Source organism: Watersipora subatra, chromosome 8 (genome assembly GCF_963576615.1).
Source record: "Watersipora subatra chromosome 8, tzWatSuba1.1, whole genome shotgun sequence".
Taxonomy (NCBI): domain Eukaryota; kingdom Metazoa; phylum Bryozoa; class Gymnolaemata; order Cheilostomatida; family Watersiporidae; genus Watersipora; species Watersipora subatra.
In genome coordinates, this window is record NC_088715.1 from 28,302,578 (window position 1) to 28,446,756 (window position 144,179).

Genomic DNA, 144,179 nt, shown 5'->3' on the forward strand with positions numbered 1-144,179 from the left:
CAAGAGAGAACTCAGGTTGTATCTTTTAACATGTGAATAAAACCGATGACGACAAGCCCAACGCTACGACTAGCTATGCTATTGCATATTATGGGCTTCATCACTCCTTCAGCTTTTATCTTTTGCTCAACTAATTTTGTTGATGAAAATAAATCACAAATCTTAGCATTACCTCTGATTGAACCTTACCTACAAGTTTGATTTTAGCAAGAGGTAGACCAGATGGTAACTTACTTATCATAACAATGTTTAACCACTTGTATTGGCTAAAGTATGTCCTTCTCTCACTGCCATCAATGATAAATTCTGATCTTTGTTTTTCTATGCCGAGGTATACCAACTGATGACTTAATAGCCTTAGCTCCTCTGGTTGTACTTGGCACTGCAGACCAATTACCTGGTTAAAGTAATTATCATGGAACATAGAGTAGCGCTTCAGCATTTCAGTGAGTATAGCATCTTATTTCAGTTACTCGTATTCTGTTACTACTGCTGCACTTTAGTATGTTGTGATAAAAGTCTCAAGCGATTTTTAGTAACTCTAGCAGCATGTTCAAGTGTATTTGAACTCGTGAGTAAGAAAACAACAGCACATAGGGCATAGCTCAATAGGAAGAGTAGGTAATTAGGGAACTAACACACAGTGTTTGGTTAAACCGAATGTCAATATGTAGGACAGTTAGCTGTCAAGGTCGTAAGAAAAGACCATCACGGCAGTTATCAGTGCATGATGCAGGGCAGAGCAGCTAATTATAAACGGTACATATTTAACATACATGTATCTTGTTAATATTCAGCCCAAATGCTAACTCAACGGGCTTATAAATTTAATAATTTTCAAAAATGTCAAAACATGTTCTTACATGTAAATGAATTAGCCAAAAAGGCTTCTTACCTGTTGTAATAAATACACTAAATGGTGCTAAAAGTATGTACTAAATACGTTGGTATCCGCATGTACGTCAGCAGTGAGTCAAACCTGAAAAATCCTCTCAGTGCTCGAGAAAATCAACCTTATTATAATTATTTATTAGAATTCAAGAATCTGGATGTATTCCTTAGGTGACTAACTTTATCGACACTGAGCAGTAAATTCTATAGAAATATAAGTGTTCACATGTAATGCTACAGTGAGGCAGAAATGTCTCTAAGGTATGCTGTATGTTGAGTCAGCATGTAATTTAGTGACAAACTTTACTGATCCGCTGGGAGATATGGAATTTTTTAAAAAGCTCTGTTATTTTTTGTTTGCTTCCTTCAGGTAGGACTATTCTGTTTGCTTCCTTCAGGTAGGACTATTCTGTTTGCTTCCTTCAGGTAGGACTATTCTGTTTGCATATTTAACAAATTTTTGTTATATACATTGTAATATTTTCTCTCTCACATATCCAATTCGTCAGAGATTTCGGCTGAAGTAAATGCTACAAACTTCTTAAGTAATATAAATATCTTTTTTTGTTTTGTTTTTTTCATTACAGTAATTGCATGGGGTAGAGCTGTTATGGATATAATAGCATTTCCAATGTTTAGAAGTATAACATCCAAAGAACATCTGTAAATATAAGCTTTCGTTATAATGTATCATGTTCTTGACACACAGTGCTACAATAATCCGATAAGACATTTATTACTATTAGTAATCCAAAGGAAAAAACACCAGTGTTTTGCTCTTAATGGTTCTAAGACATGACTCATCTTAGCCCCACCCATAGCCATCTTAGCCCCACCCATAACCATCATAGCACTGTCCATAGCCATCTTTGCCCCACCCATAACCATCTTAGCACCACCCCAATCCATCTTATCCCCACCCAAATCCATCTTATCCCCACCCATAATCATCTTAGCACCTCACAAAACCATCTTAGCCCCACCCATAGCCATCTTAGCCCCACTCATAACCATCATAGCACTGTCCATAGCCATCTTTGCCCCACCCATAACCATCTTAGCACCACCCAAATCCATCTTATCCCCACCCATAATCATCTTAGCACCCCACAAAACCATCTTAGAACCACCCCTAACCATCATAGTACTGCCCATAATCATCTTAGCACCACCCATCGATATCTTAGCACCGCCCATAACCATCTTAGCGCCGCCCATAACCACCTGTGAAACACAATTTTTTTTGCAGGCTGAGCATTTTTATTTTAGTCAAAATGAGGTATCTAAACGAATTAGGAGTAGATCATGATCCATAAAACTTGTTTATGCATGACCTATAGAGTTCAGCCTTTTTATCTGCTGTTCGAACTGAGTAAAGAAACCAGTAGAAAATGAATTCATTGAAAACAACTTTATAAACTTGCAGTGTTATAGAGATGGTCTCATCCGACTGATCACACAATCAGCTGGGTAAATATTTACAAGGATACAGAAGTTCTAGAAATCAGCGCTGTTTTTAAGCTCCACTGTTGCCAGTCTATACAAGGAAACCAGATTAATAGACATCCAACTGTGTTGAGTTCAACGAGGTTGGATTCCAACAGTTCTTCATGGAATCCAACCTGTTTGCATTCCACGAAGAACTGTTTTTACGTTTTCCAAAAACTTTGCAGCTGTTAGTTGGAAAAGATTTGAATAAATGCCAATGCTAGGTTTCAGCCACGATCACAGTTTTTCACAATGATGTCATTTCTAGACAGAGTGATACTGTTTTGTGCATTCAAAGTGATTGAGTAACAAAGAAAATTGTCTTTTAGCGGAAGGCGGTATAAGGAGTCTAGCCACCCACCCCCACTCTCGATTGGTATGGTAGTGGGTGGTCTTCATGCATACTCAAATTATTTAAATGTAGTACGGTTCCGCGAGCTGTATAATGATTTGGGTCTAAGTTCATAGGAGACTCTAATCATGAGATTTGTGGTTGGTTAAAGTTAAGCATGGGTGGCCATAAGTTACCCTACGTCAGCAGACACCAATAATTCATGACTTAGCATATGAACCACTAAAAGGACATCTCAATTAGCATAATTCTCTTGAGCAACACACAGGAAATCCTAACTACCAAGCTGGGTAATCAGACCATCAAACAGAACCAACCATCCAGTTAAAAGATTTACCTCCTTGGTATTTACATTGGCCTCGTTGGTTATAGACAGGCCTAGGATTGACATAGAGTTGTGTGCCCGCTAGCCAAAGTCATGATTCGCCGATAAAATTTGAAATTATTTACTCGTGGCCAATGAGCTGAAAATCACTTAAACTGCAGTTTAAAACTGTTCAACACTCATCAATAGGTCGGTCATAACACCCAATCAGAACTAGCAAATAATTTTAAACTTTTTTGTGCTAAACAAGCTCATTTTTGCTTTGAAAATGTAAATACAAATTAAATCATTGTTTATGCACTAAAAATGCTACGAATTATGCATTTATTTGAGCGCATAATTTCTATCAACAGTGTAGTCCAAGTAACCAAAGTAACACAAATTGATCACCACAAAAATCAGTCCAAATATTGGCAGTGCACTTATTGACTAAAAGCTATTTGGCTCTAGTTGCTGTCCTGTCAAACTCTTGAAGACTAGAGTGTGTTGAAAGTTCTTAGAATTTGCTAGATGAGACACGGAGTTTACCAGTAACTGAGAAGACAAGTGTTATAAACACCTATATATTAGATACCTCTACACACCACCCTAGTTCACCTTAGCACTCAGGTAGAAAAATGTAGCCAAGCCAAAATTTCAATTATATGATGCTTTTACAAGGCCCACGTACTTGCTTCATCTGTTTCCAGTTAGTTTGCATGTAAAGGGTGATGAAGGTGAACCCAGCCTAAGCTACCTTCTTCAAAAGCGGATCAAATGATACCATTTTGTGACTTGGTGTAAAATTTCTGAAAAAAGTTATTGAGATTGTTACGAAAATACCCTTTTTAATTTGAACACCCCGCACGATGACAGTGAATCATATAAACTATCACAAAAAGCATGCTTCACGCAGGAAAATGTTTTAGTTGAATGTTTGTTGAATGTTTTAGTTGAATGTTTTTAATGAATGTTTTTAATGTTTTAAATGAATGTTTTAGTTGAAGGAAAGCAAGTTTCCTTCAACTAAAACATTCATATTTATACAGCAAATATAGAAAGTTTCTTTTATTTACACTTGCACATTAATACTAGTTTATTATGACCATCTACATACCATACTTATGGTTTCCACGTATGTGGGATCCATAAGGGAGTTCACAACAGAAAGGGACTGAAAGGGTCTCTACGCTAAAGATTTTCAAAAAATAAGCAAAACACTTGAAAAGAAATATCAAATTCCTGAACCATTCTTGAATTTTTTTGAAATTTCCTGAGATAGGCAAAAAATACTTGAGTTGCCGTCACTTATTAAAAGGATGGGAGATGGCATTCTTTTCAATAGCAACAGACAACTCAATTGATGTGTGTCATGAAGCGCAGGTTATTACTAAAAAGCGGATCACTGAGTAAGGCAAGCGGAGTGACTAGCTTATGTTCCAAAGAGTTTCATAACTAGTGTCAGAATGAACAGCAAGCGCAGAGGTTATTTGAATGATTGCAATAATTTGAAAATAAATATTTCGAAATCAATAATTTGTAAAGCACTTCAATCCGAAATGTAATTATTGTCTATAAATATAATATCATTAAATCATACGCTAATTATCATTTGATCTTATCTTATCAAAAAGATGCAGGAACTTTAGGTTAGACATTTGGAAATTTCACTTACAGAAAACAACATTTGATCCAATGTTTTTTTTCATGGCCTGGTTTGCTTTTGTCAGCATTGGATGTTGAACTGTATTTCACCGTCTAATGCTGACGAAGGCAAACCAGGCCGTGTGAAACAATAATAACTTGGAATATCGTGAGAAATACCGAATGTTCACTGCATAACTTTGTTTAGCAATTTAAAGCCGTCACCAAATTATGATAGTCGAATATTTCATCCGTTAAGATCAACTTGAAGCCTTTTTGTTAACTAGATGTTTTTTATAATTTCGTTACAAGGATTCTACTATATTTATTTACTATTGATTATTATAAAGCAGTTTTTAGGGTTAGATATAAACTTTGTATTTCCTATCCACTAGTGAAATGTTTAATCACTGTTGGTAGTCAATTACCGCTGTACTAGCTTGTAGTTTTCACTGGAGTCTGTGTTTTTACTTATGATGGATAGTTGGTGAGCATGTAGTCAAGGTAAGCCATCAGTGAACTGACGTTATGGTTGTCTGTCATAAATCATTCATTGTCTAATTGGCCCTTTACAGATGACAGCTACCCACAGCTTGTCTGTTATCGCTCGCTCCGCTGTCTACCACTGATCTTCAGAGATTAAGGTTTACCAAGTCTGTTCCAGTACATATGGTTTGGTAACTTGTTACCACCTCCAACATCCATCCTAGTAACTAGAGATGAGCATATGATATCTTAGCATAGTCATTAGTCTCTGATGCCGTCATACCAAGGTAACAACGTTAAAGCCAGATAATATTTGGCAGTAGCTTGAACATTCTTTAGAAATTCCTTTCTCATCACCATGGCAACTAAAGCTATAATATTCATACTGACATGTATTCCATGAAATAACATAAATGGGAAGCTACCGCAAGCTGATAAATATGGGTTCAACAAATCCAGTCTATTGTCAGCCCTGAGCAACATCAAACCCCGGAGTTATCTTCTCTCCGAGTAAACGGCAGCTGTTCTCTGCTCTTCTTGCTCCTCAGAGGTGAAAGACTTGAATTCTATGCAAGTGCTAGGAACCATTGCGGGCCTTGTATGAGTACTCCTTCCCATCTTCGTTGTACCTGCGATGATAGCAAGAAAAATAGTTGAGAGAGAAAGATGAATAATGGTGAACTGGCTGGCTGGCATGACAAGGTACACATAATGGTGAGCTAGAATATGAAATTATATTTATGAGTACCCTAGCCGTCTGGTGCACTGTGAGAGATCGTCAGATATAATAACTAACCTGTATGTACAACTATTCTGCAATACCAATGGGTGGTTGATTGACATAATTGTTAGAATGTCGGTCTACCATGCTGAAGATTGCGAGTTCAAAACCAATACGAAGCAATCCTTTTCCCAACCTCCAACCCTGGCTTCTGACAAATAGACTTATTATAGTAAACATCGCCACATTTTCCCCACACCATTCACATTACTCAAGGAGCAAAGGCTCTAGTTCATGTCCTGTCACACTTTGGAAAATTTGACTATGTAGGGAGTTCTTAGAATTTGCTAGATGAGATCTAACCTCATCTAGCAAATTAACTAAAAAGACCAGTATTATAAATGCTTATAGATTGGATACCTACACAACCTGGGTCACCTTGGCCAGGCAGGTAAAAAATGTAGCCAAGCCAAAAGTTTCCATTTGTATGATGATTTCACGCCAAGGCTCACATACTTGCTTCGTCAGTTTAATGTTAGTTTGCATGTAAAGGGGACGAATGTGAACCAATCCTAAGCTACCTTTCGTTAAGACTTCTACATACAATCACTGATTTATACAAGTTAAGTCTTCATATCAACCGTTCAATGTTAGCAATGATTAAGGGACATTCAGCTTTTCTAAAACAGAATCTTGGTGTTTAGCAATTACTACAGCTATGTCTAAATTAGTGTTCACATGGGCCACCCTATTTCTTGAAGAAATTGACTCTTCAATTGGAAAGTTATAGATAAAAAGTTGACAACTCCAATTTAAATAAACAAGTCTGAGGTGAATTCCTAGATGGATGCTCTAACAGTAGTTTTCAAAGTTGCATTAATTATGGGGTTGACAACTCCAGTACTAAATAACAAAAGTCAGAGGTAGAATCCCTTGGATAGGATACTTCAACTACTGTTTTCCAAGAACAACTAATTAAAAGCTTGACCGGCAACATAAATTGTGATAAGTAAAATAAGGAGCAGAATGTCTCCTCATTCGCTCCTTATTTATGGGTCAACATGCCATGACTACTCATTGGCTGACATCAAGCTGTGACTGACAGGGAATGTGAACCATTTACTAAACATGTCAATATATTTTTTTATTCTTAAACGAATGGTAAATTTTTGACACAAATAAATATAATCCTTTTCTGTTTAACAGATGGCAACTCCTGACTGGATATAACTATAATATATGGATATAATACTATATAGCTAGTATAGAAATACTAACAGCTAATATATATAATAACTATAATACTGGATATAACTATTTAGTTGGTATCTAAAATGTTTTTATAATGCACGTGTATCAGATCAAGGAAACTCTAAAATACTCTTTGCAGGACCACACTGAGACATCTCAAAATTCAAAAGATTCACCTCCATGATGTAATAACTAGCCCTATTTACATACACTATGAAACATAGTGATACACTAAGTTTCCACAAGGAGACTGATGTGACTTTGGAATTGTGCAGAAGTTGAGTTGCCGTCTAAAAAGTGTTTTGATAGATATTCACATGATGCGGATTAACCCGAGCGATTTGTTGAAAAAGATTCGGATTTCCAAATTCGGAATGTTCACATTTGGAATAATAATGACTAAAGTGTGGAGAATGTTTAAAATAGAATAGCTGGCACAGCATTTTATTGCATCATTGGCAAGTGCCGTTTCTGTCTTTCGCAACCATGAAGCATTCGATTGATTTGTGAGTAACGAAACTCGTTTGACTTGCGGATTTTGCAATTTCCATTTTGCTGATGGCTTGCAGACACACCGTGTCACAGAAACACAGTGAATAAAAAAGGACATTGTACATTGTTACATAGTATAGGTACAATGTAACTTCAGTAACCATGTATCGGGGTGAACTTCTTATTGCCATGACGATAGTGATCTGGTTTTCCGGTTTTGAAAATAATTAGAATTGCTAAGCAAAAAGATTTTTGAAGTGGTTGAGTGGTTGCATGTGATTGGCAACAAGGTTGTTTCGTCGGAGACAAAATTTGATTGGTCTAGCTAATGTGTAGGCTCCGTAATGAAAAGAAAAGTGAAACCCAATTGATAAGCCGATGCATCGGCTGAATTAGTCAGAATAGCCAATTTAGCGTAGTAGTGATAGAGTGTCCAGAAACTGTTAGACAACTTCTGCTGCTAAACATGGAAGTACTAAAGCCACATTGTATCTATACATTGTAACCTGCTACGATAATCTGCTCAACTCTGTATTTCTAAGGTCTATGTTTAGTAAAAACTGTAATCGTCTGGTTCACTTTCAAAACGAGTATTTTTATGCGATGAAGAAAAACTGTATCCGAGTTCACATACAAATATGACAGATAGTATCATTTTCAACACAAATGAGGCCTTTCATATAGTGCACAACGGGCTTCCAATGTGAAAATTGTCCATGTGCTTTAGAGTTTTGTGAAGCCGAGTCATTTCTATCATTCATGAAAATGTAATGTTTGTAGCCTGCAGTTGCTATGACTTTCCTAAACGTCAACAAATAACAAAAACGTCAACTGTTTAATATCTAACCCATCATCTTTCAAGACAAATCTTTCAGTCTTTTGTTTGGACCATATTGACCAACACCACCTTCCATAAAAAGCTGCATCTCAGAATTGCTTCCATTTCAATTTCGAGAACAGTTTTGATTTGACCTCATTTGTGTTGAAAATGACATGATCTGTTACAATTATTCATACTAGTATGCTGGTGGTCGAGTGTGCCGTGAGAGCTCGTCAGCTGTAATAAGTACATCGGCTATTGCGGTAATAGAAGTACAGACCGTAGGCCGATTTATCGGCTTATGGTCTGTACTTCTATTACATCGATAGCCGATACATCGGCTGTCGTAGTAGCGAAAGAGTTTAAGGATTCTGGGTAATTAATTCTTAATTTTAAGATTATTTGATAGTTGAGTGAAAATAAAGTGATTAACTACAAGCATATTTCATATATCAATAAATATAAACTATAATATATATATATATATAAATACATATACATGAAATATATATCGTATTTGATCAAAAAACTTTAAATTTTCTGCAACTAGCCAAAATATGGAGGACTGACTATGAAGGACTATTTAGATTCCCTTATAAATGTTAGGCAAAGAAAGACAACTTCCCAAATATAATTGTATGAACTAAAACATGAATAAAAGCCTGAGAGCACGAATGGCCTGAAAATAGCAAACGAGTTGATCGTAGAAGCTTAATATTTGTCACCCAATGACAAATATTTGTCATTATATTAAATAAAATGACAAAGGCACATTAGAAACATTCCCTACCCTCTTGAGTCTAAAAATTCTGTAGAAAATCTCTGACGAGTGTGGAGCACGTCTGATGACATATGACTACAATAAACAGGTGTCCCTCGATCCGAATACAAGGAAAACTAACAAAGAGCGTCAGTTTAGATCTGACAGACACGTACCTCCAGCGGTAGTCACATTTGAAGTAGTCCTGTAGTAGACCATGCTGACTAACAACTTTTTTGTTCTTCATATAGACAGTCTTTGGCTGCAGCAATCTCGGTTTCTCACTCTCTTCTTGCATTTCCAATCGCTATATAAATGTGAGTATAGACTACTAAGTGACCAAACACTGATATTACTGATATTATACCATCAGAGGCTAGCAATGTGTGACCAATACCAAATATTATAACATCAGGGCCTAGCAATGTGTGACCAATACCAAATATTATAACATCAGGGCCTAGCAATGTGTGACCAATAACAAATATTATAACATCAGGGGCTAGCAATGTGTGACCAATAACAACCAATATAACATCAGAGCTACAAACAAGTAATCAATAACAAATAGAATAACATGAGGGGCTTACTAACGAGTGACCAATAACGACCAGTATAACATCAGAGCTACAAACCAGTGACCAATATCAAATAGAATAACATCTGGGGCTACTAACGAGTGAACAAATAGTGTGACATTAAAAGGCTGCTATCACGTGTCTAATAAAATATAGACTAATCGACCATAAGACGCACTGCCTGTTGTATAACAATGTGGTATCTCCTACTAACACTATGTTGAACTAGGAGTTAGGACTCACAGGAATGACGTGCAAAGTCCCATCTGTTCGCAGCTGTGTGTGCATGAGGTCTGAAGGGTGTTTAGGGAAACCTTCGGGTAGTAGTAAGGGCTTAACACGAATGAGGTGCTTGATCTGCATGAGCAGTGTGTTGTTGAAGGGGGTGTTAGCTATTATGACCGGCTTATGAAGCTGTAACATACAAACTATTCTCTTACAGACTCTAAATACAGTCAACCTTGGACATACGAAAGTTAATCTGTTCCGACACTTGCTTGATATGTCAAAAGAATCATTTGTATGAGCAAATCTATATACTGTGGATTCTCCGATAGTCTGTTCCGACACCTGCTTCATGTGTCAAAACCATCATTTGTATGAGCAAATCTATATACAGAAGACGCTCCTATAATCTGTTCCGACACCCGCTTCATGTGTCAAAACAATCATTTGTATGAGCAAATCTATATACAGTAGACGTTCCTATAATTTGTTCTGACATCTGTTTCATGTGTCAAAACAATCATGTGTGAGCAGATCTATATACAGTAGACACTCCTTAACCGTATACTTCATATAATGTAAATTCCACATAACATAAATAATTTATGTAAAGTTTTTGCTTCGTACTACGTAAAACATTCCATATAACGTAAAGTGTTGAGTCAGTGATAGTTTTCAAATTTGATTTGAATAATGATAATCTCTTAAATAGCCTTTAAATATCGCTTTCTCTCTTACCATACTTGGGAGATAAAGCGACAGGTATGGTTATCTATATTATATATATAAAGTAAATGCTACTATAATGTATGCCTTCTACAACGTAAATTCTAGATAACGTAAAAGATTTATGCTAAGTTTTTGCTTCATAGTACATGTAAAAAATTCTCCATGATGTAAATGTCAATTAGGGGCTACTTTTCAAAATCGATTTGAATGGTGACTTATCTCGCCGCACTTGTGAGAAGAAACGCCATGACAGGTTAGTTCGTTGGGATAGATTGTAGGTGTGGTGACAAAACAGAGGATAGGTAGCTGCACAATTGATAGTAAATACTTGAAGGCGATCGATTTGTACAGCGTCGGTCTACCAATCTGAATGTCACGAGTTAGGAATATCGTCAAAAGTTATCTTTTATCTTAACCTTTGTCCCCTGAATACAAATAGAAAACAAACAGGAAAACACCGCTGTTTTTATAGTAGAAATGCATTTTTATGGCTAAAACGGCTTACTTGTAGGTACAATTGTGAAATTGGAGTAACTGTGCACGTAGTTAATAAATCATTTAAAATACGCCTAACAACGTCGAGTGATGACGTAACGTCACCCAAGCTGACTTCATGACTAATTAGTCACTGCTTCTGTGGCTAATTAGTCAACTTAGCCAATAGCAACTACATTACCTGTCAGTTTATAACTTGGTTTTTATTACCCGTGCAACGCCGGCATTTAACTAATATTCTTAAAAGAATACTTGCATGTCACTTAATTCCCTACATATCTTGAAATCATCACATATAGGTAAATACATGAGGCACTTACATATAACACTAGTACCCTAATGGTACATATAGATACAAGAGGCACTTACATATAACACTAGTACCCTAATGGTACATATAGATACAAGAGGCACTTACATATAACACTAGTACCCTAATGGTACATATAGATACAAGAGGCACTTACATATAACACTAGTACCCTAATGGTACATATAGATACACGAGGCACTTACATATAACACTAGTACCCTAATGGTACATATAGATACAAGAGGCACTTACATATAACACTAGTACCCTAATGGTACATATAGATACATGAGGCACTTACATATAACACTAGTACCCTAATGGTACATATAGATACACGAGGCACTTACATATAACACTAGTACCCTAATGGTACATATAGATACACGAGGCACTTACATATAACACTAGTACCCTAATGGTACATATAGATAAACGAGGCACTTACATATAACACTAGTACCCTAATGGTACATATAGATACACGAGGCACTTACATATAACACTAGTACCCTAATGGTACATATAGATACACGAGGCACTTACATATAACACTAGTACCCTAATGGTACATATAGATACACGAGGCACTTACATATAACACTAGTACCCTAATGGTTTGGTGTGAGAAATTGTTGTGTGTAATAAGTAATTTCACAATTATTTCACAATCCAGCAGAGCGGTCGATTGGCACAAATGGTAGAGTATTGATCTACACAGTCGAAAGTTGTGAGTTCGAACCTCGTATGATGCATTTTTTTCACAACCTCAAACCACGCTTCAGACAGACGAACACGGCTCTTATTATAGTAAAGATTAAAAATAAACACATTAGATAAAATAATGTAGAGAACTGCGTGAGAAAAACTAAACTAAATGTAAGAAACTAAACTAAGAGAGTGAGAGGTAATAAAGGTAAGTTGTCACTTCACATTACAATATAGACAGACGATTGAAAATGTAACCTGGTATTAAAAGAGACGGATAGAGGGTAGAGATGGTGATACAGATACGGAGTTAGTCTAACTTAGACTATGCTAACTTTATGTTAACACTATTCATTTATATTCTTTTATTTTCACATTTTACACATTTAATCCATTTGATTTTTGACTAGCAGTGAGCCCGGGATACCCAGGATTCCTTTCATTATCAATCAGATAACCTGCAGGCGGGTGTTTAAGAAAATGGTTCTCTGGAACCAAATGGAGTTTGAAACCGAATATTTTTGGCCACTTGGCAAGGAGATTATGCATGCTAACTTTGGAATTAGTCTTCACTGGACAAACTCTGCTAAAACATCTGGAAACACAACATTTATACACGATGGTATAATGATTTAACATTTACATCTAAGCAAACACCTTAACAGTTTTATTTTTCCTCTGAATTTATTTCAACGAAACAACTTCTTTCGTGATATAAAATTTAAAAATTACAGTTGTTAGAAAAGGTTTGAAAATCTTTACAGTTATTTAAAAGTTAAAATGGTAAATGTTGTATATGTTAAAAAAGAATAAATTTTTTGTCCAAAGACTTCTTTATTACCCGGGCATTAACCTAGTAGTAGTATATAGAGCAGACCTTGTCCATGCCGAAATGTTCACACAGTTCTTTGCAGACTTTAGTCTCTCCTTTGAGCACTTTACACCTAGTCACCACATGCATTTCTTTTGGCTCCGGTGCTGGCTCGCCCGCTGTCTTAGCGAGCTTTTCCTAGCAAATACAAACCCAAGACTTTTAACCGTGTGTTTTATAGACCATACCTTCCATACCTTATTCCTGTGAGTTTTCAGTTCAAAGTTTAATTCACAGTTGCTACACAAACTTAGAGATAATATTGTCAATCTTTTCATCCGAAAGATCGCTGACTGAAAACTATACAATTTGCAATTATCAACCATAGTTAATTCATTGAGAACAAATTGAACCAATCGGAACACTCCAGATAACCTAAGTTGTTCTTTGAGAATGTTATCAAGCAGATGCATAAAGATTTCAGATCGATTATTGCAGGTCTTAAGTGTCAGTCTACTCAGCCGTATATAATGAGTTCAAGTCCCACTGATAGCAACTTTTTATCCTAACCCTGGCTCTAGACAGACACAGCTCTCATTATAGCAAATATGTATTTTCATATATAAAATTTTTCTTTTTGCAGCATTAGCCTTGCTGTAAAGAAAAAATGTGGAATTAAAATGACATTGAAGGGTGAGTGCTCCCCTTAATATAAAATTATCATAACCTTGGACCTTAAATCAAGTGTAAGTGATGTGAAAAAGGGAAAAGTTGTTGATACAAATCAATAATATCAATAATATTGAATAATAATAATAAATCAATAATATCCCAGTTACTGTACAGCTATTAAATTAAGAAATTCGGTTATTTTTTCCCTTTTGAAAGACCAAAGGGGTGAGTTAGAAAAGATCTAGGAACCGATAAAGCTACATTATTTACATGCATTTTAGGCCTAATATGCGGTAAAATCGGTATAATATACGGTATAACGCAAACAAAACAGATTATTTATGTTGTAGTGGCGTTTACTGTACTACTTTACGAAAAAAAATCATAGTAAATCATACACAAAATGATTGCAATCTACACAGTTGACTAAAACAATCAAATCAGCCAAATGATGATAGATGAGAGAGAATGCTTACAAAAACAATCTGGGAACGGCTCTGTAAGTGAACCATTATTATTGGCAGAAAGACTACTGAAGCAGTGGTTACGGATGAAAACTGCCAGCTAGATGGTGTCAGGCAGATGGTAACATCATACCTGGTAGCGTAAGATTGGTGCACTCCAATGTACTGGCTCAGGCAATTTGTAATCATCTTTTCTATGGCTCCTTGGAGGTATCGGCTTCCAGTTAGTTCTGTTGTATCGCGGAATGCCCTTAAACCTTACACTTTGATGTATTAGAGGTCGGGCTTTGTTCTACAAACACACAACAGGTCTCTGTCTCATTTTTGGATCTCTGGCTTTCATCCATTCTGGCACAGAATTTTTGTAGATTGTATTAGTAATCAGGATTTTTCTATCATTTGTGATTGTTTTATGTTTGAGGTGATCTGATTGCCAGGATGTGCCAAGATTAAAATGGATACAACTTCATTGCGATTAAAATGGTCAGATCAATCGAAAGTGTGATTATGACAACGATAGTTACAAAGAGACCGACAGAATAGAGATGGGTAACACTTCAACTTGAGCACAATAGCTGACATCAATTATCGCAATGATTATAACTAGTGACATCACTTCGCTTTGTAGTTTCCTTCTGAGTGTTTTAATTGCGAACAAGTTTTATTGACTTTATATTAGAAAAAATTTGACAATCAGATGACCTCAAACATAAAAAACAAATGCTAATGATCGCTAAAAAAATCACAAATAATAGAAAATACTGATACTTTCTGATAAAATCTAAAACTTTTGTGTAAATTCCACCAAACTTGAAACAAAGTTCACATACAGTTATTTGGCATCAAAAGGTTCACCATGTTGTGTTGTAGGTGCAAAATATGTGGAAATGTGATTAAAAGTTCTCAAAAGCTCAAAAACGAACAGTTAATCGCCGCCATCACAAAACCGCCGTAGATTAGAATCTCTTTCCAAAACGGCTCAAATGGGACGTAGTAGCTGAACGAGATGGCTTCTGTTTACACTTTCATGCAACCTCATTCGTCGAAATATTTTCGCAAATATACTTCAAGCATTAAATAAAACTATGTCTATTGTTCTTACGTGTCTATTTCATGTCCATTGCAATGCTGTCACTTTCAGCACTGATATCTTATAACCTACCGTGAAAATTCGTTTAATTTTTTAACCTTAGCTCGAAGGAGTACATATCATTGTCTGATAAACATGATGAACCTGTTGGTCCCCTGTGATAATCGAAAAATGCTGACGAAATTATTCACGCTGTTTGGCAGGAAGTATTGGTCATAAGATCAGATTACGACTAGACAATTAGACCAAGCCGAAACAAACCTGTATAGTAGCGAGCATCTATATTTGATACAGGGTCTTCGGCAAAACCCGAAGTGTTTGTCATAAACTAGTGCTACGAGATGTTTTATATTGAGCCTTTAATTGGCCTTTCAATTCACGTGTCAAAACAATAACCAAATGTAATGACTACGTCAGATAAATAAACTGATTCCGATCTACGGCGGTTTCGTGATGGCGGTGATTAACTGTTCGTTTTTTAGCTTTTAGGAGCTTGTAATCACATTTCCACATATTTTGCAGCTACAACACAACATGGTGAATCTTTTGATACCAAATAACTGTAAGTGAATTTTGTTGCAAGTTTGGTGGAATTTACACAAAAGTTTTAGATTTTATCAGAAAGTATCAGTATTTTCTATTATTTGTGATTTGTTTAGCGATCATTAGCATTTGTTTTTTATGTTTTATGTATATAGATAAATCTCTTCATTATAATGGGTAGGACTCGCAACTAGAGATGCCCCGATTCTAACTTCACCAGCCGATTCAGATACCGATTCGATATACCGATTCTTATTGAAAAATAATCCGATTCAGATCTTTTGTGTTGCATAGATAATTGTTAATTTTATTACACAAATATAATGCAAAGAAAATATAAATATTGATGCATTTATTTGTTTGTATTTATGGAAAAAGATATACATGTATATTAAATTCACATACTGACATACCGCGCATCTAGTAACAAAACAGTCCATGTTTCTTGTAATCTGCTATTAATAATGGTAATTACTGTTAGTGGTACATCTTTCTCTGTGATAATGAAGTCTGCCTTCTACTGCTGAATGAACTGATGCACCGGTATAAGTTTAGAGCAAATAAACGTTCATCTAAATTACCGTTGGTGATTCAATTATCTCAGTGAGACGTCCCTATCTTCCATCACTAGTGATGTAGCCAGTCGTACAAGAGAAGGTTTCACTTGCAACAGATGATGGAGGACAGGCTAAATACCGATAAGTCACTCAGGTTATTTTATGCGATGCAAACGATACATCATATCATCAGGATCAAGAGAGATACGTAAATAACTTTATGCATGGACTGCTCAAATTACTTTCGTAATACTAGTACATAGAAATGTTACACCACACGCACGCATTCTTGTTTCCATCATTGATCTCTTGTTCGTGATTGGCTGCAATAAATCATATCGCTGTATTGGGAAATACCGCACTTGTTGATTACGTCCTGTCTAAAGTCAAAAGATTCCTCAGCTGTGTTGACGTTTATCAGGCTATAGACATGAAATAGAATGTGTGACAGGCTTGGAATTCATTAGGTGAAAGTAAGGAACTTGCAGCTGATGATTTTTGATTAGTGCAGCAGGCTAAAATACGGTTTTCTGCTAAATAGTTGAACTGCAAAAAGTATCTGAAGTTTCCGATTTTTTAAGAAAAGATTGGCCGATACCGATTCAGATACTTAACACCCATATCGGCACCGATACCGATTCCGATATTGAAATCGGGGCAACTCTACTCGCAACTAACGCTGCTGGCTAAAGTAAGCAATTCTATTGAACAAAATTCCGATTCAATTTAATTTGTTTGCACAAATGATGATGATAGAGTAGCTATTTTTCTTCTAGTGGGAATAGAATTTAGAAAAATGTTTCTGTAGACATTGTTGTCAGCTCTAAGTATAAAGCCTGATACACTCTGTATCACACTGTAACAGGAGATCTCGCGCTTGAGATCTCGTGATTGTGATCTCACTGTCTCACGCTAAATCGTTGATCATCTGTGATAACATCAGCCTAACACCCGTGCTGTATGTGTCTATACAGAGGATATTAGTCTAACATCATTTACTTTACATACACAAAAACATTGACATGGCTAGAGTACATCTGTAATATCTATAAATTTATGGTTACTTTAACGGTTTTAAAAAATTTTTTAAATTTATTTTCATTTAATTTCTTTAAGCAATCTTTTGACAACTTTTTGCCGTTGTAACTCCGAGTCAACATTAAGTGACTACTCACATTCTAAACATCTGCATTATTATTTTTTACCAGAAAAGTAGAAAGTTTGAAAGTGGACTCCATGCTCGCAGCTCCAGTTACACTCTTTGGATCATCGGCTGACCTCTGGATATCTGAAAAAATATAATAGATTCAGTAATCTTCACTATAATTCTTGACTTTAATAAAACTTTGTGTCCATACGTCTGTCCTAAACCGTGCTTAAGGCTGGTTCACACTATATCGCTGTATCTCGGCGTTGATGCCACAATACTTTGGTGATCGTCGATGATAACGATGTTCACGCTATCACAAACCCATCTGCGTTTGCATAAGGAAACACTCTGTGACATAGTGTTCTCTTTTTAAATTTTCGTAAAGAAACCTTTTTTTCGGGTGCTGAAATCAAAACTAGTCTCGCAGCAACTATCATAAATGGATATGAATAAATCACGCTATCTGCGAATTACCATCGCCGAAATGGTTCACATTTGAAAGGCGGGCGTCGATGCTCGGCGAAATATCAGGGAAGTTTGACAGCTGCAAACTTTCCCGATATGCCATGCCATCGGTTCATGGTTCACAGAATCGACGATGAACGCCAAAAGGAAAACACTGACTAACGACGACATAGTGCGAACTGGCCTTTAGAGCATTAGGAAAAAAATGCATCATACGGGAATCGAACTCAGATATTTGACTTGGCAGCTAGGCGCACTATCAACTGCTGTACTGTGATTAATTGTGCATATAGTTATTACACGTGATGATCTCTTGGGTTGCACCCGACTGCCAGAGTACTGAAATAAAGAAATAAACGTAGTATAAAGATTCAGTGATAAGAGTATAAGCTGCTGATACCGAGAGACAATGCTAGCTGTAGCTTTTTTAGGAATCCTACCTCAATAACCACCTTAAAACCATTTAGATTAGTATCAAACACGTAGTAGAGTGTGTAGCAAACACATCCTCATCTTATTTCTAACTTGCCATGTTTTTTTTTCATAACTTGCACAGTATTTGTTCAAGCAGTGTAAAATAATATATTATATTTCCTAATATAAACTGGTAAAATAAACCACAAATCTATAATAATAAATCATATTTGTGTGTGTCTGTTAATAGGTTGAATGCTATGCGTTTCCACATTTGTTTGCCGCTTTTGTTCAAACCAAACATGCATATGCTCTGTGCTTCCCGCCAGGTCGCTAAAATATTTTGTTGCAAAACTCTATATGGTTCTTGAGAAGGGTGGTTCTTGAGAACCAACCTCTTAACCACTCGTCTGATTAACTCTTTCGCTACCGAAAGCCGATATATCGGCTTTCGTGGTAATTCAAGTCAAGACCTTAAGCCGATATATTGGCTTATCAATAGGGTTTCACTTTTCTTTTCATTATGAAGCCTAAACATTAGCTAGACCAAACAAATATTGTCTCCAGTGAAACAACCTTGTTGCCAATCACGTGCACCTAAGAGAAATTTTTTTGGTTCAACGATTCCATTTCTAATTATTTTTCAAAACGGCAAAACCAGATAGCTATCATCATGGCAAGGAAAAACCCACGTGTTCGTTCAACGCAAATAAAACGTTGGAGATTGTAAGAGAGTGGAATTCACTTTATACTCATCTTCTAGAGAATTTTGTTTTGAATAATATGCATTTTACAGTAAAACGATATCTGCTTTTATTCTCGAAATATTGCTTAAATACTAGCGGTATATTGGCTTTTCGAAAAATTCGTTTCATTAATTCGGGCGGAATATTCATTCGGTAAGATTTTAACGCGGTAGTGAAAGAGTTAAAAACTTATGAATGCGCCATTAAGAACAATTGCACTCTATGAATGCTTTCATGGATTGCTGTCGTACAAGCAGTGTAGCAAGTTGTGTTGAAAATCAACACGGGTAGTGAAAATGAAAAAAACTCAGACCCCGCTTACTTAATGCTAGCTGAGAGATCTTTTCAATTTACAACACAAGCTAAGTGAAATACACAGAGATATGTCTTCACCGTAGATTCTGACACGTCAAGAAATTGGGACATTCGGGTTTCTAATGGGTAAACTGACAACAGCTAATTGTGTTCTCTCACTGACAGTCTCTAGTATTAAACCAAAACTCTTAACAACTATTACTGAACAGTATTTCCTGTGCTTCAATATGGTATATGATAAATATGATAGGTATGATATAAGCCATTTGCAAACTACATACGATAAAGATTTTCTATTATGAGAATCACCACATTCCAAAACCTCCTATTGAGATAGGACTGAAAGTATACTTTAACATGTGATTTTCCGACAAAGTTCTTTGTTTTCATAATCTCAGCATTTTATTCTATCATAAACTGAGCAATATAAGGAATGATAACTTGAAAATGAAATTAAAATGATTTGTTGGTCGTTGAGGTCAAGATGGTAATGCATCTTGAAGTATAATTCAGTTTAACTGATGTTGTTCTCTGTGCAAAGATAAAATATAAATTCAAAAATGTTCACAAATTAAAATGAAGCGACTTTTGTTAGTTTAAATATAATTCGCAAGCATTTTAATCTCCAGCGATCTCAAAACCGCGTCACGCTTGTCATTAAAATTTGCAGCGATAGCACTATGCTCGCTGGTAAAAATCATTACAAATACCTCACCACTTCATCCAAATTAACTTCTAGTAAAATAGAAAAATCTAGCAATTTTCTACTATAATAATTGGCCTTGAAACACCAAATGATTTGCAAAAAATGTAGATTGTAAATATGACCCTCAAATTCAACTATAAGTATCACACCATCAGCGCTAATTTAAAATTATGTACTATTGAATAATAATTTAAAATTATGTACTATTGAATAATTATTAATTTATTGTTCATATTATTATAAACATAAATTATTGTCGCCATATTCGTCAATAAAAAAAATCTATATACTTTATTTGCAGAAAACAACATACAGAAAATTGTAGAAGAGATCATTGTGAAGTGCTCCCTGTTAGTTTCAATAACATTGACCGGCTTTACGTCTCTTTAAATATAGTAATACTGATGAGGACATGTATGAGCAGGAACGATGGTCAGTCATTACTTTTTAGCGTCTGTATAGCTACATTTCCGTTGGTGATTTGCGATGTAAACAAATATACTGGTAGTGAATTGTAATATAAATGAATTTTTTTATATACACTGTAAACTATGCGCTTGTCTTACATCAATAATTAGGTTAATGTGCTTTTGAAATATTTGTGTCACTTGTTATTTTCTTGCTAATTAAAGATATATTTATATTACAACAAAAAAGTATTTTTCATGTTAAAAAACATAAAAAAAATATAACGCTCTATATTTCAAACATGACTAAGTTCAGCAAATAGCAGTAAAAGCAATTTTAAGGGTTTATTCCCAAAAAATAGTTCCTTACATGCACATAGGCAGTATGTTCATCATACATAAACAAGCATTATAGTAATAAGGAACTTGATAAAAGAGTAGATCATCATAAGAATGTCTTCAGTCAATGCCGAGCTTTACAAAAAAGACAAAAACTAATAAATACAGTTAGAATAAACAAGACTCTTGACAATGACACATAAAGGCAACTTGTGAGAGTAGACACAAAAACAAACTTGATGCTTACTGGCTAAAAATATTAACATTGATTGTTTTAAAATTTGACTGTCTCTGATGTTTGTATTAAACTAATTCATGATAAAGTTAATGGTAGGCCTACTTATTTTCTCATGCTTCTCTATAATCTGCGCCTGATACGCCATTTCTATAAAGTTTCAAAGCCACAAAGAAGCTCCAAGATAACAAATTTTTAAATGACAATTTGAACCAGTTTGATCTCAACAAAAGGTAAAAGAAGATGTACAGCGAGTTCTCCAAGCAGAACACATTTTGTTAGAGTACCAGACGGAGTGCTGCAATTTGTGCTCGTGTAAGATTTATCTGTAGCATTAAAATTTGCGTCAGTGTACAATCTAATATTTTACCGGTAGCAACTAGATTCTATTCATTGATTGTGATATCAATATATTCAAAGAGGGCCAATATGTGGAGAGTCGATGCTTTAAAGCGGCAAACTGAAAACATAAAGTGGCACATTGCTGAGCATATTTTAAACACTGCTAATAGAGTATACAACATAAAACAACTTTCGAAAATGAATGCCATTGTCTTCCATGGTACGCTGGCTAAGAATGAACTGAGATACATCTAAAGTAAAAGTTTATACGTGTTTATGCGCTGAATGAAGAACAATTCTTGCAAAAGTTATCTTGAGTTTTTACTGTTGAAAATGGTATTGTAACCTTTTCTATGCCCCATACTTGTATGTTGAGATAATTAAATATCTTAGTAAACTAAGTGTTGTATATTTAGCCTTTGCACCTGCGTCTCAAGCTTACCTTGTATGCTATTCTGTTTGCATTCATTATGCACTCAATGCCTGCCCTAGCTGAGTGACCATGCCAGTCAGTTGTTGTCAGGATTTCGACAAATAAAGGTATATGACTTAAAGATATTTATGGATATACATTGTACAACCTATAATTTAGCAATTATGTCAATAGCACAGGTACTACCCGAGTTATGAAAGATGGCGCCACCGCTGTAGCAATGCATGTAGTACCTGTGGTCAATAGGCATTAACACTTGATTTTGAGGAAGTGTTTTTCCACCTCATCTTACGCCCAAGTAAACCTAAGTAAAGTACTTTCGCTTTGTTTTTGCTGTGGTTTACGTAGGATTACGAAACTCTGATCGCTTTGTGAGGTATACATTTTAAGTACAACTCTGAAGCTTCAAGCTGATTGGACTAATAGTTCTTGAGATATTGCCGAAATACTGAGGGCACTTCTAGCCAACCAAGAAATGGAAAATAAATTGTCTACTGACAGAACGTTAGTTTTTAATGACATACCGACTGAAATTCTTAGTAATGATGATCGAAAATAGACAAAACTAGAAAGCTTCTCATTAGCAACCAAAGCTTTACTCTAAACTATTTGTCTTTTTTATTTATAAAAAAACATCAACCATTGATTCTTCAGCTTTGTCTAAAACATCACATCTTTGAAAGAATGTGAACAAGCTATTTACTGTATTGATCTGTTTTTTTTTCATTGAGTTATACAAACTTAGAGCTTCAATTAGATGGTCGGTTCAAAAGAAATCGGGCTATTAAAAATTGTTAATACGGTTTAGAATCAGGGACTTGCTTGTGTATACTGCATACAAGGTTAGGCTTCAAAACGTTCATCCTAGCTGTAACGGCAGCCCTAGCGTGATCAACACACTTGTGTTTTGAAGGGTTGCATGGTGCTGCCGTGATTCATGTATTTGGGTTGGCTGTCTATTTTCCTGTTTGCTGTTTATTTGACCTGGTGGATAATTAATTGGTAGGCTGCCTGAACTGGTCATCATTGCGCAATGCACTAACTTTCAATGATGAAAATGTAGTGACAACGCTGTCACCTATAGTAAAAGCAACAAATGAATCGGCAAAACCCTATTGCTTACCAATTGCAAAAGTTATTTTAGTGATTTATAAGTTTTAATTTTATACTTAGCAGTAGTTGTTTACATGTTTACAAGATTGCCACTGTATAAAAGCGAGATATCGTTTCAAGACCACGGTACAGCACGAACAGTGAAGAGGTGCGCTCAAAGGTACGAGTGACACTTTCGACTGTATCTCTCAAGCAGATTGTAGTATTAGCTAGTTTCGTGACAGAGAGTACAAGGTATGCAATTTCTCATTTTATATAGCCACTATATATTTCTCAACTGCAATTTTATAGTTTAAGCAGAATGGCTGTAGTTTAACATTTCAATGATTTACATCTGTTTGTTGCTGTGACAATACTGAATTTATACCTCATTATATGCTACTTTACCAATGCTATCTTTTAACAACTGCTTAAAGAGTGATGTAAAACTTTTATATATCATAAAACTGGTGTAAATTTTGACTGAATGCGAAATCTTGTCTATTGATGCTTTTTATAATATGCATAATTCTATTGTAGTTTTTACGTTGTAAACTTTGGCCAATAAAGTTTGCATCAGTCACAAACCCCTCTCATATCTATACGGAACATAGCTACAGTAAAAACTTGTCTTCTAAAGAGGGATTCAAGCTAAAGTAAAAACTTGTCTCCTAAAGAGGGATTCAAGCCAAGTGGAAAGATATCCTAAAGAAGGATACAAACAAAGAAGTAGAAGTGAAACTATTCACACATCTAAGGATCCAGATTATCCTCAATCTCAAGATCAAGAAAGAAGGTTCGGTGAGTCACAACAAAGCAACCGTGAAAAATCTCGCTCCTTTTTGTGGCAATCTAATAGGACTAGGTTATTTAGCGACCTTCACTTTTGTAATTGTAATTGGTAAGCCATTGGAATTTCGCAAATTTGTAGTAAGTAAATAGCAATAAGGTCGTGAACCAAGTAATTAAAATTGGGCAGTTAATTGGGGTTTTTATGAAAACCAGTCAAGCTCCTATATTTTGATTGTTCACTGGCTCGCTTAGCAGCACATAGGTTGGTATTTGGCGACCCCTTGTTGTTTTGTGGTATTTCCTTTGGAACCTTTTCAAACTCACAATAGTGGTATGACGCAGCGCTACCTAACACTCCATATCTAGGTGTCATCAAATAGGTAATAGATATCACAATGGGCAAGACAAACCGTAAACAAAGTGATAAGGCAATCAAGAATGCCATTGCAATTAGAAAACAGAACATTCAACGCAATATTAGAAAGTTCAATAAACTCACTGGTGATCAGCTGATCACCTTAGACTTAGAGAAGCAGGAATTGTTGACCAACATTTACCTAGATACAAAAGCTGATTTAGAAATCTTGAGAGGCTTTGACCCAAAATACTCAGGCCTAACCCAACTTGATGAGCAAGTGAAACTCATGGAAAATTATGTAGAATCTAGCAAAGTTGAAAGTGAACATGTAAGCAGTGACCAAAAAATGTCTCAGAGTCAAGCAGTTTTGCATAGTGAAGCACCTTCTATCAGCATGTGTTCTAAAAGTTCAGTTAAACTGGCAGCTGCCAGAATACAGGCTGCTGAAGTAGACACAGAAATAAAAGCACTTCGTCGTCAATATGAAGACGAATGCATGCTCAAAGAGCTAGAAAGTAAGCTACACGCTCAAAAGTTGCGCATGAAAGAAAATGAGCTTGTGACTAAAAAGGAACTAATAAATCAGAGAAGACAACTTCTCGAAGAACATGACTTAGATGAGAGAGAAGAGATTACCCATGCTCTTGAACACATTTCTATTGTTAGTAATACTCTTGCCTCTTCTCACTCAGCCGTTAGATATGACCATAATGCACCAAAAATGGAGCAAAAGCTTGCAAGCAACTCACAATCAACAGTAAATACTAGATCAGAAAAAAGTGGTGTATCAGACATGCACATACTTGCTGAATCAATTGCTAAAGCTATGCGCAGTAGCAGGCTACCAGTGCCTGACCCACCTATATTTACAGGCAATCCGCTAGAATATGTAGACTGGGAAATTTCATTTAGGACACTAGTTGAAAGCTCAGGCATTCCAGATGCTGACAAGATTCATTATCTTAAAAAGTACGTAGCAGGTCCAGCTAAAGAAGCGATCAGTGGTGCCTTTTTGTTAAAATCGGACATGGCTTATCTAACAGCTAAGCAAAAGCTAAAAGATCGTTTTGGATCTGATTTTGCTGTAGCAGAAGCATTTCGCTCTAAACTGCAACAATGGCCAAAACTCAGAGCCAATGATCACACTGGCATTCAAAAGTTTGCAGACTTTCTAGGTCAGTGCCAAACAGCCATGCAACAAATAGATGAATTGGCAGTCTTAAATGACTCCCAGCAAAACATCATGCTGATGAGCAAACTTCCAGACTGGTTAGCAAACAGGTGGAAGCGGCAAGTAGTGAAACACAAAAAAGTCAATGGTAAATTTCCAAAATTTGAAGAATTTGTAAAACTTCTTGGTGACGAATCAGACATTGTAAATGACCCCACGCTCATGAGCTGTCTTGCAAGTGCAGATGACTTCAAGCAAGCCAAAAGTCCAGAAAAACCAAAATCAATGGCACGCTTGTCAAGTAGCAATAATGATGGTCAGCGATGTACATTTTGCAACATTCCTAACCACAGGGTTACAGAATGTAAAAGATTCGCAAATAAAACACAAGATGAAAGGAAGAGCTTTGTTCAAGAAAACAAGCTGTGCTGGGCTTGCTTAAAACCAAGCCACAGGTCATCGCAATGTAGACACAAGGCTAAGTGCACAAGATGCAGTGGGCCACATCCCACAGCACTTCACTTTGACAAACAAAGGGCAACTCAATTAGTCGCACCTATTGACAAAACAAGCAGTAGAACAGAAGTGCAAACCACACAGAACATAAACACAACTCATAATGCAATGCAACCTAAACATGTTTCAAATTCTGTCCCACCGACTGTTGCAAAATATGCACCTACTTCCAAAACTGCTGACACAATTAAAGAAGGTAACAATGCACCAACAGAAAACAAGGAAAGTAGTCAAACAAGATCAAAAGCAACATGCAATAGGTTAAAAGCCGCAACAGGACTCAACTCAATGATAGTCCCAGTATGGTTATCTAGTAGCAATCAGCCTGATCATGAAGTACTGGTATATGCCCTGCTAGACACAATGTCGGATACCACATTTGTAACCAATCAAGCAGTAGCCCAGTTAGATACACTAGGTCAACAAACCACATTGAAACTAACAACAATGACATCTAAGAACAAAGACACGCCATGTATGATGCACAATGACCTAACCATTCGTGGTTACAAAACTACTGACAAAATAAAAGTTCCATGTGCATACACAAGAGACTCTATACCCCTAGATAGAGATCACATATCCACAGCAGAGGTAGCAAAATCTTGGGCCCATTTGAAAATGATAGCGTGCGAACTTCCCAAGTTAGACAATGTAGAGGTAGGCATGCTCATAGGCTATGACACATCTAGAGCACTTATACCTCTGAAATCTATAACAGGTGACAATGTTTCTGATCCATATGCTGTGCAAACACCATTAGGATGGAGCATAGTAGGCCAAACTAGAAAAGGTTTGGATAGATCAAGTGGTGTTAGTCATCTCGTAACAACATTTCAAAATCCAGGCCACGTTGACCATGAACCCATGTCTGTTAGCTTTGCATACAAAGTAAATAAAGATCCTTCATGCAAGGAAATCATAGATTTGCTGCAACAAGATTTCTCTGAGAACTCTATTGCTAAACAAACTTCCATGTCAAAGGAAGATCAGCAGTTTGTCAGCACACTTACTGAAAACACAGAGCAAACTAAAGATGGCTTTTACTCAATGCCTTTGCCATTCAAAAATCGGCCAGAGATGCCAAACAACCTATGCATGGCTAAAAAGCGTTTTGAGCTTCTACGGAAAAAGCTAGCAAACAACCCACAATATCAGAACGACTACATTTCATTCATGAATTCTATCATAGAGTCTGGAGACGCCGAATTGGTGCTCACAGACAGCAAGGCAAAACCAGGCAGGGTTTGGTACATTCCTCATTTTGGAGTGTACCATCCCAAGAAACCTGACAAGATTAGGGTCGTGTTTGACTGTAGTGCGAAGTTCCACAATGAGTGTCTTAATGACCACTTGTTACAAGGCCCAGACGTTTTGAACAGCCTCATAGGTGTACTGCATAGGTTTAGAAAAGGCCGAATAGTTGTCATGTGTGACATACAACGGATGTTTCACATGTTCAAAGTCCATGAATCTGATCGAGACTATCTCAGATTCCTCTGGTTCAAAGATGATAGCATGTCAGAGGTAGCGGTGTATAGGATAGCTGTTCACCTTTTTGGAGCCACTTCCTCTCCAGGATGTGCAACATTTGGCCTGCGACAATTAGCTACTGACAAACACAATCCAAATGATCCATACAGTGTACAAGCCAAAGATTTTATGCTGCATGATTTTTATGTGGATGATGGACTCATTAGCTTGGACTCACAAGAACAAGCAGTAGCTGTAATAAATAGAGCTATTGACATAAGCTCTAAGGGCAATATCAGACTGCACAAGTTCGTGAGCAATGACAAAAAGGTTCTTAGAACCATACCAAGTTCAGAAAAAGCTGAGAAACTTCAAGATCTTGATTTGCAAGCTGCAAATAGCACACTTCCAATAGAGCGCGCTTTAGGCATAGAGTGGTGTGTTGAAAATGATCAGTTTCAATTTAGAGTCATGCTCAAAAGCCAAGCGACTACTCGGCGTGGAATTCTATCCACCATAGCCTCAGTGTTTGATCCACTAGGTTTCATTTCACCATTCATTTTGATGGGAAAACAAGTCCTGCAGCAGATGTGCAGAGACAATCTGGATTGGGATGACCCATTACCAGAACACCTACAAGCAAAATGGCAGTCACGGACACATGATCTGTTAGCGCTAAACAGGGTGAAAGTTGACAGGTGTTTAAAACCACCAGACTTCGACCAAGTTATAGCCACAGAACTGCATCATTTCTCAGGTGCAAGTGCATGAGGCTATGGTCAATGCTCTTATATACGTTATGTCAACTCAGACAAACGAGTACACTGTACTCTACTCTGCGGCAAATCCAGAGTTGCCCCATTGAAGCAAGTAACAGTTGCAAGAGCCGAGCTACAAGCTGCTGTACTCTCTGCAAAAATAGCACACAATCTGAAGGCAGAACTAAAACTTGCAAACGTTACTAAAGAGGTCTTCTGGACTGACTCTAAGGTAGTACTAGGGTATATTCACAATGAGGCACGTAGGTTCCATGTGTATGTTGCTAACAGAGTTCAACAGATATGCAACATTACAACTGTTGACCAATGGCACCATATCAGTACAAACAGTAATCCTGCGGATATAGCCTCACGAGGAGCTACCGTCGCAAAGCTGGTAGACTTGTGCTGGTTTACCGGGCCAGAAATACTCTGGAACAGCTGCTTTGAGCCTATACCTCCGGCCAAAGAAGATGTTCTTCTTAAACTCGTTGACCCAGAAGTCAAAGCTAAATGCCACAGCATACTTAAGTCAAAGGACCTGACAATGGCTGAAAGACTCAAAGTATACTCAAAACTCTCATCGGCAGTGAGAGCAGTGCGCAAGCTACAGAACTGGGCAAGATTGAAAAAGGCACCAGCGAATCCTGACTTTGGCGTACAATCATATGAAAAGGCAAAACTGACTATCATGATGTGGGCCCAACAAGATGGACTCACAGAGTATGAGCAAGTAAAGCAAGGAACTCTGAACAAGTCTAGTACTCTGGCCAAACTTGACCCTTTTATTGATGCCTCAGGAGTTATGAGAGTCGGTGGTCGACTGAAATCAGCCAGATTGCCTTTCGCAGAAACACACCCAGTCATACTGCCCAAAAATTCACATGTCAAAAGACTAGTAATAGCAGAATGCCATGAGAAGGTTAAACACCAAGGAAAAGGCATGACAATGTGTGAGATCAGGTCAGCAGGATTCTGGGTAATAGGATTGAACTCTATGGTAGCCTCTTATATCCACAAGTGTGTGTCATGCAGAAAACAAAGACGTCCAACTGAGACACAAAAGATGGCAGACTTGCCAAGTGAACGAGTAACATGCAACCCGCCTTTTACTTGCGTAGGGTGTGACTGTTTTGGCCCATTCGTAGTCAAAGAAAATCGAAAGGAATTCAAGCGTTATGGGGTTATCTTTACCTGTATGGCATCTAGAGCCATTCATATCGAAGTCATAGATGACATGAGTGCAGATGCATTTATTAACGCTCTTAGATGTTTCATCGCAATCAGAGGTCCAATTCGTCAAATTCACACTGACAGGGGAACCAACTTCATAGGTGCTGCAAACGAACTACGTAAGGCTCTAGCAGAAAGCAGCAATTCCAAACTATCAATGTATGCCCAAGAGAACAATTTTGACTTTGTTACGAATATACCTCATTCAAGCCACATGGGAGGAGTGTGGGAACGCCACATTCACACAATTAGAAGTATTCTAAATTCTATCCTCATGAATAGCTCCAATAGACTAGACACTAGCACACTTCGAACATTCCTTTATGAAACTATGGCTATTGTCAACTGCAGACCTTTGACTGCGCAGAATAGCGAAGATAAATTCACGACTGCGCTATCTCCTAATCAGTTACTCACAATGAAATCAAAAGTTGTCCTGCCTCCACCCGGCAAGTTTGACCAAACTGATGCTTACTCCAGAAAGCGTTGGAGGGTAGTACAAAGCTTGGCCAACACATTTTGGTCACGCTGGCGCAAAGAATACTTGCAAACACTTCAAGCCAGACAGAAATGGACAGAAGCTAGCCCAAACATTGAAATTGATGACATAGTCATCTTAAAAGATGAAACTAAACACAGAAACCACTGGTCGCTAGCCAGGGTTATAGCAACAATACCAAGCAAAGATGGGTTAGTTAGAAAAGTCAAACTACTAATGGCAGATAGTAACATGAACAGCAAAGGAAAACGTGTTTCACCACATTCTATCGTGGAGAGACCTATACACAAATTAGTCTTTCTTTGCAAGCCTGTCAATTCGTAAATGCACCAATTTAATTTAGTAATAGTTTAGTATTAGCTGATACTCGCTCACCCCGCCTTTATATATATTACTCACATGCTATCTTATTAAGCTGCAAGTTGTTGAATTCGTTCCAATAAAATATGGCCGAATTAAAGGGGGGAGTGTAACGGCAGCCCTAGCGTGATCAACACACTTGTGTTTTGAAGGGTTGCATGGTGCTGCCGTGATTCATGTATTTGGGTTGGCTGTCTATTTTCCTGTTTGCTGTTTATTTGACCTGGTGGATAATTAATTGGTAGGCTGCCTGAACTGGTCATCATTGCGCAATGCACTAACTTTCAATGATGAAAATGTAGTGACAACGCTGTCACCTATAGTAAAAGCAACAAATGAATCGGCGAAACCCTATTGCTTACCAATTGCAAAAGTTATTTTAGTGATTTATAAGTTCTAATTTTATACTTAGCAGTAGTTGTTTACATGTTTACAAGATTGCCACTGTATAAAAGCGAGATATCGTTTCAAGACCGCAGTACAGCACGAACAGTGAAGAGGTGCGCTCAAAGGTACGAGTGACACTTTCGACTGTATCTCTCAAGCAGATTGTAGTATTAGCTAGTTTCGTGACAGAGAGTACAAGGTATGCAATTTCTCATTTTATATAGCCACTATATATTTCTCAACTGCAATTTTATAGTTTAAGCAGAATGGCTGTAGTTTAACATTTCAATGATTTACATCTGTTTGTTGCTGTGACAATACTGAATTTATACCTCATTATATGCTACTTTACCAATGCTATCTTTTAACAACTGCTTAAAGAGTGATGTAAAACTTTTATATATCATAAAACTGGTGTAAATTTTGACTGAATGCGAAATCTTGTCTATTGATGCTTTTTATAATATGCATAATTCTATTGTAGTTTTTACGTTGTAAACTTTGGCCAATAAAATTTGCATCAGTCACAAACCCCTCTCATATCTATACGGAACATAGCTACACTAGCAACTAACACCATTTCCATGACAACTAGTCGATGGTAAATTTGATTTCCATGCTTTAAAAGCTAAAACAAATCAATTACGTCGTTCCCTTGTTTAAATGCTAGTTACATATTTGTAAACCATTTCTTCTGTTGGACCAAATAGTAAAAACTAATTCCAGATACGTTACGTTACTACGTTAGCTTATCACTTCATCGATAAAATTAACAACAAAAGCAGACTAGGTTTGTCATACAGGCTAACCAGGAAACTAAAAGTAATGAATTATTTGCACAGAACATGAACTTGCCCTTTGGTAAAACGGGGTTTTTACTAATGATTACGATACCATTCCATTTTCACGGCAGCCTTTCGCAAACGGAAGCTGGAGTAAGTAATATCCGTACCGCATTGCAGAGGTTCGGCCGATCAATTATCCAACTGTTTATAATAACAATTATTGATATAATGCCATAATACGTCATCAAATTCTATGTTGGAAAATAAAACAAAATTTAGGTAGTAAAAGTGGCGAAATCAAAATCCATCAAATGTTGGTGTTAGATTTTTGGCTGCTTTGATAAACTTTGAAAGTGAAATTGCTTTGTTTTTCAAGCTGTTTGATAAATTTTTTAATTCTTTATTTCTATATTTTGTGCTTTGTGTCTGTTTTCTTAGTTGCTGCTCATTTTCTAACATTTGTATGACATAGTTTATATTTTTTGCCTCATTATATAGGATGGACAAAAGTAAATACATATTAGGGTGTGGATGCGGTAGCAGCCCATTTAGTTTTCTGTGCCATCCTTCTAAGTCGTTGTTGGTTCTAATTTCTAAACCAAAAACACACTAGTCTTTTGGGCTCCGCCCTTGATTATTGGCACTTAACGAAAATCTTTCAAAGTAGTCCAGTAAGCTAAACATTCTATAGTCCTGTTCCTCTATGTCTCTTTCTGCTCTAATACATATTTAATTGAACACCTCTTTTACAATGTTGGCTGGTACCAACGCTAAGGCATACAACATAGTGACCAGTTCTCTCACTTTACCATTCTTATTGCGATAGCTCTTTGATAGTCCGTAGTTTTTGATATTCCGGTAGATCGATTGGCAAAAGTGAAAATGACAAACTCTCATCTCTAGCTCTTTCCCAAACACTTCATGGACTGCTTTCTACAGTGCTAAAATGGAGACAAATATTCTATTTATATTCATTGGCATTGTATTGAGAAACACCATTGTTACCATTGACTAAACACAAATCGTTATACTATTCACAGATGCATCCAGTTACACAGCATGGTGATACTGAGACAGCTTAATGTTTTACAAAATTAAAATTTTTTTTTAATGTTTGATAATGTGTCCATAATATTTTGAAGTGGGACATATAACCGCTTAATTTTTGTGACAAATTTAATTTGGAGTGAACATAGCAAACCTATTTTACATTATGAAACATTTCAATGTGAACGCCCGTGTAATTAAATGTTCATTCCAAATATTAGTGTTAACAAATACTTACTTACCCAATTCATAGTCAGCCATTGCATATTTTGCATTCAAACCAGGTGCTAGCCGTTATTTAATGTCTTTCAATACCTGAAAAGAAATTATGGCACTGATAACACAATGAGATAGCATTTAAAGAGGGAGGGTTGGGTGAAAATTGGCTCTTGTAATACAAATATTCTATAAAGATTTGTACCTGAACATAATCCAATTTTCTTTTTTTTTTGACATCAATACGTATAAAAGTGGCACTTGTTTGCTGAAGCATCCCTGTCTTAGGAAGGCGTTTATCGTTAGCAGCTGCTCAAAAGACCTTTTCCCGCGCTTGAAGGTTCCATCCAAATACAGAGTTTTAAATTTCTTTAGTTGATCTAGCTGAGTGTCAGTGGAAACTATTAAGTGCCTTTCGCCATCAGTTTAAATGTCCACCCGCAAGAAGTTTTTTGGTATGGCATCAAGTATAAGCTAAAAATATTTTAGATACTGTTTTGATATTTGTGTCACAGTTGGATTACCATATAAGATGTTTAGATTACCAACCTCTATTGCAAAGTTAAAGCACAAGTGAAGTTAGGTTTTCCAAACAGCAGTACACTCAATAAGATTATAATCAATTTTTTTAATTAAGGCCGGTTATCTTAATTCAATATTTAAATTATGTATGATAAACTTTTAGGCTGACTCGCCTCGAAATCTTTTGACTTCGAATGTTTTGGTCTGTTTCTCTCTCTTATTTTATTGGCCATCCTAATTAAATTTGATCTTGAAAGACTACTGCTGGTTGCACATTTTGTCATAAATTCTTTCAAGTTGTTGTCTACTATCGAGGTAGCACTTGAGAAAGGTTTCAGTTTTGTTTCATCTTTAATCTGTTATATCAGTCAGAGTCATGTACAGCTTTTTATAGGCTAATATTCAGTATGAAAAGCTTCAGCCAAACATCACATTAAATAAGTTTTGAGGATTATTAATGAGATTGAGTGCTTCTAACATTACTCCTCTTATCTTAGTTATTAAAGCAGTTTGCTCTTGTAGGTATTCTTGTGATAGACACGTGTGTAAGCCGGATGCATTGTATGCAGATTCAAAACTGTCACTCTGGTTAACTTTGGCTCTGCATTCTTTTCGTTTGCTACAAATCCAATAGACTCTCTTTCTACCATCCATTTTTTGTAAATTTTATTGACGACGTAGCTGTACCCATTTAATGACACAAGTATATCTCCTTGCTGCATGCTCCCAGCTGGATAAACCTCATAGTTCACCACACTAGAAAAGTAAATGTTAGTTATGGTTATCTTTCTATAAACCAACACCAGAATCGCAAACATGTGAGGCGAGATAACTGCATTGCATTACCGCCATGAACATATAACACATGGGAATGATACATGGTGTTTTTATTTCTGTTTCAGTTCTGCTCTTCGTTGATTTCTCGGATGTTTTTGGTACCACCTGATAGCAAGACTACGTAGATGTTCATCTCAATCGATGCTGGACAATAATTCCATAGTTTGAATCGATATAGAAATTTTGTGCCTTAAGACATTTTTCTTTTATATATAATTGATTAGTGAATCCCACATACATGTATATTATTGTGTAGTTAGTATATGAGAACCACTCATTGTCGTATTGATAATTTATTAAAGAAGCGATAGATTTTTCTGTCATATTTATTGTATGGTTAGTACTAATAATAATTATATTTATATTGACTTACGTATCATCAGTGTCACTGTTGTTAAAGTCATTAGGTCCTGGATCAAAATGCATAATTGATGATGAGGAATTTGTCCCGCTGTAAACAAATAATATTATCATATTGTATGCTGTGCTATCAAAACATGTATTAATAATTATGAAAGAGGTACGCTTAATAATTTTATTAATAAACTTTATCTTCAACACAAAGAAAAGAGCCAGCTATTAATAGATTTTGGCTCAAACCACTGGAAAGTCATTCCAGGGTTTACACTTTCCCCTTGTTTGAGTTTGTTGAGCATTTGAAACCAATGCTCAACAGCTCTTCACACTTTCTCTATATTTATCTTTTACGGTAGATTGATTACGGTAGATTGATAAGTCCTTAAAGATGACAAGATGTAAAATAAGTTGCAATAACATTGCAGCAATGCAGTAGTGAGCATTTCACAACCATGCAGTGTATATGCATTGAGTACTTATACTATCACAGCATACATGGAGTACAGCTGATGCTATTTCCTCATGTTCAGTAAGTATTATTGATGCAAGGGAGAGTCGCCTACTGCACATTTTGCAGCTGTAGATGCAACAAGAGTGTTGCTAGTACACATTGATTCAACACAATTTTAATGAGCCACAATCCTAATAATCAGATTAACTAGCAACTACCAAAATCAGAAGATATGGCAGTACTGTAACTGCAATCGGTTTGTTTGTACTTAGAGTTGTGCTCTCTTAAAAAAATAACATTTTTCGCGAAAGTGTTTGATTATTTCGACCGATAGTCTTAGATTTCGACAAATAGTCTATGAATTCGACAAATAGTCTTAAACTTCGACTAATAGTCTACGAATTCGACAAATAGCCTGTCGGCAACAACGGTTTCGACCATTAGTTTTTCGACTACATCTCTTTATCCCATCCAGTTATACCACGTTGGTGACGCCATTTAATTGCTTGATGGAAATTAGTTCACTGCATATTCTTGAAGAACAATAAATAAACATGGGTAGGCACGGGCATTTTATCGTTCCCATTGAGTACAATCATGTTCTCCTTTTAATAAGGTGTTAAATTTTACGTTTTTAGAAGTAGGAATAGAGTAAGCTGTGTCTTCCATTAAAATTAACTGGTACCCAATATTTGAAGGAATATCTTTTGACGATTGCATAATTTCAGTTTCTCATTCAATTTTCCTTTGAAATTTTAAACAATTTTCAAATACTTCGTAGACATACGTTTTAGCAAAACATCAGATTGCTGATGCTTCAAATAGCCACTAAGTTTAAGACTATATTGCAAACCGATTGCTGCATACAGAGACGTTATTGGATTATTTGAAATGTTTGTACATGTAGTTGTATTAGAACATTATTTATTTGTAGGCTACATAAATTGATGAAGTTACTTGTCACACTGTTGTTTTTCTGCAATATAGTATCTGTTGGAAAAGCCATTGATTACCGACTTTTATTAGGCTAATGACCATGTTATGTGGCTAGGAAAGTCACGTTTGTGAATGATGCGTTCGTGTTATATTTGTAGTTTGCAACTGCTTTCGTTAGAAATTATTACCCAAATAGAGTTGTTTTCAGTTTAAAAATACTGTGTTTAAAATGTGCACATATTAGTTTCTAAAGCCTTGTTCCCATATACGACGCAAAGCACCGGCGACAGGCTATTAGCGGTGAAAAGGGAACCTACGTGCCGGGTAACGCCGAGGACCGCTGGTAGTTGCGCAATGGTTCCCATATCGATTGTGAGAATCCGGCAGTAACTTGCGCGGCAAAACGTTTGCGACGTTAGGCTCGGTGGCATATGTTTACACACAAGCTGCATGACTAAACATACCCTACAAGATGAAAAATATTCGTTGGTTATGAAAATTCGCGATTTCGCGAACAGTCAATTCCGCGAATTATTAAATCCCGTGAAATAATTAGCTCTATTTCTGATCACAAGAAAGAATAACTACTGCATCAGATTAAATTGGAGACGAAAACTAGCCTAGCGGCTAGTTTTTAATATAAATACTAAACATAGTTGAGTTCCAAAACATTTTTAAAATCGTTGCTTGGGCTTTGAGCTGACACCATTGCCGATGCATCACATTTCTTTACAAAATTATTCAATGTTGTCACAAGATATGCAGAATGGCGTTATCGCAAAAATAGCCGCTAGGCAGAAGTACTAAACGTAGCCGAGTTCCACAACTTCTTTAAAATCATCGCCGGGCTTCGAGTTTTATTGCCATTGCATCAAACTTTACAAAATTATTCAAGGTTTTCACAAGTTATTCTGCATGGCTTGGTCGTTGCAAAAAATCTCTCCTAGTCTTTTTACATTGAAATCAACTCCATCAATCTCTAATACCGAAGTTGAGGACGATCATGATTTTGATCTGGACATTATGGTATGTATTTGATTTGCAGTGCAGATACGTTTTTCCATAATGAACTGCATTAGTTAATCTTTTTGTTTAAAAACTGATCGCTTTCATTAAATACTTCAGCTATTGTTTTTGTACTTCCTTAACACTTGTTAATATTTTTTCTTTTTTGTTTACTGCAGATTGAGAATGAAACAACCTACTCCGATTACGAAAACTAGAGACAAGTAGTAATATTCATCAAGGCAGGAATCTTGGCAGAGAAGCGACCGGTCAACCTAGACCCCTTCATCGACAACAACTCCTTGATATCGCTGCAGCAAACATGATTAAATTATCTATTTTATTTCATGTATAGATATATTATAATTTATTACAAACTTGAGTGTACAAATGAAATATTTCAAATACAAATAAAATTTTACAAACGATGAATGGAGTAAATATAAACAGTTTAGTCCATATGGCGGTCGTCTAGCAATAAAATTAAACTGGTGCTCTTGATAAGTGAATACTAACGTGTAATGGTGCTCTCTGACTAGTTATTTTGGTAATAGCAGCTCTGTCGCTGTCACTGTCTTGGGTAGATGTTAAAGTCGATTCTCTTGCTACTACATGACTGGTAAGGAAGTTATCATCAGAACTCTCCTCGTGGCTTACTATTGCGAAGTTTTGCCAGTTGGCCAAATATTTGTGCTCGTAAAGGCGTTTTTGTTCCTTTTTTAAAACATATATTCTCCTCGTTAGCAGCTGCGGTCAATTCTACCTCAATTTCAAGACCTCCTTGAATGATTGGTGATCTTCTAAGAATGACATCTACCACCCTTGCAATCATTGGGCTTCCGTGTATGATGAAAAATCTCTCTCTCACACTATAACAAGTAATGAAGCGGTAGAAATGGAAAAAATAAATATTGCGTTTTACCGAAGAACCAAAGTACAATTCAACTAATTTAGTAAATGTGAAAAACTCATTACTTTCCACAAATTGTTGGTTCATCAAAGGCTTCCAAATCTAGGAATATTCGTGAAAACCTCTGAACGCAGCAACAAATTTATAGCTTAGCACGATTGACCCGTACATGTAGTTGTAAGCTAAATAGAAAACGAAACACGCAATGTGCGCATGCGTAGGGTTAACTTTATTGCTAGACGTAATAGAGTTAACTCTTCATAGAGAGTGACAGTTTTCAGCCGCTATTAAATTAATCCGCGAATGTGCATGAAATGGCAATTTTCGCGAAATATAACTCGGCGAATAAATTCATCCTGTAGGGTAATCGCGTAATAAAATACAGTGCACCCTCGAGATACAATGTTGATCCGTTCCAGGGTTGGCATCGTGTAGTGAAAAATTTGTATGTAGGGGTATAGAAACCATTGTAATTGTACAATGCAAACATCCCCTTGTAAAAATCGTCAAAATTTTATAAAAAGTGTGTACATATTGACAATTAGCAACAAAATAGTATGTTAACTTTAGTAATTATAGTTACTCACAGTACTTGTATTGTATTTAGTGTATTTTAATGGTTATGATCTGCAATAAAATGCAAAATTATAATGTGTGTACTAAATGCAGTACGTACGGTAAGGAGTTCTTACCTTCAAAAGGTACGCATAACATGAACTTTGAATTTACTTAGTTTAGTTTGCCAAACCCAGACTTAAAACTAAGTTTTAGTATGTATTTTGAACTATTTCACTGAATTTCAACTTTTTATCACAAACTTTCATCATTCGGCAGTTCCTATCTTCACTTTCACTATAAAAATTAGCGTGTCTGGTTGAAACCTTTTTCAACCTAATTCAATAAGTAAGGCCAAGCAATGCAGTTATCGAAAGCGGCCTCTCGCACACTTGACCATTCAATGGCTACCGAAAAGAAAAATGAAATTTTTTTTGCTATACAGGACGTACATACCTTTGGAGTAACGTGGCTTTAGCTGGTACATGTAGTGAGTAAAGCAGAGAGGAAGCAAAAATGTATCAATGCTAATTATGTTGTTGAACACTAGAAAATAAATTTAATACATAATGAATTGGAATTTTTTTAGCAGGCTAAAATAAGTTGTTCATTCCTGTCCAATTTTTGTACTGGTTTAAAAGAAAAAATTGCTGGTGCAATGCAGAAAATTCCTAGCTAGCTAATGCTTGTAAAAGGACTCAGAAAAGGTGGTACAGTAGTTTGTCTTGTATGAAATGTGCACAAGTATTAATGTAACCATACATACAAAGTTTGTACGTATTTATACCCTAAAGGACAGGGCTTTAGCAAGTTCCAGAAAGTAATGTAGATGCGTCAACTATCTTGAGTAGCTAGTTATATGTGAGTTACATACATGCGATGAATTGTATTTACGTAGTAGAGAACAGGCCCGACTGCAAAAACATGGTTAAACGAAAATAAAACAAAATGAAATATAACATAAAATGAAATGAATGAAACATGCCACACAAAAAAGATAAACAATGATATACATTACACACGCAGTTTTATGTACCAGTCCACATCAGCAAATTAAACACTTGAAATATTTCAGCCGATGTAGGTTTTTCTGTATCTTCTACTTCCTCGGCCCTCGCCCATACTAAAGGGTTGCTCCTCTTGAATGCTGATCGCGTGCATGGCTTTCCAACCCCTTCAAATCGTCAGTTGTAAGCTCCTCCTTGTGCTTGCTTTATTAGAGTTCGTGTTTTAATAATAACTGCATATGTTGATTGGTTGCGACCATATTCCTTGACAATATTAACAATACGGGCGCTCCCACGCGGAATGCTGACCTGAGAGAAGTCGGTCATCGTCTCTCTTCCAAACGTTCTTAAAATGTTTTCGTTGAACCGTATTTCGGCGTCTTTGTTATTTCGACGTCTTTGTTATTTCGACGTGCGTTATGAGCACACTGACCGCCAAATTTTGCCTCGGGCGAAACTTTTCTCAAAATCATATCGTGAAATAAAATTCGTATAGCGAGGTGCAGATATCACACTCTTCAACTTCTTAAGGTGAAAAAATCGTATATCAGAGTAATCGTATCCCGAAGGTGCACTGTAAAATGTTCGCTAGCCATGCCGTTTCTATAATGGTGACCTTTACCCGTACAGTGCATTTCGGGAAGGTTTAGCCTGCGGCCTTTAGTGAAATTTGAACAGCGCTAAACTATTGCGATGCCGCCGGCAACTACCGGCGATCCTCAGTGATAACCGGCACGTAGATTCCCATTTCACCGCTAATAGCCTGGGGTGCTATAGCTGGTGCTTCGCGACGTATATGGAAACCAGGCTTTAGAGCTGTGCAAATTTTGCAAAACGCCGCAGGCTAAACCTTCCCAAAATGCACTGTTCAGGTGAAGGCCACCATTATAGAAATGGTGTGGTGAGCGAACATTTTATTTGATTATGTGATTATGTTTAGCGATGCAGCTTATATGTGAACAGATGCCACCGAGTCTAACGTCGCAAGCGTTTTGCTGCACAAGTAAAGCCTGGTTTCCAAATGACAGCGCAAGGTGCGCAACAAGGCGCATGACGTCGTGCGTAGGCCGGCTGTGATGTGGAAACGTCAACACACGACGATCGCGCAATGTGCGTACGCCGATCGCAAGGACCCAACAGATTGGATCCTTGCGACGAGTGCGCGCGATGATGTATTCCACAATACACCGCTCGACCTTTTCAACATATCCCACAATTCAAACAGAGGGCTGTTTTCTGAAGAAATCGGTCTCCTGTATGAAAGAGTAAGCCTGGTTTCCATATGACAGCGCAAGGTCGCAACAGAGAGTTGTTTTCCGAAGAAATCGGTCTCCCATACGAAAAAGTAAGGAAATTACCCATCCTGTCCAATGCAAGCATTGCGCCTACGCGCGCTATGGAAACACTGCATCGTAGCTCAAGCAATGCATTGCGCACGATCACTGGGCCGCGCACGATAATTGCGCTGTCATATGGCAACCAAGCTTTACCGCCGGAGTCTCGCAATCGATATGGGAACCAGGCTTTACACTCCGGCGACGTCACCTGTAAAAGTATTACCGTTTGTAGACCTCGGTAGCTGCACTTTTGCTAATCTTTTAAAACCGTACCTTATAACTCGAAAGGATGTTATTATCTTATAGAAGCTAAACATAACCAAAGCTTTATTTATTTATGAAATAATATGTATATTTTGTGTAACATATGTTTTTGTTTCTAATTGAATGACAAATAAATGAAATTTCATCTATGTCTTGTATTGATTTACCTTTATATATTGTGTAATTACCATATTCATGCCAAATATTTATGTGGAAATTTCAGATGGCTTTTTTACACCATCCATTTTGCATTTAAAAAACTGGCTGTCGAGGAAGCCTGGATTCTTGCTATCAAGTTAGCGTTTCAGCTTTTTTATTTTCATAAATACGGCTGATGGAACCTCATTACAAAAAATGCATTGATGTTTTTCAATTATTGCTGCAACCATTTCAGTCAAATCAAAAAAAATTATCACTGGATTAATTTTTTTAGTGTTCTTTGGTTCGGGATTCATTTTTATGGATTGTTTCATATTAAAGATATTATGTTCAAGAACACGGACTATAAAATGACAGTGTATTACTAATTTTATGATGCCTTTCAATTACATGACATGCGTAAATCACCACAAAAATCATCTCTAACGACCATTATAGTAAAACCAAATAATAAGTAAGTACCTATGGAAAAAATCTGTACAATGACAAGTTGTACACATTAATACAGGCGAAAACCTCACATTTCGTGTGGCCTTTTTGCCCTCCCCTGCAAATCCTCATTTGAACTCTACAGGTTGAAAACCGCTGCTCTATCATCAGTCGAATAACACTGTAAGGTAGCGATCTAAGATTTTTACAACTTATTTAAAAGATTAGCAAAATTTATGTACTTCATTTTTTCTCAACATCTCGCTGTGAGAGGCAAATAATATCTATGAACAATTATAAAAATGGTTATAGTTTTTAGTCTGATCAACGAGAACAGAAATTTGAAGCTTATCTCAAAATATTAGACTATTAATGTAAGGGCGTTGGTGTCTCAGTCGATCATAGGTTCTCTCACCATTGTTCTGTTATTGCTTTTCAATTTAATTCAGTATCTGCTATTCTCCTGTGTCAATTACAGAGGCTCCTCCTGAGCATTGTCCTGGTACGGACAGTACAGAAGCTGGCAAAGCATCCGCTTGTCAAGGCTGTCCAAACCAACAGATATGCGCTAGTGCCAAACCTGCTCCTGTGGATCCTGCCATACAGCTCATCAATGACAAATTCAGCGGTATTAAACACAAAATTTTAGTAAGTGCAACCATTTTTTCACTTTGGTGATTAGATGGCAATTTTTGTATAGCTGTATAAATTGATTATGTTTTGGGTTTAATAGCACATTTGCTATTGTTGCTATCAATTGTTGTTTTCTATAGATTAGCTAGCCATCAATAAGTATCCTATCCGCCCTCTTGGTGCAGTGTGACACAGGAAAAAGAGTACTAATCTGCCAGCCTTTCAGTTTTATGTTTGCTTGGATAATTTGGTTGTATGCGTGCATTCAGTGCTGGAAAGCCAAACATTCACATGCGACTCTTAAAAGATAGTGTCATATCTGTACTTATTCATATTGGCTATATTTTAACATTTAAAACTGAAAGTTTCAACTGTTAACACTTGTCAAAGCTCATCTGCATCCGCTTTACAGAATTAGTTACTGTCTTTCATGGTTTAATACTTACATATCTCAGAGACAATGCCTGGATATAAAATCTTCATTAAAGGTTTACTTGCAACGAAATTCACATTACAGGTATTTGGTATCGGAAGATTCACCATGTCTTACTCTGCTGTGTTGTAGGTGCAAACTATGTGGAAATGTGATTACAAGCAAACAGTTAATCACAGCCATCACAAAAACGCTGTAGTTTGGAATCCCTTTATTTGGCTGACGTACTCCAACAGTTTTGTTGTTTTGACACGTGATGTTATTTTGTAAAATTAAAGGCCAATAAAAGGCTTGATATAAAACGTCTCGTAGCACTAGTTTATGACAAATACTTCGGGTTCTACCGGAAGGCCTGTATCAAATATAAATGCTCGTTACTTCACAGTATGGTTTCAGCCTGGTCTAATAATGTAGTCATAATCTGATCATGTGACCCATACTTTCTGCCAAATTGCGCGAACAGTTTCTGCATCATTTTTCGACAATCGCAGGTGACCAACAGGCTCATCATGTTCATCAGAGGACGATATGCACTCCTTCGAGCTAAGGTGCTAAGCTAAGGGCCAAGGGCTTAAATGAATCTTTACGGTAGGTTTTGAGATATCAGTGCTCAAATAACAGCGTTACAATTATGATGAAATTGACACGTAAGGGCAATAGACATGGTTTTATTGAATGAGTAAAGTATATTTGTGAAAATATTTCGATGAGATTGCATGAAAGTGTAAACAGAAGCCATCTTGTCCAACTACGTCCCAATTGAGCCGTTTTGAAAATGGATTCCTATCTATGGCGGTTTCGTGATGGCTGCGATTAACTGTTTGTTTTTGAGCTTTTAAGAGCTTGTAGTCACATTTCCACATATTTTGCACCTTCAACACAGCATAGTAAGACATGGTGAATCTGTTGATATCAAATAACTGTAATGTGAATTTTGTTACAAGTCAACCTTTAACTGTGATTGCAGTGTTCCGAAGGTCATGTACAAAAACTTCTCAATTATGCCCTGTCATTAGCCAAAGGTAGCTAACATAATCATGAAAATACTGCCATATGGGTGGATATTAGAATTGAACCTTTAATGTATTGTGCTCACAAATACATTCTCTGGTGGCTGAATAAAAATATATATAACTTATTACAGCTGGCTAGATTATATGCACCAGCTTTTTTCAGAGATACTGTCATTTTGCACAACATTTTGTAAATCTGTTTTATGACAGCTTTACGAATCGAAAATTGGTCAAAGATAAAATAGTTTTTCATAATTGTGAATCTAAAGAATTCTTGTTTTTCATTCCTAATATTTTCTTATACCTCACTTGTCGAAACCATTATCGCCGTAACATTCTGTGACCGTAACATTCTATTTTTTGGTATAGGTTCTGATGCTTTGGTGCCAGGCCAATTGTCCAATGAAAAAGGTTCTTACTAAGTATTTTTTGCGAAGCATTAAATTCTAAAGTCCACGATTTATTTGTATATTTTTTGAGAGAAGTGAGTTGGAATTGTTGTTAGCATACCAGAAGGTCGTTTTTGAAGCACTCGGCAACAGATAATTGTTCGATTGTTTTTGCTTTCTTTCTACATGATGCATTTGAATTGGTAGGTGCTCTCTGGCAAAGGAGGTGTGGGAAAAAGCACAGTGAGTGCTCATCTTGCTAGAGGTTTGGCAACAGATGAAAATCTATCTGTAGCTTTGCTCGACATTGACATATGTGGGCCTTCAATACCGACCATAATGGGAGTAGAAGGAGAACAGGTAAGCCGTGATACTAGGGCTGTTCTCATGAGTGTGCATGACCAAAATACAACATGTTCTTTTTTGTCCAACATATCCATCGTTTTTTTACGTCATCAAGCCGTTTGCACATGTGCTCCTTTATGAAAAAGCCGCCATATTTGTAGAAAACGATCGTTATTCTTTTATTTAATAGTACTGTTTGGTGTTGTTTTGATACTATAATAAAAAAATTGCAAACAAAAGCATCGTTTTCAAAAATTCATTGCAAAAGCTTCGTGTTTTTGACGATAAAATTGTCTATAAAGATGGCCGACAACGATAAAATGACGTCACGAAAAATGAAGGATAGATGTTTTAACATATTTGGGTCGCGGTCACGGAAACCATGGTTAATTCGCAAATCACAAAGTTGTGTTATCCGACTTTGAAGTTGCACTAACTGAATTTATAATATTGGTAACGATTTCTGTAACATGTGCATCTTGACCAATCAAAGAGTGATCTTTCTGAATCTGAAGTCAGTTTAGCCAATAGAAGTCTTTAACCCTCAGAAAACCATCTTAAAACCGTTGCTATGCTAAACAGGGAGTACTGAAAAATGGCGTCCGATAAATGTAATAGTTTCTTTTTTGATGATTTTAAAGATAACTCTGACATTTTGGACACTTATAATGAGCTTATTCCAGCTGATGTCAAAAGCAGTGAAAGTAAAGGGAATGACGATGATATTTTCCTAACGATTCTTATAAGATTATTACAATATTTAACTATAAGAATAATTATTCGACTTTATTATTATCAGATTTATAAGAATAATTATTCGAATTTGCAAGATCGACGTATATAGTGACCGATGGTGTGCAATATGTTACTATTGTTATTTTTCTAAAGATTTTGTTGATGATTTGGCTGTGCCCAATATCGCAGTACTGCCAAGCCGTTTTTAATATCTGCAAAATTAAGTAATACATTTTCTTATAGCTATACAGCTATTTCTATGACAACCAGCTAAAATCTTTTTAGATTTTTAAATTCACCATAATTTTTTGAATGTAAATACAGAAACCTAGATAAATATCACGCTTTCTTGATATTGGTTGCTATGACGTTTTGAAATGTAAACAGAATTGCGCATTAAGTACGAATCAAAAAATTTTTTTGCAAAATAACAGAATTCTTTCCTTCTGCTAGTGTAGATAACTCCAATCCCGACTTAACCATAGTTTCTGTGATCATGACCCATTCAAGACCAATTTCAAGACCATTAAAGGAACGGGTTGGTATGCAATGTCATACCAAATTTGGTATATTTGTGTCGATAAAAGCAGCTTACGTAAGAATGGTAACAGAAACAGGAAGGTTAATAAGCAATTTCAAAAGTGGATCATTGGGCAGCGCCAAAAGGTTGTTTTCGTAAAATACTAATATTGCTCTGATATTGCAATTAATTATTAATCTTAATTTAGGATAAATGCATTGGAAAAAATATAGGTTAACACAATCTGAGGATACACTAAATAGAGCCGCAAGTGTTTTCCATTCGTCACATTAAATTTACCACTGGACAAGCATAGATGGCAGATCATTGTATCGTGTAATGCTATGCAAATATGCTGGTACTCCTATTTCCAGTCAATCTACAATTTACGATCACCTCAACAATCACCTACATCTAAATTATTTTTAATACAACAACATTTGGGCCAGTGCGTGTCCCGGCATGTGAAGATATTTTTTACATACGTGGTCGATATCCACTATGAGTTGTAATAGCTTGCACCCGATGTGTCTATCACTCACTCGGCCACCAAAGTTACCCCTCTTTAGAACAAAGTAACAGTAAATACCAGTTTGAGCTAATCATTACTTAATTTAATTTTTACATGTAATTTAAACTTAATTTTTTAAAGAATTTTATACATATACGTAGTTATGCGAAAACTTCATTATCCTTTGCGTTCTACATCATATTCTAATATTTTTTCGATTACTGGATGAGCTGATTACAATTTGTTCGATAAAATGGGAACTATTGGAACAGTTTTATTTAGTATGAACGGATCTGACAGTATCATATTTAATTTAATTATTAAGTGACATAAAATAGCCATTTGAATGTTCAGTTATGCAAACTTAACTAATATTGAACATTATCCCAATGCAGTATATAATTATCTTTTAAATTGTAGAATAAACTATAGATCCCTCCATTTGGTGCAAATTTAGGTTTACATCGATCTGTAAAGGTATCTCAAACTTCATATATTTTCAATGTGTGTGCGTCGGTTGTAGGTACACCAAAGTGGCAGTGGTTGGTCACCCATATATGTGGAGGACAATCTTGCAGTCATGTCAGTTGGATTTCTTCTCCCAAGGTTTGTGTAGTCGGACTTGTTTGCTTGTGGGAAGTTAGTACCAGATCTTCATTAGCAATCTACTAGCAAGACAAAATGTGGGTTTACACCAATCTTTCTTGGATTTTGTTGCTTTCACGTTGAAAATGAAACGGATCGGTATACAGAATGCGCTGTAGAGCAAAATGTTCAAATTGGCAGAACGCATAATCTGTATACCAGATCAGAAGTGTGTATCACTGCTACAAACTTTCATTTTATTGTTGTCTACAAACTGGTTACAAAATATTAGGATCAGTGTCAGAGCGACTTTGATTGTTAATATGACGTAGCGTATGATGTCATGACGTAGCTGTCAATTTTAACCGATTGGTGTAAGGTAAAAATGTCTTGAGAAGGTGCTGGAGGCAAAGAGCACTTGCCTAAAAACTTGATGTTTCCAGTAAACAGAGGTATAGACTTAAGATAGATAGATGTAGACCAGCTTACTTGCAATCAAGTATCTTGCATCGACACGCTGTTACATTTTTGCATTTTTATAAGCTTGTTTTAACAGCTGGTGGTACTGCAGCCTTCGCACCTGTCACACACCAATTAGTTCCATCAGTCTAATAGATGATTTTTCCATTCTTTTGGGAAATAGTTTTCGTGAATTGGGTTCCTTGCCTCTTTTGAGACAGATCAATTTACGATATCAGGGACAGTATTGGGTTTAAAAAGAACTGTTTAACATCTTTCAAATATTAATAAATTTGTATTATAGTAACCATTTTTCAGCTCAGATAAACATGATGCAGCCTGTACTTCTATTATAAAACTATGCTTTCTGCTTAGTGTGTGTCTACAAGTATTTCTCTCATTTTTAAAAGTTTGTCATTCTGGACAAATTACTCAAAATTATCAAAAAGATACCAGCTATGCTTAAAAATTAATTTGATGCTGAGATCGCCTTGTTTAGTAGTGGGGAAGATTTTATGTTAGAAGTCGGGGAAGATGATATTGGAAGCATGGAAGGTGAATTGAGTGAAAGCGACAATGAGATTTTAACTGGTAGCACACATGACCGAGTCCAATGAACCTTTATACAACTATTTTAAATACCGTAAAACCTTTAATTGAACGCCATCTCTAATTGAACGCCACCTCCATGTAAAACCGCCACTTTGACAATCTTTGATCTTTGCGAACCCATAATATCAATTGATCAGTAGAAAAGTGTCCACAAAATCGTATTAATGGTGAATTCTTTACATCAATAAAAAATAATTCTCTCTTTGTCCAACTCCAAAGCTTTTCGTTTTTTTCCCGTTGAAAGTTTGAGAGCAACACCGAAGAAATAATTAATCACTATCTCAGGCTAATAGTAGTTTCTTGAATAACTCGGTCTTGATACTTCAAAGTACGTACATGTATATAAAAGTCGAAAGAATTAATGAGATATCGACAAGCTTTATGTATTAAAGCCTTTCATAACCTAGCAACGGCTATTGCCATATGCTTATTAAGCATTCACAGGTTGTAAGAATGTTAACGTTAAAGAGCTATCTCTATGCAAGGTGATAGCGTAGCTGCATATATAGTTCCACTCTCAACTCATTGTTGCTGTGTTCTCTACATTGAATAGTGCGGACGATGCTGTGATCTGGAGGGGACCAAAGAAGAACGGACTCATTAAGCAGTTTCTTCGGGATGTCGATTGGGGCGAGCAGGATTTCCTCCTGGTTGACACTCCTCCGGGAACTTCAGACGAGCATCTTTCCATCGTTCAATACCTCAAAGGGTTAGTTTGAAATTGAATTCTTATGAATTGGTCTTCAATATGTAGCCAATGTTCATGTATCTCATCTATCTCATCTATATAGATACCGTTGTCATGTTCATCTTCATTGATTACTTCTGTATGTTTAGGTGTACTTTATCATACGTGGTAGTGTACGCATCAACAAAAATCTGTAGCTAACTTGTAGTGGCCATACAGGTGGACACTTGTAAACGGTGTGTCATATTGAAAAATAAATTGACCAATGAAATTGGCCTCGGTCGTGTGAAGGTCGTGTGAAGGTGATGGCATCATTGCTATATTTTTCATTACCATCATTGACGTATTACCTTCATATTTATTATCTATTGTGGATCATGAGAAATTTGTGTCAGCAATAACTTTTGTGCAGCTACTTGCTTTGCTATATTTTGTCAAAGAAAAATGTTAGAAGTTATCAAGGAAGACAGTCATGTACAAAAAATACTTTGTTTATAACACGATTGAAACTATAGAAAAAGAGTTTTAACAGATTTAATTGCCTAAAAGAATTGAAGAGCCATTCCAATTAACATTTATTGCAAACATATATCTGTTACAAGTGATATATTTGTGTGTATATAAATAGTCATTTGTATTAGACCCTGTTGTTGTCGTTGGTTATAACCCAATGCTAGGTGAAACAAATTTGGTCGAAAATAACCAAGATGAATTCGAGATTATGTTTATTGGAATAAGCTATTTCAGCTAATCATAGATGTGTTGGTTTTGTGTTTAGCTATGTAGACTGAGATGTTCCTCTCTAAATGTTCCTTACTTTGCCACAAAATGCATAGCTGACTTCAAATGTAGCTAATATTAAATGTCACCGGTCACACGAACAATAGATTGATAAATGAGGTCATATCATGTTCTGGATTTTTCATTGCCCTTCAAGACCCATTGTCAGTAAGGGTTTTTGTAGGTTTTCAGAATCCTGACTTTTAACCCTACAACGGACTAACCCAAATTAATTCAAGTCTTCAAAATACTACCCTACGCACCAGATATTGAAATGCTAGGCGATGCCAGGTCCACCGTTAGTTATCTCGAGAATTCTTACTACCATTCCTAAAATATTTCAAGCTGAAACAAAACTAGTTCCATATTGCAATTTCAAAAAAGGTTTCATGATATTAGAATACTAATCTAGTTTTCTACTACATTTTATGTATAAAAAAAGGTGTGGAATATGTAAAATTGTACAAATTGAGTTTTGCAATTTTTTTACCAAAAATAGGTCTTTCATGGTGTAGTTACAATGTAACTCCACTCTCTGAAGTGAATGCTGGATATGGAATTTCGTCATTTAAATCTAGAAGTACCGTACTTTTCGGACTAAACCGCACTCCTATATAAGCTGCATCTGCTTTATTTAAAAAAAACGATAATTAAACAATACATAGGCCGCACCTTTGTATAGGCCGCAGAACTCAGGACGGCGGTTTTTAACACGGCAGCAACTTTCCTGTTTACAACGGAAAAGTGCCTAACGGCATTGTTTCATATTAACCAACGCTTTTTAATCTAGTGCCTAATGAAACAGTACCATTAGGCATTGTTTCGTATTTTCTTTCACCGTTGGAGGCGCACTAACCGGAGATTGGTTTATGCGCACTAGCGATGAAAGAAAAAGCCACAGAATAGTCGCACCCTTATATAACCCGCATGGCTCAAATCATCAGAAAAAAGTAGCGGCTAATAGTCCGAAAAGTACAGTATTTTTCATAAATGGTTTAAATAAACAGCAGGGCGGTGATGTCTTCATCAGAAAGATATAAAAATCTGCATGAAATTTTTAAAACGGTAAGATCAGTTGTGCCTTTTTTGCGTATTCAGGTCGATTATCGATGGTGCTATCATCGTAACTACTCCTCCTGAAGTGTCACTCAGTGATGTTCGAAAAGAGATCAACTTTTGCAAAAAGGTGGATGTACCCATTCTGGGGGTCGTGGAGAACATGTCTACCTTTATTTGTCCAAACTGCTCAACGCATTCCGATATCTTTCCAGCTAGTAGTACAGGAGGAGTGCGCGCCATGGCAGAGGAAATGGGTAAGTTGTAGTCTATAAAACTGGAGCCTTGGCTTTTTGTAATAAGCGTTACAAATTGTCCCATGTAATTATTGGCCCAGTAATTACTCGCTGTACTCGCTGTTTTTTTCTGCGAAATGCCATTTGATTATATGAAGTACATTATAGTGCTTGGTATATAGTATAGTGCATCATTTACATTATAGTACATGGCATACATAAATGTTTGGTATGCCTATGGATCAGTCCATCAAATTAATGTTGGTTACAGTATATTGTACAGCAATAGTTTTTCATTTGCTGGCCATAACTTTTTTGCATGTAGGTATGTCTGTCTGTAGTTCTGTACCAACTAATGAATGCAAATTCCTTACCTGTTTCTTGACAAATTAATTCCATTAAAATTCTAACCAAATTGTCCCATAATCCCATAATAGTCCATTAATAATAATTATGGGCAGACATTCATTTAGAGTAGCATAGGCTGCTGAGTGAATAGGCTGCTGAAAGCCTCTAACAACGAAGGAAGGCGTCGCAGTTGAGAGCTATTATACCAAACACTGTTCGCTCTTATTAATCTTATTTTACCAACTTCGGTTACGGGTTCTCTAGAATAGCGCTGGGCAAGGGTAATGAAACTCTTTGAACTCGCGGGTTTATCTTCTCTCGAGTATCTGGTAATAGAGATTTTGAGCATTTCGATCTTGCGGGTTCGGGTTTTGATTCGCGAGTTCGAGTTTTGGTGGAGTGGACAAAAATTTGGTCTATTACACCCTGTGCAATGAGCACTGTTAACAGCCCGTCTGTTTACGCTGCAAGCACGAATATCGGTCGATAGAAAATAGTAAAAACATAATAAATTGAATAGAATTATAACTGCATTGTAAATTTTAAGATGTTTGATGTTTAAACAATTTAAACATAAAACCCGTATCAACAAATTCGTAACCCGATAAACCCTTTAGTCAAGAAGTACTCGTGCGAAGCACTACCAGCTACCCAATCCTCGAAAGGAAGAGGTCAGTCTGAACTCGTTGGCCAAGAAGTACTCGGGCCCAGCACTAGTCTAGGATCATTCACATCTGTTAATCAATCCTCTTGCCCACTAAGACTCAATTACATGTTTTATTCTGCTGAGACAGTAATTTAGATGATAGCAACTTAGACGCTTAGACATTGGCTCAGGCTTACAGTATAAAGCCTGGTTCCCATATCGATTGCTAGACTCCGGCGGTAACATGAGCAGTAAAACGCTTGCGACGATAGGCTCTGCGGGATATGTTCACATAAAGCCACATCGTTAATAATATCGTAAACATAATTGCGTAATCAAATAAAACTTTCGATCGCCATGCCGTTTCTATAATGGCGACATTTACCCGTACAGTGCATTTCAGGAATGTTTTGCCTGCGGCCGTTTGCGAAATTTGAACATGCGCAAACTCTTGCGTTGACTGCCGGCAACCACCGGCAGTGCACTGCGATCCACGGTGTGTAGGTTCCCATTTATACTGCAATATCCTGCGGTGCTGTCGCCGGTGCTTTGCGGCGTATATGGGAACCAGGCTTTAGGTCCTCTCCTAATAACCTTTATAACCTTAATCCATTGACATTACGTAACTACAAGTAGCAATGTCATTGTCCTGTTGGCATATTATGCTGCTTTGTTACAAGCTGTCTGTATGCTAGATGACTGAGTTTAGTTGCCTACTCGTCAGCATTGCCACTTGCGTAAATATGTATTAACTACCCGTTTTTGTTGAACATGGTTAAATATTATCGATAAGTGATTACGTACAGTAATACCTAACTTTTTGCAGGTGATCATGACCAGCATCCTTGCGATATGTGAAAATCCCTGAAATACAAATTAATTTTTCGAAGTGTTCGTATGAGCCAAATTTAAACACCAGAATGCTTAAACTATATTGTCTTCATTTCCTATATAATAGGTAAATGAATTAAAGTTGTCGTTATTGACTTTCAGTTTATATTTTCACTTCGGTTTTTATTTTCTACTTCACTTATTTTAAGCCCAAAAATGCACTTACAAAAGTACGACCGCAGTTTGTATTTCATCTGCACTGAGTATTCGTTCTTGCGATTCATTGTGAGAAAAAAGTCGCATATTTGTAAATGTGTTTTGATGTATTTAATTTTTTCAATTTTTTTCTAATCAAATTTTTAACTGCCAAGTACTAAAACTGCGAAAGGTGAACCACTAGGAATTATCATAAGTAATTACATTTTATTTATCATGGCCTATTCGGTTATCTCAGAAGTCAATATTAACAGTCCAATAAAAAATCTATAAATGCTTTACCAAACGAGGTGCCAAATGAAAGGCATCTCAATGCGAGACCGCTTGAAGGTGATCTGTTAGTTGCTGTCTATCGGATAATAAAAGCTGTTGAAAGTAAGGGCAATTCTGTATTTGATAGACGTTCCATTCCTTGGATCGATTCCTTTGGATCCAAGCCTTGCCCGTTGTGCCGACCAAGGTCTTTCTGTTTACACTGAACACCCGGAGAGCTCTGTGACAAAAGTGTACCTGGACATGGTGGGAAAGCTCATAGTGAAAATCCAGAATGATTCGGAACAGGCTATGGAAACTTGAACAGGCTATGGAATCCTGAACGGTAGAACAATGGTGTTATGACGATATTATTATTCATGTTGTTATTGTCAGCTTCCTGTTATAACTTTCTTTTATCATGTTCTCAACAATATTTTCTGTTAGTTTTTATTAGGTTAATTTGCTAAGCGAACCTAGTATGGTTGAAGTTGTGCATCCTCTAAGTAACAACATACCCAATGTGTTCATTGGTATGAAAACACCAGTTTTTCAACATTGCCACCAAGTGGAGACTGTTGCTAGTTTTAATTTTTGTTTCTACTTGAAGTATATTTGACTTCTCAAGTGTATAATTTTACCTTGAGCGACTGTATATTTCTCGTTAGGTAGTTTCGATCTGTTTTCCCTTGTCATCTTCACTCAGGGTTTACAAACGTCATCGGCCAGTTGCTTTTATTAAGACTCTTGAGTCCTTCCAGTACTTTTTTTCAGTTTCTGTTATGGCGCATTTTGATCCATCAGTTCTTAGACTGTTGCGTCAGTGCGTCTCTGCCAAGTTCTGATTGGTCGTATGAAATGTTGGATTTTGTTGCTATGAATGCAGTCTTGCTTGTTTGCAGATCTCCAGGTCTTTTTTCCCTTTTGCACAAGCAAGAAATCTTTTTTAGTTCTGTTTGGTTCGATACCGTTCTAAAGTTTATAGTCGTAGACTCACTAGATTTTTGCGGAATTATTTTTGAAGTTCACTTAGTAATGTTTGAGTCTCATTTGATTTTTGTCTGCATGATAACTTCACGAACCTGATAACCTCTGCATGAAAAATATTTCATTCAGGTATTTAATTCCATTGACCCTGCATTTATGGAAAACAAACAAAAATTAAGCTTCTTGGCACATAGCCAATATTTCTTCTTACGTGACCTTTGTAACAATGGGTATTACCATACACTGTAAATGAAAAATTGTGTGAATTGATTTTTTTGTTGTGACAGCAACTTGATCTAAAAACAAAGTATATGTAAAAGTGTGATACAGGTTTACAATACAGTCCAACAATCCTCGATTTGCTCGTTTACATATGGAAATCTACAAAACAATTTCTTTCCTCTACAAAGCATAGCCAAACATCACATTTTGTGCAAACTGTGTTTGTATTGTTCTTTTCACAGAGCTGACATCTACTTATCTTGTCTGATTTTGCTGGCCAGTGTGCTACTTTGTCCTTACATCACTGCATGGCAGATTAGTTATTTTTCGCTTGCTGTAAGGCTGTGGTGAGTTTGATGGGCATCCACGTTTCTTCTTTGTGTTCAACACTACCAATGCAGATGCTACCAACAGTTTACTTTATGCCAACAGCTGGTTGCTGATGGCATAAAGTACACAGGCACCGTTCGACAAAATCGACTGCCCAACTGTAATCTGTCAGAGAAAAAAGAGCTCAGAAACAAGGGCGAGGGTCATTTGATTATCGCATAGAAGATCAACATAATCAGATCTCCCGATAACATAACTATCAACATAACTATCAATAAGATCAACATAACTATCACCCGCTGATGTTACCAGAAAACAAATAATTGTCACAGCGTATTTTCCAAGCTAAGGTTGGAAAATACGCTGCGACAATTAATTGTTTTCTGGTAACATCAGCGGGTGATAGTTTCTCTTGTAAAGAAACCATGCATTTACCACTGCTATTGACAGAAAGTGCCAGAACAATTATATATACCACCTCCTTGACCCCATTCTCAAGCGATACTTTGCCAGGAACGAGGCCATCATGTCAATATCACCCATATTGTGATTGTATTCAGCTACTATGGCTGGCATTGGCATTGGAAGTTTGTTTCTGCTTCTTATTGTAATAGGAAAAATATGCTAAGTGTGTCATTGTTAATTATTCAAATTTGCTTCGGTTATATCAATGGTTTACTGTATATATCTTTCTCAGCTGGGTAGGTTTTTGCTAACCTGTTATAACCAGATTACGTACAAGACCAGACAAAATTGCTAATCTGTTTAATAGGATTAATATAAATCACTCAGAAATGATTGTGTTAAATCAATCAATGCGTTGTTTGAAAGCACATCTTCTGCTGATCAGATTGATATATAATATCTGGCATGGCATCATAATTGGCGGGAAAATAGAAAGCAAACGGAAGATCCATTCGATATAGAGTGAACAAAACAATGTGATTCCAAGTTTATGCACACCACTCTGATTGTTTGTTTGTCTTTTACAATCTATTTGGATATTTTTCTGTGCATCTTAAACTTGCACTCTCCTTAATTAGCCTTCAAGACACCCGCATATCATCTAATTACAAGGTCTATGTGTAACGCACTATATCTAGACAATGAACTGAGCATCCGGCTCCGCTGTGGGTTGTGTAGTATTGTAGATGTGTACAAATCTCGAACATTCAGAATTGTTTGCACGAGTGAGAAGACTCCTTATATGACCAACGGAACTAATTATTCATAGAGCACTAAACAGTAATTACTATTAGATGTGGGGACAACAAGTTTTGGTTTAACATTTCATATACTCCTGTTATATTTTCAAAAACCCCAACACCTAGTGTAATATAATATTAGAAAATAGTAGTCAGCATCAGCCAAAAGGCTTTGTCCAGATGAGGCAACCACAATTATCCATGAAGTTTTACTCTATACAATATTCATGTATATATAATTGATCTAATCAAAAGTATGCAGTGTCCCCTGGAGTCTACCAGTGTATTAGATAAAAGATTTCTAACAGCGTGTGTTTTTTCGCATGGAGTTCCGTTTTCCCTTCAGCATTCTCCCAATGTCCACCCCCTTACTTTGTAACAACACAATACAACTTGCGTGTAGCCTGAAACTCTGGTGCCTTCTCTCACTCAGTGGTGCTTCGTCATTAGCAATGACCGGAAACCAACTGAAGAGATGTACACAAGCTCTGGGTTTTTATACAATTCTACACGGATCTTGCTTAAGTTTTTGCGGCGTCGTGTGGTATCTTCCGTAGCATTAACTTGGATTAACGCTGACATCGGTACCACTCGTGACTGTGACTTTGCACAAAACCGCTCCTCAAATCCGGCTTAGGCGGTTGAAGGTTATAACTCGAAAATCCAGGTTGCAACGTCAAGCCGCCCAAAATATTGTGACATTTGCTTAAACTGTGAGGAATCAGTTTATTTCCAGAGTTGACCAGGTCTAGCTTGTGGACTCATGCAGGTGTGACCCTCTCGTTCTAAATACATGAATATCGCTCCATTATATTCAGCTGATGTTGCAATTTTATGTTGTACAAAGCAATAGATCCTTTTAGTATCTATTGAGTCTTTGCCTCGTGCACTACCAGTAAACCTGATGGTGACAAGCAGTAAAGATTTTTAAACTCATGGCTGCTGTATAATGGCTATTGCTAGTGTACCTAGCAATACACAAAATACATTGTGCATCAGCGTTGGATATTGCAAATGTGTTTGGCAATACACTACAGCTATATGGCACCTTATACCTTCCTTCTTTCAAAAAGCATCGTGCCCGATGCTTTGCTTGGCCGAGAAGGAGGAGAGTAGTAACAAGGTATAGGGAGAAGTGGTTTATCACATACAGCTGATATATACATAATGGTTACATGCTACTCTTCTTTTCAGCCAGAATGTCATTTAAAAGCTTATCTAATACATTAGTCATCGGCCGCTCTTCTGTCTCTCAGCAATGGTCTGAGTTTCCTTAAATCTTTGGCGGCGCTACAACAGTCCTTAAAGAATAGAGAAAGCATAATATTATTATGCTTTATTAGTTATCTTGAGGTGTTGACTGATGTTCTAAAAAAAGAATCAAGGAGATTGACCCCCTAGAAGCTGAGATATAGACAGCCAAACACAGGTCTACCTAATAAAGAATCAGAGGAAAACCCTTCGAAAATCCCGAAAACTATGACGTATAAAATCGACTTAATGGTCATGTGCCGGAGTTGCGCACCCTTACCGCCGTTACTTATAATGATTGTTTTGGCTACGAGATGTGAAACGCTTCTCGCGATAGTAAATAATTTACATACTAGCTCTGGTTTCTCAGGAAAATCATCCAAACATTGTGTGGTAAAGGCATTTGCCCACAACCCCTCGCCATGATTTTTTAAAGCAGAAGAGCAGATTTTGACTATTGTGCTTCAAATTTTAACTCGATCTCCACGGATATGCTCCGAAGATCATCTGTTCAACGAACGGCGCGTGTATAGTCTATATGCGATATCCGCGATTGCAGTTTGTTTAGAATACGAAATAGGAATGGGACTTTTTGTTCCTTCATCATTTTTCTACTGTGTATCTACTGCAGCATTCAGTTGATTTTCATGATTATCGTCACTATTAACAGACTGGAAGTTCACAACAGCCATAATCTTAAAAAGACTAACTTGACCGTGCTGCTCTTGCTACAAGAAAAGAAAACGATAACTTTTGCTTTGATTTTTCTATTGATCTATTATCTTATCTATGATTATTTTTTATGATTTATATAATATTCATAATGCATATTATACAAAATAATAATATAACTGCGTATAGAATAAATGATGTAACTAATATAATTTGTAGAAAATTCCAAATGATAACCGAGATTGATGATTGATTTAATTGATTCTATTTATTAGCTATAGTTAAAAAATCTGAACAACGCTAAAGATGAGTCTGAATAGGGAAGCTAAGTAGGAGAACAACAAAACTGAGCTGAACTAGCAAGATAGCGAAATGTTGCGAAATAATAGATGCGTGTAATTATTTTATGCTAAAACTAATCTACACGTCAGAGGGACTGGTTCGGAATTCTAGGAGCGATGATTGTTAGGCCCAATTTGATTGTTCTATACTTCCAGGGATTAAACCAATTAAAACGCCGTGATTGTTATAGGAGAGCGCATTAGTTGGCTTAATTGACCAATGACACACAAGTCGATTTCATACGTCATATATTGATGATTACCAAAACACTTTTGTTTTTTGGTAGACCTGTGTTTGGCTGGCTATATCTCAGCTTCTGGTTGGTCAATCTCCTTGATTCTTTTTTTAGAACATCAGTCAACACCTCAAGATGAATAATAAAGCATAATAATATTATGCTTTCTCTATTCTTTAAGTCTTTTTGGACTTCCTCTTTTCGCCCTTTTCCTTGGTTGCCCTTTTGCTGGTGGTCTTTGGAGCTTTGACTGCTGGATTTGGCTGGGATTTACTGTTTGGCCCAGGAGTTTTGGATTGGTCCACAAAATTTTCCACGGTGTCCATGGCTATGGACATTTCCACCACCTCGTCCTTCACCACTCTCCCTCACTGGTACTCCTCTCAGTCATCTGCAATTTGAGGTATACATGAATGTAATCGAGCCAACCACACGCGGGTAGTTAGTCAATTATGTTCATTTGGCGGTCTCAACTACATCGGAATAACACCAACCAGATAGTCCATAGTCACATAGTCCACCTCGTACCTATACCCATGGTTTAGAATTCCAATAGAACTAGCGTTCCTTTTAGAATTTTCTTAGTTGTGTATATAATACGAGATTAGAATACAATATACTGCCAGTTACGTTTTATTATTTTTATTTTTACCACTTGCTCATGTCGTACATGGGCCTAGGGCCGCGTGGTCGCAGCTCATACCGTGGCAACTCTTTTGCCTCATCATCCCAATTGATGTTATCCCCCTCAGCCTCGGACGACTGACTTGAGTCTGCAGCCACATCATGTTGTGGAGTTATCTCCACCATCAGCACCAGACATTGCATTTGGGACTGGCTCCGCTGCATGCATAGTTTGCGTGGCAAGACCACCAAAAGGGGGAACTACCTCAGAGCTCACAGCATCAGGCCAATCCTGTGTCCGTTCATGAGCAAGCTTGCAGTCATTAAGGTGAACCCAGTCGGGCTTTTGGGATCCACCCTGCTACTGGATTTCTACTAAGCAAGCAGTATGCTGGTACATGTAATAAACTTAGTAGTAGACACTATTTGATAAAAAGCAGATTCTTGACCAACTGGAATAACAAAGCATGAGCTTTGGCCTAACAAGAGTTGCTAAATCACCAGAGGCTACATCAAAAGGCCACATGAGTGGCATACACGGTGACAATCCTGATTTCCAATCCTCGTCTGAGTCACTATCGTTTTCTGCAGAGCCATCAATATCACTGTCTTCATCCGTTGCCATATCCAGTGTATTCTCAACTCGCACACGAGAATAAGAAGCCATGTTAAATCTAGAAGTCAATAAAAAACCAAGCTTTATCGACTATGTGCTTGTCATCCAGTTTCATTTTACAACATCAATAACATCCAAAAATTACTACAAAAAATGTTCAAATTTCATGGGGTCACATCATGGGCAGTTGAGTTACCTATTGAAGTCATGACAGTAGATAATTTAATCTATACCACTATAAAATGCGGTCTCAACAAATCAGTTATTCTGCTATGTATCATAATGCCCAGTATTACACCGGTGTCCTAGTGAAATTTCATGAATTACACGAAGAGCCTGAGACACAGTATTAGAGTTAAAAATTTAATCATTTTCAAGGCCAATGTTTACTAAATATTTTTACTAAAATTTTACAAAGAAAATATTAAATAGTTTACTAAAATTAGAACGGTAAGTATGGGACTTACCCTTGTTTTAGTCAATCAAAACTTATATCAATAAAAAGAAAAGTCTCAATATATGGAGGCAGCCATCTTGGAAAGCCAATCAAAATTGTCTTAAACATGTTCCACAGGTGTCACATTGGGTATTGCAAGTCATTAAACTTCAAAATTGACAATATCTATGTGGTGCCTTAACCAGGTAATGTCTTGTTACATATGTCACATGGGGTTGTGTGGGTTTAGAATTGAAGCAGAGCCCAGCTGATTAAGCGGCTTGCCAGTCCAGTATTGGTTTTAAATCGTCTGCATGTATATATGACATGAACACTCAGGGTTATCCAAGCTGATGGGTTGACCGATGACCGTATGAAGATTTTTGTACACAAGTTTGACTGGCAAAGTTTTTCTATGTTTTAGCATGATTTCCATGAGTGTTTAAAAGTTGAGGTTGGCGACTTATTTAGAAAAGTTGGTGCAACATATACGGCACCGGTCAAGTCAGTACAACTCGGAAAAACTGATGTAAAAAACAGAAACTACATAGTCTATGAAAGATGTAACCAAGAATCCCATAAATGGCCTTCCATTTTTTTAAAAGAAAAGTAGCTTTGTAACAACTAGCAGTTGGTGTATGAGAAACTGCAAAGGCTGTTGACAATTAACAGAGTTGCGGGTGTCTCTGTAAAACATCTAGCTGCAGGTCTTAGCTAACTAAGTTTTTGTCATATAGTATCATTGTATTCAGAGCTCGGCTTACCAAACCCGGCATGGCCTCGCATATGGCTGCATAACTAATCAGATTTCTCTTGATAGTATGATAGTCTTCTTTTTTTCTGCCACCCTTGCTGATCAATCTTTTGAATGAACTGATGATAATTCTATAAATTACTGACTTGATTTGAAAACACTTCTGCTTTAAAACCGTAAAATAAGTTTTTGGTTGTGAACCTTTTCATCATGAACCAAGAGCATTCTAGCATCGCGGGATTAGTTTTTCTTTTTAAATGGTTAATTGACATTTGGGCCATGTTGAGCCAGAAAGTCATCTGTCAGTACATTTATATCTGCAATCACCTTTTAAAAGGTCTCGGTTGAAATTTAACAATCATGGAAATAACTATAAAAGTAAAAAAATGCACTCATGGGCAATTTAGTAGGTTTGTAGCTAGCCATATGTCATTGATTCTTGATTCTTTTTGCGGACCCCGTGTTTTTTCAGGAGACACACATTTTTTTGCAAGCTTCATGCTATGGCTCCCAACAATTCTTTTTTTTCAATTCTGCGGTTCAGCTGTACAATAGATACATTTAGGGAAGTTGCAATTATTCACATCTTTTTCACAATTTTCTATATGGATTCATGTTTGCTTTCACCCACGATGTTGGTATAGGGAGTTGTCTCATTCATTAAGCAAATTTTGTGCGGTGCTTTTCAACACTTGGGGATACTTGGGTTTCTGAGTTTTTCTTTTTTCAATGTTAACAATTTATCTTTTATTACATCTAGATTGAGTATTATGATTGGTATTCTGAGCATACATTGGTAATATGGCATCTGGGCTACTAGAGCTAGGGGATATGAGCCGTGGTACTTCTTACATCCGACAGACCTTGTACTAGTTCATAAAGTCGATCTGGTTTTCTGGTGGCTGTTGTCGGCCTGGGTTTTGCAGAATGCTTCTATTACCTTGTTAGTAGAGCTAGTAGCCTTACAAGCTCATCTGTGAGACATCTGATCTCCAGCGAGAGCCATCCCTAGATGCTGTAGTTCGTATTCCGGCTGGTCGTCTGCTGGGTGTTGTTGGTTGGGATCCTGTAGTACCATTCTATTCTCCTTTTCTGTAAGAACATGCAATGATTGCTCACAAATGTAATAGTATTCACTTTCCATTCTTGGGTTGAGTCTTAAATTAGAATAGAAAAGGATCTTATTGTGAAGTAGCTGTCATTGACCGCTACGTAAGATCTTGTAGTCTTCATTTATTACCCTATTATTATAGCTAGTAGCCTTACTAGCTCTGCTGTTATCCATCGTACATAAAGCAGAGCCAGTACCAGATGCTGTAGTTCATATTCTGTCTGGTCATCTGTTGGTTGTTGTCAGTGACGATCCTGTAGCCTTAATTTATTACCTTATTAGTATAGCTAGTAGCCTTACAACCTCTGCTGTTATCCATCGTACATAAAGTAGAGCCAGTACCAGATGCTGTAGTTCATATTCTGGCTGTAGTTCATCATCTGTTGGGTGCCGCTGGTTGATATCCTGAAGCACCATTCTACTCTCTTTTCTGTAACGATATAGTTTTTGTGCTCAAATGTGACAATATGGATTTTCCTCAATTTTGAGTGTTAGTACGTGAGATATTGATGTTTGCACAGTCAAAGGCATGTACCCATTGCTAATTGAATCTTCAATATTATTCACCATCATTCACCTCAACGCAGAAGTCTGCATTACATTTGTAATTATTCATTTAGTGTGTTCCTAATAGCGTAACTTGAGTAGTAAATGGGCTGATAGCAGGCATGGTGCTATGTGGCAGTAGGTGAGAAACAAATGATGAGTAACTTAACAAGGCAGCCATACTATTGTTATATTATACTGATTAGACCACTACTATTAATAATATTTAATTTTACACTTTTTCTGAGGTTTGAAAGTTGACGAGTCAATCAACAATTATAATTGTTATAAACTATTATGCAAATAATGACACTTTCTTCACTTGTTAAAATTTCAAAGGATAAACGACCTATCGCACCAACATTATTAGTGTATTTGTATGTAGAGAATTCAACGCACTGGTACTGAGTCATTATTGATGAATGGAGATTATAATATCTACTAAAGATAGTTTTTTATTTTCCCATTAGTTATATTGAGCTGAACTGCTGCTCTCGGAGAGGTCAGATTGATCATCCGTTTCTCATTGCCAAATTACGCTTCTAGGTTTCCACTTCACTCAATAAGTGGCACTCAACTACTCACACAAATGGCTGCTTTCGCTTTATTAACTCCATGTGAAATTCCTAGACCTACGGCATGCATGTATCATGCATGTATCGGGTAAATAATCATTATAGACTACCAGCTGATGTGGTACTCCTAAACATCATTTTAGCTATTAGTAGCATAACCTGACAATCTTAAAGACAAATAATACAAGATTTCTCACCTTGGTCTATCGTAGATTATATTTATCATTGATTGAATAACATGGAAACAATTAAAACCATCATGAATGATAATAATAACTCATAAGTAATAAAGTGTTAAATCAGTCTAAGCTGATCCTCCTCAGGTTTGACTGATAAAAACTAGAATTTATTGACTTTTCAAAACTCATATTCATGGCAAATACTTATTGTAGAATGTCATTCAGCTACTAGAGCTGGGAGCTATGAGCTTCTGGTATCTAATATACAGCTGATCTTGTAAACTGGTCATCGGTTAGCTGTTGTTGGTTCGACTCCTGTAGCTTTCATGTATTACCTTATTATTTTAGCTAGTAGCCGTACTAGCTCTGCTGTTATCCATCGTACATAGAGCAGAGCCAGTACCAGATGCTGTAGTTCGTATTCCGGCTGGTCGTCTGCTGGGTGGTGTTGGTTGGGATCCTGTAGAATACATTGACATATTACCTTATTAGTATAGCTAGTAGCCTTACAAGCTCTGCTGTTAGACATCGTACATAAAGTAGAGCCTTACCAGATGCTGTAGTTCATACTCTGGCTGTAGTTCATCATCTGTTGGGTGCTGCTGGTTGATATCCTGAAGCACCATTCTACTCTCTTTTCTGTAACGATATAGTTTTTGTACTCAAATGTGACGATATGCATTTTCCTCAATTTGAGTGTTAGTACGTGAGATATTGATGTTTGCACTGTCAAAGGCATGTACCCATTGCTAATTGAATCTTCAATATCATTCACCATCATTCACCTCAACGCAGCAGAAGTCCGCAGAAGTCCGCATTACATTTGTAATTATTCATTTAGTGTGTTCCTAATAGTGTAACTAGAGTAGTAAATGGGCTGATAGCAGGCATGGTGCCATGTGGCAGTAGGTGAGACACAAATGATGAGTAACTTAACAAGGAAGCCATACTTTCATTATATTATACTGATTAGACCACTACTATTAATATTTAATTTTACGCTTTTTCTGAGATTTGAAAGTTGACGAGTCAGTCAACCGTTATAATTGTTATAGACTATTACGCAAAGAATGACACTTTCTTCACTTGTTAAAACTTCAAAAGATAAACGACCTATCGCACCAACAATATTAGTGTATGGATATATTTGTATGTAGAGAATTCAACTCAATGGTACCAAGTGATTATTGATGAAGGGAGATTATAATATCTACTAAAGATAGCTTTTTATTTTCCCATTGTTAGTTATATTGAGCTGAACTGCTGCTCTCGGGGAGGCCAGATAGATCATCCGTTTCTCATTGCCAAATTACGCTTCTAGGTTTCCACTTCACTCAATAAATGGCACTCAACTACTCACACAAATGGCTGCTTTCGCTTTATTAACTCCATGTGAAATTCCTAGACCTACGGCATGCATGTATCATGCATGTATCTGGTAAATAATCATTATACACTACCAGCTGATGTGATACTCCTAAACGTCATTTTAGCTATTAGTAGCATAACCTGACAACCTTGAAGACAAATAATACAAGATTTCTCACCTTGGTCTATCGCAGATTATATTTATCATTGATTGAATAACATGGAACCAATTGAAACCATCATGAATGATAATAATAACACTTATAAGTAGTAAAGTGTGTTAAATCTGTTGAACCTGATCCGCCTGAGGTTAGACTGTGATAAAAACTAGACTCTATTGACTCTTCAGAACATATGATCATAGCAAATACTTATTGTAGAATGTCATATTCAGTTACTAGAGCTGGGAGCTATGAGCTTCTGGTATCTAATATACAGCTGATCTTGTAAACTGGTCATCGGTTAGCTGTTGTTGGTTCGACTCCTGTAGCTTTCATGTATTACCCTATTAGTATAGCTAGTAGTCTTACAAGCTCTGCTGTTGTCTATCGTACATAGAGCAGAGCCAGTACCAGATGCTGTAGTTCGTATTCCGGCTGGTCGTCTGCTGGGTGGTGTTGGTTATGATCCTGTAGCACCATTCTATTCCCTTTTCTGTAACAGCATATAGTTTATGTACACAAATGTTATAATATGCGTTTTCCTTTCCTCAATTTGAGTGTTAGTGCCTAAGATATGGATGTTTGCACAGTCAAAAGCATTGACCCATTGCTACTTGAATCCTTAATATCGTTTACCATCATTCATCTCAACACACAAGTCTGCATTACATTTGTAATTATTCATTTAGTGGGTTGCTAATAGTGTATAGAAAGTAGTAAATGGGCTGATAGCAGGCATGGTGTTATATGGAAATAGGTGGGACACAAATGTTGGGTAACTTAACAAGGCAGCCATACTTTTGTTATATTATACTGATTACTCCATTACTATTAATAATATTTAATTTTACTTTTTTTCTGACATTTAAAGGTTGACGAGTCAGTCGGCAACTCATATACTTGATATAAACTATTACACAAAGAATTGACACTCTTCTCAATTATTTAAACTTCAAAGGATAAACGATCTACCGATCCCACAGTATTAGTGTATTTGTATGTAGAGAATTCAACTCGATGGTACCGAGTCCTTATTGATGAATGGAGATTATAATATCTACTAAAGATACTATTGTTCGTTAAACTGAGCTGCTGCTCTCAAGAGGCCAGAAAGATCATCAATTTCTCATTGCCAATTCATGCTTCTAGGTTTCCACTTCATTCCTAACAAGTGGAACTGAACTATCCACACAAATGGCTGCTTTGGCTTTATTAACTCCAGTTGAAATTCCTAGACATACCCATGCATGTATCGGGTAAATAATCATAAACTATCAGCTGATGTGGTACTCCTAAACGTCATTTTCGCGATTAGTAGCATAACCTGACAACCTTAGAGGCAAATGTTAAAAGATTTCTACTCTTTGGTCTTTGGTAGATTATATTTATCATCTATTGAATAACATGAAAACAATTCAAACCATCATGAATGATAATAATAACACTCATAAGTAGTAAAGTGTGTTAAATTCTGTTAAACCTGATCCTTCTCAGGTTAGACTGATGAAAAACTAGAATACATTGACTCGTCGGAATTTATAATCATGGCAAACACTTATCATAGAATGTCATATTCAGCTACTAAAGGTGGGAGCTATGAGCTGGTATCTAATATACAGCTGATCCTGTAAACTGGTCATCGGTTAGCTGTTGTTGGTTGGACTCCTGTAGTCTTCATTTATTACCTTATTAGTATAGCTAGTAGCCTTGCTAGCTCTGCTGTTAGACATCATATATAAAGTAGAGCCAGTACCAGATGCTGTAGTTCGTATTCCGGCTGGTCGTCTGCTGGCTGTTGTCAGTGACGATCCTGTAGCCTTAATTTATTACCTTATTAGTATAGCTAGTAGCCTTACAAGCTCTGCTGTTGGACATCGTACATAAAGTAGAGCCAGTACCAGATGCTGTAATTCATATTCTGTCTGGTCATCTGTTGGCTGTTGTCAGTGACAATCCTGTAGCCTTAATTTATTACCTTATTAGTATAGCTAGTAGCCTTACAAGCTCTGCTGTTGCACATCGTACATAAAGTAGAGCCAGTACCAGATGCTGTAGCTCATATTCTGTCTGGTCATCTGTTGGCTGTTGTCAGTGACGATCCTGTAGCCTTAATTTATTACCCTATTATTATAGCTAGTAGCCTTACAAGCTCTGCTGTTATCCATCGTACATAAAGTAGAGCCAGTACCAGATGCTGCAGTTCATGTTCTGGTTGGTCATCTGTTGGCTGTTGTCAGTGACGAACCTGTAGCCTTAATTTATTACCTTATTAGTTTAGCTAGTAGCCTTACGAGCTCTGCTGTTGGACATCGTACATAAAGTAGAGCCAGTACCAGATGCTGTAATTCATATTCTGTCTGGTCGTCTGTTGGCTGTTGTCAGTGACGATCCTGTAGCCTTAATTTATTACCTTATTAGTATAGCTAGTAGCCTTACAAGCTCTGCTGTTGCACATCGTACATAAAGTAGAGCCAGTACCAGATGCTGTAGCTCATATTCTGTCCGGTCATCTGTTGGCTGTTGTCAGTGACGAACCTGTATCTCTAATTTATTACCTTATTATTATAGCTAGTAGCCTTACAAGCTCTGCTGTTGCACATCGTACATAAAGTAGAGCCAGTACCAGATGCTGTAGCTCATATTCTGTCCGGTCATCTGTTGGCTGTTGTCAGTGACGAACCTGTATCTCTAATTTATTACCTTATTAGTATAGCTAGTAGCCTTACAAGCGCTGCTGTTGGACATCGTACATAAAGTAGAGCCAGTACCAGATGCTGTAGTTCATGTTCTGTCTGGTCATCTGTTGGCTGTTGTCAGTGACGATCCTGTAGCCTTAATTTATTACCTTATTAGTATAGCTAGTAGCATTACAAGCTCTGCTGTTATCTGTCGTACATAAAGCAGAGCCTTACCAGATGCTGTAGTTCATGTTCTGGCTGTAGTTCATCATCTGTTGGGTGCTGCTGGTTGATATCCTGAAGCACCATTCTAATCTCTTTTCTCTAATAACATATAGTTTTTGTACACAAATGTGACAATATGGATTGTCCTCAATTTGAGTGTTAGTACGTGAGATATTGATGTTTGCACAGTCAAAAGCATGTACCCATTGCTACTTGAGTACCCATTGCATGTACCCATTGCTACCTCAACACACAAGTCTGCATTATATCATGTAATTAATGATTTAGTGCTTTGCAAAAAGTCTAACTAGAGTAGTAAATGGTCTTATAGCAGGCATGGTGTTACATGTATATGACAATATAGGTGAGACATAAATGATGAGTAACTTAACAAGGCAGCCAAATTTTTGTTATATTATAGTGATTAGATCATTACTATTATAAAAAAGAAACCGTGTTATTCCTACATTATTTGTTGATTAACATCCTGCTAACAATTTTTAATTTGTTATTGTGCTTATTGTTACAATAAATTATTATTTGTTTGGAAATATGTGTTGACGTGCATTATTCAATTTTACGATTTTGGTTCAGTTTTTCTGACATTTGAAGGTTGATAAGTCATTCGATAACATAATAGTCAATGATAAAATCAGCAAGTTAAAATCAGGAATACAGACTATAACTTTAGATAAAACACTTCTTTACTAATAAACTCATACTTGCTAAGAGCAATCTTCAGATAAAATGTTTTTACCAGTTTTGGTTACTTTATAGACAGCTAGAACTGTTAAAACCTCCCAAATTTGTAGCTGGATGATTATGGTTGTGAAAGGCTGCATGGAAACATCAAGTTTTAAAATTCAATAATAAAAATTTGCTAGCGTGTCTACAGGCGGTGATGAGTTCATTACGTTTGTTCAATGAAGCTAGATGTGGCCTATATATGATATAGAACTTTTCTATTAGGCCCAAGGCATAGTTTTTGGAGCCGTTAGCGGGATGGACTTCTCTAGTATTCTTCACTTGATGGAATAATTGGTGTTGGAATCATCTAATCACCATATGTGTTTACTAAGCTCGGTGGTAGTTATTTTGTTTCATTATGTGAACGATGCGTTGTGGTTGCTATAGCATGTTTTAAATGCATAAAACCCCATTCAGCAAGCACGTAATAACCATTTTATGCTAGATAATAATTACTATTCTCAAGATGGTCAACTTAGCCAAGGTTGACTCCCAAATGTTATTCTTCAATTGTGTATCTTTATAGTTTTTGTTAGCTCTATCCGCATGTAGTGGATGTCTAGGAAACCTAGCCATTAAAATGATGTCACTCATTTCTCACATGACAAGCTCCTGCTCTAGCTCCCCTGCTATAGCTCCGATGTCTCTTGCCCTTTCGACCCCAAAATTATCAATTTTGTTTTCTTGGTTTAACAAGTCAAATCGCTTTAATAGTTTTTGTCCGAAGTCGATATCAGCCCTCAAATTCTTCTTTTTACCTTTTGATATAGAGGGAGCATGGGTGTACGGGAGGCTGAAGCTGAGGTTTATGGAGGTGAGGAGATGCTTGTTGATGGACATTGAAGCTCGATATCGCTCACAGCAGCCACCTTTTCATATGTACTGATCATGCTCGTAGTGCTTCAATGACACCGTGTTAAGATTTTTAGTCCTAATATGTGCATGTGTATCTATTTGCATACACATAATAATTTACTACAATTACTGAACATTGTTAGGCTTAAAACAGCTGCCATAGATCAAAATGACATTCATTCATAGGTAATAGTTATGGTATCCAATTATAGTTTATATTCGCAATCAAGTTATAGATAAACTTTACAGCGGTGTGAAAAAAAAACGGGTTCCCTAAGAATTCCTACTAAAATCGCTAAGTGCAAGGAAATGGTTTCCAGTCTATACCCTAAAATTCCTGGAGTTGGTGGCTCTGAAAAGGGCTGTTGGGTTTGGTTCAGTGCTTTGTTGGCATCCCTTTGGCAGCAATTACTGCTTTGCAACGTCGGAGCATGCTCTCAACCAGAGTTTGGAAACAGTCGCGTTCTGCAACTCTAAACCATGCATTGATTATTTCTTCTATGAGCTTGACTTTGCTGCTTGGGTTGTTCTTTGAGACTGAGATTGATCCGATGCCGAAGGTTTTCAATTTGCCTGATATCTGGCGATTCAGCAGGCCAGTCAAGCAGCTGGAGTCCATTGCGTGCGAACCAATCCTTCACAACTTTAGCGGTGTGGCAGGGTGTATTGTCCTGCTGGTAAATCCATTCCTTGTTTCTTGTTGTTTGGACCATAAAGATCTCTAGCTGATTTCAGAAGCTTGTCCTCTAGCACTTCCAGGTATTTTGCAGCATTCATGCGTCCTTCACACACCTGAAGACGTCCAGGACCTTTAGTGGAAAAGCACCCCCAGATCATGACGGATGTGGGGTTGACAGCGTCAGGCAGCGTCACCTTCTAGTCTTCTTACGTAGATTTGGCCACAGTGATTTTGGGTGGTAAAGTTGGATTCATCACTGAATATGACTTTTAACCACTGTTCTATGGTCCAATCCTTGTGATCTTTCGCCCATTGCAATCGTTTTCTCCTTTGACATTTGTTAATAAATGGTTTTCTTTTTGGTTTCCTCTTCCTCAAACCATATTTTATGAGTATCTTTCTTACTGTGGAAGATGAGATCTGAGCACCAGTCGATTGCTTCAATTCAGCACTGAGCTGAACACTGCTCATGGATCTGTTTGCTTTACATGTACGCACCAGTACCCGCTGATCTCGTGTTGTTAAACGTAGACGTCAAAGGCCATCTTGTTCCTTCAGGTCCCCTCTCTTGAAATCGCTTGATGGTATTGCGCGCAGTAGCTCCACACTCCTTTGCTATTGCCTTATATAACCTTTTTGCCTGTTCATGGCAAAAGATTATCACACCTCGCTGAGCCTCCGTAAGATGTGCTGGCATTTTGACTAATACTGCAACTATGAAAGTCATGATCATCATAGCACTTGCCTGTAGGCTGCCTCACATGCTGCTTTCGGTAGTTGAACTGTAGCAATGTTGATTCATCTGAGAACAGGACCTTGGACCAGTTTCTGCGGTCCAACTTTTTCACTAATTGGCAAACTCCAGTCGCTTCTTCTTCATGGCTGGTGTCAACTTTGGTTTGCTGGCAGGTTTCCTCGATGGAAGTTGGAAGTCCTTGCATAGTCTCCTTGATGTGGTGCTTCTTGAGATTCTTGCACCTGTTGTTTCCAAAGCAGCCTTGATTTTTATCAATGAGCTGCTTGGTGAGCGCACCACAGTTCTCTTCATCATGCTCTCTGTCCTCCCAGTTGTTATTCGGGGTCGGCCGCTCCGCTGTCTGCACTTAAATGAAGCAGTCGCTTGATGTTTTGTGATGGCCTGGTGTACAGCTGTCTTGCTGCAGGGAAATCTTTCTGCTAGCTGTCGCTCAGAGTACCCTTCTCTCTTCAAAGCCACTATTTGAGCTCTTTTGGTCGGTAAGAGTTATGCTTTTTTGCCCATTGTGTTGAAATTGCAAGCTAGCATTATCCGGGTGTTTGATCGCTTTGGGTAGTGTAATGCAATTGAGTAGTGTAAGTTGTGCAAGACATGCTATGACTCAAAGTCATCCCTAATGAGACCACAAATATGCTTTGATGGTTTGAAAGCGACTTTAAGGTAATCTTCAACTAATCTGGGAAATTCCATTCGTACGAAATTTCTGACCTGCCACACGGGAGTTTCCCCACCACGGATTCGTACAAAACTAACTTTCAACTATCCAATCAGAACGCGGTGATAAATTGAAGCTGATTCCGTTTCAATCATTTGCTTCAGTACCATACCTTCTTCATCACCATATCCTCTGCAAACAAACAACAAACTTAATTAACTTTATGTGTACATGTAGAGAGTAGCAGCAGTAGAATATGTGGAACAAGACAAGACAACATGACTGAGACTGAAGTAATTAATTGATTGATACAATTGTTGAGATGATATACTCACTCTCTCTCAGATAAAAAAAATCGGTCCAAAACAAGCATGACCCAAAACCCAATGATATCAGTAGTACTAGCTACATTACTAGCTAGCTACCACACTACTAGCTAGCAACCACCAACTACCAACTACTAGAAATAAATAAACATACCAGTAAACTTCACTTTGGAGTTTGGAAAAGCCCTCTCCAATTCACTGACAATGTCCTTAAAATTGTTCAGTTTCACCCCTCTTGAGTCCTTATAGCTGTTCTCTCGTTTGCACCATATAACTTTTCACTCCCTAACCAAGTGTATAAACAGTTCCAGATGGTTGTCTTCCATTTTAAACGCAAAATCAACTCTCTCTCTCTTTAAAACATAAAATCTCTTTTTTTTTTGGATATGCGCCAAAGAAAACGACCTTCAACATTCAACTAACCTTTTCAACCGACCAATCAAACCACAATTTGTAGGAATTTCTGGCATTTCGTCCAATTCAGGATTCGTTCATCGTGCCCAACCAATGATAGACGAATTCGTCCAAATGTCAATTCGTCCGAATCGTTTCGTCCAAATTTCGTCGATTTCGTGAGAGTTTTGTCTCGTGTGGCCCGACCTTTAGATTGAACAATATCATAGTATCAAAGCAATCATTGATAAGCCAAAAAAACTGTAACTGGAAGGGGTCTTAAACTTGTGCAAAAGACTGCACTATTCATTTGGATCCACAGCCATAACTGGTCCAAACCATCAATTAGAAGCAGAGAAAGGCTCCTTATCAAAGTGGTAAGATAAACAATCATTAAAATGACTACTTGAAGCTAACCAAGATCCGAAACAGGCATTTCCGTGAATCATTACTATTAAAGTTTGTAACAATAAAAACTACAAATAGTTAAAAAAGGAAAAAGTTTTCAGAGGTGTTTAGCCATTGAACTGAATGTATCCAATAATTCTGAATACAACCCAGATTTATATCAGGTTATCACAGGTTAAAATAGGTTAGACTTTCACATTACTGATTATAATTAAAATTTTGCGGTAGTCCATTTGTCTGAATGGCCAATTAGTATCTTTCAGGTTTGCTGAAACAGCCCACTTCAATCAATCACCTAAAACAGCTTTACAAGATGTTTTTGTTAGCTCTTGGAGAGAGCCCTTTTGAGAATATTTTTCAGTCCCACAAATAAATTTTTAATTGATTTGAAATCTGGAAATTGCAGCAGCCAGCCGATTTTTCATGTTGTGTTCCTTTATCCATCAATTAACAACATTTGATATGTGGCATAAAATGTTGACATCTTAAAAGATTGAAGAGCCATCGACCCAAAAATGTCTTCAGCTAATCTTAATAAATTTTTCTATCAATTTTTTGGTAAGCTCTTCAGCTTTGTCTTTTTAACAACATGCATACGTCCAACTCCTTTTACTGACATGGGAGAGCATATAACGCTGCTGGATGTTTTCTTATTTGCACAATGCAATCAGGATGGTTTCTTCACCTATTCTTCTAGGTACAAAACTTTTACTGCCATGGTACTCGGCTGATATTGCTGATATTGATGACTCATCACAAAAGATCCCTAAAGACTGCTCGACATACCAGCTTCCATATTTTCATAGAATTTTTTTTGTTTATAAATGACTTTTTCTTAATTTCTCTTGCTTCAAATCTTCTGCTCCTGTGTTTGTGCAACTTGCAGTGAGCCATCGTGCAGCCAAGCCTGCGGATACTTGTCAGTTTTAAGACTTAATTGGACAATTTAGTCTCGGCTTCCGAGATCGTTTAATGCATCGTGTCTTGTAAAATGATTTGCATTTTGTGACCCACTGGGGCCATTTATATCGTTGACATGCCAGTTGGCTTTTGGTTCACTTTCCTGGTTCAGGTTGTGTCTGCTAAATCGAGTAATCATCAGAAATTGTGTCTTTCCATTTCTTTTAGATACAAGTGTATGTTTTTTCCTAACATATAATAGTTAACGGTAAATAATAGTCCACTATTAGAACTTTTTAGGGCTTGTGTCTTTTTTTCAAGAGTGTAACAAATTTGCGTGACTGTAAGCTAAATTTTACAATCTCATAAAATATGTTAAAGACATCTGCCATGTGTTTGCAGTAGGTCAACTGTAAATTGGAATTACTTAGCAGAGAACGTTGCTACGCATTCGCTATAAATTTAATTTTAAGTTTGTCTGTGTTAGCTTCCAAGCACAAATTAAGCAGTGCCAGACTGTTAGCGGTGACATTCCAAACCTCCCCTTATGTCACTCCTACTCCACCTGTACGTTTTCCCAAAAAACACCGTAGTGCCAGACTACTCTAGTATAGTTTACTCACGAGTCACCGAGACTCAGGCAGACTTGAAATATCCTCGAGACGTGACACAACACACGAAGAGCAAAGAGTCACGAGCTACGTGAACGGAGCTCTGATTCACAGTGACAACATGGCTGATGCCGCTCGTCCAGTGGCGAATGCCCACGAACCCTCCCGAGCTACCGTCGAGCACCACGTGACTACTACTCACAGTCTGTTAGCATTAATTACAAAGATTTCGGTTGTTTCATATTTTATAATTTAACCTTAAATCTCTAATACCACATTTCTACATTGTTGGAATAAATTTTTCTAAGACTAAGATTAAAAGAAAACATTGGCTTAGATTTAAACAGGCATACATGTGCTTTTAAATCCTCAAATGTTCAGTACCTTGATGTTTATTTTGTTTTTTATGGAAAAATGCCAGCATTTTGGCCTTGTGACCCAGATTCTCGATTTAATTTGTCTGTTCTAAATTGATTTTCGCAACAAAGTTTTGCCAAGCTCTTGCTTGATGACAATAGAATTCTATGCCCAAAACTTCGCATAATATACTCAAAGTAGGTCAAGTCTTGAAATTTCACTACGATATTGGGGATGTAAAATTGGGGACACCATTGGCCAAGTGGTTTATAATAGCAACTTCTATATTGTTTGCTGATCTCATACGCCAAATGTGATTTTCCAGTGCCTGGCTCTCCAACCAGGACAGAGACATGGGTTTTAAAATCTCTCTCCGGGCTTGTTTTGATGGTTTGTTTAAATTTTTCCATCCTTTTCCAGTACCGAATGTATGTTTCAGAATGCTTTTCGGCGATTCTGCTCCAGTTTCTATTTTTCTTAATTTCATCACATGCTTTTGAAAGATCACTTTTCCCTTTGTTTTGTCCACATTCTCAAGTCTTTTTTGCAATAATCTGCTGCTTGTTTTGCGGTGCCTCAAGCTCTCTCAATATGTATTCTGTTGAACTCTTTTTCGCTTGAAGGTACTAAAGCTTTTCTTGACCATCCATTGTATGAAGCCCTGCAGATGCGGAGTTCCATTTTGTCCAACTTCTTTTCCAATAATGCTATACTTGCTTTCCTTTTCTCCAATTTCGCGTAATCCATTGTATTCTTCTGTATATATATTTAACGTGAAACACCAATTCACAGCTTTACTTTCTTGCGCTGGCATAATTTGAATAAACCGCTTATTTTTTAACGTCATATCCTCTTAAATCTACGTAAATTAGTTTTATCATCGAACTCGCAACTCTTCATTAATAGCGTAACTCCTAAAGACTAGAATGGTTAAAAGACATACCCGTTCATACAGAAATAGAAGATTTATGAGTAGGAAAAGAAATGCTTTAGTTACTAAAACCTCTCGCAAGTGTTTAATGTCTACAAAGAAATCATGGCTTCTGTTTCCTCAGTATGATACTAGTAGTATGTAGAGAGCAGATCTACACACGTTTGCCCTTAAAGTGAGATTTTGGGTACATTTTAGCCCGAGAAGCTGGGGGCATGGTGTTGTCTGATGGAAAGTTTGGGGGGGAGGGCTAGGTGTGTGAGTGTTGGGAGCTAAGGTTATGAAGTGCTCGCTGAGTCATGCTGAGTCATGGTGTGATGAGGTGAGGTGAGTCACGCGGTGTGAGGTGAGTCACGGTTGTTTTTGATTTACGGGAACTTGTGGGGTTCCAGTAGAGGTCGCTCTTCCGGGCCGTTTTAGGGGTTGATGGGGAGCTCGGTGGCGGCGGGTTGGCGGACGGTTTGCGAGAGCGTTGGCGTTCGTACGTCTTCTCTTTCTTTGCCGTTCCCGAATGAGAATGACGTGTCTGCAATGGAATTATACGTTATTTTTAGAACTCGAATATATATTGAGTGGTAGTATGATATAGGAGATGAGCTACGGAAGGGATGGTATATAAAGTCAGTTGGAGCTCGATAATCTCGATAGGGTTTACAGACAGATTAGATAATTCGGTTAAGGTAAGAACCTCTTATTATTCACTTCGATTGTAAACTTCATAAATTCTGAAATTATCCACCACTGTTATGGATCCACCACTTTTTAAAAGAAAATATTATGTTATTGGAGCTTCCGAGGACTCAACTTCACATGCTATGAAATTCAACAATATTTCTGAAAGATTATCCCAATAGGACATACAGACAGACTATGACAAAATAGGACTTATAGTAAAACTAAAACATTCAGACAAATTAGTTCATTCAGTTGAACTAAGGAAATAAATACATGTAATACTTACTGAAGAAGCAAATTTTTCCATCCTTTTCTGAGTATGTTTAGGGATATATCCATTTTGCTGGTGAGATATGGGAATCTACAATAGCATTGATTACAGTCAGACTACAATATACATTCAAACCAACTCATTCAATTAACTCCGAAGAACCAAATTCATCTGTTTTAATCTGAGTAGGGATATAACATACACTTTGCTAAGATATTGGAGTTTGCAATTGCAATGAATACAATCAGCCTAGAACACATAGTTACTACTCAGAAGAGAAGATTCATTGTAACATTCCTACATAACATCTAGATTGAATTTGTAGTACTTACTGTAAACCGTAATCTTTCGTTGAGATGTTGATAGAACTTTTCACGTAAGAGAAATCGACAAGCTTTTCGCTTCCGGTCGCTTATTTCCATTCCATGAGAGCAGTAACCCCATCACTTCACACATTTATTTGCACATTGTAATCGTTCTTGAAATATCCTTTTTCTGTTGTCTTCCCAATCGATTCCCATTCAAGACTATATTGATAGATATCGCTCCGAAGAGTTAGTTAATATTCCAGCTTCAATGAGTCAACAAGTGTAATTTTTAAAAAAGATTCAGATAATCACAAGGAAAGGAAATGACAAATTTTATTGTTTCTCCAAGACCTCATAGGAAAATTAAAGAACCAACTTCTTACCATAATATGGCTGTAATAATTACAAAAATTGAGTTACCTAGCTTTTCTAATATTGAATTTTTCATGAGTAGTAGAGGATTTGAAAGAATTGACCACAGGTTATGAGTAACATAATTAGAAGAGCTGACTCAGATATAGGAGTTCTATGTGGAGATGAATAATTCCTGAATCCGAAGTAAAAGTGCAGAGGAAACAAATTAAGAATTCATCGCATGTAGGATTATGACTCAGATAAGCCACTAATCTTTTTGGGTTCACTATAAAAGGTATTCTTCAGTTCGTGATATTCATAATTCTACTATCGTCGAAATCTTGATTTTGAGATCACATTTCCAAAAGAAAGAAAATGGATAAACAACAACGATCTTTGCTGTAAGTACACTTTATAAATTCATATATCGATATCATATGTTCATATTTTACATTGTTCTATTAATTATATTCTCAAAAATTACATAATTTTGATTTAGAGAGATTTCCACTGAGAACATGCTAAGAGCTGTACATGGAAGGGACGAGAGTGCTAATGACTTTCGAGAACTCCAAGACTTATCCACTCCGTCCATTTCCAAAGCGACATCGCATCCAAGATCTATATTCGATTCATTCGTGGAGCTGGAGAGAGTTAATTCTCTAGAAAAGTTCTTCGAACCTGAAACAGAGAACAAAATCATAGGTAAGTTTAAATGGGTTACTTTATGTAGTCATCAATAACTCCATCTAGTCAACTGATCTTGGAAAGGAAATATATTGTACAAGGAAATGTAAAACTAGAAGTCTCACCACTAATTTTTAATTTGTAAGTCAAACTTATATTAATACGATTTTAGGAACCAATATCTTCCAATTTATACCATCTAATCAAGTAGTTTTGGATGATGTATAGATTGTACAGGAAAATGTAAAACTGGCAGTCTCATCGCTAATATTCGAATTGTAGAAAAAGGGGATGATGAGATGTCTACACCATCCAGACAAAAGAAAGGAAAAGCTTTGCTAAGTCAAAGTTATAACATTATATTGATATTCATCCTATACAACTTTGATCCTCTTTTTAGTTACTATCTCACGCTATTCATCCACTCAGATGGAAATACAAAAACTTGTTTTCATTGTTGGTTTTTTAAATTGTAGAAAAAAGAACTCCTCGAAAGTCATCGTCTTCTTCTAGACGTAAGTAAATTTAATTTTTCTTTTAAGTAAAGTTACTAACATTCAATTTCTTCCTACCAGATAAAACATTACACTCATCTTTCTTCATCTTGTACTTTGAAGCTCCTATTTCGAATGATTCATCTGATGAAGAAGACTGGCACAACTTCCCACTCCCAAGAGTCCTTGGAGACATGGAAGTTGTTCAACTCCACGGAAAGAGCAGATATTGTAAGTCTAAAATATACATAACACGATAAACTACACAATTATTATCATCTTCATTTCCATGAAGATTTAAATAACAAAAAATGTTTTCTTTCTTTTGTAGATGTAGAAAACAAAGCTCTCTTAATGGTGCGGCTGAGCACGCTTATAGGCATGATGGATATAGCACAGAGAGCGGATAAATTGAAACATGATGGAGGTGTTAGTTCAATAGAATGTTGTATGTGTTTGAAACAGTGTTGTCATTCTTCAGCCACAGAGAAACATCGGAGGGTTGCAGTACACTTCTTTAAACACTTAGTTTTATATGGATGTATTTGTTCAAATTTATTTAATTCAAAGGATTCACTCCAAAAACATTTGAAAGAAAAATCAAAAGGAAAATACAAATGTGCTGCAACCACAGTTTTGGCTAGATCCTCTTATAACTTTTTTATTGTGGATGAAATTGGTTTTCACGATTACATGGATTTTATATCTTCACATTTTGGAAACTATTTTAACATAAAATCTAATCAAAATTTTCCAAAAAAAAATGTTAACTCAGAGTTAAAAGAAATATAAGTTCGTTTCAAATCCAAAATATTCAGTTGAACGCAGTTTTGAAAAATTTAAACTTCCATTAAGAAAAGAGCTATCATTTTCCACCCCCATTTCCAAAAATTCGAAAAATCAGGATAGCGCTTCTAATCTTTTAGCATTAGACAATCATGCCACATCACTTTCACCAATAGACAATCATCCAGCATCAAACTCCCCAAAAATTTCTCCATCCATGCAATGATGGAGACGTCAACTGCAATGATATACCAAAAAAGATTTTTAGATCAAAATCATGCCTTTCCCATTTATTCTCTTCGAAGATGTTATACCGAAGAAGTATTATCTTTATCTTCAAAAATCCCAGAAACTATGAAAAATGAATTAAAAATTATAAGAAATCGAATTATTCAAGACAAAAGAACGACTGAATGTCAGATTGATACTTTATCTATATTGATTGGCAACAACATAACTGATTGATATTATTCCAAAAGAATGGATGAGTGAAAGCCTGAATGAGTTTTTAGTCAAAGAATGCTGTACGAATGGAACTTCAATTTATCCGTTACTGTGATATATCCATCATGACTTTATCAACAGACGACAATCTTGTGATATACAATCCTCACGATATTTTTTGTAACATGTATACTTATATGGAAATATAATGACATTAGCATCCCTACACAGCTTCATTTGTCTCATTGTATTTTAACATAAATACAGTTACATTCTACATCGATGGAATAAAACATATGGATATAAAGAAGTTTCAATTAATTTTCACCGATACGAATATCTGAATACAACTTACGTAAAATATTCTGCACGATTGAACCTAATTTTTGATTCACTCGGTCTCTATTCTCAAAATCTTCTCCTGTTCAATAATCTTACCGGCAACCTATGCAGTTGCGCATGTGTAACCGGAATTACGCAGGGATAAATTGTTCGAGAATGTTCTATACAGATGAAACCAAGATATGACGTAGTTTGTGTACCCTAACACCGGATATATGCTCGACTTGAAAATTTTTCCCGAAGTGGAGTTATCGAAACTTAATTTATCGATAACACTTGTATAATAATGTTTAGTACTTCATCGAATGAGTTGGCAACTATAACTGAAATCCACATGTTATCGTAATTCATTCCTTACGAAAGTGAATTTTTCGAACTAAGAATACGGAAAATCTACAACTACTAGAATTATTGGACGTTAGACATTCACTTCGAAAATCAAAATTGTGTTGTATATAGACTTCGTAGTGAGAGTAACTGAATCTTTTGTAAATTTATTCCAATCAACATTTTGAAACATTGAGAATTGTACAATCAACCGAATCTTTCTTAGATTCATCTCATGCGAAATTGCAAAATATTGTAAGTTATACAAAACTTATATTCGGTAAATCATCCGTTAATAGTAAATTCAATCCTGTACGATATAACAACATATAATCACTATAAAATTCAATCATATTAACAATTCCTTCACCAAAATTATATCACCGAACAGTTTCCTCAAGTAATCAATGTCTTGATATACAGAGATTGTAATCCTTGCTTATTTTCTCTCTAAATTCCTTCAGATTGCAGGCTCCATCAATCTTGAATAGTTTCAATTCTGAAGAAGACCTAGACTCTTATAAATCTCATTTCGATCCAAGATCATGAGAGCTGGTACGCTCCATTGAAACGATAAGGAAATGTTATACATTTGAGGATTGATGATTGAACATAATGTCACACGCTCTCCCTTGCACTCGATAACGAATTGCAAAGCGATCTCATTATTGTTATTTTTGTCAGTCTTATTTGCTTGTATTACTTCTAAAGAGGCTGGAATATCCAACTCTTTTAGATCAACCCATTTCCATGGTTCTTGCACGTTTTCGGTTTTAAAAACTGTTGAAGTAGGTGACGATGTTTTCTTCACACCTTCCGCATAACTATCCTCGGATTCAAATAACCGCTTTACTACCGAACTTTTCCTGACTGAACTTCGTAATAACATAGGTTTATTTGATCTAGACTTGGTTGGTCTTCTACATCGTCTTTGTTTTATATTCAATTGGGATATTCTTTCAAGAGATATTGTCGAATTTCATAGTACGTGAAGTTGAGTCCTCGGAAGCTCCAATAACAATCAGCACTGACTAGTAACGTATTGTGAATTTAAATATTTTCTTTTAAAAAGTGGTGGATCCATAACAGTGGTGGATAATTTCGGAATTTATGAAGTTTACAATCGAAGTGAATAATAAGAGGTTCTTACTTTAACCGAATTATCTAATCCGTCTGTAAACCCTATCGAGATTATCGAGCTCCAACCGCGAAATTACACATATATATTATATAGTCAACTTTCGCGAAAGTGAATTTCGCCTATGAAGCCATTCACTCACATTGATAATATCCTTGTCACTGGTAGGGCCATGCATTATTAGGCTGACAACCTCCATCTTTTTTTCACATTTTAGCTTGTAAATTTTTTTTTCTTAGTTCCATGCCTGAGTACTTTTCAGTTAAGTAACGGCTATTTCACAACCAAGTGTGCATTGTGTTTCACCTTAGCTAGAAAACCAAACTGCTTTAAATAATTGGAAACCTAGATCATTGCATGCGCAAAAGGTTGGGCTTTTAGAAACTTAATGATAAAGCACACCATTCCAGTGGGTCTGATTTTAATTAACATTTATCAGGGTATGTTTGAAGGGGTATGGACATTACAAAATTAGAATATGACATCGAATTCAGCTCTCATATTAACATTGAAAGCTATGCCAGCCATTTCAATGTGCAGGAATATATTAATTCAAGTATAAACCTTCACTTCAAGCACAAAATGGAATTGATATCAATGTTCTAGCAGAGGGACTTAGAGTTTAATAGTTACCATCTAATTAACCAATTTTGTAAAACTTAGTACACTTTTTAACTTTGAAATTTCATTTGTCTCTCAGGTTCGGTTCATGCTTCTACTGGGAATTACCAAATCTTCCAGGTTGCAAGTTAACATCATATAAGGTTTCACAAGGCTAGCTTTAACACAACCATGTCTATGCATCAAATGTGAAGCTAATCAAATGGTACGGACACTACAAAAAAGCTACAAAAAATTTTCATTAGGAAACCTACATTCATTTATTTATTGGTTAATTATTAAACTATAAACAAAGTAAATTGAAGTTGAATTAAGCTGTATAATACAACATTTACACATATTGCTGTCATATAGGGTACGAACATCACATAATCTACTAAAGGTAGGCATCTTTGTTTGCAAGGTATTTTTGTTGTATAACATCATGACTTGATTGTGACATATTTCAACTTGAGCTGAAATGGCTGTATGTCTTCATTTACAAGCACAAAGAAATCAAAATTTCTTTCAACAGTTCCTTGCTCTCTAGTCCATATAAACCTTTTGTTGGCACCCTCTTTCATGAACCGCACCGAAAAGATTGTTTCCATCAACTCCAGTTACTTCTCCAACAGCAAAGCTATCCTCATAGGCTACTGCTACCACAGACATGCGTTGTATATCATTCGTCTCCACCACTGGCATGGATGCAGCGCTAGTTGTTGGAATACACACATCTGCCACTCTTGTCCTCTCAGTTCCCTTCACCGCCAGTTTCTCCTCCAGCCAGTCTCTACAGTCGCTTTTGTTGATACACCCATCATCTTCTTCGTCATAACAAAAGTCACAGTAGCAGGATAAAAGCCGTCCTTGCAGAAGACCTAGGAAAGCTGGTGTGTTTTTCACAGCATGGAGTTGTCTCATTCCCATTTTGACTGGCAGAATATTTGGTCGCTCTAGATTGATGGCACCTTGCTTCAAGAAAAAGTATTCACACTCGGCGACAATCCTTAGCCATTCTGAAGGGAATCTTCAAGTTTTCTTTACAGTATTCATAAAAATCCTTTGGATTTGCTATGACAGCTTTCCCAGATATAACAGCGTGATACACACTGAACTTCACTGTGCTAGGACAGCTTTTCCAGATATAACAGCGTGGTACACACTGAACTTCACTGTAGCTCCTAAGCCATCACAAATTGACTTCTCATGGCTGGTCTCGTAGAAGATTTTCTGCAGGCTAATCTCTCGCTGGCTGATGTTATGAAGTGAGTTCCTCCCTTTGTTCTGTGCTGGAGCACCATCGGTGAATCGGTGTACCCACTTGAGAATTCCTAGTTTCTCCTCTACTCATTTTCTAAGCAAAATCCTCAAAGGCCATGACCACAGTGGCGATTAATTACCTCATCATTGATTCAATATAGTTAATGCATTTTGATTAAATAGTGATGTAATTATGTACATCAGATTGTAAAATTCTAAGGTGAGTTGCACAAAAATTATGATAAATTCTAGATACTTATTGATTGACCTTTGTATTGTAAGAATAAAAGCATGATGACGCTACATGTAAGCGTTGTCATGTAGTCGATGAACAATTATAGTTTGAGTCTCAAAATCACAATTGGGGAAGCCAAGTTTCATTTCAAACTTTCATGCTTGCGGTGCGATTTAGTAATTGAAGATTATTTTCAAGATGTATCAGGCGGGTAGAAAACTTCATTGTGGAGCTTCATGTCCTTAATAGCAGCTTTTAGTCTATCAAATTGCTCCTCGAGTAAGTTTTAAGCAGGCGTTTCCAAAAGCAGAGCAGTTGCTCTTTCCATCGCTGACGATTCCTAACTCAGTAGCCTCAGGTTTAGGTTTCTACCCTTTGATTGTTTGTGTCGGTGCCTCTTAGACTTGCTCTGTGCCCACTCTTACGGCTTTGATGTGTCTGTTTGTTGTGTTGGTCTGGTATGGTAGTTATTCCACGTTCTTCATCAACCCTCCCTTCTTTTCGCTGAAGTTGAGTATATTCCATCAGTGATGCTTCTACAAGCTTGTGCATAACGTTTTAAGCTTTGTTGATAGTGTTCGACTTGTTCTCATGTTGTCAAAATTCTGTGTGATATGCTCAAGGATCCGCTCAACTGCGTCATTAAGCTCACATGCTGTCGCTTTCTTTTTTCAATCTTGCTGTAGCATTAGTGGGTTTAATGGCATAATTTTTTATGCTTTATTATTTCACAACAATATCGATATGTAAATGCACTTACTAATACCATTTGTATTTACTAAAATTGTGAAATGGTTTATCAGCTGAAAAATTGGCTGAAATGTTTTTTCAAAATGAATGACCGTTATAATAACTATATACTGCGGTAATACACTTGAAACATATGTTGTGCTGGTAATAAGCAAATGTGCATGTGTAGTTGGCATCAAATAAATCTAATTGTCCCATCATTATTGCCTAAATATAAATGTATATAAAATAATCTAGTTAGAGTTGAGCATATTTAAGCTTGATTAGATGATGAGCACGCTGGATGTGCTTCATCATCACTTTCATCAACTCCATCAACTCCTTCATTAGCGATTACTTGCATGATTTTTATTTTTGTTCGAAGTGCTTTTGATGGTGTCATTTTTCTTATGTGTCTCGCAACCTCCATTCCAAAGTGATAAATTGTCTTTTTCTTGCTCTTCTCGTGCAATTCTTTCTTGTACTCTCGTAGAAATTGCTTGGAGTTGCAATCTGTAAAATCGGACAGTGTTGTGCATGTGAGTTCGATTACAAGGATCCCATAAATTACGCATACTTGCCAACTTTTAGTATTTTACGTATGCTTACTGAAATGGATCTTCGGCCGTTTCTGCAGGCCTCCTTCTTTTAGTAGGTAGCATATCTCGCATAGTTTGTGAAGTTGAAGGTGAGGCAGCAGGAGGGCTGTTTAAGGAGGCTGAGGTGGAACAGCACTCAACGCTCTCTATTGGAGCTGCTTCAGAGCAAGGGGCCTCTATTGCTTGTGACATTGTTTGGTAGTTACTCTGGGTCCTATAATCAAGTTGAAAAACAATTGAACTACAGACAATGGCCACAATTTTTTAAACCGAAACTTCTAAAAAATAAACGATATATATTAACTTACAATCTTTTTTTGTTGTAATCTCGTAACCATTGAAGGTGCTCCCATAGTGGCCATGTTACATTTGGTGCTCGCCCGCTGCCACTCTTTTTGGCGTTTACTTTTTTCCGCACGTACGAGGAAAACGTATCCCTTATGTCTTTCCAACGCTCTTGGATACTGATACCTGCAAAATATTAACAGCATGAATATTAGTAAGTATCGGGGTATCATACACAACTGTTTTATATCCTTTGTGCAACAGCCCAAACTCAAAATAAAATATTTAATGATTTTGTATATTATCTGGTGAAAGCAATATTCGCAGACAATACTTGTATACTAACCATCTTCAGTTTTGCCGAGCTGCTGGCTCATCTGTGCAGCTATCTGATTAAACGCATTGATCTTAATGCTTTTGGATTTTTTATAAGAAGGTGAAGTGAAGTCGTATAAACATGGATAATCTTTAACAAAGCTGATTATTAATTCGTCGCGGGCATACTGGTTCGCCATGCTTGCTAAATGACCTTGACCATGACAATTGTTGAAATTGTATTCGATGTCGTCCGCAAACAGCCAATCAATATGCAGATAGTTGCGATCATCGGTGTCAAAGTTCAACGTGTTGAAAGTCCATCGCATCGTCGCTAGCAGCGATTGCGTTGACCGCTCATCGCAAAATGACGTCATCGCATCCCACAGCCCATCGCTGAACGTCGATTTGAGCGATAGTGTGAACGGGCCTTTTGGCTGTGTTGGTACCTGAAAGTAATAAATGCAGTATTTTCCACTTGGCGGATTGAATAGGAGAAAGTGATATGTTGAGGGAAAGACACAAAATATTATTTTATTGTTTAAATGTATATTGTGAATGATATAGAAAATTAAGGCCAGCATGGTGAACTACTTTGTTCATTAAGAAATCGAATTCATTTTTATTATTATATTAGAGCTTGATATATAATTCGAAACCGCGTACATCGAGATAACTCTAGAAGGATCTTACCAATGATCTAGCACGAAAATGGTTACCTTATATAACTCCTACCACACGTGCCCTACTGTTGCTTGGTCATAACATACATGGTTTACGAGGAAATACTTCTGGACAGCTGCAAGAAAAGTATATATTTTTTATTCAATATTCACTTATTTGCATTTCTACAGCACTCATTTGAATCAAAACCCATCCATCTATCAAGTCTGTTTAAAAGTCTGTAAGCTATATTGTGTGCATAAAAATACCTCTCCAGTAGACGTTTTGCAATTTTCTCGTAGGTTAGATTCGTTCCTAGGTCCGATCCCCATGTGCAATCATGCATTTTCTGTAAGATTGGTCGTTTGAGGTGTTCAAGCGAGGTTACTTATAACTACATCAACACTGAACCTTTAATTAACCAATTAACCTCTCAATTGACCAATTAAACAATAGCCAATTAACCTCTCATTGCTCCCTCTAACTGCAGTGACTCCAGACAGTAGCATAGCCTGGGGCCCACCAACCTGATTATACAACATGCCTTTGCTGTTTTATTTTTTCTTTTGCGTTGAACTTTCTAGAAATACACATGAACTCATCCAGTGACCCATCGTTCTGGTGGGGTTTACTTTACTCCGTACGACTGGTCCATCAAACTCGTCGTCACCATCACCCCCGAGCACCCCTTTACTGCCGTCGTACTCGTCAGCACTATTCCCTTCACTTTCCTGTTCCCCTCCACTTCCCTCACTACCACCGTGACCTCTGTCACCAACAACGCCATCACTATTGTCTCCACAACTAGTTTCACTATCTTCAACTATTCCGGAAACTTGTGGTTGGGTCAGCAGTGACTCAACCTGAAGTTCTGCCACTACCTTTTCCACCACACTCTCGCTAACGGAGGCGGGCCTCACAAACATCCTGTAGGTGGGCTCCACCTGGGACATAACTGGCTGCACAGGGGATGGTTCCACAGAGCTGGGAGTTGAGATAGGTCCAGACCTATCTAGCTTTTCCCAATCCTCCATCGGTGCAGCTCTACTACCAGCAATGTTTCCCTGAACTTGTGCCAATTGCTCGATCGTAGCCATGACTGTCTCAGCATTCTCTAACTTGCTGCCCTCCGCTCAGCATTTAGTCTGGCCAACTCCGCTTCAAACTTCCTCCGTACCTCCAGCTCCTCACTAGCAATATTCCCCTGACACCCTTCATTGTCTAACATCCCGTCACTGGACACCTATGCTGAAAAAGTTACTTTCTCCATTGTGGGTACCGGTATGACATATTCTAGCTCCTCCGCTAGCACCTACCACCTCCAGCTCAGCATAACTCATCTTTCTTAGAGACGCCGGTAGTTTCTTCTGCCCGGCTTTTTCCATGTCTCGCTACTCACTAGACCACCCAGACCCCGGCGGGGGCATCAACTAACCACATGCCCAGTCTCACCACACGGCCAGTCTCATCACACGCCCAGTCTCATCACACCACTGACAGATCGGTACTTTGCAGTCATTCTGCCAGTGTCCATTTCTGCCGCACCTACAAGCATTACACTTCTACCATACACTTGCAGACTTCTTAGTGTCACGACTATCCTTCCTCTGAAACTATCTGCTCACTGCTCCTCTCCGGTCGTCTGCCACCACTAACTCAACCATTGCTAGTTCGCCCTCTGGAGCTGTCTGTCATAGAGATTATTGAATGATTGCTTTGAAAGTATTTTTTCACAATCTGCAACATGACTACTACTAACTGGTAATAAAGGAAGGTTGTCATGTTGCAGATTGTTGTGAAAAAATACTTTCTTTATCTAGTCCAGGTCTACTGACTCGGCCAATCCTGGTAACCGTGCTTCTAACTATTGCCCTTTCATCGAACCCATGTGAGATTTGGGTCTCCCGACTACTCCCATCAAAATCCCCACTCGCTAGGCCACTTCCGATTGTGGCATTAGGTGGTTCTTCCCCTCGATCATTTGAACCTCCTGTTCTCTCCCCACGTTCACTATACCTAAGCTGGCTATCAACCCATTACTTTATCTCAACTTATAAAAATCGTTAGATGTTATTATTAGCACACTCATGACTGCCGGTGTTAGTATCATGAGGCGATCTCCGGGTGAAAATCTTATTTAGAGACACATGTTTTCTATTTCTGATCTCACTCGAACCGACCCTAACCCAATACATCCAGTGTCAGTAAGCGCCTTCACGTAGACGTGAAGGCTCCGCTTGTCCTGGCTCTAAATCTGGCAATGTTGATACTCTATGCCGGATTTTCCAACTACTTTTTAACTTCGACTTTCTTTCCCTTTTCTACTTTCAAGCTCCTCATAATCCACTTCCACTTAACTGTTTGCGCCCAACTTCATCTTAACATCTTTGCCAAACATTAGTTTGCTAGGTGAATAACCAGATAACAGAGGGGTTGTTCTGTACACTAGGACTGCCATATCCTTTTCTCCACAAGCTTTTCACTGTTTTAATTGCACTCTCCATCAATCCATTACTTTGTCGGTACTGAGGACTACTGGTAACTACTCTGATTTTGGTACAAGTCTGCAAAATCTTTAAACTCTTTACTATGATATCAAGGCTTATTATCTGAACAGATACCGAAGCTAGAAACCTTCATAACAGGTGTTACTTCTCTAGATGTTTAAGCATTGATGTGCAGTGCTTCAATCCACCTGGAATGTGTTTTAGCGAATCTTAGCCCACTCTTTTAGTTTCAAGGGCTCAGTGGATATACCCTGTATGGGCACAAACATATCATCTGCAACAAATATTTCATAACACCACATTAATTGTATAAATTTGCCAAATTAATCGCATCAACATTTGCATGCATGTCTGTTCCATAACATATAATAGTTGTTAACGGTTGTGCTGTGATCAGCAGGACTGCATAAATGATGGCAAATATTTCTTGTTTGCTACAAACTGTGCAGACACCTCAACTAGAACTTTCAATGATGCATCTTCAATTTTTTTTTGAATAAAAAACTTTTCTGTTGGAGACACAAATGATTCATACCTCTCATCTGTTCTGTAGATCTGATTCCAACCCCCATCGATATCGCTTGTCTGAGCTGGTCAAGGTAGGCCGCTGACTTACAGTTGGAATATACCTGTACCTTGTCAGGCATCTAAGCTGTGAGTGTGATGTTCACACCGTAGCCTTCAGCGTTGGCAACCTAACAAAAAAAATTAGATTTTTGTACAAGATTGTAAAACGTGCGCTCTATGCGCGTGGAATTACAATACAAGCATTATTTCTGGATTCCACACTTGATAGGGAATAAGCAGTGAAACTCCTTTTAACAGTGAAGTTAGTGTTTTGACCATTTGTATCTCAATCATACTCGCAGCTATTAGCAGCTTATCTATAGCGTTCCATCTGCTCCTCAAACTCTTCTCAGTTCGAAAGCCTTCCCTTCTCTCTGTTGCTTCTTTCCTTGCCTCCATATTCATTTTCAAGCCTGGCCTTGGTATCTTCCTCCTTACAACAGCAATAATCAAATTAATAACAAGGCAATCAGTTAAGCGGTGATTATATTTTCACTGTAAACAGTATTAGGCAAACTGGGAAGGGAGCCTCAAATGCTTACCTATTAATTTGGGGAAGCTGCTCTCTATAAATGTGGCATTGTGAGATAACGATACTATACCGCCGAGACAGATTAGTTTTGGAATCCAAATACATTTTTATTATTCAAACCTTCATGTGTCACTTATGGTTTGGCCAGTGCGAGTGCAGTCTATTAGAATTCAGAACAGTGATATCACATGATGATAATGTCTATACTTGCAATGATATAAAACTTACCACACTTCGCACACTTTTTGGCTGCGTTTGACTCACTCCATCACAACTGGAGTATATGCATTCCTTCATTCCTTTTTTCATACCTGTTAAAATAGAAGCAATAGAGGGTCAACTGCTATTTGGTACTTAAACTGACTATTCAATATCTAAGACACAGTAAACATTGCTCAAAAAACCATGTCCAAATCAAAATAAGGTTGGGCCTCTACTTAGCTGAGGTATTGACAAAGGACTGCCATGAAGTTGATGTTTATTAGTTGACGACAAAAAAGATGAACCAGCATCAAACTGCCAATTAATAATAGTGTTACTATCGGAAGAATGGCCATAGGAGCGATTTGCAACTATACAAATAGCCCTTACGTGCTGTATGTATGTTCCAAAATGTAAAAAAAATCAGAATCAGGGCTAAGAATAATATTTCATGACGAACTGCCAGGATGGGGGCAATGAAATAATTGATTGTTTTACCAAGGCAGAATCACAGGGTCATTGCAGACAGTTAGTTCTTACTATCCCAACAGTCAGGTTCACTGCTCTATACATATTATCTTAACATCTAATATAAGAATATAATATTAATTGAATTGTATTTTTAATTTTGAAACTTTACTTGAATTTTTAATCCTTTTTTTATATATTTTCTATTTTTATCGTATTCTGAGTATCTTTTATTTGAATTACTATAAATTTTTTGATAAATAATGTTTCATTCATGATTTCATTTGATTCCATTTGAATCAATTAATAATTTCACTGGTCACGTCACACGACTTTGACTAAAAAAGTGTTTAAATTAAATTTTTCTTTTTATTCATCAAAATATAGTAATTTCCTACTGTTCTTATCAAAATGTATCTTATCGTATTCTTATCACTGTATGTTACTTAGCCGCATGAATTCTGTTCATTTACAATCAGGCTAAATATTGCCTATTGGCAGTCTAGTATAAAATCATACATCACACAGTTCATTATTATGTCATTGAGTTGAGCAGTGATAAACCATGCTATGTCAGCAGCTAGTGAAATTTGTGGCAAGTCTGATATTGAAAACCAACTCAGTTTAGCATTGGCTAAAAAGTTACTTACATATTGTGGACTGAACCAACTTATCATGGGTCTCCAATTGAATGGTGTTTTTAATTCCCATCTTTAAGGACTTGACTCTGAGCCTCTGACCTTTTCCCCCTGTCTTGAACACAGAGGCTTACTGCCCAGCCAGAACCATGAGCAAGTATCGCCTATAAGTAGAAAGCCATTGGTTAACAAAATTGCACAAGATAAATTGCAGACATGGCGCCAGAAACTCTTATAAAAGAGAATTGCAGTCAGTCATTTGATAAATCATTGACATGCACACAGAATCTTTTTTACCAGGAACAATGTTATTTTCTTAGAGAAGTATTTACTGTTGATACATGCCTAGAGGTTTTTTCTATTCCAGGGTATCAGTCATGATAAGCAAAAGCTATTATTGGTCCAAAATACTGGAATGTTTGACTTTGGATGCAAAATGACAACTAACTAACTACCTCCTGGAGGTGTCTAAAAGCCTCATCTGGATGGGTTCTTTTCCCCGTGATAAACTTTCCACTCTTATCTTTTTTCTCAATTTCTCCGGTTGAAGTGAATTTATGAGCTAAAATAATAAGAAATGAATGTTAGGTGATTGTGTAATGGTTATTGCAATAACACTGACTTGAGTCAACAAGTGATCCCGGTGGGTGGGCAAGTGTGGGTGTGTGGGTGTCAAATCTGGCAAAGCATGTGGGCTTTTACTAATTCAACTGTATGAGTCATTTGAAAATGACCACTCTCATACCACTAGACAAGCCATATTATTCATACCACTTTATAAGTGGTATGAATGTGGGGATACACTGAAACTTGTACCTACATTGATTATTTACTTAACCACCTATCAATCATATCTTGTCTCAGGATACTCAGTTTCCGTTGTAGTTTAGTTCACTGTAAGTCTTTTAGTTTTCAGTTTTGTAATTTATTAGAACCTTGCGACTCTAAGATAATAGGCATGAGCATGAAACGCGACCCTAAAACGACCTTCAGGTTAGCCTCAAGTCCATGACCTTTTTAATTTCCTTGCCATTTTAATACATCCAGTCGTACTCAATGACATCTTTAGTAGCATTCATGTGGTTCCCTTTGGATATCAAAGTGGGATGCACACATGATCTGAAATCTATGACACTGTACTCCAATGTTTAGCTAGTGGCTAACTGTATTAATACATGAGAGATCATAGTTTTATATACTACATTATCTGTAGTATTCGCGCTTGGATAATCACTACATAGGTAGCTATGGTGAGGTCATACTACCAATTCTGTAATATTTTTACTCCCAGTAGAGTAGTATTTTATACAATATACACTGATACACTGCAATACACACGGGTGAAATTGTTATCTAGGAGACACACATGTTTTCTATTTCTCCTGATCTCACTCGAACCGACGCTTACCCACTAAATCTGGTGTCGGTGTCAATAAATCCGGTGTCCTGGCTCTAATTCTGGCAATTATGATACCCCACGCTGGATTTTCTAACTACTTTTTAGCTTCAACTTTCTCTGCTTTCAAACTCCTCATAATCCACTTACACTTGCTTTTTACCTCGTTGTAACTTCATGGGTGATTGATCAAAATTGCACCTTAAAAGTGAGCTCTTATATGTATAGGCCTATATGATGTCTTTGCATTTTGAACTCATTGTCTGTAATGGATGTGATTCTTTACTTTGTAGTCACCCGTCAGTTACTCAATATGACAGACATTTCTTGCCATCTGGTCTGCCACTGGTGACAAGATACTTCTTAGCCACTGGTCTGCCATGAACTCTCTCCATACTCTTTACAATAGGACTTGTATGGCTACTGATTGACAGGCTATGCTGTATACCTCATTGGGTACACTGGTTGTGGCGCAGACTAACTAACGAATCTGATCTTTTATCTCTCAAATGAAATTATTACATTGCTGGACAAGCATATAGTATTTATTAGTACTTTCTGGTGGCACATGTTATTTCTTTTTTATTTAACTGGCCTTTATATATGAGTTTCTTGCTTCATTTTAGATTTATTGTACTGATAGCACGTTTGAACATTATTGGTGCATTGCGTATGACGATAACTAACTTTCTGGATGATTATTGAATATCATAGGACTTTGTATGTGTATCTTGGTACAGTGCATGTTTGTTGTATGATATAGCGTGTTTATTAAGGTACACAGTCTGTTTATGAGGATACATTTAAAATTTCAATTGATTTTAAAAAGCAGATTGCAAAGTATTTAATAAAACTTACATATAGTTTAAAGTACATCATCACTGTCTATATGATTACCATCCCCAATCTCTTCGGTTGTTCTATTGCTGCGGTCTACACAGCCACATGGACTTGTCAAAACTAAAGATGCAGTTTAGCAAGAGCGTCGGCTTTTACATCTACTCTGTTTGCATGAGACCTGGTCCATTGGACAAACTGCCTAAGAATAGTTTTTTATCAATCAGGAAACCATTGCACAGAATCCCAGTCATGGCTTGTGGGATCTAGTGACATGATTGATGGTTGAATTGCCCACTGCCATATTGCTGCTTGGTAATTGACCCTCATTAAATGCTAAGAGAGAAGCCTCGTGGTAAAAGGGGTTTTTCATAAGACGCCCTTGATGAAAACAACCTTCATCCAGGGTTGGCATAGTATTTCCCATGGCGGTTATTACCGCCGGTTTTTACCGCCCTGAGAAAAACTCATTTTTGTCCAAAAGTGGGGAAAACTAAAAAACCTCTTTTTTGACAAGTTGACTAATGCTTAAGCAAAGAATAACAATACACTTATACCATTAGCTGTCATAGAGCTTTTTTATGGCTCTTTAACAGTACACAGGCTAAGAAAGCGCATAACCTTTATAATTGGTTCATTTACTAAATATTGAATGAAAAGACCAGATCACAAGATAATATTCATTTATTTACATACATGTATATTAAATAGTAATATTGAATTAAAAGCAAAATTGATATGTGTGAAACATGACAGTAAGCATAATACAACAATTAGAAAATAATTGAAAAATGAAAACACATGAAGATAATGCCAAGCAGTCGAGACTGGTGAACTGAACAAATGGATTAGAGTACTGAAAATTGATTGTCTAAGAAAAGCTAATTCTCGTATTCGGCCGAAACATACCCTAAAGAAATTGTTTTTAGGTTTTGGTATCAAGCTACGAGTTTGAACGCTTTCTCCGCTCCAAGCCTGTTGCGCAGCTTGGTCTGCACTAAGGAAAATATGCTAAACAATACACGTCAAAACAGTTCTATTATTGGACTGTAAAAGGCTCATTGCTATTTAACGTTGGCTCGTATCTTGGGAGTTGATTTTTTCTAATTTTTCTCACTTTTAAACACTATTTTATTTTCATTGCTATTGATTGATATAAATATGGAGTCACACAACTAATTGTTTAGTCCAATTTTCCATTTTTATTAAATTTCATTGTTTAGCAAAATATTTAGATAAAAATTCTGGAGTTATATTCCCCAGTTGTTCCCGGTTTTTACCAGTTGTTCCCGGTTTTTACCAGTTTTTCCCGCTACCTTGGGAAAACCAGTTTTCCCGGGAAAAATGCCAACCCTGCCTGTATCTGGCATCGGTTAGACTTGTAGAATCTGGCTGGCTATGAAGATGTAGTGTTGAGCGTGCTAGAGCATTGAACAATTCTTTATCTATTAGCTCATTATAATGTGCTATTTTATTATAGTGAATTATGCAATCCATGATAGCTAGATTGGGAGATCAGTATAAATTGAAGGTTTCTACTTTTACTACCAACGCTGACCGAGTTGCTTGGTGAGACCGGAAACGGACTAAAAACCTAATTGCTGTCAGCATGTAATACCCCTGTTACAGTATTACAACATGGTGTAAATGCAGGTCTACCGCTTTGCTTAGCTGGTTCGATGAAATTTATAAACAATCTTTTTCAACATAGATGACGTTTAGACCACCTATTGTTAAATCGGAAACAGTCATGTTTTGATACAAGATTCCCAGGAATTTTGATGGGAGGTATTGTGAACAAAATGTCGGCAGTGTTCTTCTCTTCATTGGAAGAGGCCAACAGCTACGAACAAACGTTCAATGTTCGACGTACAAAACAGAGAAGTTCTCGGAAACTATAACATTTGGTGGTATGTATAGGTCAATGTTGGTGTAAGAAATTTTGGTTGGGGCTGGTAATTGACTCTGAATGTGTAGTCAATCATTAGAGTAAATCCTATTCTATACTATGCTTACCGATGCAATGATAAATAACTAAATTTATCCTATAAGACCAGACAGGGTGGTAGTCAAGTAATAAAAACAAAGTATTTTACAAAATATTTAATAAGGAGTTTATCACACAGCTTATAATTCTTACTATGATCCAAAGCAATGCCACTACATCAATGTATCACTCACTCCTAGAAATACCACTTCACGCATTACAATACACAACTTTAATCATTTCGAGCCTATCACCACCACGGACATTATTTGTATTCACATGCACCAGGAGCCTGTCTGCCCTAAAGCAAGCAACCTACCTCTAAAAACTACAAAAAAAACTGGGAAATGTGTTTTATTATAGTGCACTAGTGGGGGTCAGCCACTCCACCCATTTAAAGTCTTCATACTTGGACTAGTGTTCTTGTGCTGTACACAACCTGCCAATCACTGCGTTTCCATGACCCGCATAATTCGCAAATTAGAGCCAATCCGCAAGATAACCGCGTCATGGAAACGGCATAAATCCGCAAGCTATCCGCATAAATTCGCAAGCTAAGCGAGTTTTGCGATCCGCAAAACTTTATCGAATCCATCGTGCTTGCGAATCATGGAAACGGTACTTGCTATTAATGCGCATTTGATTATCGTTGGCTATTACATTAAAAACATTTTCACGCTTCAGTCGTTTTTATTTCTATTTCAGCAGTCTCAATGCGCCAACGTTCCGAACGATCGCTGCTAAGCTAAGCGTGACAAGACTGCTTAGCTATTTATAGAGTCATTAATTAGGCTAATACTTGACCTACGGGGTCAAGTACTGGTGTTAAATCCGCATCGCCAGGTGTTCATTGAAACGCTCGATTGCTAAGTAACTCAACTTGCGGATCGTTCGAATTATGGGAATCATGCGGATTAAGCGAGTCATGGAAACATAGTGTATGATTTCGCCATCTGAATGTTCACCAGAGACTGATACACTATGTTTCCATGACTCGCTTAATCCGCATGATTCCCATAATTCGAACGATCCGCAAGTTAAGTTACTTAGCAATCGAGCGTTTCAATAAACACCTGGCGATGCGGATTTAACACCAGTACTTGACCCCGTAGGTCAAGTATTAGCCTAATTAATGACTCTATAAATAGCTAAGCAGTCTTGTCACGCTTAGCTTAGCAGCGATCGTTCGGAACGTTGGCGCATTGAGACTGCTGAAATCGAAATAAAAACGACTGAAGCGTGAAAATGTTTTTAATGTAATAGCCAACGATAATCAAATGCGCATTAATAGCAAGTACCGTTTCCATGATTCGCAAGCACGATGGATTCGATAAAGTTTTGCGGATCGTAAAACTCGCTTAGCTTGCGAATTTATGCGGATAGCTTGCGGATTTATGCCGTTTCCATGACGCGGTTATCTTGCGGATTGGCTCTAATTTGCGAATTATGCGGGTCATGGAAACGCAGTGATTATTAATTGAACATTGTAAGCAAAGAGCAGAGGATTGAGCACCACTCAGTAAATCTCAGATATATAGTTTATCAAGAAGTTTTGATAAACCAAACATACTTGGCTTGTTCTCGGTGGCCCGAGCCCCTACCGGTAGCTGGGTCTATCTCTGTCTCTCTCAGGCTTGGCCCTGCAACTGTGGTGGCCAGGAAATATTTCAACCTTCAAGCGTTGATTTTTAACTGCAACACATTGCTTTGGAGCTTTTCTCCTCTCTCCTTTGCATCATCAGCAACCTCCTTGGCCTCAAGTTGATTTACTGATGTAACATTGAATGCTGATGCTCTTTGCAGCCAAGGGTGTCATTTCTTCACTGGTCAGCAGAGACTATCAACACATAAGTCAATTCGGTAACTCCTTGATATAGTCTATTTGTGTCCCTGTCTGCAGAGAATGAGTCTCTTCCAAAACTTGATCTGGGATCCTACACTCATGGCCCAGCATAAGGTAGTTAGCTATTTTATTGGTAGAAGCATGTGGAGTAGCTCTAAATGGTGGTAAATTCTGTGGTAACAACATATTGTCCAAATTCTCTTGTTCTTTCCCTTATTTAATCTGCATATGATAAAAAACATCAAGAGTTCTATTACCTCTTTCAACCATTTCATTTGAGGATGACATGGAGTTATGCATGTTTTAATAACTTGCCACAATCTGCACAACTCTCCCATAAAATCACCCTCATACTGGCGCCTCTGTCACTGTATTTCATTTTGTAAGCCAAAGTAAAAAAGATATTTGATTATCTTGAGTTCCAGCAATAACTGGGGCAGTGGCGTCTGGTATCAGATAAAGCATATTGCCAGCGTGTGAAGTGATCAGTTAACACTGAGATCTGCTTATCACCTCGAGTGTTTATTGGCATTTGACCAACCAGATCTATAGTTACCTTTTGCTGAAGATGACATACTTTCAAATTACCATTACGACCCCAGCTTTATCTAACTTACATTACATCTCACAGTTTTTGACTATTCTTATGTGTGTTGTCATTGCAGGCCAATGCCAGGTGAATCAATCTTAACCTTCGAAATTACTTAGAAGTTCTAGCATGAGACAATGTATGTGTGAGGACTGCGCTAACAACTTCTCAGAGGTTATTGATACTTGTTGACACTATTGGAACTTAAGAGAAAACTAGGATGAGATCAAGTACGGATACGTCAATCCCATACAACTCTGTGCTCGCCTCTCCATAACTGTGGTGGATTACTTGACTCATATATCTTGGGACTCTGCAGTTTCAGATAATCTTCTAGCTAAATTGAAAATGTACATGTATTTCCACATCGTTTGTGCTATTTTCCTACTCAATAAAGTTGGCCCGATATTGTTATTACTAAGTTTTGATAAATTGCTATGCCTCTTATGATTAGGAGTTAACTCTAATCCACAGATTATAACTACTCGCTGATTAATGTTTTTATTAATTTTATACCAAATGCCTCTGCAACTGACCTTACAGTGAATTTTTTTTTAGCAATCGGCAACATTTATTTCACTCAGTCTTTTCTGTTTGGTCTTTCGCAAAGTTTGTTCAATGTTTAACACAAGAGAAAAGTCTTAAATAGCTTCAAAAGTCTTCAAGTATTTTTGTACTGTTATTCAGAGGTTTTCTCCTAAATACAAGTGTTAGGAGTTTTTCATCTCCATTCCAAAAGCAACCACTAATTCATTACATCAAACCAGGTTAACATTCCCTACCTGCTGAAACACATGGCCTTTACAAATAAAATCATAATTCATTCTTTCACACAAGTTTCACTCAAACGTCACATGTATAGTCCACATCATTTCTTGCATAAAGCTTCTGGGACATACATATTTCTCTAAACCTGTGTCTAACCAAAATGCGCACCACTAGAACAGTCTTTACGTATTCTCATAAGATAAAACATGAAACTCAATTTTTGCATTTTTGGGCTGCTTATGCCGACAGTAGCTGGATATACTTGCTCATCTTTAACAACTTGATAAATAGTATAGATGACCTCTCCCCCAGCACAGAGCAACCTTGTTATATTGTCAGGCACGAACCGCTAAGCATCTTGTTTTGTAGTAACATTCCTTGCTACACATATACTGTCTATTTCGTTTGTGGAGAAAGTCGTTGAGTAGGGATGGTGTTTTAGAGCACACGATTCAAACGTGGCAACTGGTGTGAGCTAAATATGGATCGGTACCAAATGGGCTGGAATTGCTCATACATCAATTAAAGATGTGGTTGTGTCAAATTTAAGTTGATCTTAAAAGAAAGAATTTTCTTTTCTCTATCAGTTGATATGTTGTTTGTTGTGTTACGCGATCACATTGCCAAGATATTTGAAGATTAAAACCGAAAAAATCTGATCGCCGTAAAAACGCTCAGGCCACAAAAACGTGCCCAGACTTGCCCAAAATGATGTCACGCGTTAGACAACCTGTCTCTATCTCTCGTATTCACATCGGCTATTTGCGATAAAAGTCTAGTCTTACGCGGCTCTTTTGGCATATATCTTATTTTGTATTTGCTCATGTTGGCTAGAATAAAATTTTAAATCCTGCTACAAATGCATTATTATGAATGTTTCAAAGGCCTCAAATAACGAAAATTGAAAATTTGTTCTACTCACTTTCTCCAAATGTTGTGTAAACATTTGGGTACCGACTACCAATTCTACCAGTCTACGGCAATTCTGTCAAGCCAACTATGTAGAACGAGGTCTTTGTATCAGGACAGTTCTGCAGCTACCCATACTAACGATATACAGCCTCCCATAAGCCCCGCCCACATTATGTCCGTCGCCTATCCTTGGGGCGGGGCTGTATATCATTGCCTACACCGTCTACGTACTAGTTTCTTACTAGTAGTATTCTTACCGAAGTGAAATAAGCAAGCCACGTCTTTGAAAAGAATATAGATAGGGATAGAGTTTTAAGAATGAGAAGTCTGCTGCAAACTGGATTTGAACTCACATTCTCTACTTCTGCGGACATCCTTATACCATATCCAATTCACTACAATATTCTGCAAATCATGTTTTGCATTATCTTCAACAATATTATTTTATTATATAACTTTTACAAGCAAAAATATTTTCATCTTGGCATAAAGCTTTTATTAAAAATATACATCAAGTCGTGGCCACTCACATAGTATTAGCTGATACAAAAAGACAAATTCATCTACTGCAACAAACTCAAACAAAACATCATGGCTTATGCAGCACACATTCAAGTCTCTCTTTCCCCTTTATGGCAGTTTCCACACTGACAAAGCTTCTTCGGCTGGTGGGACGACATAAACATTCTGTAATCAGTAAAACAAATGCAATAAATATACATGTATGTCATTCATAGATGTCATTCTAAAGCGTATCTATTGACAGCCTCCAAAATGGGAGTTAAATAGATTGCGAGTGTAATTTTAAAAACGAATAAGCATTTAATAAAGGCACAAGTACGCCAAGCCAACAATTCGAAGCTTTGGTTCTGGAAATTAAAGATTTGCAATGATCAATCGATTTTACCCACTTCCTACGAGTGAAAATAATTTGTAATCATGACTCTAATTTACCAAAGAAAATTCGAAAAAAATATTAGAGCTAGGTAAAACGGCAGATAGGCTATGAAACGATGATTGGAGATAGCAAAGAATTATCATTTTATTAATTAGTATATGTATTTATGACTATAAAAATATTACATTTACTTAAGTAAAGAAGACTCTAAGTTAATTTACCTCCATTCTGTCTTCCTCTGCAGCAAAACGCTGCTGACGCCTGTCAGCTTTGACCATAGGCTGTCTACTCCAATCTTTTGCTAAAAGTTGCTCAGATAAGTCTGAGTTGCAGTCGCTCGAACCTGAAGCCATTTTAAAACTATGTATAACTTAGTAATTGTTGAGACGCATTGAATCAGTAACGATGAGAATTCTCTAACAAATGAGAATGAATTCTCTAATGATGAGAATCTTTGAGATCACAGACAACGCGTTTCAATAGTGATAACATTTATTACGGCCTATATAAAAATTTCGGGCTCATGATTGGCTAATGAAGCGACCTCATATTTATCGCTCGTGGTTTCGTTTCAGATATCTTGCTTGTGACGTCACGAAAGAAGCACCCGCTTGAACGTGAGCTTTTTAAAAGAGGATCTCATTCAAACGCATATATCTCTGGACAGGGTAGGTCTACAAAGACAAAAGTGGCATCAAATTGTAGCTGATGTTTTAGCCTTTTATGGGTCTTAATTTCATTAAATTGATTTTTTTGACGCAACCACATTTTTAAAGAAAGTATAGTTTTGTTACGCAGGGCGAAACTACTCACCAAAACGATAGCGTTCGAGTTCTGGCAGAACGTCGTACCCATCATCGGTTTTAATTTCCATTGCTACGGCCTAAATATCTTCAAACCTCTACTCACGCTTGTATTATTACATAGAGGTCCTATCCATGTGTTGGTAAAGGGAATGAATAACATCACCTGTTTGCCAACGGAGCAACCATGATTTGTCGATATATGCAACTGCTAAGCTGAAGGCTTTTCTTACCCTAAATATCCGAAGGCCTTTGAATGCGAGGTTGGTAAAGGAATTGATATAAAAACTATTTCGTGAATCACTGCTTCCACTTGAATCATTTACTCATCGCTGCGAGAAAAGCTGAGTCGTGAGGACTACCCTTGATGTCACAAAGTAAAATAACAAGGGATGCGAACCATGTGTGCTTTTTTGATCTGGTACAACAATGTTGATGTGGAACCGTTGTTAGAAGTTATGGAAAACTGTCAGTTGCTTACAAGAGTCGAGGCATCGACATATTCGAGGAGGCCATTTTTTTACCCGACCTTTTCATTTAATGAGTGTTTAACAAGGTCATGATTGATTGCAACACTGCAGCCACTGTCCCCTTGCCAACCGTTGGAGTTGATATATTGATTCTCTCATAACATCTCACCCGTACATCTGTTATCAGACTGTTCCACTAACAATTTTAAAGAGCGTGGTACACCGATGGGCAGGGAAGAAAATTGAGTAGAACATTCTCTAAACAAACGCCTACTTAACATCATCAATAAAACAAAGTATTTTAGATCTGTAGGTTATAAAGCCTTCATTAAATGGGGGTGCGAGTGAATTGCTGAAGTTAATTCTGACCCAGACAAGTCGCATTTTATCGGAAGAGTGTTTAGGACTATATTCGAAAGTAGAATACACAGAAATAAACAAGAGTAAATAAAAAATGGATTGCTCGAATCGCTTGTATCGTAGTTGGCCTCATTGTTTGCGACATCAATGTGCTGAACAGTCTACACGATAAGTTCTTCGAGATGACGCCGATCTTTAAAATACGTCGGTCGGAATAAATCAACTGGCATAAAATATGCTTGAGATCTCCAAGCGCACGGGTTATCTTGCGAAGTACAATCTAAAACGAACTATTGAGAGTCACAGATATAGCTTGTAAAACCATCATGTTAAAGCTATGTAATTAGGAAATGTTGTTATGTGACACAATAGCTTAATAAAAACTTTGTGGCATGCCTACACTTAGAAAGCATTTTGCTTCTTTTGTTAAGAGATGCTAAATGCAGTTTGTAAACTATAAAAAAAAACTTTTTCCAAAGGCAAAGCTCACACCTCCCGGATATATTATTAAAAGAGGATGCAGTTCGTAAGTTTTGATAGCTCTGTTGATAGTCTCTTATCAGCATGCTTTAATGACCTTTTGTGGTTGGTGTAGCATTTCTTAAGTGTCTTAAATGTGCCTTCTGTAAGCCCAACATAGGTGTTAGTTTGTGTAGTGTCTGCAGTGGTAATTGTTGCCTGGTGTACAAGTGATCGAGTTGAGCATTTCCCTTTTAGCGGGCAAGTTTGTTGCGGCTGGCAATTACATTCTTTGGTTTTCTCTCCTGTTGGTGTTATGCTTAGCTTTGACATGTTGTGACTCATAATTGTATGTCTTATATTGTTCATGCAGCTATAGCTGGTCTTGCAGTTGTTGTTGTTAAATATTTTATGCAGTTTGCTACTAGGTGGAAATTCTGTAGCGATGATTTGCATAACAATTTTTTCAATGTACCATATGATTTTTCGGCGGCGTTTGTATGTTTTGGGTGTTGTAGTAGTGGTTTGCTCAGTACTTGAGTTGGTGTTCTTATCCATTTGTCTTAAGGGCCTGCTGGTAAATTGGGGCTGCTCTATTAAATGTGTCTTTGTGAATTTTCTCGACCTCACGCTTGACATTACCACCGGGACATTTATGCCATACATAAAACAGCACACCAACATATGTGCAAAATAAGTCTAACTACTCTCCTGGAGTTCTGAGGAACATTCCAAATGCCATAAACAAGCGGTTATCAACTATCTCCGCAAACAATCTTTTTGTTAACGTTCATTAAGTTAAACTTATTAAAAATTGAGTATAGGTCTTTCTTTATTTTATCAATTTTCCTTGGTGTTGGTTTTATTGCGCCCAGTCCATCATTTCGGTAAGGGCCCAAGTTGTTTCCGTGCTTTTCTTTCATTTAGTGCAGTAAGTATGATCCCACTATTTCATAGCATTCAACTCCACTTTTTGCCTCAAGGTTTGCCTTCATGGAAAAGAATGGAGTATTTTGAACTCATGATTATTTGTTTTTCGTCATCTGATATGCAATTGTACTGAAATGCAAAGTTCTATGCTGTTACTAGTAGTTCTTTATGAGGTTTTACCACACAAAGTTGTCGTCAGAATAGTCACTTAAAATCGCTGTCGTCAATTTTAAAATCACTGTCATCACAATCGTCACCTTTTTCGAGTTGGTAACCAAAACCACCTCTTTCTTCACATTTGTTATTTTAATACAAATATCTATTTTGGTGGCACTGGATTGCATTAAAAACTGAAACTTGCTCAGTTTGAACAGAGCCATATAACCTCACAGAGTTCCGCATCAAAAACCAGAAACAAAGATGCTGGTTTCCAAACAAACCCAATCGACATAATAATCTCTAATGGAATATTCTTACTTCGCCCTCAAAATCTCACTTTTTGTAGTATCTTGTAGGGAGTTTTGTCCTCTTTCAAATGGTGTTTAATACAACAATGACTTTTAGAGCGACTGCCAATGGGAGTAATTTTTGTTGATTACTTGAACCAGTAGAAGAGTACAACTGTTACAGATGTCTTAACCTGGTTCGATAATATAAATAATAAGCAAGAACATTCATTTATAATTTTAGACGTTTCGGAGTTTTATTCCTTAATATCTAAAGAAGGGGTCCTACCATGTTTTATGACGATTTTGATAACCTGACGAAAGGGATAATTGAAAAGTGACAGACGAGACAATCATTCATCACTGTAGGTGATATTGCTGAGGTGATGATTGCATAAGTAGGATTCCTAACTGCAGGCCTGTATTCCCTAGAACGGCTGGACGGCTGAGCCGCTCCAACTTTTCAGTAATTTTTAACAGCTAAGTACTAAGAATTGCAGTCTAAGCTCATTCACTTGGAATTTCCAACTACTAATTACGAGTGCTAGTTGTGCTCTAGTGCAACTAGCAATGAGGCTCACTAATCTAGTATTGGTTTTGTCTGTCGCTAATACAGTGAGTGAGAGATCCTTTTCTGCATTGAAGCAAATCAAAATAGCAATGAGGAGCACTATCAGGCTTGTCTAAATAATCTTCTAATATTACTCAAATATAAAGATGTTGAATTACATGTAGATACAGAATCAGTTGTGAAATATTCTTTCCATGGACACATTGACAGAACAAAAGCTATTGCAATAAAGCAGTAATAGCTCTTGTTCTTTCAATGTTTTTTTTACTGAAATCTGTATTGTCATGAGTTTTATATCGTTCGTTGAATAAAGAAAAGGTTTTGCCTACCATGAACCATAAGCAATATATTTATGTAGATTTTGATGCTTACAATTGATTGCATTTATGCATACTTTGGGGGTTGTTGATGCTTAAAAGGTCCAGAGCTCAGGGGCGCTGCCCCATATCCCGTTGAAGAGGGGGGCTTACACCGCCCCCTAAACCCCCAAGTGTTCATAACTAATCGCCTAATATTTGCAGCCCCAACTTGCAACCAGGGAATACAGGCCTGACTAACTGCCTTATTATTTGTCCATAAATCATCACGATCAAACGAAACTTCAATAGTTTCGGTTTGAAGCATCGGACACAGCATTCATAAACTGGCAGGTAATTTAAGTAAACAGCAATGAAATGCCACAATACAATGACAGCAAATCCGCTTCCAAGTTTATGACTGACAGTGATTATTGAAGACAATCTTGGTCTATTTTCAGTACAGGAAATGTAGCCCTAAAAACCTAAGACGCTTGTCAGTCTTTGCGGAGTAATCAGCAATGCTCCCAAGTATCACTCATAAGTTTGTGAAGGTCGCATGTTGAGCCATGAGTCTCGCGACCAACGGAAGCGTATATAGGAGTTCGCTTGTTTCCAAACAAACAGGCCGCGCCTCCTATTTTTATATAAGTTATAATGGAGAGGCCGCAACATTAAGAGATTTCCAGACCACTCTATTCACGCTATCCAGGATCTTCTTACTGACTTTGCCAATGTCTGATTTGGTGGGATTTTTCAGTCGTAATGTTGGTCTATTGGTTAACTTGAGTTATTGGTCTTTCAAAGTAATGAATGCTTTTTTCTTGGTTGTAGAGTATATTCTGTCAGCGAGCTACAACTTATTTGCTATTAATTTAGCCTCGGATATGTTGTTGGTATATGCGCTTTCATCTAGTCTTTTGTAGATCTGGTTGATGCTTTTAGATATTAGTTTTTTATGTTCTTGTGTACTCATCAAGCATCAATTTCCAGATATATCTGCAGGTATCAAAATCTTATCTGAAGATCTAATTTTATTCTGATTTGAGGACAGTTGCTTTTGGAAATCGCCATTTCTCTTTTTGAATCTAATGTTCTTTATCATGTCGGTCAATTTCTTTTCCAGACTGATTAGCTCAGGTATTTGTGGTGGTGATTTGGCGGGCTAATTTATTCGGCTATTATATTAAAAAATTTATGTATACTATATTATGAAATTTTAAATTTACAGTTGTTTGAAAACCTTTACAGTTGTTTTATTTATTTTTAATTTAGTTTTCCTGCACAAAACCTTTTCCTCATGGTATGAAGTTTGAAAGTTACAGTTGTTTGACAAAGTTTAAAAACTTTCACAGCTGTTTTTATTTACTTTCTTAATTTATTTCAACGACATAAAACACTTCTCTCATGATATGTAGTTTGAAAGTTAGAATGGCAAATGTTGTTATGTGTTAAATATAAATCGAATTTTTTGTCTGAAGACTTTTTTATTACCCTAGCAAGTATAAATAGTATAAATATAAAACAAAAATGTCTTTAAATTTAGAATGAAATGAAAATTAAAAGCTCCACCAAATTGCGAAGCAGGACAGACTATAATATCATCACAGGTTAGTTGTAAGCAATAGATATAAACAGGTAGAGATATTTCTTTATTTCTCAACGCATATTTATTAAGAGATCTTAGACAAGTTCGAGGTGAGTTAGCAAATTTATCGTATAAAAACAGTTAACATCGCTTTACCGAAAGGATAGGGCAAAATATAGGCGACATTCGCTTCACCCGTAAAACGGCTAAATTTATCTTAGTGTAAAAAATTCTGTCGAGCTATTTGAACGCCACTCTATTTACCCTCCAATGGATGGCCTCTAATAGAGGAAGGGTTAAAAAAATGGAGCGCCATAGCATTCAATTAGAGGCTTTACTGTACTAGGGCTGTTAGGATTACAGCTCCGTGTTCCTTACACTTTGCTCAAATGATTACCTTTTTATTCCTTCACAAATAATTCTGATATTTTTCAAAGGAAGCGCTGGCATTTCTAATTCTTCAAGTTCTTTATCATTACTGTTAACATGTTAAAATATGTTAACATGTTAAGCCAATGTTTAAACATCAGTGTTTGTTGAAGGAAGTTGCTAAGCTCAATTGGATGAACCAATGTTCAATAGCGGAAGATCAACTCATTACTGAAGAATGTATAAAGAGATGAATATATTAAAGGCCTATCCATACATATCGCTCTACTCTAGGAGTTGCCTTTCCGTGTGCTGTTTTAATGCATTCTCGTCCTTGCAGTTTTATAATTCTTAGCAGAAGGCAATTTTTCACATAATAAAATTCATTTTGTAACGCTAGCACATATGAGAGTAAATAAAAATAAACATTTAAAAGTATGTCATAAGAGTTTGTAATATAATAAATAGTTACGATAAATAGTTAGATTAGTCCAGTTGCAAATAACATCTTTAGCTGCACATTTATTACATTTTTGTGATGCAATTTTTGTGTGAAACTGGTACTAATGTCACCCAAAATTGTTTACATGTTTTTAATTATCTAATCAATAATTTAATCATATGTACTGAAATCTCGGTTGAGAACATTCTCGAACATAGAAATCATAATAAAAATTTAAAAATGTACTTGAATAACTAAATATATCTACAAATACGTGTATAAACAGTGTTAAAAGTGGTTTCCTTAGAAAAACTAGTTAGACATGGCATCATACATTGCCATATTACTGGATATTTCCTCCGGAGATAAAACCATATCATGATCAGTAATTATTACTTCAATACTGGAGTCATTCTCTCCTTCACTATCTCCAAGATGGAATGTCGGACTCCTTGTTGGTTCGACATAAAACCTCGATATTGTTTCTGTTTGAGTGCTCTTCTCAATACCAGGAAGCTTGTTTTTCTTCTTGGGGACCAGCATAAATGTTTCGCCGTCTTCTTGAAAAGCTACAAGCAGCAAGTAATGTTTACATAGTGATAGAGCCACGGTTACCATGGAAATATATTTTGTAGGTATCAATTCACACTTGATGAGCAGAGGATATTAAAGAAAGGACACGTTACATTACGATTTTATGAAACAGCAAATTTAGTTTTATACCCAAGCAAGTTGAGATACGTATCTGAGCAATTTTTTGCCTTGAGATGTGAGAAAACTTTGAGATACAAACATATGAGACCATTCTTGATACGGCTGCCAGGTGGTCGAGTGTGCGAGAGGTTGCTTATGGAAACAGAGTGAACGAAATCAACGAGAAGGATGGAATGAATGTCATTCCATCCTTCTCGTTGATCAGTTTGAAAAATAGTTTTAAAAATACCAAATGTGAAGGTTAAGACAAGTTGAAAAGCCGAAAAAGGAAAGTAAAGAAAATGAAATTTACTTTAGTGTAATGTAAGGTTGAACCTTATTTTCAAGTGTATGAATAGGATGCTCAGTTTATTTAGGTCAAGTTTAAATTTTATGTTATACAGTGTTATATGTTATACAGTGTTATATGTTATACAGTGTTATATTTTATACAGTGTTATATGTTATACAGTGTTATATGTTATACAGTGTTATATGTTATACAGTGTTACGTGTTATACAGTGTTATATGTTATACAGTGTTACGTGTTATACAGTGTTACGTGTTATACAGTGTTATATGTTATACAGTGTTACATAAGTGTAGTGTTACAAACAAATTGCTGTCAAGTCTTTAATTATGTTGTTTTATTTTTTTATTATCCGTTATCGGTTTGCAGCTTTTTGCCTCACGTTAACTGTAATTTTTAGCAAACCTTTTAAACACCTTTTTTAAACTGATTCTAGGAGAAAGATTGAGCGATACTTTATTCGAAAGTGGCCTCTCACATACGGGCTTGTATGCTCATTTCTCAAATATTAATTGTGTCTTAAAGAAAAAACTTGCTTGAAATTTTGTACGTATCGCAATTTTCGCGGATGTCAAGGTGTGACTGTAATGAGTTTTGTAAAATGCAAACTATGCCACTCTCAAACCTCCTCTAAATGCTTCACCTTCTAGTTTCAGCCGATAGGTTGGCAGTTGCTTTTATTATAAGAAGCATAGTCAGTCTTCATAATATAACTATGATAAGACAACTCCATAATTAAAAATTAAGGCTCAGTATTTGTTACTTTGTGTAATTGTTCTTTTGATCAATTAATGCCATACATAATTAATATCATAATTAGCTAAAGCAAACCATGGCCTTAGATTTTTCACTTTAGTAAAATGTGTACAAATATGTGCAAGACAGCAAACCTGCAGGAGTTGACTGAATAGCAAATCAGTGGTCTAAGTGACAATCATGCTCGAAATAGGAGGCTTATAAAATACCTTAATATGGTTTATAAATGATTTCTTGTGAATTTACACCGGTAAAACTTTCGGACCGTTGCAACTAGGCCAAACCTTTTGGTTTATCATTACCTGACAAGAGGCTGGACAAGATAAGTGTACTAATTACATTGTAATACCTCTTTCTTATTTTAATTTGTGTCAAAACTACATTTAGACTTGCTTTTTTCGATCTGCACTGTAAGTGTAGTGCCTTCAAATACAGAATACTGGAATTAATATCTATTTTAATTTTATAATTCTAGCACAGTTAAAAACCAAAAATGTTTATGATATAATATTTAGATAATTTTGAGAACAACTAAACCAAAAATGGAGTAGAGACTTTGCAGAATCGTGTAGCATTAGAAGATTACAAGTAATGTTTAATAGAGCCATTTAATAAACTTGATTGGTGTTCACATTTTTTCCACACAAATTTGATTCAATGCGATGACATTCTAATTATTATTGGTAGCAGGATTGCTTTTACGGCTATTCTAAATCTAGCTTACACAAATTTGTCTGAAAGCTTTGGGTGAACAAAATTATTTATAATCTCCAGCATGTATTGCCAAGGGCATAAATGTTTTGTTTTATTGAGTCATGATCAGCTATGTGAACCTCGTCGCTATGGATGTAATTAACCTGTACTGAACGGTTATAAGCTACCTATACCAGGAGAAGACGATTTTTAATTAATATGAAGTTGTCTGTCCTTTAATTATTTTCACAATTTGCGTAGACTGTTGCTGTTGTACTTCCTAAAATTAAATTGTATTTGTATATTAATATTGTATTAAAATATAAAAAGTATACCACAATATATCATTACATATTATAATAACATATTATAATATATTAATATTATAATTACATACATATATTGATTATATTATAACATATGATATATACATATATACTGTGTTAATATATAATTTTTATAATATATGGTAAAATTATATTTGTACCAGCGGCTGGATAGTAAGACTACAAATATACTTACTGATCGGCCCTCCATTGCTGTCCATTCGCTTCGCAAGCAAATCAGCCGATGGGGAATACTTGAGCTTTTGTGAAAGAGGATTCTGGTGTTCTTTTCGTAGATTACTCTGCAGACTTGTTGCCATCTTGACTACTACATTATTCCCTACAGTTGCGCTGAATATCGAGTCCAGACCTCCAATATCTTTGCCCACTTTTACTACAATATTCAGTATCCACTGATGGTTAATAAAACCTCTTAGCTGTACAGGAAGTAAAACTGAAAACAAACACTAGTGTTGGCAATATTCGCCTTCATATTCTGCACCGTGATGTTTATTGTATGTTCAAACATTATTTTTAGTCTTTGAATACTATATCTATAATTTTTTAGTATTAAAATGCATTGCATTTCTTTAGAAATAATATAAAAGTTTCCATTTTATTTTTTAGCTCATTGCAAATAGCTTGAAAACAACCGCAAGAGTTTTATCATCATGTTTGATTAAATAAGAAACCTTCTTTATTTACTTTTTAATGTCAGCCCTGGAATTTAAATAATTTAAATCTTTAAACTCATCTTTAAAGATTATTTATATGTACATGTAGATATTGTAAGGCAAATAATAATCTATATATATTTTTCAATGTCGGTCGTCGTTGTATATGTCCAGCTATAACTATTCAAATCTTGGAATAAAGAATCCGTAAAGAAAAATATTTGACCTCGGAACCTCCCGTTTATTAGTCTAACTAAGCCACAGAGCTTGATCAGTTCGCTAGGCAATATATGTCGCTATATGGAAGCAAATAGGCTAGTGCTTTTGGTCATAACGTAAAGTCGCGGTGTAGCTCTGTAGAAGCTGGAGCTCTTATTAGTAAGCTTACTTAAATTATCTGTTGGCTCTGTTCCAGGCTAATAGCAAGTGGCAGGCAACTCTCATTACCTCTTATTGTTTATAAGCTGATTTATAATACTCGGGCAACGCCGGGTAGCACAGCTAGTCTTTACTATAACATGATTCATGTTTGCCGCCACGCCAGTTGGAGGTTAGAAAAAAATATTGTGCTGTACAAGATTCGAACTTGCAACTTTAAGACTTTGTAAGACCACCATTGGCATTGCAGGTTGAAACATTAACATTGAAACTGACCAGTGACATTCTAGAATAGCTGTACATATAGTTATATACATAACGATCTCTCACAGTGCATTAGCTTTTAAGGGTACTACATAAATATTTAATATAGCATTATACAAAAACCAGAATAATTTTGTTTGAGAGTCGATGTGAACTTCATTGGCTCAAAGCATTTTTAAGAATTCTCAGTACAAGGTTCAGCAAGTTTTCATATTATGACTCAACATTATAAAATGTTTTCAGTATTTAATGCCGTTAGGGGGTCATGGACAGATTTTCCACAACTAATTAAATCTTTTCGTTTTGTCTTTTCCCATTAGAGCTCGCCATAACAATTGATTTTCCATTTGTTATATGATTTATTGTGACAAGAACGATTCCAATTAGATGTTTTTTCTAACACCGACAAACGTGCTTGTGTGACTCAAACACCCATACTGGTCATAAGTCAGAACCGTATCCACTGAACCACAATCAATTCAATAATCATATTTATATGAAGAGCATGCTGTACCGAGACAAACATTCATACAGTTACCATGTTTACAAACAAGTTATACTGGTATAAGCATAAATGTAGATGCCATGCATACCTGCCAACTTTCACGCATTGGGCGTGAGACTCACGCAATCACCCCAAAGAAAAAATGAAAATGCGTGAGAAATGCGTAAGATTTTTGCCCCAATTTCCACAATTTTATATATACTATCATTGATACATCAATTGCCCCAAAACCAAATCTCACGCATTGCCCCACTCTTGGGTTGGCAGGTCTGATGCCATGTTTACAGACAAACTGTACTGAGACATACATGTACATGTAGATACCATGTTTACATAAAAGTTGTATCCTTCTTGTATTTAGGTCATCTAGGCAAAACAAGTTACCCACCAGAAGTTGATCGATCGTAAACTCTTTTGGAATTACCATCATTTCCTGTCATCTCAGACTCTAATTCAGTAACTTCTAGAGCTGGTCCCCAAAGTAACGAGGGTTTGGAGAGCATTATAAGTTTCTAAAATATGAACCAAGTGTTACATCGCAGACACAGCCGGTTGAATGAATTAGTAAATATCACCATTAATGTTGGTAGCAGTTTTATTTCTAAGGTTTCCTAACAAACGTTTTATTAACTGCTTTATAAATTTAGGCTTTATAAATTTAAATCTTTTAATAAAGCTGCATGCTCATCAATCCATCGTGTTTTTTTTACGTTGTCAAGCCATTTGCACATGAAAAAAATATGGCTTTCTACAAAATATCGTTTTCTACAATTATGGCGACTTTTTCGCTCACGAAAAAGCCGCTATATTTGTAGAAAACGATCGTTTTTCTTATATTTTATAGTACTTTTTGGTGTTGTTTTGATACTGTAAGAACAAAATTGCAAACAAAAGCATCATTTTCAAACATTTATTGCAAAAGCTTCGTGTTTTTAACGATAAAATTGTCTATAAAGATGGCCGACAACGATAATATTACGTCACGAAAAAACGAAGGGTTCTCTGAGAAGTGTTAGTAAAGTGTAAAACAGTTTTCTTTGTAAACAAGGTTTGCTGTTACTTTTTACCATTGTGAAGTGGTTGGGTCACGCATCTGCCTTTAAATTTCAGCAGCATTTGATATTGTCTGTTATCATTTTACACATAAACATCACTGATAGGACAGCTACATTACTAGCACAATATTACACTGAACAACTTGGCAAAAAGACCAATGCTTTGTTCAAATGTAATACCTTTGTAAGGTGACAATCATATCTCAATCTACAATTCAGATGCATTTTTTGTATGTTTTAGGGCATTGATGTGTAGTGTAATCTCAAGGTTCTATTGACAAGACAGGTTAATCACGTATGTCAAAATGTTATCACTTTTAACAGTTCAATAATTCTACTAAGAGTAAACAAATTTTTCACAATGGCAAGGTTAGGAATTTTTTAAATCTTAAAAATTGAAATGGAATAAACATAGTTGGTTAATAAAGGCTGGTGAGTGCGAAACACAGCCTGATCATGTGAGCTAATACTGGTGCTAAATGTATTTCCCTCGAGCCAGGGCTTTATGGTGTGAATTCATACCATGTATCTGTAGCAATAAGGATACACTTGCCCTGCAAGATACATAACTCTCATATGACCATTAAGTGTAAACCGTTCATGTATACCATAGCATGTATACCATGACATGTATACCATAACATGTATACCGTTATGTATATACTGTTACAAAGATGACGCAGTAGATAGTTCTACAAACTTACGATTAATATAAGTGTACTCACATTTCTTATAGCTCCCTTTGGAGAGGTAGCGTATAACAGAACAGCTGATATAAATACTGGAATGATTTGAAAAATGGCTATGAGCCAGCCAATTGCAGTCGTCCATGAAGGAAGCTGATAGTCTGTGAAATATGTCTGTATGCGGAGTGGCTCGTAGGTGATGAGAGACATGAGAAGCAGCACCTGTGTCAGCAAAACATTTTTATTCATCAATCGTGCACTCTTGTCATGTCTAACACGGCAGCAGACGAGTTATTGTATCAATGATCTGAAGTCTAGATACAGGTTGGAGATGTTTGTATTACACATTAGCCTACTATAATGTTTATGTCATACTGGTTAACCCAACAAACAGGGCTGACACTATTAGTTTAACCAATAAACCGGTCTGTCATTTTTGGTTAACCCAATAAACAGGTCTGTCATTATTATTTGAACCAATAAACAGGTCTGTCACTTTCATTTGAACCAATAAACAGGTCTATCATTTTTTGTTGAAGAAATGAACAGGGCTGTCATTACTGTTGGAACCAATAAACAGGGTTGCCATTTTGAGTTGAACCAATGAACCAATTGGCAAATTTGTTTCAGTCCTAGTTAGAGTAAAGACTCTTTACTTGCACTGTAAAACAGGCCAGAGCTGAGAGTTGATGATATATGAAATATATAAATGGTTGCTGATGATTACCTGAATTCTGAATGAAAACAAACAACACCATCAAATTTTTTTAATTCAAAAGTGTCTCAGCTGATCTGTGTAGTAGTAATCTCACTGTCTGCCATGTCACCCTATTTTAGTCTAAGTTTTCAACAATCAAAATTATCTTCAAAACAAGGGAGCCGTCTACACCACCCCATAAGGTCTACATGTACCTAAAGCCTGGTTCTCATATCGATGCGAGACTCCGGCAGGAATTTTACGCAGCAAAGCGCTTGCGACGCTATGCTCGGCGGCTTCTGTTCACATATAAAGCTGCATCGCTAATAATCGCATAAAATGTTCGCTCACCATGTCGTTTTGATAATGTGACCTTCACCTGTACAGTGCATTTCGGGAAGGTTTTGCCTGCAGCTTTTCGCGAAATTTGAACAGCGCTAAACTTTTGCGTTGACTACCGGCGAAACTCGGCGTGTAGGTTCACAATTCATCGCAATAGCCTGCGGTACTGTCGCTGGTACTTTGCGGCGTAAATGGAAATCAGGATTTATGAACTGATACAATATTCTGCTAGAAAAAGCCACTATTTTCTATCCTACTTTTGAAAAAGTCCACAGTAAGAACATTGCCAGGTGCTCGATAGAGTTATTCTCAATAAAGGTACTGTGCCAAATTAAACACTCGAATAAGCTCTCACCAACAATGTGGTTGGAGTTATTCCGGTCCAAATCACTTTCCAAGCTATGGAAGGTTCAGAGTTCAGCATACTCTTGATATCTCTACTCAGTTGCGGGACGCCATATACCCACGCCAGGGCTGTGATGAAAACCAGGGCTAAGAACATTGTGGCATAGGAAGAAGTAAACCTGTCCAATATAGCTTGCAAATAGATTCCTCCCTGTACAATTATTAATATCGAATATATATTAATTACCGTATTATACGTTACACTATTACATATACTAATAAAAGTTTTAGCAAAAACTGCAAAAACTTGAGACTCATTCTTTCAATTAGCAAATGATAAAAATTCAGTGTAAAAATTGGATCAATTTTTTAGCAGAAGCAGTTTTACTTAAACAAATAAATAGTTTAATCTACAAAATAAAATGCAAAATAAACTGCGAAAAATAAACTGGAACCATTTGTTGGAAAACCAAACTTCTCGATAACAAGATTGATACTCATTGTGAATTTAGTCAATAGTCATAAATTATATATTAAATTAATCCTAATTTTGTCCTGATTTTAAATATGTAAACCAAGCAGCTTTAAAATTACGTTTTTAAAAGATTATGTAGGTTAAATTTTGAACATTTCATCTTTTAATGGTTGAAAATAACCATCTGTACAGATATAATCACACTCCATACATTTCTATTTTATTTTATTTGCTTATTTCAAGTCATATATATATATATATATATATATATGTGTGACATAAAATATTCAGTACATTTACTAAGTATTACTAGTAAGTATTACTTAGTAAGTATACTGATGGAAGTAAGTAAGTATGGCTTTATAGATAATAGGTAATAAATGCTTTAAATGCTATGTCATCTGTATCTTATAATCCTTTGATTTGCATTGTTAAAGATGAACCTTCGCAACGCTTTGGTATATTTTATCAGGTATCAGGAAATTTTAGGTATTTTTTCATCATTTGCGATTGCTGTTGATGTTCAAGATGACTTGACTGTCAGAATGTTTCAAGGGTAAAATTGACAAAACTTGTTTGCTGCTAATATTTTCAAAAGGAAAATACGTGCAAAATGACGTCAATTGATGTTATCGTTGTCATAGTTGGTGTCGGCTTTCGCCTTCAAGCTGCAATGTTAAGCGTCTGTATTCTGTCAGTCTATTTGCAACTATAAACGGTATATTCAAACTTTCGCTTGATTTGAGCATTTCAACCGCGATCAAGTTTTGTCGATTTTTTTCTTGAAACATCCGATGGCAGTCAGGTCACCACAAACATCAAAAACAATCGCAAATGATAAAAAAAAACACCGTTACTCTCTGATAGAATCTACTAAAAAACATTTTGCAAATTTATCTTTTATTAAGAAGTGTTTTTGCTTAGTCGTCATGCTCCAAAACCGAGTCAATGGTAAGTCAACATACACGCTTTCTGTTGCTTAGTGTTGAGTCATGTTAGCCTGTGGTTTTATAATATTAGTGTACTTACTGGACATGCTAGAGGCAACCCCAACAGAAAAAAGATCAGGCAGATCCAAGCTATAACTTGCAGTCTCTTCTTAGCTAATCTCTACAAAAAGCAATTGACCAGTTGTATATTGCATATCCGTCTGGGTTTGGTACTACATGGTGGGGTGTCGTTAGAAAACTTTTGCTAAGTATCTGATAGAAGGGATATTTTATTGCAGAAGGCACAAAACTGGTTATTTTTCTAGCTGTTAATATGTTGATATGATTAGGTGTATTAAAATGTGCATATTTATAAAAAAAAAGAATCATAGGCAAGCCGACAGAGCATAAAGTTCTGGCAGTCCAATACGTAAGGAGAACCTTGTAGTGCCGATAACAAACTTGAAAAATACCGGTAGGCAATGAGTGACCTGTCGGTTACTCGAATTACTTGAGAAATGGATCATAGAAGTATGAAGTCTGAAGCTGTAGATTTTGTGTGAATTGAAAAAGTTAAGAACAGAGAATGCTAACTGGTAGGAAATGTGAATAAGAACCTGGATGTATTCACAGTTGGCTAACTATTCAGCACTTTATGTTAAGGAACAAATTTGGATATAGTAGACCAATATCCCACATACATAAGACTATGCATGTGGGATATAATAGTAGACCAATATCCCACACACATAACACTATGCATGTGGGATATAATAGTAGACCAATATCCCACATACATAAGACTATGTAAGTGGGATATAATAGTAGACCAATATCCCACATACATAAGACTATGTAAGTGGGGTATAGTAGACCAATATCCCACATACATAACACTATGCATGTGGGATATAATAGTAGACCAATATCCCACATTTCGCTAGTCTTTTTCTAAACAACAACTTTTGACTAGCACCTTATTTAAAGATATTGTAGCTTCATTAACTGGCGCAAGAGAATGAACAGCAACATAAATGTTGTTCGCCATCTCTTGTTATTTAGTACATGTACTAGTACACAGGTACACAGTCAGTCGCATGCATCATGAAAAATTGGCAGGTGTACTAAATATGCACACAATTATTCTACAGCAAGGCAAGATGGTCACGTGATGCAGTGGTAATGTACTTGTTTACAAAACCAGTGTTTCTAAGTTCAATTCCAGCGCAAGGCAATTTCTTTCCTCACGCTCTTAGCGTGACAGATGAATGGATGGACACGGCCTTATTATAGTAATGTCGAGTACCATGGGAGTCCAGTGCACCAAGGTACTGCTGTCAAGCAGGTGTGCTGATGAAGCACAGAGCCTATGTATATGCACAATAATTCAAGAGTCCTGCAAGCCATTGCTTGGTGCCGGTGGTGGTGTGCCAAGCAGTAAAGCTGAACTTACTGGGTTCAAATCCCGTACAATGCGATCTTTTTTCCTAACCTCCAACCACATCTTCGGACAGACAGAGGGACACGACAGTTATTATAGTAAAGATTCTGACAATGCATAGAGATGATACTATGGTTCCCTGACCTTATGGTAGTTATCCAGCAGAGCGGAGACACCAGTTTCTACTAGGACATACTGGGATCCCAAACCAAGACAGATGAGCACGAAGAAGAACAATGCTGCCCACAGCTGAGGCAGCGGCATCAAGGCTGTAGCCTCACTAAAGGTCACAAATGATGCTCCAGTAGAATTTCTGTAACATTTATAAGTATTTATAAATACTAGTATTACTATAATAAAAGTATTTATTTGTAAGTGGAAAAACCAAAAATGGGTACATTGTAAGTACATAGATGAAGCAAAATGAAGCATATATAAAAAGTAGGCTCAAGGTAAGTACATAGGTTGTAGATACAGGGTAAGTGAATAAGTAAGAGCTGGAAAGTATTGAGTACCCACATAATTTTTTTCTGAAAAAGGGTTTTTAGACGTTGAAAAAATTCACAGGTTTCATATAAATGAAAGACAGGAAAAGGAAAATCCTGCAGGAATTGGTTGCAAAGATTGGTCAAAAATAATTTTCTAGAGTTGTCACACTTTTGTAGGCGATATTTCATTGTCATTATTTTTACTTATTACAAATACAAACATGAGATTGTATAACACGCACACTAAGACTAAAAATTTTAATGCTAACTTTTTCACTGTTGAGTGCATATAGAATGCAGTTTGGGAAGACAAGCTCATTAAATAGTCTGTGAATTTAACTCTTCACACAAGGTTTCCTCAGCTTTATGATCTCATGGAATTACCTGCATCTGTCTTGCAGACCAGCTGCTAAATTCATGACGTCTAACTCAAGTTATTCCAACTGCCCTAGTTAGAATACTAGTACTAATACGAGTACTAGTGCCCTAGTAGTCTAGGGTTTGATTAGCACATTTTAGAGGTAAGCTGAACATCGTGAGTTCGAATCTCATACAAAGCATTTGTTTTCTTAGCTTTCAATCATGGATTTCGTTAGACGGATGGCCCTGGCTCTTATTATCATAAAGATTATTGTATTTTCAAAACTTTGTGTTGTGAAAACCTCTATTCACCTGAATTCATTGACAACTTATCTTGTGCTATATAGAACATGCTATATAGAATATTCTATATAGAATATTCCATATTCTATAAAGCATCCTAGACCAGAGTCATATGCATACTGTCAGCGATGCATAGGTGATATAATGGCAGCGGGGAGCTAAGCCAATCGTAAGTAAAGAAGGACAATATCTACCTGAAAAACTGAGAGAGTGGAATTCCTTGCGAGTGAGCTGTAACACCAAGCACAGAGAATAGAGCGAGGCCTGCCAGTATGCTTGTCAGCGCATCTAGTAATGGAATCAATATGGCTGCCCTGTTATTAGAATCAAAAATCATTTTGAAATGTTTCAGAATACTGGCTTGTTTCTATTATGAAATGGAAGGTTGAGGATTTGTGTTCCCTTGTTTTATAAGCATACAACCAGTGATTTTATGTTCGCTACTCATACTCCTAAAGATAGCAAATAAAATCATATTTATTATCATAGAATTTTTTAGCCAATCATTCCTAAATTCGGAGTTATATTCTACCTGCTACTTTTGACCACGCGATCAGTAGAGGTTACCTTATTACTTAAAGAGTGACCTATAAACAAATTTGGTGACAATGTTTTTTTGCACTCATTAAACATTTTTTGTTGTACAGTTACTATTGTAGCCAACCAACCCCCAAATCTTAAGAATTTACAAGGATCTCGAGCTAATGTATTTAAGGATGCACCTCAAAAATTTAAAAAACCGCCATAATTTTTCTTCAATTGTGAGAAGTTTGTCATTGCAGCTCATCTGATATGCATACCCCCCTCTCCATCTGTGTTTAAGAAATATGGAAGCATATTATGGGGCCAGAAATCAGGTATAGCTCTCATAATTTCAGACAAATAGAAATTCTCATAGAATTATCATTCCCATAAAAATTATCATTGAATTTCGTACAAAATAACAGCATCTTTTTTTGATTTTAACTCAATAACACTAAAACACTGAAATTAAAACAAACCAATAACTTGTCATGAGAGGCAAAGTCCAGGTATATCAGCTTTCTTCATACAGTTTTGCTAGTCTCGGTAATAATCAGGAGTTGTGCACCCACCAAAAGTGGTGTGATAACAAATGTGATGCAGTTTGATAGTTTTAAGAAGTTAATTTAGCACTTCCCTGTATATTTTCATCTCTGTTATTCTCTACGGCTGACGAGGAAAATCTCGCATCACTTGTTTTTAATAAAAGAAAATGGCTCAAAACAATAAAAAATAAACATAATCCGAAAATGTGAAAACAATATGCTATTAAAAGGTCATTCTACGAAAAGTATAGTATTTTTACACAGCAGCAAACAAAAACAGCTCACATTATGATTTTTGATTTTTCTGCCACTCCTCTACTTATATCTGATAAAAACATGGTTCCTTGTGGTTAAGTGAAATGCACAGGTCACTTTCAGGATTGGTGGCGTTATGATATTTACTTTCATCTACGTGATGAAATTTTTTGTTTTACAAAAAGATAAAAATGCAGATTTAAATAGTCAAATTGCTGCGATGACAAATACACCATATTTTTCTTCACAACAAATTCCAGCACCTTAGTGACAAGTAATGGTGCGTAATCGGGAAGCGCTGCTTTAATGATTGAATGTAGATCAACGGTCAGTGACTAAAAGTGCTGGCACACCTGTTAAACACTAGGTAAAAATAAATATTATTCTCAAATGAGGGGCAAAATAGGGGCTATTTTCCTTTACCTGTAAATGTTGTGGGTGAACTTGTTATAGCTAGATAGAGTAATCAGCCCTCCTTGCATCAGAGAAAGGGAGTAGAACACGTGACTAGCTGCGTCGACCCACGCCTTTGGCTAGAGGAAAATATACAGTTTTACAGTTACTGTGATAGACAAAATGAGTCGGTTGTTTACATGTTGTTACAACAGGGTTCGGGGTATAGCTAATTCAGGGTACATCACATTTCACGATAAGAGCAATGTTGTACGTTTAGGAGTCCCTGTATTTCTCATACAATATTATCTCTATTTTATAGAATAGTACCCTGGCAGTCTATACTGTACCATGAGAGATCATCAAGTATGACGATAAAGTACAGAGAATAAGTAGGTGCACAATTAATCTGAAAGTCTTGAGGATGGCCGATTGGTACAGCTGCTAGAGTAGTGAGCGAATCACATATGAAACAATTTTTTATTCCAAACTAAAACCTTGACTTTGGACACACATAGTTCTTATTATAGTAAAGATTTCTGTGATATAAAAACATTCAAGCATTCACTACGGCAGATATAAATCCTAATAGCTTTTAGTTAAAGACGAACTTACATAAAATTTAAAACCATTTTATCCTAAAGTATCGATACTTTTCTATTATTAACGATTGTTTTCAGTGTTTCAAGTATAAAATTAACAAAACTTGATTGCGATTAAATGGTCAGAAAAAATTGTGTAAAATGAGATTACTCGTTGTTATCGTTGCTATAGTTGATATCGGCTATTGCGATCAAGTTACAAGGTTACGTGTCTCTATTCTATCGTTTCTATACAACTATAGACATCATAATTGCACTTTTGCTTGATCTGAGTGTTTTTACTCGTAATCACATTTTTTCAATTGTTTTCTTGAAACATCCCGGCAGCCAGATCATCCCAAATACCAAAAACAATTGAAAATGATAAAAAATACCGACACTTTCTGATAGAATCAATCACAGTTTGTGCAAGTTCACAGTTCATCTTTATATGAATCAGCTCTAATATTTGAAATCAAGGGGTCGTTAGCGAGAAGGTCAAACTATGATGCAGTAAAACTTTGTTGTAACTTTTCGAAAGAAAGCAGGCGGCTGCTAATAACATACCTTGGCCAGATATTCCCATCGGGGAGACAGAAAATATAGGAGACCCTCCTTCGCTCCGCTGCTGCTGACTACAAAGCTCTGTATGATGAAGGCTATGAGAAGACTGTAAAGTAGCGGTGTCAATACAAGTGCCACCTGAAATCACACGACAGCGGTTATTGTATATCTTAAGCTTTAAAAGGTTTTAAGGAAGCTACCTGCCTTTAAATTGGATATCGAAATGATTAGGTCTAACAAATATTATTTGAAGAAGCTGTATGAGCAGCAAGCACAGAGTATTAATTTTAATACAACAGCACAAATAATAAATAAGCGGAAAGAGAACTTTGCACTCTTGACAAACACCTTCACTCATAACAAGGTCAAGGGTGGGGAGAAAAGCTGTCAATTATAAAAAAAGAAAATGCAAAAGGTGGAGAGATTTAGTGGTTGAAAAAATCTAGTGGGTGAAAGATCTAGTGGGCGGAAAAATGTAGTGAGTGGGAAGATGTAATGAGCGAAGAGAAGTAGTGGGTAGAAATATGTAGTTGATGGAGAGATGTAGTCGATGGAGAGATGCAGCGGGCGGATAGATGCAGTGAGCTGAAACATGGATTGGGTGGAAAGATGTAGTCGATGGAGAGATGTAGTCGATGGAGACATGTAGTCGATGGAGACATGTAGTCGATGGAGAGATGTAGTCGATGGAGAGATGTAGTCGATGGAGAGATGTAGTCGATGGAGAGATGTAGTCGATGGAGAGATGTAGTCGATGGAGAGATGTAGTCGATGGAGAGATGTAGTCGATGGAGAGATGTAGTCGATGGAGAGATGTAGTCGATGGAGAGATGTAGTCGATGGAGAGATGTAGTCGATGGAGAGATGTAGCGGGTGGAGAGATGTAGTCGATGGAGAGATGTAGCGGGTGGATAGATGCAGTGAGCGGAAAGATGGATTGGGTGGAAAGATGTTGAAAGTAGAAAATTTAGAGATTGAACAAATGTTGAGTGCTAAAGAGCTACAGGGAAGGAAAAGGAACTTTAGAGAACCAACTGTCAAGGATAAGGAACTGCAAAAGAGCTTGGGAAAAACTGTAGAAGGTGGAGAGTTCTCCGGAGCAATTGGAAGGACAGAGAAGTAAGAAGAGTTTGAGTACAAAGAAGCCTGTGCTAATATGACAGGGTTCAAAGTGGTGTATAAAATATTCTGGAATTTCCCAGCCCTGCGTCAAATAGCATATATATTATTCATTATGCGTACATGCAGGTGTTAACTCACCCTTCCTGCTGACTTGATTTCTTGAGTAAGGATAATAAAGACTATGATCCAGACAAACATGAGGCATAGGCTGAGACGCCAGTGTGGGTACCCAAACTCTGACAGACTGTTAGGCACATGTAGAAACTCTTCACTACAATATACCATGAGATGTTCCAGAGATGCTGATTCTGTCCCCCGTGAGTACGAAGACCTCTATTATTCTAGTTAGTAAAAGCTATTACCACACAATAGTCATTAATTTATTTCTTTTTATGATATATATTTTTATATACTATTTTTTCTAACTAACACTCTTTGTTATTATTACTATTTATTTTTATCTATTATACTCTAGCACGGTAAGTCTGCTGATGCCCAGGATTTTTTTCATCACCAATAAAATAAACCAGCATGTGGGTGTGAAATGTACCCTAGTAGGAACGGAGACGGATAGAGAGTAGAGATGGTGATACAGATACGGAGTTAGTCTAACATAGACTATGCTAACTTTATGTTAACACTATTTATTTATATTCTTTTATTTTCACATTTTACACATTTTATAGATTTGATCTTTGAAGCCAAGTGATACCCAGGATTCCCTTCATCTTCAATCAGACAGCCAGCAGGATGCAGGTGAGTGTTTAAGTGGCTGGTTCTCAAAAACCAGACGTAGTTTTGTGACCAAATATTTTAGTGGCCTGACGGAAGGGATGGAGAATATGCTTGTGGAGTTTTACTTGTAGCTTGCAGACTAACAGACAGACACATGATGAAAAAGTGAAATTTATTAATATAGATTATGCACTATTTTTCAAAGTATTATTGACTAATGGAAATTGTTTATTCAAAATTTTATTTTTCTTTTGTTTCATAAGATTAACTCTTTGGTAATAAATATTGTTCCAACGTCTGTCTCAATCTTATTTGCAGTAAAGTCTGTTATGGATTACTTACATGTAGTTACAGCTCAAGTTAATAGCACACGAGAGCAGATTTAATACCTGCTGGAGTTGTCAGAGTCCATCATCTGAATATGACAGTATGTACCAGACTGTGTAGCTGCTCTCAGCACTTTCAATTTTAGCTTAAGACAGTAAAGTTCGGCTCAATCTAATTTTTAGCAGTTAGATGAAGTTGAATTAATTTTAAAGACAAAGCAGTGATTGTTGCCAGTTTTTAATTTTTCAGATATTTTGAAGTATACTTTCAATTTTTCTGGTAAGACAAACATTTTTATTGCTCAATTGGAAATTTTTTGTGATACAAAATCAAAATGGTCCATCCTAAAGAGGTCCTTTCTATAGAGGTCCTTTCTAAAGTGTTCCCTCCTAAAGCAGCCCTTCCTAAAGTGGTCCCTCCTGAATCCAACAGCAGAAATTTTAAGAGTTTTGATTACAAGAAATTATGGTCATTGTTCTAAACAATTGCTCATAGTGGAAAATAACCTTGACATTAAACATTTTTAAAGAACTTCAATATAAATTTGTACAATTAGAGATTTAATGAATTTGAGGTACTCATATGTTGAACTTTCCCCGCCAGATACCTTTTGCCTTATTTAACCTAAAAGCCTGATTGACCTAAAAACAGCGCAACAGGTATGTACATGTAATTCATATCAGAATGCACCCATCATCTTATTATAGGTTTTTAAGGGCTTCCAACATTAGCAATAAATATTTGGAAGCTAAATGTTGCATTTGACATAATAAGTGGAGAACTCACAAGAAAAACACTTCAGAAGCATAAATTGGAGTTGAAGAGGTCATTGCTCCTACAGTAGCATTGTTGGTTAAATTTACATCTATATTTAAAGGTGACACTTCGTTCAAAGGAGTTGTCTCATCTATTTGTCCCTCGTAATCTGTGTTGTTGATGTGAAAGGTAGTCAGATTTTTACAATCTAAAAACAGAAGAGCTCTTACAAATAGCATGTCAGAAACATTAGCCAAAAGTTGAAAAAGCAAGTTGAATCAAGACAATATAGTGAAGCAAGACACTTATAAACTTTTAATTACGTATTCACAATTTTTATCAGTAAATAATTGCAAAGCTTCACAATCATTTACCGATGAACTTCTCTTACTTCTGGATGCTCCAGTTAAATTACGTTTACCTTGACCTTTCTGTGCCGTGACCGACTTTATCGTGAAAAGAGACATGTCGCAGTTGGTGTGGTTTCAATTTGCAATAGCACTATTTAAAACTCTTTTATTTGCTTGTAAATTTGTATTGTATTGTAACAGCTGATAATCGGCTTGAGTGATTTCTTCTAGCTTACACAATTTAAAATGATTTGGTAAAAAACTAGCTATTCACATTTCGATTAAATTATGGTATTGCAACCTGGAAATTCAACCCTAATCTCGCATATGGTCCATTTTTCTGAATGAGACAGTCAATACTTTGTACTGAAAAATGATTATCTGATTTTGGCTGACTAATGATATTATTAAACTACCATAATTGTTATTATTGTTCTAACTTAATGTTCCATCAAACAATATTCCATTGTTTTATGCATAAAACTTATATTACCACGACAAGTTAGATTTGAATTAAAAATGTCATTTCATTTTCGTATTACAGATTCAGCGATATTTTGAAAAAAATGTGATACCAAAATAAACTTTCTTTAAACTATTGTAATCAATGGCAGAAATAGGTGGTATTCCAGAACTCAGCATTTTGATGTTTCAACATCAAAAACTTGTGGACGTTGTGGTGAGTTGCAGCTGGTAACAAGGGGAATATACAACCGGCCCTACTCTCTGATAAAACATTTACTAGGAATTTTGTTTAGGCAAGTCTGAGGCTTTTGCTCATATTTGCTGAGCTGACTCTCTAATCTGCTACTAGCAACAAAAAGAATTGAAATGAACTGAAATGAACTAATATTAGGAGAAGTCTTAGCAAGTTTATTTTTTAGCATTTTGACCGCGATCACATTTTTTCGATTTTAATATTAAAACATTCTGGCAATCAGATCACCTCAAACATCAAAAACAATTGTAAATGATAGAAAAATACCGAAACTTTTAGATAAATTTTACTAAAACTCTGTGTAAGCTTATCTTCAAGGCCAGCATTTGTTGTAGTCAACAGTGTTGAAGAGATTAATTTATAATCCGTCAAAGTGTAAAAGCATGCTTGGTTGGACCTTTCATTAAATCATAACTGTCACGTACAACTTATATCATAGTTTCTAAGTAAATAAGCTACGCTGATTCCAATTTTGTACTCAAAATAAATATTGGTCCACTAACCTCCAAAGTCATTTAAGCATTTTTAAAGCGTTTTAATATCCGTTTCGAAAACAACACAATCGGCATTACAAGCTCCACCCATAAATATGTGACGAAACCTAGCTTTTTTAGGAGCGGAAGTTAGGAATGTTTAGTCCGATTTAGAAGAATAGAGATGGGTGTCTTAAAACCCATTATTATCTAAATCCAGCCTGTAAAATAATCGCAGTCTTTTATGAAAGGTATATAAACTATTTAAAATTGCTCGTAGCTTGTTACATGATGTTTAAATGGGCTGGACGCCAAGAAAAATGAGCTCAAAAAGCTCGGTTTTATCACAAGCTGGCGTTGTTATCGCGCTTTTTAAATATGCAATATTAAATAGCTAATCTACCTTTCAGAAAAGACTGAGATTATTTTTAAGGCTGCATTTAGATAATAATGGATTTTAAAACACCCATCTCTATTATTCTAAATCGGTCTAAACATCCCTACATAACTTCTGTTCCTAAAAAGCTAGGTTACGTCACGTATTTATGGGTGCAGCTTGTTGTGCCGATCATGTTGTTTTCGAGACCGATATTAAAACGCTGTAAAAAAGCCTTCATTACTCTGAAAGTTAGTGGACTAATCTTTTTTTTGAGTACAAAATTGGAATCAGCGTGTCTGACTCACCTAGTAAATACAAATAGTAAATAAATAGTTGTACGTGACAGTTATGGTTTAAGTCTGAGAAGTCACTGTGTCACTGGTGCAATCGCTGTCAAACAAAAATTCACTACTAGTTTACTTGCATTTGCTTGCAGAAGCAGGAAATCAAGGCCAAATCACGGTCAAATACTTTTTTTACCACCAACAATGGCAGGTTAGCTACATTGAAGCAGCGTGTTTGCTATTTCAACCATAATACTGACAAGAGAAACCTTACTCTGCTTGAGAACGTCCATTGGGCAGAGGGACCAAGGTAAAACCTTTTGCATAGAAGCAAAGAAGTAGTAGGTTGCCCAAGCTACAGTCACGTTATAGGATATGGCTGTGAGCATGCATGTTAAGACAACTCCATAACCAACACCTGAAATAAAAACCATAAACATTTAACCTTGCTAGCGCAATGCTATCTACATGTATGCTCACAATCCTGAGTCGTTTTTGACAGCTAAAATTGAGCTCTCTTTAGATGTAGATGAAATTCTACATAGAATTATTTATATATATAATAATATTCTATATATATATACATGTATATATACATATATATAAAACGTAAAACCTCTAATTAAGCGTCACCACTATTTAAACGCCCCCTCCATTTGACCGCCACCCTGAGAGAAGGGTGAAAAAATAGAGCTGCACTCTCTAATTGAACTCCACCTCCATTTAACCGCCACTTTGATGTTCAATCTTCACGAGCCCATAATATCAATTGATCAGTAGAAATTGTATTAATAATGAATCATTTACATCAATAACAATTAATTCTCACATTGTACAATTTCAAAGCTTTTCGTTTTTTTCATTAAAACTTTGAAAGCAACGCCATAGAATTACTTAATAGTTTTCTCAAGCTAATAGTAGTTCCTTGTTTGACATGGTCTTGATCCTTTCAAGTACACATATATAAAAACGGTTTGCAAGTTTTGGACCAAAGGTTACGTTAACCGAGCAAAGCTTTTACACGCTGCTAAATGCTGGTGCTAAATGCAACGCGTAATGTAATGCTAAGTTTGTATCGACTAGTTCAGCAGTGCAGAAGAAGAGTTGAGGACATTGAAGATATTGGACAGCCAGAAAGTGTTCGTTCCATCGAAACAACAATCAGAACGCAGCTATCCTAGCAAACGATAAAAATATTTTTGTTTTAAAAGCGTTAATTTTTGTTCCTGCGTGTAATATAAGTATGGTTTATTTATGTCACTTGTTCATGAATATTTATTTGTAGCATTTGATAAATTATTATTATATATCTTTGAAATTTGCAGATTTGTAGCATATTATTTGATAGCATCACTGGAATTATCTTATCTTACTATTGATCAATGTTTGTAACTCCTCTTCTATTGCACATAAAAAGTTAGTTTTGGCTGCAAACTGTAGCAAACATATCAATGAATTCAATGAGCTTTTATGCGACGTAGTTAACCCTTTGAACCTTGGCCGTTTTTGTCAAGTGGTGTCAATAACCCTGGACAATCTGTTGTACAATCCAAAATTTTCCATTTTATTAAATATATTTAAACGCGCTCATAATACAATGGTATTTGGTAAAACACTAGTAAAAAAAGTCAGACAACCCACAGCAAATGTCATCAAACAGAAAAAAACAGTACATCATCATTATTCGGGCTAAAGCTATAAAAGCTCATGCGATTTAAAAACATTTGCTGTAGCATCTGTCTATGGAGCACATGCTCGTCATCATTTCAGGACTCAAAATATACTGGAAAATTATAGTTAGTATCATAAAATTCATTATTTGCATCACAATCATTTACGACCTACCAACAAATGAGCCGTATCGATTTTTCGCGATATCATTCTAATCAAACTTATTATTAAAACGAAGGAAGTAGGTAAAGATATTTGCTAACTGTTACAAATGGAAGTGAAATTTTGGTTGTAACACCCTGTGCAAGAATTAATTTGATTGGTTTACGCTGTTACTTAGGAACAGCTTTTGTAAACAAAGCCATGTGAATGTCGGAATCCCGGCCGTTAGGGATTCTGACACACCCTACGCAATACCGGAAAACCAGCCATTAGGGTTCAAAGGGTGAAATATAGATGCATATATAAAATAAAAATATGTTTTCAAATTTAGAATGAACTAAAAATTAAAAGCTCTAACAAATTGCAAAGCAGGATACAGGCTATAATATCATCGCAGGTTAATTGCAAGCGATAGATACCAACTAGTAAAGATATTTCTTGGTTTCTCAATGCATATTTATTAAAAGATCTTTCGCCAGTTGGAGGTAAATTAGCAGATTTATTGCATCTAAAAGGTTCTATTGTTCTACAGAAGAGGGCAAAATATAGGCAACAATCGCTTCGCCAGAAAAAGGGCTAAATTTATCTTCCCAAAATTCTGACGAGCCATTTGAAAAATACACCGCCAGCCTCTATATTTGAACGCGAAAGCCGCCTGCAATTGACCGCCGCTATAGACCAAGGGTTGAAAAATAGAGCGGCATGGGGTTCAGTTAGAGGTTTTATGCTATATATATATATATATATATATATAATTATATATGGTATTTCATCATGTAATCAGAATTAATCATTGTCTCTAGGTAATATTAGATCCAACATTTAGGACCAGAATATCGATCTCATCATATCTTAGCAAAGCCTAGTTAACTGTAATTCCTTAAGTTCACCTTTGAATATTGGCGAGACCCTCCAGAGTCTGATTGGACCAAGGCTAGCATATTGACCAATGGCAAGCTCAAGATAGAAGAGAGGCACACCAAACAGTGTAAGGCAGAGTATGTATGGCAACAGAAACACCCCTAAAACAGACATAATAAGCAGCTCTCTATCCAAAAACAGTAAATAGTCGGATTACTAGCTCTTACAATTTTCTTCAATCAATAATCTGAAATTGGAAAAAAATGACTATTGATATGATGGATGACATCCAGTCTGCATTTATTAAGCTAATTTTGTAGCTGTCAATTTCTGTAACCAAATGATGCGGTGCCTTGCTTGCTTCACACACAATTAGACACATGTACTCACCACGTACATTACTCACTACATGCACGCTCAACGCACTCAGGTTTATCGCACGCTCACCGCACACTTGCACCTACAGTGCCTACTGTTACTGCCCATGTTATAAATATTATATTGTATATAATAAAATATAAATATATAATACTTGATTTACTAGCAAATCATAAGAAGCCATTTTTAGAGACAGTTATTTTTTTATTCTACTTGCAGAACTTCTCTCTAGTCTGTGATAATCTCTTAATATATGTTATTATAACTAAGCTTCTATGTCTATGCTAAGAGTTATCTTATTCTATACTTATCCTAATCAATTCCTCTGCCACACTATGCTAGTAATAGGCAGCGCATATACCAGTGATGGCCAAATGATTTTGGCCATGATCCATTACAGACAAATCTGACGAATGAAAGATCCACAACAAGCTGACAATGTGTATTTTTCTTTTTTATTGTACATAAACATGTAATTAGTTATGTACATCTTAAACAAGGCGTCAAATACTAATTTAAAAAACTTCATTTATATACATAATTTGACTAAAAATCAGTGAATAAATGTGCTGCAATAAATATGTCTGATATCAGTAAGAAAAATGAGGAGTAGGCTCTGACTTCACAATACTATCAAAACACAGTTTCCTGCTAGTTACAGCGACTCTTAAAGTTTACAAAAATGAATATTTGTGAGTTGTGCTCTATGTTTACTTTTTACAAAATTAATTGCTGAAAGCAATGAATTTCCAAAAATTCTGAGAAAAGTTTAGAAGAATCTTTTTAAATCAAATTTTTAAAAAATACTTAAAAAACTTTTTCCGTGTGCTAACTTAAAAGATCCACAAAAACACTACAAAGATCCGAATCCGGATCTAGATCTGCCATTTGGCCATAGCTGGCATATACAGTATTTATCTCTAGTATTTTTCTGCTTAAGTTAATACTAAGGATTAAAGGTTGACTTGCAACAAAATTCACATCACAGTTATTTGGTATCAAAATATTCACCATGTCTTACTCTGTTGTGTTGTAGGCGCCAAATATGTGGAAATGTGATTAAAAGCTCTTAAAAGCTCAAAAATGAAAAGCCGCTGTAGATTGGAATCTCTTTATTTATCTGACGTATTCATTACAGTTTGGTTATTGTCTTGTCACGTGATGTTCTTACGTGAATTGAAAGGCCAATAAAAAGCTCAATATAAAACTTATCGTAGCATTAGTTTATGACAAACACTTCGGGTTTTACCGAAGACCCCATATCAAATATAGACGCTCACTACTTTACAGTTTTGTTTCGGCATTATCTAATCGTCAAGTCGTAATCTGATCATGTGACCAAATACTTCGCAAATAGTTTTTGCAGTACTTTTCGATTATCACAGGTGACCAACAGGCTCGTCATGATTATCAGACAATGATATGTACTTCTTCGAGGTAAGGTTAAAAAATTTAATGAATTTTTACGGTAAGTTATAAGATATCCCTGCTAAACGTGACAGCATTACAATGACGATAAATAGACTCGTAAGAACAATAGACATAGTTTTATTGAATGCGTAAAGTATACTTGTGAAAATATTTCGACGGATAAGGTTGCATGAAAGTGTGAACAGAAACCATCTACCACAGCTACATCACATTTGAGCTGTTTTGGAAAGCGAATCCAAACTACGGCGGTCTCGTGTGGCTGCGATTAACTGTTCGTTTTTGAGCTTTTAAGAGCTTGTAATCACATTCCCATATATTTTGCACCTACAACACAACAGAGTAAGACATGGTGAATCTTTTGATACCAAATAACTGCAATGTGAATTTTGTTGCAAGTCAACCTTTAAATTCTTTTTGTCACAAATGAGATTCTGATAGCAAATCCTCAATTTTTTGTCTCTATTTTCCTTATAGCTTCATCTGTCAACCATATTTGCACTTGATAGCCTATTATTCAGCTGTCAAAACATGTTTTTGTAACAGATGACAAGTTAGAGCAGGTCGCTAAAAGTGACCCCAGCAAGAAGACAAACGTTTCATATTTGTTGCCTGTCTGACCAAAACACTTCTTGAATGTGTCAGAAATGAACTCACTATGACAATTGCTTAACTTATGACGGTAGACAAGTTCATTTAAATATCTGACCTTGCACTGGGAATAGGGACACCAAGTCAGCAACTGTCATCATTTCTTTATTCAACCAATCAAATTTCTGAAACTTGGAATGTTGGTAGGAAGATGTCCGATTTTTTATTAGTTATGCAATTATTTCTGGGTGCCTTAAACCTCATTCCCATATTGGCTGCGAGACACCAGCTGTAATCTCGTGAAGTAAAACATTTGCGGTGCTAGGCCTGTGGCTTATGTTCACATAAAACTACGTCACTGGTTATTGCATAAAATTTGCTGCTCACAATGCGGTTTCGAAAGTGAAAGTGCAGACCTTCGCCTGTACAGTACATTTTAGGAATGATTTGCCAGCGGCTCCTCGCAAAAGTTGAACAGCGCTGAACTCTTGCGTTGACCGCAGTCTACCTACTTATTCAGCGTTAGGTTTCTATTTCATCGCTGATAGCCCTGCAATTTTGCCACTGGTGCTTACGGTGTATACGGGAACCAGGCTTTAGCTGTACAAACAAAGATTTTTTAGGGAAAGGCTTTGCTCTTCGTAAATGTTGCACGAAGTAGGCCAGCAACTGTTTAGGCCTAGTTACATGCAAAAAGTAGGGTCCAAAGAACACAGGTGTGTTAGACTCATGGGTGCCAACTTTGTTTTTTTTTTGCTAAAAAGACAATATATTTTCTAAAAAGAATCTGCTGTTAGGTCTGCACTTTTGTCAGAAACGCTTTTTCTCTTTTGACTTTTGCCATGCAGAGATTTTTTTGAAGTTTTGTTATACTTGAACCTCATGTTGTTCTGCCTAAGGCTCTCAGGTTGTCATGTACATTAGCATTATGCTTTAAAATACTTCAAATTAAATTAAGTTATTATTTATTATTTTATTATTATTTATTTATTATTTATTAAGTTATTATTTACTATTTGCTAATACTAAGTTAATCCTTAAGTTTGCGTCATCCCTAAGATAAAATGGAAAAAAACCTGCCAGTCAAAATAGTTTTTCACTCGCAAATTTGGTGAAAGATTTCATTCTTCTGAAAGACAAAAACAGCACTGGCGAATTACGTTCAAAGTTACATGAAATCGCTGAAATATTTTACAAATGTCAAGAAAGTGTTCCGCTAAGCAAAACAGGAGTGTGCTGTTATGACCTCTGGCATAGAATTCTGTATTTTTTACCAAAGTGCCCACGTTAATTCGCAACATGCAAATGTCCTTTGAAATACTTAGCATATGGTAACTCAAAGTGCGAACCACTCCAAAGTTTGTACTATGGAAATAGTAAATGCTGATAGCACATGCAAATTTCCCTGACTTGTGTAATGATGCCTATGTTCATTACCTTGTGTAAGTTAGTTCTACGAAGGTTTTAGCAAGTAAATATTTGTGAAGTTATACGTACATGAGCAGAAGGCAACTGACCTAATACTACCAATGATGCCAAATAAACTTACCTCCGCCATTATCATATAACAGCTCAGGAAAGCGTATAATATTTCCAAATCCAACCACATAAAGCAAGGAAGTGAAGAGAAACTCGTAAGTGTTGGAAAGGACCATTCTGAGCCCGTAACTGGAGACACTAGAAGTTAAAGACTCCAAGTCAATAGTTCTCCTGTGAGTGGAGGAGAGAGTATTCTCTAGCCCCTGTAAAGAGACGGCACCAGCTGCATTATCCTCCCCCACAACCTTCCTACTCGCTTGCAAAATTTAAATACTGCGGTGAAGTTTTGAGCAAAGCCTGTGCTCAGATGAGTAAATCAAAAACAGTGTACATGTATCATCTTCCTACAGCAAATTATAACAGAAATTAACAACAGGCTAGAAACGGTGGCTTGCAGCTCTGCATCGTAATGAACGAGCAACTAATGAAGCGTGACACAAAGGAAAGCATACCGGGCCACCAACTAGCCTTGTAAACACTGTCTTCAAGCTCTAAACAGCTGTGAATTTTTTTTTGCTTACTCGAAAGTTTGAGAGAGGTTGATTGACAAACAGAGTCAGGAATGACCAACTGATCGCTTTTAACCGTAATCAAGTATTGTCGATGGGACCAACTCAAACACCAAAAGCAATTAGATATTATAGAAAAATGCTGATACTTTCTGATGAAATCTTCTAAAATTTTGTTTAAGTTCATCTCTGACAACTACTACCCATATGCACTGACTAGTCAGGCAGGTTGCTTCAACTCGATATTTACTAGTGAGAGCCCAAAGGCTGGTTCTTGAGGTTGTCCTCTCAGCCATCATTCGTCGACCATGCATCGTGAACTGATGACATCATCAAAGCAATTTGGATATTTTGGGAAACATTGCGGCTGTCAAACTTTTCGAACATTTTGCCAAGTATTCCCGACAACCTGCGCACGATGTCAGTGATAGTGATTGGCTGTCCCTGATTGCTTAATCTGTCTTTCCCTATTTAATAGTTTCTGAAAGACTAGTATTTCATCCTTTCAGCGACCGCATCATGTAATTAATACACTATGTTACAGATTATTCGCCGATGTAAGTGTGGATTGGTTTTGTGGCAGTTTGTACAATGTTATCACAGTCGATCAATGGTGTATTGTAGAATCAAAGCCAAGATACTGCAATGTAGACTAGAGTAATACATGAGTAGAGTAGTATATGAGTAGAGTAGTATACGAGTAGAGTAGTATACGAGTAGAGTAGTATATGAGTAGAGTAGTATATGAGTAGAGTAGTATATGAGTAGAGTAGTATATGAGTGGAGTAGTACATGAGTAAAGTAGTACATGAGTAGAGTAGTATATGAGTAGAGTAGTATATGAGTAGAGTAGTATATGAGTAGAGTAGTATATGAGTAGAGTAGTATATGAGTAGAGTAGTATATGAGTAGAGTAGTATATGAGTGGAGTAGTACATGAGTAAAGTAGTACATGAGTAGAGTAGTATATGAGTAGAGTAGTATATGAGTAGAGTAGTATATGAGTAGAGTAGTATATGAGTAGAGTAGTACATGAGTAGAGTAGTATATGAGTAGAGTAGTATATGAGTAGAGTAGTATATGAGTAGAGTAGTATATGAGTAGAGTAGTATATGAGTAGAGTAGTATATGAGTAGAGTAGTACATGAGTAGAGTAGTATATGAGTAGAGTAGTATATGAGTAGAGTAGTATATGAGTAGAGTAGTATATGAGTAGAGTAGTATATGAGTAGAGTAGTATATGAGTAGAGTAGTACATGAGTAGAGTAGTACATGAGTAGAGTAGTATATGAGTAGAGTAGTATATGAGTAGAGCAGTATATGAGTAGAGTAGTACATGAGTAGAGTAGTACATGAGTAGAGTAGTACATGAGTAGAGTAGTACATGAGTAGAGTAGTATATGAGTAGAGTAGTATATGAGTAGAGTAGTATATGAGTAGAGTAGTATATGAGTAGAGCTGTAGTATATGAGTAGAGTAGTACATGAGTAGAGTAGTACATGAGTAGAGTGGTATATGAGTAGAGTAGTATATGAGTAGAGTAGTATATAAGTAGAGTAGTACATGAGTAGAGTAGTATATGAGTAGAGTAGTAAATGAGTAGAGTAGTACATGAGTAGAGTAGTACATGAGTAGAGTAGTACATGAGTAGAGTAGTATATGAGTAGAGTAGTATATGAGTAGAGTAGTATATGAGTAGAGTAGTATATGAGTAGAGCTGTAGTATATGAGTAGTAGTATATAAGTAGAGTAGTACATGAGTAGAGTAGTATATGAGTAGAGTAGTATACGAGTAGAGTAGTATACGAGTAGAGTAGTATACGAGTAGAGTAGTATACGAATAGAGTAGTATACAAGTAGAGTAGTATACAAGTAGAGTAGTATATGAGTAGAGTAGTATATGAGTAGAGTAGTATATGAGTAGAGTAGTATATGAGTGGAGTAGTATATGAGTAGGGCAGTATATGAGTAGGGCAGTATATGAGTAGGGCAGTGTATAACAGGAGAATTATACAAGCCATTTATATCAAACCATTTATATCAAATCATTCTGGTAGATTAAGAAAATTTTTAAAAGCTAGCAAAGCCTTTATCATTAAGTTAGCAATGAAAGAATCAGAAGACTTAGAACAACCATGACTCTGAGTTTTTTTTAATCTATCAGACTTGTCAGGCTGTTTTTCAACCTTAACGATCATCAAATATGGTTCATTCAAGTATTTCAAAATTTCCTTTAATGGAGCTTCCATCAGGAATCATTAAAAGTTAATGCCATTCTTGAGGTTGACACACTGTTTGAAGAAACAAACTAAGTAGTTTTTTAAATGATACCAAACTAAAATAAATGTAGGGATAGTGGAAAAAGTGATGTCTAAATCTGCTTTTCTTATATACATTTTGTGTAGAAGTATACCTAAGTATACGCAGTTAAGATAGTTGCCTAAATAATATATAATATTCTGAAGTAGAATACTACTTACAAAAAGACCATTGTTTTTAGCTAATTGGTATTCATTGTCACACCATCAATATATGGCACATCTGTTGTTATGTTTCTTACGTGTACAGTAATTCATCCATCACTTGTCATCAATTACTTTTGCAAATTACAGACATTTGAACGGTATTGTCAAGTTGTTGTCATGGGCACCTAGATGTTACAGATAGCCAGTTAAAGATTGCACCAATTTATCAAGTATAGACACCAACTTGTGTAGAGCTGAGCAGAGAAAACAGGTTATATAGACACGTAACCGCTTGTTAATCTTAGTATCTTCCAAATTCATTCTATGGTTTTGGTCTTATGCAAATAGTATGCCTTAATAAAACTGTTTTTAGAAGCTGTTTCCTTTCTGATTGCAAAAATATGGCTTACGTTGGTCACTATTTGCTATAATTAGCAAATAGATACTATATATCGCTACCATACTACTACAAACCGTTATACATCGGCAATAATTAGATTCACTATTTTACCAGCTTCAAAGCCTTGTTCATATGTTGTATGTTATTGTTCAAATGTGAACCGCGTATAATACAAATAGAAATACTCGACGAAGGTGAATATAGTTCATTTGTTTGCCAAGTCATTCATGAATAGATGACTATACCTCCATGAGCCCAGCTATAGATAGTGAAAAGATAGTTTGAGAACTATTATAGTGAGTGATGTCATTAGAAAGTTAACTTGTAAGCCCATGAACCAATTCAGACGAGAGATTTGAACTGGTAAGGACAGTAACAAAGATCGAGTCAGATCTTAGGCTAGATATACTAAATTATTCAGGTCATGCTCTGCTGGACTGTTCAAAGACTCACTTATGGTAATCAGTACGATAGAAATGAAGGAACTAAAGATACTACGTTTTTTGGTAATTATTATAGATTGTTGTGGTCTATTTCATCATTTTGAGTATCAATGCCATTTTTATATATAACTACTAAAGATATATATATATATATAGTTTCAGCAAAGGCCATTCTGAAAGACTTTTAGCTGTTCTCAGATATTCCGTGTTTTATACAAGGTTCCACCCTTTACTGCTATCAGATCATACCTTGGCATGACACAGGAACAGAACATACTTGGAATTCCTGCTATGCACCTGCTGTCCTAGTCAGGTATTTAGTGTTTTCACCTGCAGTACTAGTCAGGTATTAAGTGTTCTCACCTGCTATACTAGTCAAGTATCAGGTGTTCTCACCTGCAGTATTAGTCAAGTATTAAGTGTTTTCACCTGCTATACTAGTCAAGTATTAAGTGTTCTCACCTGTTGTTCTAGTCAAGTATTAAGTGCTCTCACCTGCTGTTCTAGTCAAGTCACTTCTCCTTTTTTGTATAATCATAGCTCAAATAATTAGACGAAAGATAGAGACTAAATAAGCTAGACTCAAATATATTTTAATATTATTTATCAATTATTAAAGTGCTCAACACCTAAATCATAACATATTTTACTCTGTTACAAAGTGCTAATAGATAGTTGTACTGTACTTAGTCACGCTACAGCAACTACACGCAGCCTTCCAACCATATGTCAGAAGCCTCACTTGAGGAAAAATATTTGTCTATCATGTATAATGTCCTTCTTTAGTTACCTGCCAAGGCTGCGTCTAATACAAACTTTAATTATTTCTTTACAAAATTTTTATACTTTCTAAATGGTTCAGAGCTGAGGGTGCCCTAAAAATACAGTACGGTGCAATACAATGCATTACAATAAAATTTAATACAATGCAATACGCTAAAATACAATGTTTGAGAACTTCTAATGCAAATTGTTAAAAGGATCTTTAGTTACTAGTAAGAATATTCTATATAACTATTTTGTAAGTAGCTTGAAAAGCTTGTTTGAATAATTTAACTTACTTAAGAGTATGTATACATAATCACCACATTATACGTTCAAGTAAATTGATTTGGAGTTGTTACCTCTCTATATAAGTATTTGTTTCAATACTGTACTGGGAAACGCATTGGTGTTAGGTTTATGAGTGCCATTGATAAACCTAAAAAGTTATTCACATTACTACATAATCTCCAAGAAAAATTGTGTGAGTCGGCAGTAGATATTATATAAGTTTCAAAAGAAAAATTAGGCTTCTGCTTATAAATGAACTTTTTTCATAAATAAATTCACCTTATTTAGTAAATTTCCTTCATATTTACTATTGCATTAAAACATGAAAAAACCTGCAGGTAACTAAGTAAACAATGCAGAGCTAGAAGAGACTGTTGAATAGTATGTATAAATGTTTCAATTGACTCTCTCAGCTGTATTTGCTCAAGAGTGGACAACTCCCAGAGATAAATTCTATTCAGACAAAGGTTAAGTACTTGTAGAATCATGCAACCACAACTCCAAAACTAAGGCTTGTTAGACACGTACTACAATGTGTTTAAACCTTTATTTTGTATTTTTATTTTATCATCTTTGCTTTTTATGGATTTCTGAACGTATGATAAATGCGTCAAAGTGAAAAGAAGAATGTTAGAGAGATCATGTGATTTGTGAGAGAAGTTAGGGGTTTGGGTGGTTCCTCAAAGAATGGGCATGAAGCTTACTGAAAGCAGAGACTGGGCGTATTTTTAATAGCGCTGTTGCACAAACAATGACTCTATGATCTTGGCTAGATGTCTGAGTCTTTGGCAAGGAAACCTCGACGACTGGAGACATGTCCAGTTGCAAAAAGCAATTCAAGGTTTTGATGCCATTCCTGTCATCACCAGAGGTCATTTGTGGGAATTGAGCCCCTACCTGCTGATGGTAGCTCAGGTATTTTAGACCACTAAGCTATTTGACTAGACCACAGGCTATTTCATTGCTACATCACGGTATTTTTTAGCTGCAGATTAACAAGAGCAGACAACAAACAGCCTTAATTACAACTCAGATGACTCGAGGCATTTATACAGTCAAAAACAATTAACAAATAGGTCATTGAGTTCATTAGCTATTTAAGAAACTCATCATAGCCTGAGAAAATATACTGCTACTGTCATCCTCAATTATCTAACCTTATGTCAATGATCGAGACGATTAACCTGCGTGTACATTCGCTCACCCTTTAGTAAATAAAGCTATCAGAGAGTGATTTTAACATTGTAAAATAAACATCATGTGTACAAATCTATTATTAACAATTGCTGTCTAAAGGTCAGACTAGATGAATCATATAAATAAACTAGGGGAGAGTTACTGAAGGAAGTAGATTTCCTTTGATACTAAAATGTCTATAGGGACTAGATGCGTAGGAATATGAGATGGTATGACAGGCAACGCATGTGTCTATTTGGTATGTCCTGACATTTGCATGCGTGTCTATTATGGCATCACCCCACTATTAAGCAATAGTGCATGTTATTAGCGGTTCCTCGCTGAAATTTTGATGCATGCATGTACATGTATATCTGATGTTCGTTATGAAATCAACGCATGCAAGCAAACCACAGTGAGTTAGTATTTCCCCCTAATTGGCAGCATTGAATGGTAGTTAATTAAAATAGCAAGACCAATGACTGTCTCAAACTAGATATTTGCCTCATGAATTTTAGTGTTGTCTCCTCCTGTCATTTTTTATACCCTACAGATTTGAGTATGCTGAGTGTTTGTCATTCCAATTGTAAATGTTTTTATATAAAACATGCAAATGGACAAATAATTAGAAACGGCATATCCCTCCAACTTACGCCGTGTATCTTATTTCGTTGCACCCGATATATTTTATGACGGTACCAGTACAGCTATATAATATATATATATAATATATATAATAGCTCTGTTATGGCAACCCTAATCACTCAATTATAGGCGATCAGAGAAAGTTGGTGCATGAAAGCAATTAACTTGTAAAAATACTCTCTTTGTAACTGAGTATAGACTATGTGGGTGTCTGATTTATTGCAGAACACCTGCTACAGTCCGGCAGCATGGATAGATCAACGCTTTTGTAAAACTTGTAAATAAACGTTTGTTCAATAATATGGAAATACAAAATGAAAAGCTTTGTTGTAGTTTATCCTACCTCAGTAACCAAACAGCCTGTTCAAAAAACACATTCTTGAAATTCCTGAATGACTTTTTTCTTTTGATATAATCTAATCTTAATTTGTTCCAATAAAAAAATTTTGTCAAGCAATTTCACCTTATTTTACATTAAGTGAGCAGGTAATACATGCTTGAAGTACATTGATGTTTTCATAAATACTCTATTTTTAAATATGAGATTACCAAATTTTAGGATATTTTATCAAAAAGTATTGATATTTTTTTTAATCATTTTTGATTGTTTTTGATGTTTGAGGTGATCTGACTGTCAGGATGTTTCAAGAGTAAAATCAACAAAACTTGAATGGAGTTAAAACACTCAGATCAAGCAAAAGTGATATTATAACGTCTCTAGTTGCAAAGAGACCGACGGAATAGAGACGTGTTTTGCTACTAGTAATAAACAATTAGTTTTTTTAGCATTTTACTCATGATCAAGTTGGGTCGATTTTAATCTTGAAACAACCTAGCAATCAGATCACATCAAACATCAAAAGCAATCACAAATGATAGAAAATACTGAAACTTTCTCAAAAAATCGCCTAAAATTTTGTGCAAGTTCATTTAGTGGCAGATTGTACCTTAGCCTCTGTTTTTTTCGATAGTTGTGTAAAATGAAAACGGGTAAAAATAGCCTGTGTGTTTTATACTAGTTTAAAATAAAAGAATGCGCTATTACATTATGCAACATATAAAACATAGAACTTTGCCAGCCAAAACAAACAGGTCTGCATACAATAGTTGAGAATGAAAAATATCGAAAGATTATTAGCACCGAACTGAGCCATGCTGGTTCTTCAGCTCATAGAATTATTCAAGTTCTAAATTTGTATTCAACGCCCAAATCAAAAAGGTTTTAATTTTTAGTTTGAACTCTTGATTTGTTTTAAATAGGAGACATTTGGGCAATGAGATTAAACTACATACAGCTAGACAAGAGGGCGTACTATAACTATCCATCGTTTTTTTTGACGTCATCAAGTCGTTTGCACATGCGCTCGTTCACGAAAAAGCCCCCATATTTGTAGAAAACGATTTTCTTTGATTTACTAGTACTTTTAGGTGTTGTTTTGATACTATAATAAAAAAATTGCAAACAAAAACATCGTTTTCAAATCATCATTGCAAAAGCTTTGTGTTTCTAACGATAAAATTGCCTATAAAGATGGCCGACAACGATAAAATGACGTCACGGAAAAACGAAGGATTTGTTGATACCCAAACAAACAAACTTATTTCATCTGTACAGAACTAACCACAATCTAGAAGAAGCAGGAAACCTTATCTCTACTGATACATAAACAGTTTGATGCTCAACGTCTAGAAAATACAAGGAGCTGACAGAGAGCAAATACACATTCTATATGTTTTTGTGTAAAACTATATTATATAAACATTTTGTATTAAGGTTTTCAGCATGTTATACTATTTATGAGTCTGAAAGGTAAGTCTGTTATGAAAGACTCTCAGTAGCCTTGGATATTTACATAGAATCCTGCAACTTATGAATAGCCCAAGTTGTTTGACGTTTATATGGCCTTGTTGTTGAGCAAAGCCAGATATCTTTCATTATTTTCTTATAAAAATATTTTTGTACGGATAAACTCCTGTTGAGCAAAGCGGATAAATGAAATGTGTGACATGCATGGCAGGTGAGTGAAATGAGTGACACACAGAGCAGGTGTTAAGCAATTGTGACTGTGCCACTTCATGCCAATAATATTGTCTCTGCTGGGTCACTTCCCACCCTCTAAGCTGGTGAGTGCCTTTGAAAGGTGCCTCTGTTTAAATAAATAATATAATACGAGTTTAAATTATCCTTACAAATATTTATTTACAGAGTAAATCAAACTGATAGAAACAGTTTACCCTCTCGACTTACAATAGGCAGAGTTTATTATAAGAAAATTGAAAGAGCTCTTGATATGCTCTTGTGTCTAATAAGCTGCCATTTCATTCCTTAACTTTTAAAACCAGCAAACTGTACTTAAAGCAGAACCAATGTGTATAAATTTTTTTATTTTTGTGAGCATTCTAAACCTATTAGTTATCACAGGATTCAAATCTAAAACGAGCTTTCCTCAGCAATGACCTTAAGGAACTTTTACACACTATTGCATATGAAGTAAGTCACTCACCAACATGCTGGTCATTAGGCACCAAAGCCAATGGTTAGGACATCAGGTGTCAATGATTCAGGGGTGAAAGGAGTTAAACTTGTTGGGTGAGAATCTACAAGAGAGACAAAAACACATGATATAATACGAGGGGAGCGTTGCTAGCTAAATTTAATGGAGAAATGTTAAATTTGACCTAGTCTGCCAAAATGTTTAGTTTATAAGTCTTTTTGGTTGGACTAGACATTTGCATAATTCAATGCACTGCAGATGCAATTCCATTACAACTTGTCAAGTTTGGGTGGCAGCAGGAGGACAATTTTAATAGACAGCAACTCAATTATCGCTGTCAATATATCCGGTATGTCTGTCTACCCTTCTGATGACTTTTGGCAGTGTGTAGACTTTGGAAATAATAGCCAAGAAGCTGTCAGAAAGAATTATCAGCCTTTTCTGTATTTATATACATGTGAGGAGGTGAACATAGAGAGAGCTTTAGACGATTCTCATACAGTTAAACAATGTTGACTAACACGGCTCGGTATTGATCATGCCTGTTACTACAAAAGGTATTAATCTACAAAAAAGGAAAATACGTTTTGCTAAAAAGAGAGATAAAGGACCAAAGAGTTACCATGTTTGTCAGACTTGGGATTAGTGGAGCTCTAAAACCTAGCGTGTGCTCATGAATTATAAACGTATGCCTTCTGAGAACAGCTAATTTTTACGAAGAATTTTTCCAATTTTTAATTTATATAAAGAAAGAACTTCTTGCTAGTACACACCACAAGTTGATATGCACAAGCCAATCAGTTTTATTCTACAACAACTGTTTGAAAATTAATGCAGGATTTAAAAACATGATGCAGACCTTTTCGGTATTTGCGGAATCTCTCTCTACCTTGTATTACAATTTATGAGCATTGATAATCTATAATAATAAATTCTAATTTGTCATTGGGTGTGTCTGTCTGTTAGTCTGTGTGAACAGTGAGGTTTTTGGCTAATTTCATTCAAACATCACACGCATATTCCCCATACCTTCTAACAGGTTGCTAAACTACCTGGTGTCAAAACTCCTTCTGTTTCTGAAAACAAACCTCTTTATACCCTGCAATAGGATATCTTACTTAAAATGGAAGAAATCCTGAGCATTGCCGGGCATTGCTTACTGATATTCATGGTAAAGCTGCTCACTAGCTAACTTAGTAAAACATAGTTCAATTGATTCGCAGAGAAAGTACCCAGGATTTTGTTAGTATGCAGAAAAGAGCTAGTAACATGTGCTAAGTAAAGGTATAGCAGGCCATATATAAGTGTATATACCTTATATCACATGGCTGCCCTTATATACCAGGTATATAAGGGCAACCATGTGATTGAGATAAAACTACAGTTTATCATTTTACATTGGCAGATTTTTTGATTGAGTGAGATGGTGAGTATTAACTTTGAGAAACAACAAAAGTTCAAACTTTTTGGTTGGCAGGTTTTCAACAGATGATCTCCTTGAAAAGACACAGTTGACGGGCAATTTTTAAAATTTTCCGTTTGTGTACAAGAAAAATGTTTGCTGGTACACTCTATAAGATTATATGTATGGTGTTATTGTATAGCCATCGTTCATAGACTAATGCCAGACGTATAAATAAAACGGAGACTTTTTTGATATTTGTAGAATCTGCTGTTAATATGTTTTGAATCTGCCATGTTGAGTAACCAAAACAACTATATCGGAAAATGCATAAGAATGGCAGCCAACAGAAGTGCTTTTGCTTCATGTTCATGCATTGGCTAATCACCAGCATTGACATCGTAAGTCATAAGTTAATTTTTGGGGCAAAATGACTTCCTTATGTCACAGTTTAGAGTTTGCATCCTGCTTGTTTTTGTCTCGAAACTAATTTTTATTCATCTAACATGAAAGTCATTGTGAAGAAGAAAACATCACCATTATGTTGGTATAAGCAGATGTCATTTTAACAGGCTGTTAGTTGAACCTTAAAGGTTGACTTACAACAAAATTCACATGACAGTTATTTGGTATCAAAAGGTTCACCATGTCTTACTCTGTTGTGTTGTAGGTGCCAAATCTGTGGAAATGTGATTACAAGCTCTTAAAAGCTAAAAAACTTTTAACCTTTAAAAGTGAACTTGCACAAAACTAACAAATTTTATCAAAAAGTTGGTATTTTTCTATCATTTACGATTATTTTTAATGTTTGAAGTGATCTGACGGCTAGAATATTTCAAAATTAAAATTTTCAATACGTGATCATGCGATTAAAACACTCATGTGGTGCATGATGAGCCAGCAGAACAAACTTTCACAAACTGGTCAAACTGACCAGAAATACACCTATATGTATATACTATATATTCACACTGAGTTTCATCCCTTTGCTACTAGCTGCATGTTAGTTACACAGAAG

General features: G+C 36.4%; 4 protein-coding genes across 7 annotated transcripts; 2 read left to right on the forward strand and 2 right to left on the reverse strand.

The window, feature by feature from the left end:
• Positions 1–5,537: 5,537 nt before the first annotated feature.
• Positions 5,538–31,513, reverse strand: LOC137401799 (large ribosomal subunit protein uL30m-like). Its single transcript, XM_068088283.1, has 7 exons — positions 31,441–31,513; positions 17,600–17,682; positions 14,338–14,496; positions 13,135–13,266; positions 10,031–10,201; positions 9,386–9,516; positions 5,538–5,794 (listed from the first exon to the last, which is right to left on the reverse strand). Exons 2-7 carry the CDS (start codon positions 17,630–17,632, stop codon positions 5,743–5,745), a joined length of 678 nt encoding a protein of 225 aa, XP_067944384.1. The 5' UTR covers positions 17,633–17,682; positions 31,441–31,513; the 3' UTR covers positions 5,538–5,742.
• Positions 24,226–30,162, forward strand: LOC137402418 (uncharacterized). The gene is made up of 2 exons (XM_068088917.1): positions 24,226–28,032; positions 28,216–30,162. The coding sequence occupies exons 1-2, from the start codon at positions 24,226–24,228 to the stop codon at positions 30,160–30,162; spliced, it is 5,754 nt and encodes a 1,917-aa protein (XP_067945018.1).
• Positions 31,514–35,270: 3,757 nt separating the features above from the next.
• On the forward strand, positions 35,271–97,625 carry LOC137402138 (cytosolic Fe-S cluster assembly factor NUBP1 homolog). 4 transcript variants are annotated; one of them, XR_010979472.1, is made up of 9 exons: positions 35,271–35,358; positions 41,881–42,050; positions 44,078–44,230; positions 46,505–46,587; positions 48,191–48,346; positions 50,204–50,418; positions 52,839–53,036; positions 96,278–96,431; positions 96,983–97,625. XR_010979472.1 is itself a non-coding variant. In XM_068088609.1 (8 exons), exons 1-7 carry the CDS (start codon positions 35,355–35,357, stop codon positions 53,012–53,014), a joined length of 957 nt encoding a protein of 318 aa, XP_067944710.1. In that variant the 5' UTR covers positions 35,271–35,354; the 3' UTR covers positions 53,015–53,036; positions 96,983–97,622. The 4 variants fall into 4 exon arrangements, 3 of the variants coding, with proteins under 3 accessions (XP_067944710.1, XP_067944709.1, XP_067944708.1); XM_068088609.1 differs by lacking the exon at positions 96,278–96,431 and having other exon boundaries at positions 96,983–97,622; XM_068088608.1 differs by lacking the exons at positions 96,278–96,431; positions 96,983–97,625 and adding an exon at positions 91,944–92,523 and having other exon boundaries at positions 52,839–53,047.
• Positions 97,626–106,104: 8,479 nt separating this feature from the next.
• On the reverse strand, positions 106,105–133,396 carry LOC137402419 (sodium- and chloride-dependent glycine transporter 1-like). The gene is made up of 16 exons (XM_068088918.1): positions 133,333–133,396; positions 132,584–132,829; positions 128,667–128,798; positions 126,218–126,361; positions 123,770–123,947; positions 122,060–122,192; positions 120,803–120,937; positions 119,685–119,794; positions 118,134–118,253; positions 116,933–117,101; positions 115,448–115,528; positions 113,954–114,154; positions 112,599–112,781; positions 111,207–111,330; positions 109,194–109,391; positions 106,105–106,787 (listed from the first exon to the last, which is right to left on the reverse strand). The coding sequence occupies exons 1-16, from the start codon at positions 133,394–133,396 to the stop codon at positions 106,531–106,533; spliced, it is 2,475 nt and encodes an 824-aa protein (XP_067945019.1). The 3' UTR covers positions 106,105–106,530.
• Between the last annotated feature and the right edge of the window lie 10,783 nt (positions 133,397–144,179).

What these genes read in the sequence shown, in the direction of transcription:
- LOC137401799 (XM_068088283.1), bottom strand. Translation starts at nt 17,632, where the DNA reads ATGGAGTCCACTTTCAAACTTTCTACTTTTCTG. An exon ending in TCAAACTTTCTACTTTTCTG is followed by an intron (nt 14,497 to 17,599) that starts GTAAAAAATAAT and finishes GTGTGTTTGTAG; the next exon opens with AACAAAGCCCGACCTCTAAT. An exon ending in GGACTTTGCACGTCATTCCT is followed by an intron (nt 9,517 to 10,030) that starts GTGAGTCCTAAC and finishes ACATTTATATAG; the next exon opens with CGATTGGAAATGCAAGAAGA.
- LOC137402419 (XM_068088918.1), bottom strand. Translation starts at nt 133,396, where the DNA reads ATGCATGGTCGACGAATGATGGCTGAGAGGACAACCTCAAGAACCAGC. An exon ending in GTTATATGATAATGGCGGAG is followed by an intron (nt 128,799 to 132,583) that starts GTAAGTTTATTT and finishes TGTCTGTTTTAG; the next exon opens with GGGTGTTTCTGTTGCCATAC. An exon ending in TGCTGGATAACTACCATAAG is followed by an intron (nt 115,529 to 116,932) that starts GTCAGGGAACCA and finishes TGCTTTTTGTAG; the next exon opens with AGATTAGCTAAGAAGAGACT.
- LOC137402138 (XM_068088609.1), top strand. An exon ending in GTTGGATTTCTTCTCCCAAG is followed by an intron (nt 46,588 to 48,190) that starts GTTTGTGTAGTC and finishes TACATTGAATAG; the next exon opens with TGCGGACGATGCTGTGATCT. An exon ending in ATCGTTCAATACCTCAAAGG is followed by an intron (nt 48,347 to 50,203) that starts GTTAGTTTGAAA and finishes TTGCGTATTCAG; the next exon opens with GTCGATTATCGATGGTGCTA.
- LOC137402418 (XM_068088917.1), top strand. Translation starts at nt 24,226, where the DNA reads ATGGGCAAGACAAACCGTAAACAAAGTGATAAGGCAATCAAGAATGCC. An exon ending in ATCTGTTAGCGCTAAACAGG is followed by an intron (nt 28,033 to 28,215) that starts GTGAAAGTTGAC and finishes GCCCCATTGAAG; the next exon opens with CAAGTAACAGTTGCAAGAGC.